The sequence below is a fragment of the Melospiza melodia genome, chromosome 8, assembly GCF_035770615.1.
Source record: "Melospiza melodia melodia isolate bMelMel2 chromosome 8, bMelMel2.pri, whole genome shotgun sequence".
NCBI lineage: Eukaryota > Metazoa > Chordata > Aves > Passeriformes > Passerellidae > Melospiza > Melospiza melodia.
Window position 1 is genome coordinate 16,655,165 of NC_086201.1, and position 104,885 is coordinate 16,760,049.

The 104,885-nt window shown below is 38.6% G+C and overlaps 2 protein-coding genes and 1 long non-coding RNA gene across 3 annotated transcripts; all 3 read left to right on the plus strand.

Moving 5' to 3' along the window:
- Window positions 1–29,156: 29,156 nt before the first annotated feature.
- PSMD14 (proteasome 26S subunit, non-ATPase 14) lies at window positions 29,157–75,677 on the plus strand. The gene is made up of 13 exons (XM_063161987.1): window positions 29,157–29,255; window positions 32,487–32,536; window positions 34,135–34,222; window positions 37,083–37,134; window positions 51,459–51,530; window positions 51,855–51,974; window positions 53,075–53,145; window positions 54,117–54,267; window positions 66,077–66,184; window positions 69,308–69,382; window positions 71,717–71,842; window positions 72,984–73,046; window positions 75,244–75,677. Exons 4-13 carry the CDS (start codon window positions 37,087–37,089, stop codon window positions 75,340–75,342), a joined length of 933 nt encoding a protein of 310 aa, XP_063018057.1. The 5' UTR covers window positions 29,157–29,255; window positions 32,487–32,536; window positions 34,135–34,222; window positions 37,083–37,086; the 3' UTR covers window positions 75,343–75,677.
- A 3,980-nt stretch (window positions 75,678–79,657) lies between these two features.
- Window positions 79,658–85,928, plus strand: TBR1 (T-box brain transcription factor 1). Its single transcript, XM_063161988.1, has 6 exons — window positions 79,658–80,473; window positions 80,911–81,065; window positions 81,396–81,517; window positions 81,861–82,019; window positions 82,874–82,935; window positions 84,983–85,928. The coding sequence occupies exons 1-6, from the start codon at window positions 79,782–79,784 to the stop codon at window positions 85,824–85,826; spliced, it is 2,034 nt and encodes a 677-aa protein (XP_063018058.1). The 5' UTR covers window positions 79,658–79,781; the 3' UTR covers window positions 85,827–85,928.
- A 2,812-nt stretch (window positions 85,929–88,740) lies between these two features.
- LOC134420979 (uncharacterized) lies at window positions 88,741–102,697 on the plus strand. Its single transcript, XR_010028476.1, has 3 exons — window positions 88,741–88,946; window positions 99,889–100,068; window positions 101,326–102,697. It is a non-coding gene; the product is annotated as an uncharacterized LOC134420979 (long non-coding RNA).
- Window positions 102,698–104,885: the final 2,188 nt, after the last annotated feature.

Here is a 104,885-nt window from a genome sequence, read left to right on the forward strand (position 1 = left end):
GGCAGGCTGCTGGGTATCAGTGGTACATTTCAGAGCTCGCCCTCGGCGCCCGGGCTGGCAGTAGCCCGTCAGTGCGCTCCCGCAAGGGGCAGAGGCGAGGAGCTCTGCGTGCGAGTCCTGCGGGCTCTGCGGGCTGAGCTCCCGGCGCCCTCCCGCCAGAGGCCCGGCCACAGCCGGCAGCGCCGCGGGTTGCCCGGTCGGAGACCATCTATTGCCGCACCCCAGCCCAGGCCGCCGAGATGGGGGAAATGCAGAGCTGTGCCAATTACTGATGGGCTCCAGGGGCTCTATTGGCCTCTCAGCTCTGCACGGGAACTAGAGACCAGAATGCTAAAACATGCAATAAGCAAGTGGCCTCTCTTCACCACTGCCTTTTGCCTCTCGGATTGCTTGGCCTTGCAAGCCTGAATGACTCTGCACGTACACAGTGTATGCCTTGTGAGGAGGTACTAAAAGGTCTGGCCTTCTCTCAGATCAGGAACCACCATTCCCTTTCACAAACAGTGCACCAGGGTCTGCAGAGACAGCAGAAATGCCTCCTGGGGGATCTCTTGGCCCTAGCTTTCCCGGGAAGCCCATGCTCGGCAGGACTCGCAGGGCAAGCCCCGGGGCTGGAGCATTAGCAGCCCAGCTACTGTAAGTGCTCCACTCTGCCAGGGAGAAGCAGAGGAATGAGCGTTGGAATGTTTACTCTCCAATATTTCTCAGTTTCCATTCCATCCTGCCCTGAAAGATTTTTGATTACTATACACTTCAAAATAGTATTTATTACAGATTTACATAATCTGTATGTTTTATGTTAAGGCAATAACACATTGATGCTGTACTACTGAAAGGAGTTAATCTAAACTATGTAGTGTCTGTTATAACAGAGTTCCAACTAAAACATATCCTTGCTTTCTGGCACTGACAAGAAACACGTATCCAGAAGGACATTGCCCAGCACATTAGCTAAACTGCCAGGTGAAGCAATTGCTCAACTCCTGAACCTTCACTGGGTTATGGATCAGCACTTGGCCAAATTAAATCATGTAAGTCTGTGTGTAACCTCACATTTAATTAAACAAATGTTATTTCAAATAGTATGTGTCTGGTTTACAGCAGGATTCATGGGGATAAGAAAACACTGAAAGGGAATAAACTGGTTTAGGCCTGAGGTAAGCAGCATGATAACTCAGGTTGAATGCTATTTAAAGTAGATTTGAGTGCATGTACAGCTAGGCGGTAGTAATAGCGTTTAAATTTTGTTATTCTAAGTCTGTCGTTGAGTGTACTTGATGAGATTGTCCATGAGCATACAGATGGTGAGATTTTCATGCTTCTGTGGCATACTGACATCTCAGACTGTAAAAATAAATTCCCAGATCGCTGTAATACCTAAGAAATAGAAAATTGCAGTCCACCTTAATGCTCTACATTTGAGTCCTTTATGTTTTAAGAGATTTTATATACTAGATACATAAGTTTGTGCATATCAGGAAGGCATTTACAATATAAAGCAAAATTCGAGTAAACTCTGCACCCTTTTTTATGTGCTTCTGAATTTAGAGATATGGGGGATGGAGATAAAAACTTGCCTTTGCTATTATCTGTATTTTTTTTAAACTGTTGTCATGGTTTGTTTGTGGTCCCCTGCTACCAAAAAACCAGGCCGTGCCAAACAAATACATTTGTATGTAAGGATAAAAGGCAGAAATAAGTTTTTATTAGATCGAGTTTACTTTTCATTAAAAGATTCTTGGATTGTTTCTTGATTTCATATAATTTTTCAAGCTGGAAACAAACTGTTATATCTATTTGATGATTTACACTGCACCAAAAAGGTATTTGGATCAAAGACGAATGCCAAGATATTTTCTCTAATATAATAAGTTTTTCCCTGCCTAAGAAGACATAATGTGGAGCAACCCATGCATCAGCCTGTTCAGCCCAGAAACCAGCACTGATATTGCTCATAAATATCCAGGGTAAGGCATCCCTATTGGTTACTGCCTGGCCGCAGACAAGGTGCTGTGCTTATCCAGGTTTCTGAAGTGACCAAATTAAAATTTTAAATAAAAATATATAGCAGGGTGATAGGGTGCAAATGAGCTAAAAGAAAAACATTTTGCAGAGACAAGTACATAGTTTAAAAAGGTTTAAAATATGCAATTGGTGTAAAAAATAACTACTTGTAAAAACGTGTGTATTTTCATTATGCTTAATTTGCCATTCAAAACAAGTTTTTCTTAATAAGCTCTATTGTTTCTATCTGTTTTGTGAAATGTAATACGTGTGAGACAGAAAGCAGACTCGGAATGTGAATGAGTTTTGTTTTCTCTTTCTCTCTTTCTTTCGTTTTTAAAATACAACTTTATTCACATTCACAGGGATCTTTAAGTCAAGAAAAGGATTAATGGAAGTGGCATGACACTCCTGAGGTCACGATCTGAAAAGATGAAACATGAAACTCTATCTGCTAGTCTTTTCCTATATCTTATTTGCGTGCAATAGAAAAGTCTCCATAAGCAAAACACTCTATAGTTAATAGTTATGTTTTTGCTCTCAGCAATGACACAAGCTTTGCCAGGTTTTCACTGTTTGTATAGTTCATTAAAATACTTTAACAAATGACTCGTTGTTTTAAAAAATCACCACACGATCACCCGAGTAAAAACATCTATATCCTCCCAATTTCTGCAGTGTCAAAAGTACAGTCTCTGAGGGCAAGAGGTTATGGAGCCTTCATAAAGGTTTCCCATCTGTCATCAAGCACAACATCGAGCCCTCTAGGTGCTGTGAAAATGATTTTCTCCGGAATTCTCCAGCCCAAAGATGCCATCCTCTTAATTACAAGCTTTTGAGATAAGGAACGCCACTGAATTCCCTGGAGATTCACAGAAGATGTGCAAAAATAATCTCTTCTCTTGCTTGCCTGCCAGGGCTTCTGTACCTGCCCACAAGCTAGTCGGCTCATTTGCTAGGTAATGATGGATGAACCCAGGCAGTACATCTGCACTGCTGTCCCTCCTATCCTTGCTGACATGCAGTCCTTCAAAGTTTCTTCTTTATAATTGACAAATAACCTTTGGGGTTTGTTTTTTGGTTTGGGCTTTTTTTTTTTTTGGGGGGGGGGGGGGGAGGGTTTTTGTTGTGGGTTTTTGTTTGTTTTTAATTGATCAACTTCCTTTCTCACTATCACAAGGGTTACTCCACATACACAGGACAACAGAATAAAACAAGTCCTTGAGTTCATGGACTATAAGATGTTCTTATAAGAACATCTGCTTATAACAGTTGCCCTGAAAAAACCACAGAAACCACTCCCGAGGTCAATGTGCATGCAAAAGAACATACGGACAGACTGGGTGTGGATTAGAGGCTTTGTGCAACAAGCCCATGCCTGCACAGCAGAAACTGAGCCTCTGGTCAGGTCACAATCCTATCTACAAATGTCCATTAGCACTTTTCCAGCGGTGACAACCAGGTGAAAGGCCATCTGACCTACCAATTTATCAACAGTAGAGTGTTGGAGGTTTCTGTGGGGTTAAAGGGATTACAGCAATTGTGGGAGGAGGTACAGAACATGAAGTGAACAGAAAAAAATATCACTGTAGTTTTATGCAAGTTCTCTGCCAGTACAGAACCAGCCCAGAGGAACTAGCTGGCTGGAATGGTACCGTTCAGAGTGTACATAGACCTGGTGATGGATATGTCTGGAGAGGCTTAGCGTTGTAAATCTGAGCAGTATAGACTGCATTTTTAATATGTGGAAACATGTACATAACTCTGGACATAAGGGTGGGGGCGTAGAAAAAGCCACGTCCAAGCTCAATAGGATCACGGGAGAGAAACCTCGGGCTCCATGCCATCCGAGATGTGAAAGCCCACAGAGACTCAGCAGCCAAAATCGCATACACTGATTTTTTAATAGAGTTCTTATCCATGTGTCCATTTAACTGCAGTTAATACAAATCAAATAAGCTTGTTACTTATAGATTCCCAGTTGCCTCAAGTGATACAAGACAGCAGCAACAGGAATATCCCTAATTAGAATGGATTAATCTGATTTCTTTATTCAGGGAGTTTAGTGTCCCTAAGTATTCAAAGAATGATAAAAATCTTCCAGATTAAAGCTGCTAGGTTTAGACCTCCTTCTGCCCAGGGAAGAGGAACAGCAGGTTTGCTCCTACCTTTAATTTACTTCTTCCATACTTCTACCATTACTTCTAACATACTTTGTGTCATTCCTATGTATCATTTCTGAAGTCTCTTTCAGCACACTACTCCTTGCATTTTTCCAAAGTTTTTATTCCATATAATTCTATGCACACACAGAGGCATTTCAGCAAGTAATACTGAAGAAGAATACACAGCTGGAAAGTAATATGAAATGTTTTATCAGCTGGTTATGAAATATCATCCTACACCCTAGCAAGAAATTAAGAGTCATCATTTTAAAATTTACTTTGTGTAGTGATAACTTGGCATTATATCCCCTGACTGCAAGTGCAACTCTTTGAAGACGTGTAGTAACCTGTGAATGCCTCCTCTAGGAGAAGAAAATGCTGTACGCTTCACAAATTCTTTTAAAGTTAGTTCAGTTCTACTTTCTAAATTTTATTATTTAAGCATGTGTGTGTTACCCCTCTATGTGTCTCACTGACCTACCCATGAAAGAGGTGACCTAAACAGCACCCACACAGACAATCTCCAATGTTCCACACAAAGCTCTGTTATCGTAGCATGTGGGGTGATCGATGGTCAAGTGTGCAAAAAGACCAACATAGATGTCATTGGCAGAGAGCCTGTAGTCATGCATGCAAGCTCACAAACCCATTGAAACGTGACCAGTGCAACTGCAGCAACCATTTATAAGTTAGTCTTGTTTTTTCTTTCCTGTAGAACAGCAGAATGCCAAGAAATGCCCATTGAACACTACAAACACAGAATGAAAAGGCAGTTCCCTCAGCCTTTTTCAACCTCACCATCCAGTGGAAAATGGAGACCTGTCAGATCCCTTATGGGCCTCAAAAGAATCACATGGCCACCAAGTTCAGCTTCACTTTGATTTAGTAGCCCATCACAGAGATCACCAGAAAAGACTATCACCAGAATGGCAGAACAGAAATTTCCTAGCCTTTGCGTGAGGGTAGCAAGATGATAAGGATTATAAAACTCCCACTGCATTTCAGAAGGTCCATATTTCCCATTGGGCCTAAGTGACTTTTCTATTAAAATAGTTATTATAAGAAAATGTGAAGAAAATGTTACTATGTAACAGGCTGGTTGCATCTTGTGATGAAGACTCTGGAGGAAAGAACACCGAGAATGAACTTGCCAGCTTGCTTTCCTCAAAACTGGTACCTTTCCTCAAAGCTGGTACAGAAGCTAAGAGGGCATTAGCTTTCCTTTAAAAAAAATACTCATGGCATGCGTGGGTGTATTTGTGCTGGGAGGGAAAGTTTCTTTCTCTAAAAATAAAACTGTTCATTGGGTTGTGTTTTTTAGTCTAGGCTAAAGGACACATCCTTTTCTTTGTCTTCAGAAAGTTTGAACCTTCACGCTTTCTCTTCCCAAAATAAATGCCTTATTAAGATCAGATATATGATGCCCTAAAATAAATAAGCAACAGCTTCCAGGTCCAAGCACACACACAAAAAACAAACAAACAAACAAAAAGAACAAAAAAAACCCCAACCACCCCTTGTTCAAAATATTTTTTAAGAAATAGACTAATCTCAACCTTTATATTTACAGTTGCAAAGCTGTAGTGAAATTCCATTCAACTGGGTTCTGAAGTTTTACTCGGTGGCATTTCCTGAGGTTAACTGTTCGTGGTGATGAGATGCTGTGAGCAATAACGCAGCTCCCAGAGGGACCCGTGCCTGAGAGCACTGGTGAATAGCTGAACTTCCATGTCTGCTATATCAGAGGCTGGGATGTACACTGGACTGATTTTACCATCTTATTTAAATGTGATGGTTTTCTCATTTGTTGCATTGTTTGTATTAATACGAATATCTTGTTATGTTTGTTTTGTCTCCTGGGAGCCAATAAAGCTGTGAAGTTTTTCTTTACACCAAATGCAGCTCTACGGGCGATCAATCAATGGGTAGTTTTTGGATAATCTGTGAGAGTGAGAAATCTAATAAAGCAAGAAACTAAAACAGGAAAACAAAGTCTATTTTCTGTTAGGTTAGCTACGTCAGGAGTCAGGCTTTCCACCATGCCTTTATAAGATATTTAAGCAGTTACATTTTACTATCAGGGTAGCACCTCACTAAATTAACTTTCTGACATATAAAGGAAAAAGTTTAGACATCATGACCTCGGCATCAATGTGGGTTACTTACTTGTAGAATTAAATTTACTTTGACACTTGCATTTCTCCCCACCTCCTCCTCCTCCACAGTGGTATATGAAAACACATTAATGCAAAATAAAGACTAATCATGAAGTGAGAAAACAAATAAGTGACATTTAAAAATTACTATTGCTTTGCTATACCAGACATAATGTTAAGAAATAGGTAGACAAAGATTATATAGTTGGTTTCTAGGTCGCAACAAGGTCCATAGGAAAACATGCCATTTAATTTCAAGGCAGCAGTTCTCTTATCACAACAAAATGAGTTATCAACAGATCAAAATAACAATCTGAATTATCTAGCATTAGTGGCTGAACTGAACAGCCCGAGATTACGTGATGAATTGTTAAATTGTGGTAGTATTGTTTTGGAATTGCTAATTAAAAAACAAGTAAACCCCCATGACTCTGGATATGACAACTGAAAATATCCACAAATTATTTAATAAATGAAGCGTCTAACAACTCTAACACTTCCTGCTCTCCTTGCTAATAAATGTAATTTGAGGTAGATTTAAAAAATCTCCCATCTAAACAGTGAATTCATTACGCGACGTTCAGATCTCCAGATGCCTATGGACTCCTCGGAATTAGGTGTTAAATAGACAAAAGTGAACCAAACTGCCTTTAAAAGCACAGCATGACCATGTAATTCTTTTTCCAGTTTGTGGTAAAAAATGATGAAACTTCTTTCCAAGTAGCTATCACCCAGATTTAGTGTGAAAAGTAGTGTAATTGTAATTCACGCCATCAGGGTCTATCACTGATAGACTATCAGCTGTTCTGTAGTTAGGAAGGCTTTCTTTTCAAATAGGAAAGCTGCCAAGTGCTCTGTGATACCTCCAGCAAGCTTATCGGATGGAAGATCGGAGCCAAAACAGCAGCTGCACACATATGCAAATTGGCAATTAATAGTATAACATTCTGGGGAGGGTTGGTTTGGGTTTGTTGTTTTTTTTTTTTTTTTTTTTTTTTTTTTTTTTTTTTAATATGGGAAAGTATAGCCGAGCTACCTTAATATTAACCTTAAGAGTGACAGGGAACTTCTTGCTTGAGCGGCCAAAGAATAATTACCCTCTGGAGAGACTTTCACTCTATTACTTTCTTTCTTCACACAAAGATCAAAGCTTTGTTGTCCTGCCGAGTTTTTCTCCATCATGAAAGTTAACTTCAGGGATTAAAAAAAAAAAAAGGGGGGGGGGGGATACCTTGTAGCTGCAACTCTCGAAAGCAGAGAATCGTGGCGATTCGTGCTTCCCTCCGCCACCCACCAAATGTCAAAAAAAAACCCTCCCAAAAACTTAGGTCGTTTTGGTTTTTGTTTAGGACGCTTGTCCTGTGCCTTGGAAAGATGTTCTGTGCTACATGGGACTCTTACATTTGTTATGGATACTCTAATCAGCGACAAAGTAATTGAAGGGTTAGTTTTATATATTTTCCCCAGGCTGCCGCAGCAAACCAGCTTGCTTTATTTAGCCCAGCATGTATGAATACAAGACTTCCAATTAATGCAGTTGCTTGCTTAAGTCAGAACATTGCCTTTCAAAGGATCCTCACATGATCCTTTTCTTGTAATAGCAGGCTGGAGCTAGAAAGACTTTGCAAGGCTGCTGCATTTCACACCAGCCCGTCCCCAGCGCTTTCCCCAACGTCTGTCTGTCTCTTCTAGGACAGGCGTGGGGTGATTAACTGATGTTTTCAATAATCTGTGAATTCTTAATAGTCTTTTTTTTCACAATTAAATATCTCAGCGTCTTTAGGATTAGGATCCTCCACGAAGGCAGGCCAGAAAGTTTGCTCCTTTCCGGAGCAGGAGCCTCGGGAAGGGATTTGCGCGGCGCGGTTTGCGCGGCGCCTGCCGTGCGGCGGGAGCCTGCCTCCGAGCCGCGCCACTTCTGCCGCGTTTTCCCGCGGCCGCGAGCGCTCCCGGCCCGACCCCTCTCCGCTGCCTGGCTCGGTAATTCCCGCGGCAGCCGGGACTCGCCGCTCGGCCCCGCTCCGCTCCGCTCCGCCGGCCCCCGGCGCTGCTCGGCGGCCGCTCCGAGAGCCGCAAGCGGCGCCGCCCGAGCCGCGCGAGGGGCGCCACAGCCCCAGCCCCAGCCCCGGCCCCGGCCCGGCTGCGCCTCCCTCCTTCCTTCGCTCCCTGCCTGCCTGCCTGCCTGCCTGCAGCCCTCCCGCCAGCCTCCTGCCCTGCCAGCTCCGCCGCGGATTTCCAGCAGCGCCCGGGCACTCCGACAAAGAGTGCACGCTTAGATTTAGACGCTAATTCTTCACCGTTCTCTTCCATTATCAACATCGCACACAACTTAGAGGAAAGCTGGGCTATAAAAAGATCCATACTTTCTGGTTTTCAGCAGGAACTGGAAAATATACCATTTATATTCACAGATCCTTAAAAAGTTAGATCTTTGAGAAGGACGATTTGCCCTGAAATACCGGGGTTCCAAAAGCAGAACGATACAAATCCTCACCTGAAGTCGACTACAGCAAAAGGAAGACTAGCTTGACTAAAACATCAATTCAATCGGACACAGACAGGAAAATCCGTGTGTAGGGTATTCATCAAGCAGTATTTTCATTCAGATGGGTTACCATCTCCCTTCTTGTTTGGATTATCATTTGTGATGCCTTTTTCCAGATTGCAACACCTTTGTCAATTCATTCCTTTATTTTCTCCAGTGTCTCACAAACACATAGAACATAGTCATCCTTCAAAAGTGCTTTAGTTTGTTTTAAAGTTTCCTACTATTAGGCATTAAGCCATGCCAATATGCCAAAGTTTATAAAAAATATAATAGTACCCAATACTTTCCCATAAAATAATTTGCTTTTCAAGTTTTAGATTGAATAAGGAATGGCCTTCAACTTTACTCATGAATATATATGGTTGTGTATATATAATTTTAAAATTTTGCCTTCACACAAATCCTTTTGCCTTCACAAATACTTTGCCACTTCTGTTTTAATGATAAGATAAATCTCATTAATCAGCTAAATTTAAAACACAAGGCATAGATGATATTGAACACATAATTTCAAACCATTTAAAGCATAACCTAATAAAAATAATTCTGATGTTTACAATGTCATGTTAATCTACTGCATCCAGGAAATTCAGAAGAAAAATAATGTGGTTATTTTCATTGTTAAGGAGAACAGGGTTTGGACCTTCATCCTGTGTTCACTTAATTAAAACTGCATACTGGAAAACATGTGGTGCTGCACAACTGCATGCACTGCTTTGAGAGTTTGGTGACATCTGGACTTGCAGAATACAACCTCTCTCTCTCTCAACTTTGGGTATGGTTTCCACATAATTGGTATCTGGGAACACTTGCATCAGATATACACACACACAACAGTGCAAACAGGAATTTTAAAATAAAATTTCTGAGTACTCTTGTCATACACTTTTATATGTTCATTTATCTCATTTGAAGAGACAATGTTGTGGGGTTTTTTTTAATTCTTGTCTCCAGATAAAAAAGGAAAAAGTGGGTTTATGGCCTATTGCTTGATAATTTTAAAATTTGTTAGCAAAGTTCAACCAATTGAAAAATACACATTAAGGTACTGATTTTTAAAAATTTATTTTTATAAATAAGAACAAGCTTTGTTGCTACTATGTGAAAGGTATAAAGAAGCCAACCTTTATAAGCAACAGTTGATTGATCAAAAAACCTGCATAAGCTCCTGGACCTGCCTCACCATGTGATGTCTCTTACCTAGCTAGCCGGCCAGAATTCAAAACTAGAGGTTAAGGGAAAAGCCAGAAACATTCTGGTGATGTTCCATTAAAGGAACAGAACATGTCTTGGAGGTCTTAAGATACAGAACTAACCTAAGGATAACTTGGGATACTGAAGAGAGGGGAGTAGGTAGGGCAATACAGGAAACAGAACTGTAACAAACCAGTTTTAATGTTAATTGAACAGCTTTTCACTTTAAGTATTGTAATATTTCACTATTGGACTGTTTTCCATGGTCCTAAGACAACAGGAAAGAAAGAAATTCACAGTGAATTTCACAACTTTGTCCATCAAATTTTTGTGCTGTATCAATTTTTGTGCCGTAGAAAGCAATTCTTCAGCTTTTACAGCTGTTCATAGGGGCAGGAGAAAATTTGACGCACTTTTACAAATACATTCTCCAGACATTACTAAACAGAAGTGGTGAAGAGCAAATATTGAAGAAGAAAATAAGTCCATTAAAAATGTGATGGTAAAAGAAGAGTCACAAGGCCAGTAGGCTCTTATGCTGGCTATTTCCATTCAATATGAGAGACCAATGGAAAAGACTGTTTTCTTCCTTTTGCTTTTCTTAAAATATTTAAGCATTTTAGTAATATAATCTTCTAATGTTAAAAGGTGATGTTATATTGTTGCACTTTAAGGATATGATTTGAACACTGCAGACTAAATTGCTTATGAAAGTTAAAACAAAAGAAAAAAAGATGGGAGAATTCTGTAAAAGAAGAGCCACAAGGCATTCTCTAGGATATTGCCTTCTTGAAAGGCTGAGTTGCACTTCAGTGAGACAGAGTAAACTTCAGAATCGGATTTTTCTTGAGAAGGAGAGAAAGAAAAGAAAAGAAAAGAAAAGAAAAGAAAAGAAAAGAAAAGAAAAGAAAAGAAAAGAAAAGAAAAGAAAAGAAAAGAAAAGAAAAGAAAAGAAAAGAAAAGAAAAGAAAAGAAAAGAAAAGAAAAGAAAAGAAAAGAAAAAAGAAAAGAAAGGAAAGAAAGAAAAGAAAAGAAAAGAAAAGAAAAGAAAAGAAAAGAAAAGAAAAGAAAAGAAAAGAAAAGAAAAGAAAAGAAAAGAAAAGAAAAGAAAAGAAAAGAAAAAATAAACAAACTCTACAGGAAAGCAATTCGGAGGACAGAACCAACATTTCTAAATAATATTTGCAAAACTTTACTAACCCTGGCTAATCAGTGGCTATTCCAGCAACTGTAGTCATTTCACTGAAGATGCTTTTGCAAAAAGTGAAGAGATCACAGTGGAGATTGATAACTTCCATATTTGAGAGTTGAAGAAGTCAATGTGCCCATGGATATAAACCACTACGGGGGGCGGGGGGGGGGGAAGTCCTCCATATACTAAGCAAATTAGCTAATATAATATTAAAACATTAAAATTAATTAACTTGGTTTGTATAAGTGATTTGCAATATTATTCACTCATACAGAACATTTTCAGAAATAATCCTAAGAAAATTTTGAATGTTCAATTCAATATATAAACCCACATCATCTGTACAAAACATTACTGACTATGAATCAATCCTCCAAGAATAAGTAATGGGAAATTAGGAAAAGGCATAATACAGCACACAGTACTTAGTAACTAAGAGGCAAGAACAATATTGTATTACTTGTAGGACTGCTACAGTTTGTGGCTGTCAGATTTAAAGGGACAGCTCCATATGTGAAAAACAGTATCATAAACATTTAATCTCAGAGAGACCTTAACTGATTGGGAAAGGTCACAGTAGGAAAAATCCACTTTTGTATAATCTGAAATACTGGAGCTGGTCAGATGTTCACAATATATTGCTCACCAAGAAACTGAGCCCAAGAACTATTAAGTTTTTTGGTGAATAACTTTGAATAATTAATCCTTCTGAGAAAATCACAATCTGTTCACCAAGAGTTCATGAAAAAAACAAGGTGAATAATTCATTATGAATTATTTGACCAGTTTTAGCAATGAGATTCTAAATCTGTCTTCTTATGGATATTAACCTCATTAATACTATTTAGATACAATGCTAAAGGATAATTTAAATGATGAAATACTGCACATCTAATACGATACAATTTAAGCTAGTGACTTTTCTATTTCTTTGGAAATAAGTTTTTAATAATTAAAATTTTAAAAGGCTCTGTGTATCACTTAGAAGCACTGTTAGTCTAGGAACAATTGATGCAATAATACGACATTCTTAAATAAGAAGACAGCTTTGATGGAAGACAGATCTAAATGTTTAGAATCTGAGGGGGTATACTGCTATAACATATAGTTAGGTGTCTATAGTGAGATGTTGTCACTCATGAGTTTTAGGGAATTTGTGAGTTTGTCTAATGCTACTCTGGGAAACAGAACTTCCATGGATTTGAAGGAAGACAGGTTCAGAGTTCCATTCTTAAATATTTACAAAACATTATTTATAATAATAGCGATTATTGTATAATAATTTAAAATCTGAATGATGTTACAACTGGTTTCAAATTGTTCTAATGCGTCATCCTAAATTAACACATTTAAACATTACTACACTATTTCTGCTTAATTATAAACATAACATTGTTTTAAATTAAAAGCTAACATATCCTTTGCATGATGTAGCCAACTATACAATTTCATTAGTTAAAGCTGCAGTTTCATGACACTTTGAACTGCTCTGCATCTGAGCGGCCACTGTGCTTTGTGCCAAGTGTTTCTGGCTTCTCTCTTGTCACAGAGCATGGAGGCCACTGTCCCCCCACAGAGATGAGATGTTTCATGACAGAATTTTATTCAGAGTGAAGCCTGACAATACAACTAGGCTGGTTTAAAATCAATCCACTATAAAAAGAAATTATCCAGCTTCTGTTTCATTCTCAAACCTGGCTCCATCCTCCCTGGCAGAGGTAATAATCTGACCCCACAGAGAAGTCAAAGAGACATAAAAAAACCTTATAAAATATACTTCACTATACTAGAAGAAAGCCCCTGAGCTGCAAGACGTTCGGTTTAAAGTCAGATGAATGAAGGTGCCAGTGAAAATGCTGGAGAAGAGCACAGCAAAGAGAGCTCAAGGGAAAGCGGTGGTAACATATGGCCAAAAGTAGGGTTTGCAGCAATCAACATTTAGATTGGCTTCAGCTTCAGTGGAACCACAGGCTTGGATTTACTGTAAATAAGATCTAATTCTGAAGGAACTTCCTCAAAACAAACATAAGGCAAGTCATTTCATACTCCTCCTCCAAGAAAAAGAAACCCAACAAGCACATCATTTACAGTGATAGTAATAGTAATAGTAACTTACTTCCCATAATGTATTTTCAGCCACTTGGCATACAACATGTGAGTCTACCAGTTGATTATACTTGATGCTGAACTAAGTTTTACCTATGCAAGATTTAATCTGACCCTTCAAAGAATATTTTAAAAACATTAACCATAAATGCAAAGCTATGCATTTTAAAAGTTTTTTACTCCTTATTATGTGTAAATATGCATCACATTACTTTGAAATGTCAGTAAAAGCCTCTTAAAAGAATAGCTCTCTCTGGAATAAATTTTCCATTTAAACAATTCTGAAAGAAATCCTCTGTTGGGGGGTATGATGTTAAAATCAGTTTATACATTATAAAATTATTTACTATATACTCTTTATATACTTCATTAATGTTTTCAGTACTACTGTTTAATTTCAATATAGAATTTGAAATTATGTAAAGAGATAAAACTTTGAAGCTATTTTCTTTACATTGCATCAAAGTATATGCAATACACATATATATAGTAAATAGGAAAAACAATCCACTGTTTGACACTTTAAAATTATGCTAATAATTGTTAATATTAATAAATAAAGCAAAATTGTCATAGCAGTATGTTGACAGAAGTCAGAAGTGTGTACAGGTGGGATTTGGCTACACTATTCCTATTTACACCAATCATTCAATTGCATATCAGTTCTAGGAATTTTCTGCTTATTAGCTGACTATTAGGTTTTTCATCTCTGTGCATTTTAAACAGGAATTAAAGCCTGACTGATCTCTGCCAGTTTTCTCAGATGTGGCATTCAGAAATGGAATCTTCCTAATTTAATTTTTTTCTCCTCTGTATTGAAACAGAACTATTACAAGACAGGACTGCAATATTAAATACTAGTGGCTATGCAGTTATAGTTACTATTTCAGCTGTACTAATGTTTTAGTCTAATGTTCATTCATATGACACCATAATAACATAGCAATTTTGAAAGAAAAATTATTAATTCATAAATCAGAAGATTATGGATTGGATCAAAAAGATTCAATAGTAAGAAAATTTTAGAGGAAAATGTAATAAAAACCCTACTACTAGAAAAATGCTTATGGGAGAAACATTAGCAGTATTTGTATTCATCACTTCTTGCTAACTAATTTTCTCATAATTAGGTCTGGGAAAAACACTGAGCAGATCTCTCATAATTACATCTCCTTGCAGTACTGATGGGTTGCCGGATGGAGCTCTATTGCTCTGCCCAACCAAAGAACAAACTTTTCATCTTTGAGGTTATGTAGCTTTTATGAAAGGTTAGTTCTTTTCTTGCTGTTGGATGAGTTTCCTGGCCATGAACAGAGAGTGAGATGAAAGGTCCACAGAAATAAGTAGCAAGTCTAGGTGGGCATATCTTGTTGCCTTTCAGCATGAAAGAAAGGGGATCTAAATGTAAAAAAACCTGAACCGAGCCAAAACAAAACAAAACAAAAAAAAAAAAAAACCAACACCACAACAAAAACCTTGCTAAAACAATAGATTATCATCCATTTGTTTTGGTAAGAATGTAAGATGAGACCTCCCATCACCCACCAAGCTTTAGTTCACTAAGCTTTCAGCTGTTTGCTAACCCTCATGATTTTACTGAAAATTTCTCAATATTGTGTGATGGATTTCATTGCGAATCTCAGCTTCCATTAAATCAAATCAAAACATGATTTTTCACACAAATAACTTAAAGCTTACCTTTAAAAATATCAGTGATTTAATAGTACAAATGTGACAGCAGTAAGAACAAAAATGTATCCCTTTTTGGCACTTTATCTAATCTCTCTCTGATATTCTGTGAACTATCTAAAGGGGTAGATGAAAATATCTCCATTTCAGACTTAATTCCATTAAGCAGCCTGATGTTTAATATATTTTTCAAAACTTTGTAGTACCTTTCCAGATCTTGTGGTTGAATTACAGACTTCTGAATATTATTGTTCCAAAATGATCACATTAGTTATAAGGATAAGCAATTATTATATTTAGTCTCCCTCAGTTAGTAATTTCAAATGCTCAAAATACATACATATCACATTTCAGAAGTTCTTTAAGTTCAGGTACACAGTCTTCTTCTACTCTATTTAACCAGACTTGTACTAAGAACTAAGATGTTATGTAATTTCCATAAAGTGTAGACAGTTCACAACAAAGCCTATGATATGGTTTTTTTCCAGTACTGTGTTGTTCCCTCTAACATACTTTTTTTTTTTAAGGATCAAATAAATATGGGCATTGTGTGCTAAGTAATCAAGTTTGCAGCTAAAATACAGATTTATGGCTTTTGAGCTAAAAATATTATGTCTGCATTTTATTATTTTTAAGGTTCAAATTTTCTATTAGTTTATATAGGAACTATTTTAGTGTCTGTGATTGTGATTTAATTAGTAGTGCTTTAGAATGTCTACTATGGAGGAAAGAACAACACATAGCATGTAAAGGAGTGAGCTCAGAAAGTCTGTTGTTAACACAATGTGCTAATACAAGAGCAGGACTGAAAATTAGGCCATGCTGTTTCACACTGGGAGAAGCTATTGAACTGTTTAGATTTTAGAGGGAGATTATTTTCCTTATGAAGACAACAGTCTCCCTTTTGTTCTTCTTTCTCTTCTATTCCTTAAGGCCATGGCTCCATCATGCATTCCAGCATCCTGTTTTCTCAAAACAGCAATCTAACTCTTTCAACAATTCTCTTCTTGGAGGAGCAGACAAGAGAAAGTGGCTGCAAATGGCCAGTAAGGAAGACCTGTCAACTTCAGATAGCCACAAATAGGAGAATTCCATAAAAATTAATGGCAACAGCTGATCTGTAAGCAGCAAAACTAAGTTTTCTCCAGATAAAAGTCTTGTTCAGGCACTCTAGTATTAACTAAATAATACCATTTAATTGATTTTAAAAAAAGTTTAGGGACTTGCAGGCATATTTAAATTAAACAAAAAATAAAATGTAGAAGTTTTGAGAAGTATCTAATTGAATATGTTTCATCTCCTCAGTTTACCCATCAAGTGCTCTATATTGTAAGAGTTTATATTCAAATACGTATCTTAGATTCTGCAATTTTAAAGATAGTCACTTTGGTGAAGATAGTCACCAAATTATTTTTAACAATGTCTTTAGTGTTTAGTTTAATATTAAGCAAGATGATTCACTAGTTAGCTCAGCAAAGAATTCCATAAATGGTAATAACTGTGAGATCACTCTTGCCCACCTTCCACTCAAGCAAGCAGGACTCCCTGTAATGCAGTTTGGAAGCCGCTGTCCAGTTTAAATCTGTCATGCATTAGCGCTTTCATCCATCATCTTTCAAGTCTGAACGCGTAGCTCGGAATTAATGAAAGTAGGCCTTAGTCTTATAAAACAACCAAACATTTCACTTTGAAAAGCAGATACTGCAAGCAGCCTGACTTAAAAATACAAGGAAATTCTGGATCCATAATTCACCCTCCACCTTCCGACCCCACCAACCGCCATATTAGTGTGCCCCTACCAAAATACCAGCTTGTGTTTACAGTTTCGTTTCTCCTGATGGTGGATGGGCGCGTGTACACGCACTCGCTCTATGTGCACTCAATAGGATCATGATCTGGAGAGCTGAAAATGTAAACACAAGCTGGTATTGTGGTGTGACTAGCGGTTTGTGGTTTCTTTGTTTGAATATTTCAAAAATGGCACACTGGCCAGAACTTAAGAAGAGAAAAGCAGAGCTGCTACTTAGACAAAAATTTGATGGTTCCAATGCTCAGATTTCCAATACATAAAGTGGGCTGCACAGTACTTAGGTTTTTACATAGTTGACTATGCTCGAGGGCAGGAATTTTGTTTTCAGGGATAGAAAAATACACTTTTGTCCTTCAATTCACATAAGAAGGAATACCTTGCTTGTTCAAGTGCCCATCAAGTGATTTCTTCAGATTAGGAATGCTCTATTCTTCCGAAGCTGTCTGTAATCATGTGGCTGAAGTAGACAATATGGTCAAGCATTCACAGGATTAGCACACTTTAGGTGAGCTCATTCTTTTCACAAAAAAAAATATTGCATCAGAGAGCTAGTCATTTTCTATTATTTAAGCTCAAACATGGATTCACACCTGAATCCCACAGAGAGCCCCAAAATTACATACCTATTGAGTTACAAGAGCACAAGCTTAAATTGGTGTAATTTCAGAATTTTTCTTACTTTTTGCTTCACTGAAATTAAGTGAAGCAGAATTACTTTATGAAATCACCATGAGTCCAAAAGCTCCTCTATTTCTTTCTAAGTATATCAGCCAGTCTCAATAAAACCTCATAATATCATTTTGCTACTGTTCTGAACATGGAGGCGAGGAAGGAGGGAGAACTGAAATTCATCTTACAAAGCACTGGATTATATCCAGCTACATTATATTTGTTATTTTTATACATTAAAAATGTTTTAATAAGCTTATCAGAAGTAGATGTTTGAAGTAATTTTCCCCCACAATAAATTATTTTCATCAGTTGAAGACTGGTTATAATACCTATTACACATGCTATACAAGCTCATCACTGGAAATTCAAACAAAAACTGAAAGCAAAATTTAAGAAAAGATAGAAAAAAGCAGGGTGGTCTTCTCAAAACAGTGGTAAAAGTCCAGAAATTTCACCAGTACTAATGCAACAACTCTTCATTCAAGAGAGGGGCAGTTCTAACATCTATGTTCTCTATAAGAATAGTGGTGTTATTCTTGTAGTACTCACAACTCATGAAAAGAGCATCCAGTTTATAAATACTTATCAGTTCATTTGATTGGAACATATCTGTCCCATAAAAAGCAGGAAAATCTTTCTTAAAGTATTGAAGTATTAAATTACACACAAAACCATATAAAAATATTAATCACTTTTCCTCTTCAAATACTTTTCATGTGTGTTTTAGAAAGACTTGATTACTTTACACAAACTGCACAACTGCAATGCCATCATAAGGTAGAACATCTTGCCTCTTTTTAATACATTACTCTATATAAGCACCCTCACAAAGACAGCTTGTGAGCTTTTCACAAATTATAATAATGGAACCACCTACATGTATATCAGTGCTGACAGATCTGGATCATCTTATTTTCACCTGCAGTAAGTTCAGAGTCAGCTAAAAACTAAATTATACAATGAACAGCTTTGTTGTAGGAATATGCATGGCCTTATTTTCCACCAACATTTGCAGAACAAACGCATGCAGCTAGCATAGATATTTAATGTAAATGGTAATAAATACTGGTGAATTTGCAATCTCTTTTTTTTTAATCCAAATTGAAGATAAAGTCCATCCCTTTGGGGTTTTTTATGTGCTGCTCTATAGATGGATGGTTTTGTCTATATAGATGCACACCTGTCCAACAGCCATTATCTGCAATAGATTAATGAATAAAAAGGAAAATGTATCCAAAAAGTTCTTGCTGTTAGTTGAAATGAGTAATTTCTTGATATGAAGAATGATGAAGAATTAACTAAAGATGAAGAATTAACTAAAGCAGAATTTTGTGTCCAGCTACTACACCAAATGCCATAAAATTCTGATGACCATTTGAAATCAAGACTTTACTGTGTGCTCTTCTGAAAGGCAGTGGCACTTCTGGTCTGAAATAAGAGGACTGCCAGCTGACATGATCATGCCACTCTGGAAGACCTAAGTTTTAAATACCAATAGTGACCAAATATAGTCTCATGTTATGCCAAGGAAGGTTTAGACAGGTCATCACTGAAAGCATGGCCAAGCACTGAAAGAGGATGCCCAGGGCATTTGTGGAATCACTGATGAAAATCATGTTGATGTAGCACTTGAGAACATGGTTTAGGGTTGAAGGTGTTAGGTTAGCTGTTGGGCTCAATATTAGGGGCCTTCTCCAACCTAAATGATTCTGTGATTCTTGTTCCTTGGGCATTGTAGAATGATTTGTGCAAGGATGGCTTCAGTCACATAGAACATGCTTGTAACTCAGAGGGGAAAGAAAGCACTCATTACTCACAGTGTTTCCTTGTGTTTGAAGATGCACCTGAACAATTTTTTCTAAAGAAATGTAAATATATAATTCATGAAAACATGAAATAAATTTATGTGCAATACTGTGTAATAATACATGCCTTCCCCTCCTACTGGCAATGCAAAAAAAAACCCCAAAACTATTGTTCTTCAGTAAGCTCCAGGAAAGAGTATATTTAGCACTCTTAGCTTCTGGAGAAAAAAAGCACCGTCTTTCATCAACTACACTAAGATGAAAAAGACTTCAAAAGGCAAAATATCTGAATGTCCAAATTTGGGCAGAGTGCATTCTTCCTCCATAAAATACCACTTCATTCAAAATATTAGAGATAGCTCCTTCTTCTGTCACAAGAAAAACTTGATATTAAGTTTTTTTCTCTATTTGTGTAGTAAAAATGCTACAAGCAATGAAAAACAAAACTTAACCACACCATAACAGCACATAATTATAACAACACACGAGTTAAAAAAACCCTTACACCATTGTATTGATGACACAAATATAATCCACATCAGCCCAGTATATCTAAAACCAAGTTTCCATTACAAGAGAAGTATCTGAACTAGCTAGAACTCCACTGGTAAGCAGTGAAGAAAGTTTAACAAATGATCAGGAAATTAAGACCTGAAAGAAGCACCAAAAAATTAGAAGGCCTACACCACATTAATAATGTAAATAGCTCACCAGCTTTAAGTATAATGATTGTTCGAAAACTAACGGCAATATCAAAAGTATTTTCAAGAAACTCAAACCACAATTACTTTTCACACAGTGAGAGACCCTATTCTTATGTTTCAAGACAGTTAGAATGGCTTGCATTTTTAAAATTGTTCCTTAAATATTTGTGTGCATAACAATATCAGTCATATAAGTAGGGATCTAGACTGGACAATTTCCATATTGTCAGCAAAATAAAAGTTATGGAAGCTGTTTTCTCAAAAATTAGAAGTAGAAAAGGTTCCCTTAAAACTTGTGTCCCACGCAGGTGTTCAGAAGAAATTATTTAAAACACCTGGGCTTTAGACTCAATTTTTATGCTTACATGAATGCATTATTTGATAGCCTATATATGATGATCATTACTGGTAATTATTTTTCTCTTACTTACTTGAGAAATAAAACCATAAAAGATTGCATGAAGAAAATTTGCATGAATTGGATTTGAATGTTTTTCAGTGGGATGAAGATCTTAAAAGGTTACTGCTTATGTACACCCTTAACAGTTTATTTTGCTGTCTTCCATTACAAAGGAACAGAGCTGGTTTACCTACCACTTATTTAAACAATATTAACTATTTGTATATTACTGCTACTACAAAATCCCAGATCTATTACCGAGAACAAAGTCAATGGGTAAAGTGGAGCACAACATTTGACCTTTAAAAATATTTGTAAAGTTTTCCTCTTTTCTAGAGGGAGAGATATTTTGCTGAGTGGTTAATGAATTCAGACACTGACCATTTGACCTGGGTTTTTGAAAGTAATTAGCAGCTCCAGTTACCTGAAAGATGGAGCTAAGATGAGCAGGCAGTTTTAAATCAGCGCATTTCTAATTAAAAATGATGTTATTTACAGTCACTCGATAGACGTTGTAAGCATCTGTGCTCATAAAGAAATATGCAACAAAGGATTGATGATTTTTAGAGGCTATCCACAGTGCCTGAAAATAACAAGTGAAGGATGTTGAATATAAAATTGTTATAAATATAAATAATAAATATATATGTAATTGTTAGCTAGAGGAGATTATGGCTCTTGCTTAAACATATTTTTCAGGTAAACTGGAAATGTGTAATTTAATTAATTTCCATATCCAAGTTTTGTGGAGAAAGGAAAGGTTCTCAACAATGAGTGTAAAATTAAGCTGAAAGGAGCAGATAGTTGTATTGGCTTCTTGGACTAATGCTGAGAAGGGTATCACAAAAGGACAACAGTGTAAGTTTTAAGTATACAAACACGACTCAAAAACTCCAAGCTCCAAAAATACACAAAAGTAGTATCAGGCTCTGTGGCATGAGGTAGTTACTAGGGAGTATAATTGCTGTAACAAAAAGATTCTCGCATTCATCACCATTGCATTTATTCCACCTCAAATTCCCTACTGCAAATATGCCATATGGATAATCATATTATATTTCAGATATATTAAACATATGTGGAAACTAGTCAAATACTCCAAAGGATTTTTAAAGGCCTGACATTAACTTTGTGACCTGTGGACTATAGTAAAAAAGTGTCTGTGGAGTATTCTTTGTCCTCAAACTATGATTCTGATGCAACTCCTTGTCCACTGAATTTTTTATGACTTTCCAACTCAAAAGAGATTGAAAACTACTGCCATGTACTGACATACATAGTGGGAACTAAAAGAAGAGCCAAAGCAAACTTTAAGATTTGAGCTAGTATCAAGTTTGAATATGACCAAAACTAGGTAGCAGATCCTGAAATAGTTTCTTGGATTTCAGTAATTGGCCATTCATGTTATTGGATTAAGTTATCTAGGTATTAAACCAGTTACATTGACTTAATCAGGTGGGTAGCAAAGTCAGTAGTCTCAAGACAATTTAAGATATTTCTCTACTATAATAATTCAAATCCACTTTCTTCAAAATGAAAGAATGTGTATTGTATTACATTTTAACAACCCAGCAACCTAAATACCAGTAATACAATAGTTTAAAAGGCCTAATGAATACTCCTTTTTCATTATCTGGTTTCAATATTTTTATTTAATTACAACAAGCTTTTGTATTTACTTTTGCCTTGAATATTGTTCTTACTTGAATTTAGACTCATTTTTATCCATGAAATAAAGTACAATAACTTAGACAGTGCTGTGCAGATTAATAGTTAAACAGTAAGCATAAACAAGGAAAATGCACTTATTCTTTTTAACAGAGTAACTAAATATTAAATAAAAAATAAGATAAAGTTGAAATTTAATTTTAAAAAATTAATTAAATTTAATTTAATAAAGTATTCAGAGAACAAATCAATGATGCCTTAAGCACCTGATACTGACAGCTGCCTCATCAGTTCTCAGGAATTAGAAAAAAATTTGCAAATCATTTTATAAAACAATAGCATGTGCAAGTGTAATATTTGCATCCACCTTTTCTGCATGGATAAAGTGTCTCACTCTTTCACCATGTTAGCAAAAAAATTCTGGAATGCATAGCATTTTTCACATCCTACCTTTGCAGAGAAAAGGCTTAGGTTCAACTGGTGCTTGAAATGATCTCTGGACCTGGAATAAGACAGGAAAAAAAAGTATTTAGTAGTCAAACTAAAAGAACTATGACCTCCTAAATGAATAAAAAACCCTGGAGGCATATTAATTAAAAAAAAAAAAAAAGTTGAAATTAGAAATCTGGGCAGTACTAAAAGCTTCTCCAGATCCCTTCTACAATGGAGACTAAAACTGCCACCACATGGACCCAAATATTTAGGTCTCCAAATACCAACTGTTACAGCATATAATTAAAGTCAGTTTATAGCCTTTAATCAACACAATCAAATAAGCTAGTGAGATGAGAAATCACTACTGTATTTATGGCACATAGCCAATATAACTAAAATAAGGATGTAGCTTTACCTGAATAGTTTATTGCCAATTGCAAGTACTGTGCCTATCCAAATTACATTTCTCTCAGTGTTTGCAAGAAGCTTGTCTATCCAGTGTAATAAAGTCAGGAAGAACTACATTTCTGATAATTTGGGTACTACAAGAATGAAAGTAACCTTTTCTATCTACTCCTAGTATTTTTTTCTGTGATCAACACAGAGAAAAAGGCACGATCACAACTCCACAGACTGTGCACAGTCAAAAAACAATTATGTTATATTTTATTTTGCTTTTCCTTCTACCAATGCCTTGTGTTCCAGAAAGCTGAACTGGATGAAGTATAACATATATGTTTAATCAATGAAATAGCTGTTTTTCTAAATCAATCAAGGAGGAGAAATATATAATTTATCTTAGCTAGCTATTAATAATTTGCATTATCACAGAAAAATTCCAAATATAACTGTGCTCCATAATGACTTAATGTTTATAAGGACAGTAGAGAATTCTATAAAGGATGACAGAAAAAAGAGCCAGGATAATGAAGAGGAAAAAATGCCACTGTGTGTATTTTGAGGGGCTGCAAGAACTGAAAACATCCTAAAGAGAAGAGTCAATATATCTGATTGATAACTTTCATAATTATGAAGACTATATAGAAGTCACAAATTTAATATCTAAGTTAAATACATTATTTTTTTATTTACCTCCAGTTTCTGTTTAAGCAGAGTACAGGTTCCTCACATCCCAAGTAACAGGGTAAATTACAAATGATGAACACACCTTATTTTGTAGAGGCACCAAGACTGCAAATACTTTATTCTCTGCTATATCTCTGTGATTAGTAGAGTAATGTAATCTCTAAATCTCAGATTGATTCGATTTATGTAGAATTCTGTAGAATGAAGCTATTAAGGAATTCTTCATTATTTTTGTATCATCAGAGAATTTTCAAAATCTGCAAATTGCAATCCTGTTTTTGAGGTAATTTCAAAGGGAAATGTTCTGCTCAGCAGAAAATCTGATCTTATAGAACAGCATCATCCCCACCATCCTTTAAATCAGCCATTGTAATCACCGTTGTCACCCGTTGTGTCCTCCAGCAGCGCAGTCACAGATAGCTTTGCTTAGGCAGATCTTTATAAGTTGAGTTGAAAGCAATTTAATTTTGGCAAAATGGCTGCTTTCATTGTATACAGGACACCGAACCTCTTGTGTAGGACCTTTTCACCATGTTGTGATTGATTTTACATCTATTGAAAACAAGTCTGGTCTCTGCCATTTGTTTACCCTTGTATTCTCTCTTTATGCTTTGGTATGCATTTTTAATTAGATACACTCCAGTTCTTTCACCACTAGCTAACACTTTTATTTGGGAAGCAGTCTTTACTAGCCCTGCAAATATCCGCTGTTCTTTGCAATGTCAAGTCCTTTTCTCACCTTGCTTTGACTTGGTTATCACTTATATCACAAGTAATTCATCCATCTGTTAACTGCTCCAATTCACATTACTTGGCTTTATTTTAAAGATCTTAACAATGGTCAATGGTCTCATCTGGCAGCTGGTTTCTTGTAAAAAATGTGCCTTTCCCAAGTGACATTCTTGTGAGGATCAAAATATTCACTGAATGGGTTTTTATCTAGCAGTTTACAGGTCCCTCAGGCTCTCCATAGAACATATTGTATATACCCAGAGCTTTGGGCATGCCATGTGTAGCAATGTGGAGGACTTCACCTTCTTCAATTTTATTTCACTCTTCTCCAGCTTTCTGCCATGTTATCTTTACACATTGTTGGTTAATTCTTGTAAAAAAAATTATATGTATCATGCATCTACACGATTGTTTAGGTTTGCATCCAGAGTGTGCCTTTAAAGCAAAACCTTCCAAGAAGCAAACTAAAGTTTGGGAGTGCTGGAAATTCTCTCATTGAAAAATGGCAGAGCAGAAACGTGCTTCATACAATTTGGTTGTAAATGGGCATTCATCCTTGGACACAAGTAGAGCTATCCAAAGTAGAAAATGCTAACAGAAATGTATCATGTCAATTTAGCCCCACACATTTATTCCTAGTCTGTACTACTCCCAAACACAGACATAACCACAGAAATAATTGAAATTGTCTTTGTTGGTTTGCTCTCACTGCCTGAAATTGGTGAAAAGCATTATACCAATTACACAGCACTTCTATAAAAGTAATGTTTCAGCCCAATCAGAAATATCTTAAGTAATAAAGGAAGAACAAAATTAATTTTTATTGTGTCACAAATAAGGGGGAGATCACCCACTGAATAAAGGGGAGCGGAAAAAAAAAGGTGTAGTATTGTTCCATCCCACAGGAATCCAGAAAAAACCCACAGTATGTCCACTTTACATACCACCTTTCTCTTAATTTACAGTTTTCAATTTACAGTCTTCTACACAGTTATTTAAATAAACTGTCTCTCACAGAGTAGCACCTTTGCAATTGCCAGGGACACAAACCCACTTCTCTGTTTCCTCATAAAAATTTTCCATAGACACCCCCAACACAAGCATTTCCAGCAAGACTGATTTTTTTCTTGGCCTTATCTTCTCCAGATGGTTTGTAGATAGTTCTCACAACTCAGCCATCACTTTAAATAGACTTAAAAAGACAAAAGTCCAGTTTCCTTTAGGACTGCATGTGCAACTTGTGGCTGGTGAAATTTCCAATATAAACAAGATCTTTTGGCACCAACTGGAGGGGGGCTGGGCCTGTGTATGGCTCACTGTAAGGAATGTTTGCTTTCTTAATATCCTCTCCCTTCTTAACTGGGATGGATTATATCCAAATACATTGTTACCATTCTTCTCACTCAAACTGACTTTATACTTGTCATACTTTAATGGGCAGGTCTGTGCTCTGAAAGAGATGCAAATAGTTTTGTTTGCAGGTTTTCAATAATCATATGTTTCATGATTAATGAAGCCTCTTTTGAGCCTCTAACAGCCTTCTGCAGCTGATTGTAGAATAGTTGAGAAGTCTAAAAAAAGTAATCTCACTCATATACTATCTTTAACTAATCCTGTAAAATTTTATTCATTGTTTGTGACAAGATTTGCTATTACTCTGCATGCAGCAAGGAGTTGATCAAGCATTGTACAAGCTGTTGGGGATGTCACAGAGGTCACCATCAGCACTTCTAACTGAGTGAGTGCTTGCCAAGGATAACAGAAGAAACCATTTCCCCATTTACAGGTTTGCCAAGACAGAGTTCCAGTCCATTCCCAGGGTGAAAGGCTGCAGTTTAAATCACTATTATTCCTTCATTACATTTGCAATGTATAACTATCAAATATAATTCTAAATCAATCAATAAAATAGTGTGCTTCTGGCTCTACTACCCTCTCACAAACATGATGTCAGCTCTTCTACTCCTTGAAGTATAGTCATTTCCCATGTTCTGTTCTTCATGTTTAAACACAGAAAACAAAAATATCCACAAGTCCAACGTTTTGTTCAACCCACAGTGCATCAGGTATTCTAACACCAGGCTTTCTGAAACTGTATCTTCTGTTGAGTTTGTTTGGGATTTTTGGTGTTGATGATTTTGGTTTTTTTTAATATTATAACTAAGTCCTGGAGAATTCCTCCTGTCCTAGCACAAACAAAACTCTCTACATAAATGTTGTGCCAGAAAATTGTGTCCAATCTCTCAGTGCATTCTTCAAGTTCTACACGCCATTCTTAAATTTTGCCACTTAGCCATGTGAAATTGCATTATTTAATTACAGAGCCTCAGAAATATTGCTGCATTAATCCAATCAAAAACAGATTTGAAGGGAAAATTATATACCAGGAGATAGGAAAAAAATTATGTGATCTCTTAGCACGTCTGATCTCTGTTGATCACTTCACTACAAACAAGGACAGGTTAGCATGTGGAAACCAGGAAAAATGTAAGGGTCCAATCAAAGCTAGTTTTTACCACTTATAAGAGCCATCCAAGTAATAAAAAAGGGAACAAACCTTGAACATTTTCTTGCACTGCATTACTGCAAGTCAATAAATAAAATCTTCTATAGATTAGCACGGGTTAGACCAAAACAATGAGGGATTCGGTAGCATGCGAGAGAGTGCCCTTCAGATTAAATGACAATTTGGAAGTGTTTAACAACATATGGTCTCTTTTCTTTGACATATACGATTAAGAATATATCATTTTTATATAAAAATATAAAATACCATCTGTCATAAGTTCCAACCATGATACTGCCTCTATATATCCAATTAATTCACTATACTTTCTAGTGTAAATATTTCTCCTATTTTCTCATTTTTCTTTTTCTGTAACTATATTTATTTATAAAATTTCAATAAATGTATATATTTAAAAAGTCAATACTATGACTTGAAATGTAATTAGGAATAACAATGAAAGTCTGTTTCACTTTGTATTTCAAAGAAGGGCCAAATCTTCAAATGGTTTGAAATGCCATTGCTCATTTAAGTCAGTGGGTATAGGCATAATATAAAGATTTAACTATGTTGGTTTTCTATATTATACACATCAACCCAGAGAAATACTCACTTTTCACAAATAAATATTTGTGTTTCTTTCTTTTTTCAGAAATGCAGGGTACTTTAAACACACATGACTGCAGAATGAGAACCCAAATATAACGGGTATTGCTCCTTAAGGTGTCAGAATTCTAGTGAATATGGAGGAATAAATGGATTGCTCTCAAAATCATGGCAAAAAGCAGCAAAACACATAATGCATTTCAATCCACTGAATTAATCTTCACCTCATTAATTTAATCCAAAAGAAAAACCTTTGACCACATAATTATTATAATGACTTCTGAGAACATTAAGACATGCACAAGTCTCAAAATACAGTCTTAAGACTATAGGAGCTAAGCTTTGCCAGGGTAAAAGAGGAAGAACTGTAACAGCCTGTTTGAAGCAGGGTGCAAGATTTCTTCTGTTTGAGACAACCAGACAAGCATACCCAGATAAACATATACACACAGACAGACACACATAGGTTTTACTCTTTGTTTCTGAGTAATTTGGCTGTGAGTGCACCAATAAATTACACTAATAGGTTTTAGTAACATGAGAAAGCAATTACTGACCCACAATTTAAACCATGTTTTAAATCTTTAGCTTTTAAAGAATCTTTTGGAAATTTTGTCTCTTGAGATTCTCTCATCTTAGCCCAAAAACAAAATGGAAGAGAAAATTATTTTGCTTTTCAAAAACATTGCCCCTCTTACAAAGCAGAATACCATATAATGTTAATTCCCTTTCTCTTTCTTGGGATTAATTTTATACTTCATAGTGTAAAATACTAAGATTTCTGTGTCTGCTGCAGCGCTGTGGAAGTGGTGACTATAGCTGAGGTTATTCCCATATAATTTACAACTTAGTACCTTTTTACCTGCTTCTTGTAGTGGGTCTATGAGCAGAAAATGCTGATCATCTTCTAATATTACATTCTTGGTCTTTAAAGGAGCTTTCAAATAAACCATTATGCTCTTCTTGGTCATTCATGGCAGAAACTCTGTATAGAGTCCTAACAAATTGCTTGTGTAGGTTCTTAAGCTGTCCCAATACTTCCTAAAATACTTGCAGTATTTCAGTAACTACGTATAAATCAACTTCTAAGAATTTTTATTGTGTTAGGCATAATAAGTTCACAAGGGATACTGAGATCTCTGACTTGTTCACGAGCTGTCAGGTAACGTACTCCTTTGGCTTTGTGTTTTCCTCTTGTAATTTACAACAGAGTTTTTGCTCCAGGATTAACATAAGGGTAATAGAAATTCCGATTTACTTCTCTGTTTGCACCAGAAACGTTTGCACCATTCATCAGCATGTACGCTTTAATGTGATTATGTGCCTATTGTTTGGCCACAATTCCCATGCTTCTCCACTTCTGCTTGTGCTGATTTTACACATATGGTCACTCATATTTCTCTTCTCTAAATCCTCATATATTCTATAACAGTGTTTTTGAGAGGACTGCATGTGATACTGTTCCTATAACAGTAATCATTGTTTTCTTGATTTGATGACTCAGTTGTTGGTTCTGCCATCCCATGGCGTCGTTGTTCCAGCACTGGTGACACTGGGCTGCAAAGGGACGCAGCTAACCCACAGCACTTTACAGCAGAGCACTACACTTCGGCCCGTTCTACCCGGAGGCCGCGCCCCTCGCCGCTCTCCACGCTCAGAAGCTCCTCCCTGCCGGCCGCGGGGCCGGAAGCCGCTGCCGGGTGCCCTGTGAACCGGGAAGGGCTCGGTTTGAATGAGATCCGGCTGATTCACCGCGGCCCGGGCGGCTCCGGCCCAGGTGAGGGCCCGGCCGCCTCCGCGCCAGGGCGCTGAGGGGCCCCGCGGCGGCCTCTGCGCGGCGGCGGCGGGAGCGCGGCCTGGGAGTCGGCCCGAGCGTCGGGCAGGGCCGCGGGGGGTGCGGACGGGAGCGGGACGGGACGGGGCGGGTCTGGCGAGCCGGGATCGCGCTGGGCCCCTGGCCTTTCCGCTGGGAAGTCCGAGCGCTTCGGGCAGCGGGGACAGCTGCGAACGGGCTGGGGAGAGGCGGCGAGAGGGGCCGGGGAGCGGCGCAGGGCGGGGGCCCAGCCGCTGGAGCCGGACGGGCCTCGGCGCCGTACGGGCCCCAGGGCCCGGCCGCCTCCGCCCGGCCCGCTGCGGCCGCCCTTGTTCGGCAGCGCCCGGCGCGGGTTCGAGCTGCGGGCAGAGCGGGGCTCTGTGCCCTGTCAGAGGCACCTCACGGGCGGCAGCGCTGCTGCTCCCGGGGTGCAGCACTGCCCCGGTCCCCGGCAGTGCAGCTGAAGTTAGAGGGGCACAGGGGGAAGTGGAGGCAAAGCACTGACTGGGATACCTGAAGGGGGAAGAAGCAGAATTAAGTAGAGAAGAAGCAATAATCAAAAATTAACAGCGCTATTTCTAGTATGCAGCTGACTTAAGTAATGTTTCTGTAACAAATTTGTGTCATGTAGTTGGATACTTGTAAACAGGGTGGTGGCGTCATGCCTTAAAGTTGCAGTTGTTTTCGGTATGCCGTGGAAAAGCAGAAAGCCAACAGGGATTGAGATTTACTTTTTAAAAAGAAGTTTTTTGTAAATATATCTCAAAGCTATATAGAACTGAAATGGTACTAGACAAGCTGGAAATCTGATTTGTGTTCATCTAAAAGCTGTCAGCCCTGGGAGTCCAAGATGGCCTGTATGCCTCAGGTGGGGAGTAAACTGGGAAGAAGATTCTGTGGAACAGAGCATTCATTGTTTGTGACCATATTGAGACAATGAAAAATATCTGTTTGTGAAGAAATTCAGAAATTGGCCAGCATATAAATTGCTTCTGAATCACTAAGTGTGACTTTCAATGGCAGGGTTTAACCTGTAGCTTAGTGGGAAATTTTGAGTTCCATGATATGTTGTAACACGCCATTTCAGTGATACTCATTTGAAAACTATGATTTAGAACATTTTAAGAGAATACTTTAAAAATAGTATTAAATAATAGCAGTATATAAATTAGTTTGTACATGATACCAAGATATAAATTAGTTTGTCAACTTTCTTGGAAGCGATTCACTCCAGACAAAAATTATGGTGTATAAACTAATGGTACCCGTAAGTACCTTGTAACATTTAGGATGATGGGAAAGGGCAGGTGTTAAGGACACTGAATAATAGAGAGCTGGTATGATGAGTGCTTGCTGGACTACTGCATAGTTCCACAATAGTTGTGTGTCTTCTTGGCTTTCTGCAGAAATTCAGAGAAGGCCATTACTTCATGTACTACAAAAAATTAAAATTAATTCTGTTGGTTTGTATGGTGGTGCAGCTTGTTAATGAATCTTTGCTTATCTGTAAGTTTTATGTGAATGTACTTCCGTAGCTTTAAAGCAGACTGTTTGAATCTGTGTTACTGAAGTTAAGTCCAGCTCAGCAATGAATGGAGTAGAGTTAGGTTTGCTGTACTTCTGGAAGTCAGAAAGCAGAGCCTGGGAAGCTGACCTGCCAACTACCTAGTCCAGCTCGGGCCTATTGAGATTCAGGTCTGTGTGAAACAAGGCCTGGGTTTACAGAACTGAGCACGTTGTGGAAGCAAAGCAAGAGTCATGTAACTCTGGACTTGCACTACTGAGACTGCATTCATGCATGACATGATTAAACTCAAGCTTTAATGAACAGATTACTTAGAATTGTATATTCTTTTCTTCTTTTCATACAAAATATATAGGAAGATAGACTAGCCTACCCCCTCTCCCACCTTTTCACATGTGAAGTCTCTGTTCAGGTTTGATGACTTTAATTGCAATGAGTTTCTTTTCTTGGTGAAATAATGTTTTTCTGCAATGTGCACTTTCTCAGCTGATTTACCTCTCCAGCTGTTTATCGTCCCAAGTGAAGCTGAAATGGTTGCAGTTGCACCAAAAACCTTGAGCCACTTCTGAGCACTGTTAATAAAATTGTTGATCATCTGCTGTGTGTAACTCCTCAACAGGAGATGTGGAAGTGCTTGTACAAAGCTTGTTATGTAGTCTCAGGTGGAGAAACTGAGTTACCGAAGATGAAATGATTTGCATCAAGTCTCTCAGTGTACAAATTGCAAAGTAAATTGCTGTCACCTGTGTGTAGCCTGATACTCCCTCCACTAATAGGGCAGTTTAGTAGCCATTGTTTTCTGTGTATGTCAAAGCTGATTTTGATATTTATTTCTCTACTAACTCAAAAGTTGCCAAACCAGGAGAACCCTCTTTCATTGAGGGATCACATTGTGGAGTGTTAATGCTAGATAAAAATAGTGCACTGTAGTGTGAAACTCATGTGTCTCATGCAAGGAGATAGAGTAATTTAAGACTGTTTCAAGTTGATTTCAAAATACATGCTGCAACATGCCAAGTATAAACACAGTGGCTGTTGGTTTATACCTATATGTGCATACACATTTGTGCATGATCCTTTTATATAACTTCATCCCTATGCTACCTAAGAAAAAATGTTTTCATTATTTAAAGCCAGAATTTAAATGACTAGAAAATACCAATGAACAGCTGAGTGGTGAACCAGAGCTCTCCAAATGGGCAACTCTTTCCAATTATTACAGTTACCTAGCAGTTGTATTAAGAGCAAATGTTAGACGCGGGTTTTAAAATTTCTGTTTTCAGAACAGTTTTGAGATGCTTTGTGTATACTCTCACTGCATTATTAATATTAACTATTTTTCCCTTTTGAGGTAAGGGCAATTAAATAAAAATTGCTGTAATGGAAGTTCAGATTTTTAAAAAACATTTGATGACCAAGCTTATTTTAGTTATGGTGTTTCGAATCATGGACACACATACACAGAGAAGCTATTTAATTCTTTTTCTTTGACCATTAGTTACTGTATTAATTTCAGTGATGAGTGCATGTCATCCAAATTCCACAATGCACCAAAATGCAAGTTTATTATCATAATTGTCCGTCTGTATTTTTTCTGATACAGAACTATTTGATACAGTTTCTTCCTTAAAGTTACACTTTAAACAGAGACTGTTAACTCTTCCTTGCAGACAGAAAGAAACAATCAAAATATCTTTTGCCAACTTTGGAAGGAAAATAGGTGAGATTTACTGTGAACTGTTTGTTTACTTTTCTGGCTTTTATTTATATGTATATATAATGTATATATGTGTGTGTGCGCAAGAATATAGGGTAAAAACAACAGAGAAGTTGCTAATCAGCCCAGCTTTTTGCACTTTGTAGCACAGGTAAGATTCTCAGCTGTAGGTTACCTTTTGTGCCTCGCTGGGGAGCAGACCAAGCTCAGAGAGATTTGTTTCTTTCATTTCTTTGTAGTAAGTGGGGAAGGGAATGCAAGGCCACTGGGTGGTCAGGTGGCTAAAGGTGAATAACTCAGGCCCAGTTGAAGAAGAAGCTGCAGTTCTGTTGTAGCCTGTGCTACTGGCTCTTGTGGTCTCTCCTGGATCATTTCCTTCTGCAAAGCTGGCAGGAGGATTAGTAACTTCCCATTCAACTTGTCAGTGATTTCCACCCCAGCCTGTCAGCACTGAGAAACTCTGACTTGCTCTTTCTCTTCCAACTTTATGGGAAGGTGAATACATGCTCCTTTGCTCTTGTGCTACTTTGAGATAAGCTTCAAAAGGATCTCTGTTAAATTGCCTCAGTTACTAAAAAACAAAACAAAAACCCCCCACCTAAACAAAAACCTGAAACAAACCCCCAAAACCCAGAGACATTCTTTGAGCAGCTTTAGCTTAAAGAATGATTTGACAGAAATGTCTTCTGGAGCCTGTATTAGTGTTAAAAGCAATCAGCTTTTCCAAGACCTCTTTTTCTGTTATGCCAAGACAACTATTTCTGGGATGCAGCGTGAAGCCTCTCAGAGAAGTGAGCAGGGTTAAACCCAGCGTTTTTGATAACCTCTCAGTTTGCTGCAGGGCTGCACAAATGGCTGTCCTGGCAGTACTGAGAAAGCAGCATCAAGTTGGTGAGCAGCAGCAGCTTCCTCATTGCTCCTTATGTTAACACTGACATTGAAAAAAAGTCTTATCAAATCACAGCCACAGATCATTTCACAGATCTGTTTCAAAACACTGCTCTATGAATGATTGAGTGGAGGCAATTAATGGGCAGTGTTCTCAGCGAGGAGAATAACATGAATTTTAACTCCTAAATTGAATGTGAAGCAGCCTTTCTCTACCTGAATTCAGGCAAACCTAAAGATCTTTGTCACTTTTCCAGTCACACCAACCATTCTTGCAGAAATAAACAGGAAAGCTTTCTGTACCCGCAGACTGCTCTTACCCTTGGTGCTTAGGGCATCTTAGCTACAGCAAGAGCTTCTAAAATAGTAAAAAACCACCATGGTTTCAGTTTCTAACAGCATTTAAAATGATCAATTAACTTTAAATTGCTTAAATGAATTATTAAAATATTTTGGGAATTTAATATCAAAGATGTTGAGAAAATTGGAAGCTTCTTGCAGTGTTATGGATACTTGAGGGAGACATGGCATGTACCACTTGTAGGAATTGTATGGTAAAGGGGAAAAAAAGCCCAGTAAACATTCTTTGGGTTATTCTTCAATGGTGCCTTGTCCTTTTTCAGCTTATCAATGTAACATTTCTTTTTTACATGTGCCATGATTTCTAAATTTTAATAGGTTTCTGCCTTTCTCCTTTCTATTTCCTTCTACAGCAAAGAGACCTACTGGTGTCATCTTTACAGTCAAAAAGTGGGAGCTGCTGCCAAGTTTGTTCTGTGAGCGCCTCTTGCTGAGCACCAGGTTAGAAATGTATAGTTGTTTTATTTGTAAAGGCTTAAGTTAGTTTCATTACTGTCTAGAAATTTCCCTTAAGCTGTTGTAAGGCTTACAAAAGCATTGTTGGAGAAATGGCTGAAATAATATTTAGATGGATTAATAAAAATTAAAATCTGTTTTGGTGAATGTATTTCATTAACTTAAATTTTTCAGATGTTTATACATCTCAGTAAACATGTTTAGGTCCATATAGACTATAGGCTACTAAAGCATATTCAGTTACAAATAGGCAAGTAAAGCATTAGCTGCCAAAACTGTAACCAGAATGATGTCATGGAGCTAGTGAAATAATTTGCAGTGCATCTAGAACTGTGTTTTGGAGATTTTATGTCTGTGCTGCTGTCTTGAAAATCTGAATATCTCAGTTCAATGACTGTTCTGTGGGAAATGTTAGGTGTCTGTAATACAGTGAGATTTTGTTGTAAAGTTATGCTGATAAGTAGTCAGTTTGTTTGACACTTTAATCTAATCCAACTCTGATATGGCAAAATACATGGCTTTTATAAATGATGTACTATACTGTTGGGTTAGAAACTGGAATAAACTGTAAATGAAATATTAATTAGTATGAGCTATTGCTTTTCCCCTCTTTTACAGGATTTATTTGTTTATTATTTCTTAAATGTACAAAGGTAATGTACCTCATCAGTTGATGGAAGTTGCTGTAGTTGTCAGAACTATCAGTTTTAGGGTTACCAGTATAGAGACCAGAAGTTTCTTAAAATAAATGAACAGCCATGATGGATTAAAATAATAGTTTTAGGAGCTTAAATATACTTCTCAGTTACTCTTCAGCCCTCTTTAGTGACACAGACGATGAATCATTGTGGGTTTCAATGGAGGAGTATCTACCACAGAGGGGTAACATGAACTGTAGTTGGCGTTAATTTGTGGTAACATTGTCACTGTTTTATTGAGCCATTTAACATATGCTTACATAATATCTTTAAACGGCAACTTAACCTTTCCAAGGAAATCCTCCAACTTGATTTGGAATTTATTGTAGTTCAGGATAGAAGAGCATATACACTGTGTGCAGCTTTTGCCTCTAAAAAAGAAGCTTGGTGTCAATGACTTACTGAAGAAGTTAAGCATAACCACGGACCCTTTAATAAACTCCTTTTTAATTTATATGGTGCCAGTGGAGCTTTAAGAAAGTGCTTACTGCTAGCTGAGGCTGCACTTGTTGGATTTGCAGGTTCTACAAAATCAAGAGAGTGAATCATATCAAATGAATAGCCTGATAGTTCACTGAACTGGGAAAGTGAATTTAACAAGTCGGGCAGGTATTTCTGGTCAATGTATCTTGGCTATTGTTAAGTATTGAAGTAGGAAGTAAAATGCTGCTTCTTTATGTGTTTAGAAGCTTAAACTATTTTTTAACCTTATACTGAAATAAAACTTGTTAGTCTTTAGCCAGTAAGAATTCTAGCAAATATCAGAAGAAAATATGAGAATGATGATGACATTCACCTTCAGTGTGAAGATTTTTTCATGTACAAAGCAAATATATTTTTCAAGTTCTTTTGCATAATTATTGCAAAAGAAGGCTATTAAATAAGTATTGTTAATGTAATCTGAAATCATGTATGTAATTATGTGTAATGTGACATCTGCTTGGAGGATGTATGTATTTTGGAAATCATATTTGGTGTTCTCAATTGCTTTCCAAGCCTAAACAAACTTTGTTGTGTTGTATTAAAACTTGTCCAGTTAAAACCAAAATTTTTGATGCTGTGCTTTGTATCTTCTATTTCACAAATAAAATAAGCCAGTAAATTTTTCTGATTTTGGCTACAAATGCACCTTGGAAATTGCTTGATTTGATGAAAACAGCTGTTTAAAAATTAATATTCAGCAGGCCTTTTTTAAATTCTATGGATAAGTTTTGTTGTACAGAGCTAAGAAGTTGAGGAAGCCAAGTGGTAAAGTTCTGTTAAAGCTGGGGCAGAACCTGTACCTAGGTATCCACCATGAAATTGTAGATGTCTTTTCAACAACAGAAAGTGAAGAAACTGTAGACAAAGAAACAGCAGTGTAATCTTTTTGGTTGGGCATCTTAGCAGCCTTTATTCCTGGGGACCACCCCCTTGAAAGTTACAAGACACAAAAACTGATGCTTTTTATTTTTTTTTAAGGAAGCTGTTTCATTGATTGGAATAATCTTGCACTAAAGCACTGGCACATGCAAGACTGGGAATGTATGAAATGACTGTACTGTCACTACTCTTCTAACTATATACACATTAAATGTTTACTTTACAGTATTTCTTTTAGTATAATGAGTTCATTAAAAAAAAGCTTTTGATGCTAATTCAGAGATCCATAATCTGCTTAGTGTCTTTCACATGTAGTTTTGATGATAACTGACAAGCTGTAAGTTAATTAGCGCGGAACTTACTAATGAGGATGCTAAAATCCTTACTTTAAGATTTTTATTGATGATTTCTGAGCAAACGAAAGTAAATTCAATTGTATATCTAATAAGTTTTAGGAACTTTCTGGCTGTAGGTACTGATCATAAGTAAGAAAAATCCCCCAATTAATTGACTGATGGGAAAGTTTTGAGAAGTTTGACAAGAGTGTTCATCTTCAGAAATGGGGATAACCCAAAACCAAAGCAATAAAGCAAAGTCTGTTAATTAGCATGGAAGACAGCTTCTTGAATTAATATGTGGTGTTAATTAACAGGAAGTCTGATGTTGTGTTGTAATTACCACCAATATTTTTGACATACTGAGTGACTGAAGGTGAATTATATAGATAACAATTTAGTAAACATTTCGAGCTTGGGAACATTTTTCCTTTGTTTCTGTTTTTCTAGAAATATGGATAGACTTCTGCGACTGGGAGGAGGTATGCCTGGGCTGGGACAGGTTAGTATATAGCTTGTCAATCTTTTCTTTAAAATTAATAATTTCTGGAGTATTTCTTCTATTATGCTATCATATTTTAAAGCAGCATCAAAAAAAACATTGTTCATAGTAATAATCTTTGACTCAAGAGATTTTATATGTGTATGTGTATCTTTGTTGCAACCTGGCCTTTTTTTTGTGAATGACTATGTGTCTAAGTTTACAGAATGTTTATAAACCTTTCTTTTTTTGTCTGAGCATTTAAAAATTTATATTGAAAAGCATTGGAAACACATAATACATTTTTTTAAAAACCAGTTTCCAATAATATGAATTTTCATACATGAAGGGTATTTATTGTAAATGGCAAAGCACATCCACCGCTCTTTCATAAATTACATATTTCAGTTCTTGGATCACATTGGGAATGGGGCATTATAAGATACTGAAGTATATGTAAATTTCAAGAGGTAATTTGAATTGAGTTTATCACTTGTGGGTAGTTGTAGCTTCCTGTATGTGTCTCCTGTTGTCGATTGTTCTCACTTCTGTTACCACTCACAGCAAGAAGGCCTCCCTGGCAGCTGTCCTGTTCCAGTGAGACAACTATTCACATTGTATGGCTTCTCCTACCTCTGCAGCAAGTCCTAGTTCTTTTTTCCTTGATCAACTGACATGGCCAGCAGTCTTCAAAAATAAAATCAAGTTGATCTTGTTACGTTGTGCTGATCGCTGTGGATACAGGGGAAAAAAATAATTAGGAATCTTTGTTTGAGGTCTGTAGGAAGAATTATATCCTTAAGGAATGGGCTCCAGTATAAATTCCTTTGTGGTCCTTTCCTGTGGTTGGCTGCAGTAGCTTCCTAGTCTCTTTCTAAGTCGAGAATCCAGACTCTTGTACTGGAGGAATCAATTCTGTATGTCTTGGGCTTCAGGATGTGTGTCCAGGGTTTCTTGTGGGATAGTTGAAATTGCTAAACCCAAAGCTTCTTTTGGTTGTGTATAGTGTGTTTGTGTCCAGTATAACTACAGGAGGAGTTTAATACTGAAGCATTTGGTGAAATATTCTAGGCTGATCTACAGACTCTAAATGTTTTGCCAAATAAGCTGTAACTTTTGGTGCATAATTTTTTTCCCCCTTTTTATAGCTAAAATTCTATTCACGTTCTCTTAGTGAATCTTCAAGCCGCCCTCAGTTATTTTTAGTTTCACTTTCTTAAACAGTTATTTCTCTTGTTCCTCTGAGCTGCCAGCCTGCTTCATGACTCTTCATTTTTTTAACATCTGTGCAGTCTAATCTCTCAAGCTTTCACTTCTTAGTCCTCTCTGAACTTGACGCTTATCAAAGCTGTTTTTCAAATTTACTGTTAACTCTCTGCTGTTTTCTGAATTTTTCGTCTTAAACTTGAAGCTTGCTAGAAAATTGTGGCAGACAATAGAACATAACGTTCAGAGGAAGCTTGCTGAACTCCTCTGGTAGCTTTGGCCTGCAAAGCTGCTCTGTGTTTGTTTAAATATGGAATTGTCTCTTAAATTAGTTGATGAGTATATGTTAGTTTGAAAAAAAGCATAAAACTGAATTGCTCTTTACTCAAGTTGCTGCTTGCACTGGATGTCTTGACTACATTTGTAGTCTTTTGGTTTATTGAATCAGCAGGAAGGCTTTTCAGATAGACTGTTTTTATGTCCTTAAAATAATGTGTTTCAAAGGACCTTGAAAAGTCACTTTATATTCTGAGTATCTATTGATGATAATTGAGATTGAGAGACAGTCAGATGTCTTTTGAGATAGAAGAGAGGAAGAAGGTATGTCTTGGATATATTTTGTAATGCTAGAAAGCAAAATTATTACCATTTGCTTGCACTAGAGTGTTTTAAGCAACAGAACTTTTTGTTCTTATTGCTGTGTCACAGTTGTTGTAAAGGTTGAACATAGTAAAAACATCTGACTGAGCCATTCTTGCCAGCCTAAGTATCAACTGTATATATAGTCTGGTAGAAAAAGAGGCATTTTCAAAGTAATTTTATCACATAGTTTGGAGATTGCTTTTTCTTGTAGCTTGGGGTCTGCTTAGCAAGAGGAATGCACCACATAAAGTCTGCTAAGGGTCTGTTTGATTTGCTTGGTAACTGATGTTAAAGTACTGGCAGATGCTTGGTGAGCACAGTTTCTGTTTGATCTCTGCCAAGGCATTCTTTCTCAGTGACCTGCTTGAGCTTCTTCAGCAGCAGTTACTTGGCTCTTTCCCCTTAGCAAAATTACCTCTTCTGGTTATTGTCTCATTTAGGTTTTCTTGGTCTTCTTAATTTCCAAACTCAGATATGTTGTCCCAAATGCATTTTAAATTCACGTATTTGCAATATGTTTTTCAAGTCTTTTGGTGTAGTGTATTACACTTGAGAACTGCTGTCACTGAATTTGCAGTTCTCTTTCCTTATTTCTTGCTCCTTCAGGATGCTATTGAGGGGTTGATTGGCCTTCAGGTGTCCAGAGGTGGTCAGCGCTGAATCCCATCTACCTTAAGCCTGTCTTCAAATGGCTAATAAACAAATCTTTAAGGAAGTAATCTTAAACTGATACTTCAACAATAAACTTTCCTTCCAGTGACATGTGGCTTAGAAATCTTGAGGCATTTCTTCTCTTTTAACCATAGGTGGACAATGGACTATCTTAGTAGAACAGGAGATGGACAAGAGACAAGAAGGGAAGAGACTCTTAGAACTTTAGGCATCACAGAAGCCATTTTTTTCTGACAGAATGCTTGGTCATTAACTGTGTGTTCTTTTTATGGCAAGGTACCTGTGTTTAGTTTTGAACTTGATGCCAGAAGTATGATGTCCTTTGGAAACTGCTTCATGCAGAAATTGTGTCTTACATGACTGGTGTTGTACCTGGTCCATAAGTTTGTTTTGTCTTGAGTTTAGGTTCTTGTGATAAATGCATAAGATGAGGGAATAAATGAATGAATGAGGCCTTTTAGAAAAGATGTAAAAAATTGAAAGGGATGTCTCAAAGAAAAACTTATGACTTCAGTGTTGCTCCTGTAGTTCATGTAGTTCATGGGAATTAAGATTTTGGCAATGCCCTTGTTCTTCTTCACTTACATAGTCTCCTTTCTCTCTCCTTCTGCCCCTTGTCGTGTTGGGTTTTTCTACTTATCTTCTTTTTCCTGAATCATTCTTTTCAGTTTGTCCCTCTGGAATACTGCCTACCACAGAATTTCACTGGTGGTTTAGTACTTTGATTTGCATTGTACATTTGCTGCAGACAAATGAACAGGTTTGTGGGGTACGTAAAAGCATTCTGCTTATGTAGCAGGCAGGAATTTGGAGCAACACTCCTTCATTTTGTATGCTGAACTATTGTTTGCTGGTGGAATCAATTCCACATATGCCTCTATTAGGCAATCCCACTGCAAAGGGTGTGAGCAAATTAAGTGCATTTGTAGCCAAGCTTTTCTCTCCATCACTTATAGACTAGTAATTCAAGTTGAGCAAGTTCTTGTCCACACTAGCACATGCTGTCTGTTTTTCTGAATCCAGATGTGATAGAAAGCAGTGAAATAATGACACTTTTTAAAAGAGGCTTTAAAAGTAATTTTTCATTGCTTGTTAGATTTTTGAAAATATTCATTTACACTGCTCTGTTAGTGGAGACAACTGTTCTAGTACAATAAATGAAAAATAAAACTGATTCTGTAATTTTGAATTAACATATATGATGACAGAGGGGAAGAGGAAAAATTCCAATGGGAAGGGAGGGGGAGACAGAACTGACCTGTGTCTTGTAAGGAGTGTTTACACCTTGACTTGGAATATAGAAAAAGAAGTGCAGATAGCTATTTTATTTGAATCATGGACTTGCCAATTAGCCATCAAGTGCTTCCATCTGTGAAATAGTTGATCAGATGGGTTAGCTGGGATGTTTCCAGATTAGGGCATTGTAAATGGCACTTGAAAACTGTCACTTTGATTAGGAGGTTTCAAATACTGCACTGCTTGGTGCTGTGGAACCTTTTTCCCCTCATAGGATCTTGGGTTTTTTAGAACATGCTTTTCCTGTTTAGTAAATCTGTGGCACCATTGGAACTTGGGAGACCTGCTGCTGATCTAAAGTTCTGCTTTGTGTGCTCATCTAGTCAGGGTGCTTGTTGGAGGAGAGCACAGTGCATTCTTTTGTGGGGCTTCCAAAGAGGAGTTGATGGTCTGGCAGACAGAGGAGGGTCAAGCTCTGTGTAGATCATCCCCAATTAACGATTAGATGCAAATTTCCTGGAGTTAGTTCATTAAGCTGATGTGTCATTTGAGTACATGACTTTTTCTTGCATCTTCCATATGTAAACAAAAACATCCACCAACAATAAAATCCTCAAACCCAAAACAAACCCAGACACCCCCATCCCTCCTCTCCAAAAAAACCCTAAACCATGCCAACAACCCAAACAGGAAAAACTGCAGCACCTTACCATCTTTCTGAAAATTATTTTGGTTCATTGATTCTTGAAACAGCTTGTGTTTTAATTTGAAGGGTGTAAATGTGTTGTCTTTAATTAAGTACCTTTTTCATTGTAAAGCTGTAGAGTGTTCTGGTATCTCAGTATCTGTTTAGCTTATGACTTTCTCCTTTCTGTGTCTCCTGGGTATGTATGCTTTATGTGGTTTGAATTGTGGTGGTACACTGTTGTCTGCTTCTCATAAGTATTTGAAGCTTCAGATACACCTTTGGAGAATATTTTGCCAGGGGAATAAGTCTGAATTATAGCTCATAAAACTGTGCATCGTTTCTGTGCCATTGCTTCTGAGACGTTTCCCGGCAAAGTTCTCAAGTACGAAGAGTGTTACTATTTCTAGAACTCAAATGTAATTCCCATAGATGAGGTGGTATACAATTTGGATGGGTTATTCCAGTTCTACTTTTTTTTCCCTGGAAGCTGTCAACCCATTTAAGGAATAAGAAAAAATTCTCAATGACAAACATTTTTCATTTCATCCATTAAAAATATCCAACATGAAATCCCATAGGAAGTTCAGAAGACTTAATTGCCCACATTATCTTCCATAGAAAGTCTCAGCATCAGTTTTTCTATACAAAATATATGATTTTGTTTTCAGGAGAAGAAAACCACCTTAGAGATAATAAACTGTGCTGTTTCACTTACTTTCACTGTCTGGGATGAATGTTTTACTGCATTGATTAGTGTTTTACTACAGGGCTGTTCAGTGAAAGCTTCATATCAAATTTAGGATCCAGGTGTGGCCAGGGTCACAGGCCAGGGTCTGGTTTTGCTGGAGATGGTAACTCCATGGGTCATGTTAGGCTTGTTTGAAAGTTACTGGGGATGGCAAAGCAGAGTATAATTCTCATACATTTGAAGTACATTTGAGTCATTGTAATGTGATTTGTCTCCTAAGGAGCTAATTGGAAGAGGAGAAGAGAAATCTGCTAGAATTGGTTTAGGAGAAGCCATAATTTTACTTAAACCCTCTGTGTAATTTGTGTTATAAAGGCTGTTTTGAAGTAGGATGGCTGCACTACAGACATGTCTTACATATTAATCACAAACAAATATAAAACTAAAACTAAAAAAGCCAGTGGGTTGTGTCTGAGCATTACAGTTTCCTCTGATCTGCTATTTTCCTCTGGAGAACATTTTTAGCTGCCTCTTCTTGGCCTCAGATCTTAAACTTCCATATTTCTAATAATTAGGCAATTAGATTCTCTCTCCTCAATTTAATTGCTAGTGTAGTCCAGCTGACTTTTGACTTTCTCCAAAAGAGACAAAGGAGCTTGGACAAGGAAATGAGTGTAACCATAATGAGAAAGAACATAGGGAAGAAAGGGTAAAGAAAAAGAAATATATTTGTGCATTTGTCATTTCACCTATTCACTTGTAATGTTCCTTTCTGCAAGCAGGAAACAGCCACCCTATAGCAATCAATTTTATTTATTTCTCTTGGAAATTGTATCTTCTTTCTGAAATCCCATGCAATTGAATATTAAGTTGCAATGCTACTATGCAGCACCTTTGAGTGAGGGTTTCTCTTTCCTTCCTGCTGTGTAGAAAAGTCCTCTGTTTTCCTATGAAGCTGGAAGTGTTTTTGTGTTATAGAGGTGTGGTTTGGGGGGCTGGTGGCTGTTGGCTGATTGGTTGTTTTTTCAAGTGTTGCAAACAATTGACCTTGCTGCATCTTACCATTGAGTCTCCCAGTTCACCTGCTTGTATCCAGAGGACCAGCTCTTCTCAACAGTCAACCTACAGAGATCTAGAACCCAGTGCATTCTTCCTTATACTGAGTAGATATCTTTAACTGCTTTGCCTACAAAGTGTACTTTAGGGTGAGCTTAGGCAGAACCTACTGAGGGCTATCCTGCCTTCTTGGCAGAACTGTCTTTAGAATAAGGTAATTAAAAATCTACATTGAAGCAAGACTACAAGAGTCAGACAAAATTAGAGATGCTGACTCGTCATCTGCCTTGAGGCTTTCAGTTCTAAATCCCAATACTTTCTGTAATGCTGATGGGAGTAGATAACAGGTTAATCCTGGCTTTTTTCTGGAATGAAATTGACCTCTGTATTTTCTTTTTATTTCCAGTAGATTGAGGCTGTGAAAAACAATAGCTCTTTTCAAAAAGATGTACAGTGTTAGTGAGAACTTATGTCCCTAATCTTACGGCTTTTTTCTATGACATTGTCATAGAATCATAGAATGGTTTGTGTTGGACAAACATTTAAAGAACATTTAGTCCAAATTGTCCTCATGCTTGATAAGGAATTTTAACTTGAATTAATGTGCAGTAATAAAGCACACCTACCCCTTTGAGTCTGTGTCTCAATGAATGTGCAGATTAAATGGGGTAAAGATAAATGAAACACTGACCTGGGGAAGATTACACTTAAGCAGCCATTTCATATAACAGTTGTGTTGGGAACATTGTGGGAAGTCTGAGTATTGCAAATTGCATCAAGGTTATATATATATATATGTAAGTAATTTTACATCATGAATACATGTTATTATTGAGTAGTAAATGTTTATTCCTAATAATAATGTTCTGTAAGTGTCTCATTAAACTAGAGACTATTTTTGTTTGAAGTTCTTCTTAGTTAAAAACAATCAAATAACAAACTGCAACAAACCAACAAAAAAAACCCCAAAAAAGGCAAAAAGATAACCAATCAAACAAAAAAGCCAGAAACACCCCCCCCCCGCCGCCAAAACCATAACAAAAAACCAAACCAAACCGCACCTCACACACCCTAAAAAAGAAAACCACAGAACACCACCCCACAGAAACTGAAATCCTAAATAAGCAGAAAGCTAAGCAGTGAAATTCTGGCTCTGCACCAAAGAGGTGTTGGCAAATTTATGATCCCAACCCGTTTAACCAACTGCTCAAAGCTATACAAAGTTCTGTGTTTTGTAATTTTGGTTTTGAAGAGGAAGGGAGATGGGAAATGTTATATATTTCAAGTCCATCTATATTGCTGTTCATGGAGTTCTGTTGTAAATGTGAACCTGGGTAAGCTTTTTTTAGGAGACAGAATTTTGTAAAACATACTGAGAGAGTTTTTATCTAGCCTGTTAAGGTGAGTTTTTTTTCAGAGATTTTTCAATTTAAGGTAGCAGTTGATGCCACAATACTTCCTTAGTATCCCTACTCCATTTTGGAGTCTCTGAGACTAAACATATTACTGCAATTTTTATTTCATCTGACATATGGTGTAACAAGACAATGTGATCCTTCGAGAAATCTAGGCTGTTTGTTGAGGCTTATGGTATTTTGTGGTCTGTTATGCTTGCTTGTTTATAATTGGTATAAAAATGGACCTAAACACACAAACTGTTTAGACATAATGGTGGCTTCAAAATCTAATCCTGTTGATGTGGAACTAACCACAAAATTGTGTGTGTAATAGCTTGAAAATAGCAATAAAATTTCAAATTGCTACTAATTTTAGTGTGTGATTCACAATGCAAGTAATATATTTTTCCCTTTTTTATTGAGCTCACTGATTTTTTAATATTTTTGTATGATTGCAATAATTTTCTCTGTCATGACTGATCCTGTTAACTTCCTGTACTGCAGAAAATGCAATACATGGTTTCTAGTGCTTGTCATGACAAAGTTGTTGGAACCAGTGAGATCCCAGAATATGCCTCACTCTCTTTGCCACTTCCACTGATGGAACATGAGTTGGTAATTTCCAGAAGTGTATTGTCTTAGTACAGGAAGAAAATGATTCCACAATCCCAACTCTGCTTAGATTTTTAGGTTTAGCAATGTGTAAAAAACATTGTGCTGATCTAAGAAATTTCTTATTCTTTATATCCATATATCAGCAGGTTGTACCACTTACTGGCAAAAAGTAGAGAAGAGCAGTGGTACTCTGAACTTTTAAGGCCTTGCTATCATTAACACCTCTACCTCCTTTGCACACTTGCTCATGTTTGTCCTCTCTGCAGCTAGTATTTTGTAGGTTTATTTCCCTTGTACCAAGTTATACACACAAAGTTGCATTTACCTCCACAAAATAGAACATTTAAGCTCACTTTAGGTGCCTCATCCTTCCTTGCATCTTTTAATATGATAAATTATTATTTTATAATGATTGTCATTGCATTTATACCTCAGTTGCCTTTCTCCCCCTTACCTATATAATAAAATGTCATCTTTACCTGGAACACTTGTTCTGGCGGAGGTAGAGAAGGGTAATGAAGAAAAATGGTGGGATTAATAAATTCAAAAGTAATCCAAGGGGGGGTTTTGTATTTTTTTTTTTAGCTAATCTTTCTCAATTGTCTTTGGATATAACAGCTGAAAATATGTAGTGAAAGGGTTAAGTCGGCATGAAAGAATTCATTTCCACTTTAATGACCTAGCCTTGCTGGGTTAGGACGATGGGGAACATGCTTCTGACTTGTACTCCTATTGCCAATTAACACCTCCTATAACAGGTTGCCTCAGCTAGACATTGAAGCAGAGGCAGTAGAAATAGTTTACATGCAGCTTGTTTTTCACACTAGTTGTTTAATACTCACAAAATTAAACTATTAAAAGGTTCTTTCTTAGCTTACTGGGAAAGAAATAAAAGATGATAGCAATCATTGTTTGCTTGTGTGTCCTATGTTTGTGCTTAAATTGTTCCAGTTACAAAAATAAATAGAAATAGTAATGATTCTTTTATTTTACACTGTAATATGTTGTTTGGTGCATTAAAGCTTGAGATGTGCTTTACAGCACTTAAGTTCACTGCTTTTGGATTTTTATTACTGCAAAACTGGGTTTTCTTTGAAACAGATATGATGTATTTCAAAATCATCTTTTGTGCTATTAGCATGAAACCAGAGCAGTGTTTAAGATCCATTTAAACAATGGAAAGTGTATCCATTTGTGGAATATTTCTCAGTTCCTTGTGTAATTAATCAAGTCTGCTTCCTCTTAACTATTTGAATAATTCTAAAATAGTACAAATAAAGAGCAGTGCTCTAAAATGACACTTTAGTTCACATTTAATAATAAAATTGGCTAAATAATTTCTATCTGTTCACACTAAGAGAAAGGTGAAGTAATATACCTAAAAGTGTTAACAAATTTGCTAAAAGGCCTGAGTAGGTAACACTTCAAGGCGTTAGTTTTTATCCTGTAAGAATGGCAAATGCCTTTAACACTTCGTCAACAAGGGTTACCCAAGTAAAGGTCTGCTTTTTATATTGGATCATCAACTATTTGAAACAAAAATAGTAACATGCATAATTTAATATTACAATGTAATTTTCTGTCCATAACTTGCATGCAATTCTTTTTCCCTTACTAATTTTACTAAAAAAAAATTTTTTTAATAGTGATAACCTAATTTTATCAATTATTATTGACCTTGGAATTCTGCCATTCTAAACAAAAACAATCCTAAAGCTTGGTTGGGTTTTATGAGGTGGCCATCAGGCAGCTCATTTCAGTGACTGGAAGCATAGAGTTGATTCAGAAGAAGCATCAATTTTTCAGTAACACATAACAGTATTTTTTTACAGCAGTTATTTAATTTTAATAATTACTGTATCCAGATTATACATGCATGGTTGGGAAAAAGAATGTTCAGTATTCCTTGCAGTTTCCAAATCTAATTTTTCTCTAGTTCTCCAAGAAAGAATCCAATAAAGCTGTAGGTATGCAATATTCGCTGCTTTGCAGTGAGATGGACAGTCTTCTAAAACTGTGTAATGACATAGCTGTCCTTTGAATATGATAATGTAACCAAAAGCACCAGCAGCTCTTTTGCATTGCAGACACAAACGCTTTCTTTTCTGGGTTCCTAATACCAGTTAATTTAATTTGGTGCTCTGCTTCATAAGGCTGGTGCTTCTTTGTTAAAGTTGGCAGGCAGTGAAGTTTATGAACAGTGGTAATAGCACATGCTGTGGAGGGTCAGTGTAAAATATTTGCCTCCATGTAGAGATTAGCTAATAAAATCTTTCTTCTTCTTTGCTTGATGAAAGAAATGCGTAAACTTTTGTGAAAGACTACCAGACACAGGCCAAAGAGATCTCAAAACACGTAACTCATAGGTGGCTCCCACATACTGTGTAACTAACATGCAGAAGCTGGGGCTGGCACTCCAGGGCTGTGTTACATTATCAGCCATTTGTGGAAATGGAGGTGATCAGAGATGGAACAAATTGGTTCTAGTTTCCAAACGTCTCTGTTTTCAAATCATCTAAAGTCAAGTAAACTACTTGGAAGACTCAAGTTCCATTTGGCTTTATCTGTTAAATCTTTGAAGGTTTTATGATAAGAATTTGATGAACTTTGGTTCCATTTCTGTAGAAATACTAATGTACTAATGCATTCTATCTTTGATAGAAAAATAATGTGAGACTTGACCTATGGATTATGTCCTCCTCAGGATTCCTGAATTTCAGTGCTCTTTTGAGTAATTCATTGTAATTGATACTAAAAACAAAAGAAGGAATATTAACATGAAAATGAATACACATAATTGGTACGGTGCAATGAGGACTTAAGTTTTCCCATAATCTAGCTGGTAATTAAAATCTATAAGAAGAACAGAGCAGATGGAAAGGAGATAGTGAGGTCACACAAAGAAGCATCAATGACCAAGGAAATACTTGGTATGTGCTGTGTATTTATAAGATGACTGAGAGTTAACAAACCTGCCTTGTGTACTACCATTAGCTAATTTTTACAAGTTCAGGTAAATTGGTTGAACTGCACAGTAAGAGTGGAAACTCGTGTTTGATATTTTTACTATGTCTTGCATGTGCTTAATATGAAGCAGTGAAGTATGCTGTTAGGATCCTCCTAATCCTTAATGTAGTAACTTCTGTATCTATTTAAACACATTCAGCATGTAATATCCTTCACAGTGAATACTATGGCTTTTAAAAAAACAGCAAAAGTTAAGCAAGTTGGCTTGCACCAATGAAGAATTCCTTTATGAATTAGCAGAGTTTCCTATGCTGAAAATAAATTGTTGACTGTGGGTGCTGGCAATGGGAATTCAATGTAAGTTTTGAAAAAAACCCCTATTTTATCTCATAGAATGCCTAAAGATTTGATGAAGTATCATATTAGATATGCCCTCTTCTGCACCATCATCACAGTAAAAGAGCATTTGGATGCTCCAAGGAATGTAGAAATCATAAGGAAATGGAAGGAACGCCCTGCTTTAGTTCCTACCTTCACTTAAACTAAAGGTGATTAATCTGCCTTGTTACAGAAACAAAATGTATTAATATTTGTTTCTTCCCTGTAAGTGGTGAATCTACTGACTGATCTCTAAAATGAGAAAAATTTTGAATAATAAGTTCTTATAAGTTGAGGACACAGGCAGCTATATAGAGGACAGAGCTTTGATTAATGCCTCAGCTGCAGGACAGATGTCAGTGTGATTTTAACAAACACTGGAAATTTCATAGAGGAGGGCTCATCCAAGAGCCACAGTCTGTGGAGTAAGCTTCAGTTCAAGCCTCCTGATTTTTGAGAAGCTAGTCTCAGTCAAACAACAAGATTAGCCTTCCAGAAATCATGGAACTGTTTGTGCTAATCTGGGGGAGATTTTTATTACTCTATTCTTTATTTTAAAAATTACTGAATGGTGTAATGGGATGGTTGCTTACAGTAAAATGTTAAAATCTGGAACAAATGTAGAATGCATTTCTACACACCATGGATATTAGGGCTCTTCTAAAGAGCAAGCTTACTAGTTATTTTTATCTTCCCTTCAGACCTCTGGTCTACAACTGGTGGAAAATTGGGAGATCATTATGTATGAAAAAAGGGTTTGGTTAACAAGCTAGTAAGTTACTTTTAAAATTAAAACTCAGGTTACCTAGGCTTTTTTCTTTGCATTGAGTAAGTGGAAACATGAGTCTTTGTGCTTTCCAAATTCTAAGCGAACACTTCTAAGTGAATAGACTTAAAGTAGAAGAGATAGAGTTTAGAAAGTAAACTGACATGTTTATGGAGAAAAAAACATGGGAACAGCATTGCAAAATGTTTGGGCATTTGAAGCTTTGCCAGTCAATTTAATTGCAGAAAATTCGGGATAAGTGATGCAGGTGCTCTGTCCATCTGGTTCTGGGCAATGTTCTAAAGAGCTGCTTTTAGTGTGTTTCAGTGTGGATGCTAGAGGAGCACATCTCAACTGGAGCATCTCACTTTTGGGCTGGGGCTAGGCCAGGGAAATACTTGATAAAGGGGTGAGCTTGATGAAAAATGGACCTTTGGTGAGAATACTATGGAAGATGAAAAGCAGGGAGACCTGCTGGAAGCTTGCTGATGAAAAGACTAGAGTGACAGAAGAATTAGGAGTGAGTAGTAAGAAGTGAGGAAAGGCAAATACTGAGAGATGATGGTCAGCAGTATCAAAGTTGGAAATAGAGGTTTGAAGCTTTTAGGAAGTGGGTATGGTTGACAGATCCATGCATATATGTGAGTTTCAAAATACAAAGATTGGATTCACAATAGAAAGAGTGGATATAGAACTCATAGATTAATTGACTTTAAGGGGGAAAACCCCCACAACTGAATTTTCTTACTGTCTTTAAGGCTTTATTCTGAAGACTGATGTTTTTCTGTGTGTGTGAAAATCAGAGTATGCAGAAAGGATAATTCCTGTACAAATGTAATGTGTTGATTACTTAAGTATCCAGTTTTATCTTCAGGAAGTAATGGATTGTGTTGATCGCCATGTCATGAGGATGCATGTTGTGTTGAATATTTTCACTTGAAGTGAACAATTAAGAATTTATTCAAAAGTTTTTTTCCCCCAGTTTTTCTTATAACTGTGGACTCAAATTTCTAAGTCGTTAAAGGGTTCAGTAAAGGCACCGTTTTTCCTCTTTTAACTTGATAATGGAGTATCTTTTTTTTCCCATAGTTGCTTTGTTGCCCCTCTAAGTTTGCATCACCTCATGCAGAAGTAAGCTATGTCTTTTCAGTGGAAATTTGGTAATAAAGTAATGAATGTGCTGTTAATTGGCTGTAATGTGGGACGCTCATGTGGAATTCTGTATATAACAGCAACATTTCTCTTGTTCCTCAAGAAAGGGACGTTTAAACTGCTGCCTCCTGTGTTTTTCAATTTCAACAGTACACAGAACCTGTTTCAACCAATCATTCACACCTGGGACAGTTGTGCTAATTTTTGAATAACTACTCATAAGGCAAAGAGCAAAGTATTTTGTTCACAGCTTTTCCACCTAGGGATCAGAGGTCCGTTTTTTCTCTCACTGTACCAGTGTATTTGCAAAGTACTCCCATAGCCTTTATCTGCAAGTCCTCTTTAGCTGAAAGCTGATGAAGCAAAGGGAAATTGCTGTTTGTGTTGGTGCCAGTTAATCATGCTAGCCCAGCAGCATTTACATTCACACCACTGTAAGAAACACATAGTTAATTGGAGAACTGGCCATATTTTACAGCTGACGAAGGTTAGCATTGCTGCAAGGCTGACTAATGGAAACTTATCTGTCTCTTAGTCTGAATGCCTTGTAACAGGTTTGTATCCAGTGTAACACTTGCCTGCTTTCTATTTGACTGGCTCTGGTAAGGGTGCTCTTTAGACTGTGTTGTTTGGGGTGGGGATGACAGGATGATGGCTGGGTGACCTATTACGAAATAATGTTAGTGACGGAAAGTGCTGTAAACAAGGGTTTGGAGATTGGGTGTGCAATTTTTTGTTTTGTTTGTAGCAACTACATCTAACTCAATAAGTCAATTGCATATGCATTTTTCTACAAGTTTTGCAATATGCAAAACAAAAGGAAATATTTAGAAACTGCAGAATAACAATGATGATAACAATAATTGTTTGTTCTTTTTATAGGGGCCACCAACAGATGCTCCTGCGGTCGATACAGCGGAACAGGTTTATATCTCTTCCCTTGCACTGCTGAAAGTAAGTGTTCTGTGTACATACATGTCTGGATATAATGCTGGAGTTTGAGCACCTGGCAGCAGTCCAGAGTTAATGGACTTGTGTTGCCTAAGTGCTGGCCAGACTTATTTTAAAAATAAATTAATACTGATTGGAACCCTCAGAAGCTTACTTTAATTAGTTCTCTTTTGTTGGGTTTGTTTTTACTATTTTATAGTTTGTTACAGTTTCCAAAAGTGCTACAAGTTGCAAATTAGCTAGAGATCAACAAAGGCTGAAAAAACTACCTCAAATCAGACTTGAACCTTCGTTTAAACATATGGTGTCATTTGGTCTTAATTCCAGATGTTGAAGCATGGTCGTGCTGGTGTCCCTATGGAAGTTATGGGTCTGATGCTTGGGGAATTTGTTGATGATTATACTGTGAGAGTGATTGATGTTTTTGCAATGCCACAGTCTGGAACGGTGAGTTTTTTGCATCTAGACCTTGATAATTTTATTTGCTTGTTTGTTTTTTTCCTTAAGGTAAATATATATTTTAAAAGGTTTTTGTGCTTTACCTCGTTGAAGCAATCTGAAGGTGTAAGCTGTGAATTATAATACAAACAAGTCCAATGGTTAAAGGATTTCAGTAAAAAGAAATGCAGTCAAAACTTCTTTTTGAGCAAAGGCTAGTACTTAAGTGTGTATAGCAATATATGCAGATATTGTGTCCTTTTTTATGTATAAATATAGTGTATTACATGACTTATAAGACTTATAAATTGATAACTTTCAAAACTCATGTAGTATGAGCCAGCAGAAATATTCAAAATGTAAGAGGTTACATTGTGATGGTTCTATATACTTCAAACTTGCTCTCTTTGACAGATCTTAGTTGCATGTCTCTTAAATGATAGTTCCGTGATATGAAAAAATAAGTGTTTAAATTTTGAGTAAGAATATCCATTTTATGAACAGATTAAAGAGGTGAAGAATCAAGGGGCATAATTGGAATTTATGGTGCTTTATTTCGTGTAACTGGAATGAAATGTGCTTGAAACAGGCATGGGATAATTCCTTTGTTACTCAGAGCTGCACTCCATGAAATTTTTAAATTCTTTTGTCCTGAGTTTACTCATGTGCATAATATAAAAATCTACAAAAAGTCAATATGTGATATTTATCTTGAATAAAACGTGTAGAGCTGAACTTGGGACAAACAACAGGCCACCATTTGCAGACTAAACAGAGGAGAAAAAAGTGATTTCCTACACCTATTTAATCATGTTTACTTATAGTGAAGATTACTTAAATAGCAATTCAAAATATTCTTTCAGCATTTAAAAAATCACATTGCAATACATTTCTAAAAATTATATTTTGCGTTTAAGGGTGTTCTGTCATGTAGTACTAAAGTATTCAGGTTGTCTTTTTAAACAGATGCTTATGAATATTTTTGTTTGTGTGAAGTTGCAAGTTAAAAGATAATACTGCTTCATGTACAGCTACTATGATTTTTGTCTGTCTTTTAATAATAATGCTTCACGTACAGTCCTATGGTTTTTGTCTGATTTTTAAATCAGGGTGTCAGTGTGGAGGCAGTTGATCCTGTATTTCAAGCAAAAATGTTGGATATGCTGAAACAGACGGGAAGGTAAGGCACTGTAAAGAGGGCTGACAGCCACAAGTACTCTCTGCACGGTTTTTAGAAGAAACGGCTGGCTTTCTGCAAAACTTGCGATCTAAGGGCTATTAATAATGTTTAAAAATAAGTAATTGCCCCAAAAATTAGGTGAGTAGCATAGCATGTAATACAGTCCCCCTCATGCATTTCAATTGTCAGGAGATTGTCACTCCTGTTAAATCTACAGTTTTGATTATCACCCAGAAAGATTAGAATGCTGCTCAGTTTAGCATTGGCAATTACTACACAACACCTGCTTAAAAGATTGATTTTTTGATGTAACCCTTGAAATAAAATTTTTTAAATTTTTGAAGTTATAGCTTACTCATGAACAATTTTAATTAAAAGAAAAGGAAAATAATTTTGCAAAAGATCCTAGTATGTAAGCAAATTTTTATTTCACTCCTACCTCTCAACAGTTGTCGTCTGCTTGCTCAAATTCTTTTACTGTGGGAAAAACTTCAAAATTAATGTTAGCAAAAGGCTCAGCAGCTGAACAGAACAGTGCAAATTGCTTTTTGACTGAGTTCCTAGTTCTACTGCTGGTTTAATTGATATTTAATCCTTTCCCACCGTTGGTTCCCGTTGTCCATGTCTGAAATGGACTTTCTGCCGTGAAAATTCAACCTTCGATGCCAAGGAGTTAAAGAGTAGATATTTACTCAAGTGCTGAAAGGGTAAAAACTGGTTCAGGGAAGGTGTGGTAACAGGGTGAAAAACTGAAAGCATGATCTACCACTGCTAATGTGTATCATTAATGATAGCCCTCTTTTGTCTCATTTATTCATGTCCATGTTTTCACCATACTATGGTGAGTAATTTAAATATTACTAATGGTGGTTTTTTCACAGCTCATCATAATTTATGCCCTGATATGTTCCTGTTTCTTCTTGTGATAAGTGTTTATGTTTTTAAAAATCTCAATGTCCTCTTTGTTTCAGACCTGAGATGGTAGTTGGTTGGTATCATAGTCATCCTGGCTTTGGCTGTTGGTTGTCTGGTGTAGATATCAATACTCAGCAGAGCTTTGAAGCCTTATCAGAAAGAGCTGTTGCTGTGGTGGTGGATCCCATTCAGAGTGTAAAAGGAAAGGTATAGTAGGCTTGCTTTTTATTTTTAAGGTACTTCAGTAAGATTTAATACAGAAGCACTGCAAATATATGTAAGTACTTGATTTTTGGAGGCCCGTAGCGAAAAAAAAATTAAAACAAAAATTTCATTGTAAATAAAAAGATCACTTCCAGTTTGTTCTGCAGCTTAGATAAGTACTCCTTAAACAGGCTGGAAGTCTTTGATATTGTCAGTACGCATAAACAATCATAATCCTCTCTTAATATTTTGCTGTTCAGGTGTCACTCAACAGGTTTACAACTAATAATCCAAATATACATTGTTTTATATATTAAATTTTAGCTACAAATTCTGAGATCAATTACTAACAGATTGGAATAGGTTCAGCCCCTTAACACGGGTACTAAGAATGCATTGATTTGCAGGCATTGCATATGATGATTTTTATTAAAACTTCTATTCCAAATGTTTTGGGCAATAAAACTTTATAGAGAAGTTGATATCAAGCATTTGAATTTTTCAGAAGCGTGCAGATGAATGATTAAGTACATTAAATTATTATGAAAAGAGATTTTAACTTGCAAAGCATATTGGGTTATAGTTGTCCTTTGTTGAAATCTCTTTTGTTCTTGTTTAGTTCTCTTTTTATTTCTTTCTAGCCCCATATGCCATTTTCCTATTTCCTGCCTCATGACAGCAGGGAGCAGCTCTATTATCACCTTCACAGAGCTGTCTGCAAATGTGAGAGGCAATTCGATTTTGCTCAACCACAGGGAGAGTGGATTAGAAAAACTACAGAACGTACAGAAATTGGCTAGGTGGTTTACTGCTTTAAAATACTGCTGAGGTGTTTTGTTTGAGCATGCACTCCCATTGTACTGTAGAATAATTATTGAAATGCGTCATGGTATATATGAATGATATTCATGTAAATTTATAAATATTTCAAAAGTGTTCATCTTCTATAAAACTGTACTATCATATTTCCTGTGAGGCAGATCTTATTAAAGATACCAAACACTGTGAGTTCACTTAATTTCATAGCAGAATGTTCTGAAGCTACAGTTGCTGTTTTGGTTGTTTTGTTTATTTTTTTTTAATTCTGAATTTTATAGCAAATACGTTTATGTAACAGGCAATTGAAAAATTGTTAACTTCTGGTTGTTTGGAAGATATTAGACATGTGTAGAAATTTTGTTCCTTTTTAAATTGCTTGAAGAGTAGAAGAAAATACAGGTAGTCTGGGGGGCGGGGGGGGTAAGTTGCAGTAGAACACTTAATTATTCCTAACTTATTTTTCCTAGAACTTTTATTTTCCCACTCCAATAGAATGTTGAAATAGGATTCTTTTTGTTTTGTCAAAAAATAATGTCAAGACTATTACTAGTAATTAATTTAGACCTCACTAGCTATTAAATCCGTTGAGAAGAAAAGCCTCCTATTAAGTTACACTGCACACTTGCTCACTAAGTGCTTCTTTTTATAATAATTTTATTGCCACTGTTGTTTGACATAGTTGTCTAGATTTGAGATCTTTGAGATCTTCAATAAAGTAATCTTTGGCATATTTATTTTGAATGTGAATAAATTTTTGTCCATCTAAGCATTTCTCAGTTACAGCTGCTCTTATGGCATTGCTGCCAGTACTTGAGATTACTGGAAGTCTTGTAATGTTTGTTTTTCATACACATTTTTAGCTGCTACAGTCAGATTAAATTACGTTCTCAGGTTTCATGTTAAAAAAAATTTACATCTGTCATGTTTCTGGCAAGTGCATCCTTTAAAGCTTAGAAATAAAAAGAATCTCCTAAATTATGAATACCACTTGTAATTAACTTCTTGATTTGGAAGATGTGGAATGTGTTCAAGTTTTATGATCCTGGTTGGCAAGATCACTTACACTGAAAAGTGTTTGGATTGTCAATGAACTGAGAGAAGAGCAGATATGTTATTGTTCAAGGGGGGTTTCTCAGGTGAGGTTCCAGTGCTTCATGTGCCTGGGTAGCTTATCATGGCACCCAGAGCCTCTTTGTGTGCTACAGAGCCCGAGCTCAGCCTATTTCAGGAAAGTATCTGCATTTGCCAGCATGAAGAGCCACTTGCAGAGGTAATTTTGCTGGTGTAGTAACCATTATACTGGTGAGCTTTAGCTACGTGAGTCTGAGATCATTACTCATTATACCTTGTACTAGCAGCACTGTCTGGCAAAAAAATATAGTGAACATGTGGCATAGAAGATTTTAATATGGCATGTTTTGTCTGAGATTAGATGTATTTAAAAGCAAAGCCCAAAATAGCACATTAGCTAATTTTAAAGCTGCCTCAGGGCAGGTCCATGCCCATATAAATTGCCATAGTTTATGGTCAGTGAAGCAGTCATGGCTGTGCTAGTGAAGAATAACTGGGGCAGAGGTTATTTTCATGTGTCAGGAAGTTGCAGTGAATTCTGATGAGGAATCTCAGGTTCACCCTGACTAGCTAAAACATTAAAAAGCAGTTTGCCCTGTTACTGTAGAAAATGAAAACTTGTTAACTTCTTTGTTAACTGCCTTGTCTCCATACACATTTTCTACGTAGCACAGGGATGTATGATTGCAGTTTAAAAATAAATATACCTGTAATTCTCATCAGTTAAAAAAAAACAAACCAGTCATTTTATGTCTTAAAGCCAATGAGCAAAAATAAAAAGTCATATAAAATCCTTATATAAAAATAAACCCCCTCATATAGATCTGTGGATTAAATGCCAACTGCTTTAATGACCATTTTAGGTCTGGGATATTTTTGCATAAATGTAGTAGGACACATGAAGGACAAGTAATTCCAAATTGCTTACATACATATTCTAGCATACAAATTAGGGTTTTTTCATATCTGTGCACCCTATTTTGCAATATTTAGGCTAATAGTGCTCTAGTTGTCTGTAAAATAAACTCGCAACAGTGCAGTGAGTTTTAACTGAAGGTCAGTGGTCTCAGAACCCAGAAAGGAAAAGCATTGTTTTGACTTTTATTTTAGCTTGATTTCTTTGAATGAAGTCACAGTAAGCATGCTGAAATATGGCCAGTGGGGCAACCTGGCTATCTGTTGTTTCATTTTATACTTATTAATAAACTTTTCTTTTATCCCCTACAGTTTTCCAATCTGTGCAATGGAAGCTGTAATACATATTTAGAAGTAATATATATTTCACAGAAGCAGTAATTTCATTAAAGATCTGGAATAAAGCTAAATATTGACATTTCATATTTATTTCCAACATACACTTTGAAATGTCTGTACAGAGAACCATAAACCTTTGCCAAATGTTAAAAATAAATGTGATTTTTTAGACCTTAACTTAGCAGCTGTTCATCACCTCTTAAGGAAAATATAACTATACTAAACCCAGTGTAACATAGTAGCTTTAACTCCAAAAGCATTAACTTACTGCATTGCACGCACTGTATTGTTAAATTAATATTAAAAAAAAAGTGGTGTTTTCTTTTTTGACCTGTTTAAAACTTTGGATCTTTATTATAACAAAGCCACCATTTAAAATGTGTTGTTCTTCTGAGAGAGTTAACTGTTTTCCCTTGATTAATAATTGCTTCATAAGGATTGTCAGAAGTCCATTTTGTACATCTGAGAAACTTGTTGGCACTTGTGGTGTTTAGCAGGGTTGGTAGCAAAATCTCCTACTCATACAGCAAACTTTCATTTCTGTTAAACCATATTTTTTTTCAGCAAGGCACTATATGTAATATTTGTAGGAAGATCTGTTGTTTTATGGCAAAACTCCTTTTTTAATTGTTTGCTGAGGAAAATAGTTGTCTTTCCAATAACTTTTTTATAAATTCTGTTTCGGTCACCTCAGGCAGATAGAAACAAAAATGCTATGCATCTTAATCTTGTGCTTAAAACCAGATCCTGCCACATTCATAAGAGGATTTTGCTGTGGTACTTTATCCTTATCTTAAATTCATTCAGATGGTAAAAGAAAATAAATATGTACATATGGGTAGCCTGGTAAATCAAAGTAATTCTAGTTGATCTCTATAGATCATCTAGCCCAAATTCGTGATGAGCACAGTTTCAACGTTGAGTTCAGATCAGCTCTCTTAGTGTTTTGTCCACTTGGGTCTTGAGATTCAACAGCCTCATGCCAATTCCTGTTCCAATATTTTATTTTTCTTGCAGTTGGTTTTTTCCCTTTGTATGCATATGGTCAGCAGCTGCTCTTTTCAGTTTATTACTACTGTCTCCTGCCACATTCATCATTGAAGAACCTTGTCCTGTGGTCCAAGCAACCTCTTGAGGAAGTGGAAGGTTTTTTACTTCAAAGAGACAGAATGTGGGCTGTACTCTGAAACCATTTTGTGCAGGCAGTTTCTTTTTATTGGTAGTTGAAAATTGCTTTCTTTTGTTCAGCTTATGAGATCTTTAGAATTTTATTCAAAAAGGAGTAAAAAATGTGCTGAACTTTATAATTTGTTATTTTACTAATTTTTGAAGTATGAAAAAAGTTACTCTTATCGTGCTGGAGGGAGAGAAAGATACATGCTTGTTTTATCCTCTTTATACAAAGGAAAACCCTGAGGAGAGCTGGAGGACTTATTTCAGCAATCTCTCCCCTTTTTTGTCCATTGGTACTTGTAAATCTAAGTGGCAACCTGTGCATAATTAGTGATGTGTATGAGCATTACAGGTCTCTTAATACCTGGTTTCAGGTTTATTTCTCTTCGGAGTAATAGATGGTCATTCTGCTGCATGCTGACCATAAAAATGGTGATTTCCAAGTAGTTTTGATCTCTTGCTACTTTTATGTTCCAGTTTAGATTAAATTGCCTGTGTATTCACTGTTTCAGATTGGTGACTTCTGTTCTTGTGCTGCAAATCTTCCCAGTTTATCAAGACAAGTGTGTGTGTGAATGGTTTCATAATTTGGTAATTACTTGTTAGTCTAAAATACTGAAACCAGTAGCAGACAGCAATTTAACAATTAATTTCCTGAATATTGGAATTACCATCTAGCTACAAGATTTTCTTCAGCTGAACATGTTTTACACCAGTTTTTTGAAACATTGCATGGCTTTAAAACTCCACTTTTTTATCAAAGTGCTGTTCTTTTTCCTTTGAACTTGTCTTTTTCCTTTCTTTGTTTGAATTAACCACAGGATTTAAAGAGGCTTTGTTTTTTAAGAAGGCAGCAAAAGAGCAATCCTTGAAACAAGATGTGTGGAGACACTAGTGTAATGCCTGAAATTTAAAATATCTCATTAAGAATAAAGTTTGTGAGAAGTGTAAGCATATTGGAGCCACCTAACAAGACTTTATTTTAATATACCTAACTCCTCCTCCCCACTTCATGCACTTGTCTTGATCTTTAGTTTGACTTAGTCTTCCCTAGACACAAATGAATTCAACAGTCTTCAGGATACAGTTAAAAATAAATAACACAGTTGAATTAGTAATTAAAAGCAACTAAACAAAACAGTGAATTGACTGTATTGTCACTACTTTGGGGACATGTCTATTAATTGTGAACCATTATGCAGATAGCATGTAGAGGAAAATGTGTTTTAAAACATGATACCTACAATTTTGTCAGAATCTTTTATACCTGGAACAACTTCCATTGTTAGAACTGGATTTGCTAATACTTTCCTATTGTAAATGGAAGAATTCTAAAATGGATAACCTAACTTTGCAGTATGTAATTTTGATTGATGTATCAAGAGTACCTTTCTGGACATTATGCACAGTGTGTAGTATATTTAGGCACTCTCACAGTAATGTGCTATTTCTTCCCATTGACTGGACAGAAACATTGTGGTTTGCTCTAGCCAAGAGCTGAGTTTCCATAGGAGCCTGGTTTGGAGAGTAAGGAGGTTATATGTTTGTGCTGGGTTTGATCACTGTTGATTCAGTAAAGATTGATGTTCCTTTGCTTGGAGAATCATATTTGTGGGAGATGAATTGTGTCTGCATCACAGTGTGGGCCACTTGGCGTTTTCAGTTCAGGCTGTGTAAACCTAGGCATAAACTACATAGTGTTATTACTGCCAGTGCACCACTGTTTTCTTACATTTTCTAGAGTAGTGATGCATATCCAGATTCACATATTTTGCATATTTTATCTCCTGTTTTTCTAATGGAGTGCTGAGATTGTTAGTATCAATCCTAGTGTTCCAAAATTTGTTCTGTAATGTCCTTTGGATTTCTGATTTAATTAAGTCATGTATGTTTACCTATTAAACCATTTACATAGGTTACTTGAGTTCATGCCCTTCCCTAAAACAGAAAGTTCTAAGACTTAATTGAAAAGTATTAAATGTTTAATTTCCTTTTGCTGTGGTGGATGTAGAATAGTCCATTTATCTTCATTAAAGCATATAGCTTTAAAACTTGTGGCTCAGCTACATGGGAGTTATGGATGCGTGCCCTCACTTGTCAAGATAAATGTATTATGCTGTAGTTCTCTTCCCCTTCCAGTATGGATATTGAAGTTGTACTGCAGATTTGACCACAAGTAAATAATTCTCCAAGGATAGAGAAGGAAAATGCACATACTCCTAGGAATATGTTTTCCAGAGCTAAAATTGACATTTTATAAATAATTTCCATGTTGCAAACTTCAAACTCACAATCACAGCAATTCAGTGATATGCATTTGGCATGAGTCAGTTTCAGTTCTTAGTGCTTTTCATTGGAAATGGCATAAAAAGTACGATTTCTTTGAATTTTTTATGTTGTGGGCTTGCAGGGGACAGAAGATGTTCTTCACTTGTAGTTGTCTAACAGTGCATGGCAGCATAAATAACGAAATGGTCATAAACCTGAGCTGCACTTCTCTGGTCACATGTTCCATTTCATTTTTAAAGAATCTAGAAACAAACTAAGCAGTTGATAACAGGTCAGTTGCAGGTGATAAAAGAGATTTTAGATGGGACATTACTTCTTTTTCCACACCTGGCAGAACCACACTACATCCTTTGCAGTTGTCTTTAAGCACTGGTATGTTTGTTCATAAACATATGGCATAAACAATACATCACTATTTGAATTCCAAGGATACAATGCATTTTTAAAGATAGTCACCATATGCCATAGATTCTTCACTGGAAAAATATTGATATTAGATTTTTTTTTTAATTTAAACAATAAAGGCTGACTTATGCCTAACTGAAGTTTACCACTAAAATATAGTAGGACTTGAAAAACAAAGCTATTTCATTCAGTATTGTTTGGATATTTAATATTGGAGGGATTTAAGAATCGTGTGTAAAGTACTCCTCAATTAATCTTTTTTTTTTAAATGCCCCACAAAGTTATGACAACTGTTTTAGAGTAACTGATAATATTCAAGTATTATCAGTATCTGATAGTAAGAAACTAAAGAGTGACAGCATTCACACTTTCAGGAGAAGCTAAAAAAAATCTGGCTACTAAATACTCTAAATTTTCATCAAGCCATTATTTTTAATAACTGTGGAAATTATAAGAGGCCAGATTTTTGTCTAGCTATCAATTGAGGTGTCCAGTGCTCATCTTATGTTGTGAGTAAATTTTAATCATATTAATTATAGCTGTCCTGAAATTTACACAGGACATAACTGTATATTTTCTTCCTAAAAATAGATTCTATGGACTCTAGTGTGGGCTGTTGACCCCGGGCAAATGCCAAAAAAAATGCTGTATAGTTATTGTTTTTTAGATTATTATGCATTTTGAAACTAAGACAGATGTACAAAAAGATGCAGTTTTTATTTTGTATTGGCAGCTTCCAAATATTTAGTATCTATTTCCAAGAACTGCAATTAGTAAAGCATCCATGGTACTGAAATCCACACATCCCACAAGCTAATTATATTTGCAAGGTCAGATTGAATACATATTTTCAGAAAAATAAAGGGTTATATAAATGTGTCTTCTACTTGGCTGTTATATCACAGTTTGTTGATCTGGAGTATAATGTGTACAATTCACAAATTTGTCTGATAACAGAAAGTGGTGTGTGATTGTGTTTATTTTACTAACCAGTATATTCACAGCAATCACTTCCAAATATCTCTCCAGTAAAGATGTGTTAATTACAAAACAGACAAGGTCTTCTATTATATTAAAGCTACTAACAAGAAGACAGCAGGAATCACACATGTAAATAGCATCATCAACCCCTATTTTAGTCCTCTGTTTTGATCTGTGAGTTGCGCATAGACCAAAGGTGCTATTAAAGACTCAGTATATGAAATAGGCAGCATTATATGAACAAAATTTATTCAACAAGAAAACAGACCTTTAACATGAATTTAACAAGCCTGAGAAATTATAAACTCTCATATGCTGCAGATTCATGCAGTGATAATAAACAAAAAAGGAAAGTAAGAGGTTTCCTTAAGCTAGCCAAACTGCTAATGGTTTTGTTATAAGCTGTCTGCTGTTGAAATGACCTCTGAAAAGTCTGGAGACACTTACACAAGGAAAAATTAAATGGTCAGAGTGGTGAAAGAGTTGCACTCTGGAAGTGCATTTAAAAAAAATTACCTTCAAATTTCTGGAAAGCATCCCAATAGCATAGACTTCTGGTTAACTTTTTAATGTCTTTTTAGGAAAGGAATTTAGCATGAAGCTTGGAAACAAATTTTTACTAGAAGAATACATGCTGTATTATATAGGTAATTTAAGTACAATGAAAGCTTAAATTTTTTGGTTGGGAAATACTGACATTTTGCAACAAAAATGTAAGCAACAGAGTGGTGGTTTGTGCTGGGTTTAATTAATCCTTAGAAGCTCTTTGTTCAAAATACTGTGTCTAAAGTTTCCATCATAGAATAGGGGGTGACCATGTTTCTGTCATCAGTCTGCATCATTCTGTACTTCGAAATACACAAACCTAGAGGGGAGACTTCAACTTGTACACACCTCCAAGTGCTCACTGGGGCTTTTTTCTTGGATCTTACTGTGGCATAATTAACACCTACTTCACCCATTGCTCATTAGTACACTGGACATTAATGAGTCTATTTATTTTTATGTAATCCTCTAAAGGCAGGACTGATTTATGCTCACTATGAAAAAAGCAACTACATTTCATGGAAATGAATATGTAGAATTTATTGTGGTATTTATGTTTTTATTGTGTATTAGGTCTAAATTTAGCCTCCAGGTTGCTGAGCATGTTAGTTTCTTTAAGATGGTTGCTATAGTGATAGCAGCAAATTCCTTTAATCTTAGTGTAGTTAAAGTATTTAGTTACTATTGGTCATCAGAGTGCCACTAAGATGAAAAATAGCATTTGCACATCTACTTTTTGTACCCCTCTGAGATTGTAGGAATTGTAATTTTGTCCCTTTTAAAAGCATAATATTTGGTATTTGTGATTTCAGATTTTCATACTGCTTTCTGTTAGATTTATATTTGTTCTACTTAGGAAATACTTGCATGTCATTCCTTCAGGAAGGGAAATAAAGAGTGCAGTGTATTCCCATGCTGCTTGTACCCAAAACATAATGAGAGTTAATTCAGAATTAGTCAAAATCAAGATGTTTGAGCAATATTCAGTATCACTCATAACTAATTCAGGAACTTGTACTTATATTTTAATGTGAAATTTAACTAATCTGAGAACTCTAACCAAAATCTTGAATTTTCTTGTAAAAAAGTTTAATAATATTTTTATTTTACATGGCTCAAGTGGCAAAACAAATCTATGCTGGACAATGCCATTCTTTCTGGATAAGCTCAACATTGTCTAGTAAAGTTCTCAGTTAAATTCAGGTCTAGAAGCGGGGCTGTTAGTAAGCTACAAAGCAACTCCTTCTCATTCTGGTATACTTCCAAGTTCATGTTTCTTGCTCCTCAGGGTAAATTTTTGCTTGCCTAGGTTTTTTTCCATTATCTAGCTAGTCTCTGGAGAACTGCTGGTGTGCTTTTTTGGTTTTTTTTTTATCTTGCTTTGCTTGACTTTTAATTTATACTGTTTGTTATGGTTGGGCATTTCCAGATGTTGATATATGAGAGCATCTGGTTAAAATGGAATACGAAGATACATACAAAAGCTTGTCACAAGTGTTCTAAGATAGAGAAAAATTGTAAAAAATGAAAAAAACCCAATTACTTCTTATGTTATGAGAAGAAATGTATAGATATATAATGACTGTTTTAAATATTTTTGAGAATTATTCTAAATGTAATTCCTTTTTCTGTAGCATTGGCATCAGATAGCATACTTCTGCTGCATTCTAAATCTGAATTGTGGTTTTTTTGTTGTCAAGAAAAAAAATCACTGGTAACTCACTTTAATTGGGTCACAACTGAACATTGTTAATAAAGAAGATCTTTTTGGAAGGATTTCTGCAATCAGTTTGAAAACATGGCATATGCAGGTGGATCTGGCCAGCAGCTGAGAGACCAAGCAAGAGCCCTTAGTGGCACTCAGTCAACACCACTGTCTCACTTGGGTCTCAAAAGTAAATCACAACTGGTGATAAGTTTGTGGGTTTTTTCTGTTTACACCTGATTTTTTTTTGTTATAAATACTTGCCAATTAATTTCATTTCCACATGAAGGACTTCGATGTTTTTTCTTCTAGTCCTAAAAACTACACAATATTTAGTTATTAATATTTGTGTAAATGGAGAGGAAAATACTGGAAAAAGGTGGGAGACTGTGTCACTTTCTCTGCAGATTTCTGTGACAGTGGTTGATTTCTTGTTTGTTCAGCATAAACAAGGTCGAAGTCTAATTCCTCAAAATATCAAACCAGCCATGTAAATGCTTCTGTTGTCCAACTCATAGTACAGAGAAGAAAAGAATAAAAATTATTATAGAAAAGCTGTTAAAAGGAGATTTAAGTTAATAACTCTCTAAAGATATGCGGACAAGATGCCTGCAAAGTCTGCCTGGCACTGTTTTAGTGGATGTGCAAGGCTGTACCTGCACTGGTCCAGTTAAAAGACTGGAACCTAAACAAGAATTATTCTTGCAGTTACAAACCTGTGCTGGTCAGCACACAGTAAGAGTGGGTGTGAGTGTATTGTTGGTAGGTTCTTAGGTCTGTCTCAGCTCCTATAGGTTTTGGACAGGAGTGGGGGTTTTATTGCATGGGACCATGAATTTCTCTTTGCAAAAATTTTTATAGACAAATTTAGCACAGGGCAGAGTAAGAATCAGTGATGGGTTTACATTATTTGCAATCAGATAGCACTGAATACTGCCTACCGTGTACCTTTAAATCATAAATGACCTTGGTTTTCTTTTACTCTATTTTTTACTCCTGAGCATGACACTGACAAGGACTTTTTAATCCATCAGACAGTTTATAGACCCTTTCGTAGTCACAAGAAGCAAAAAGCATCTGACTAGAAGGGAATACATGGGGCAAGTTCCTTGCTGGCTATAATTTTGTTGTCATTTCAAGTATTGTGGTAGTATAATTGATGTGACAGGACTGGGCTTTAGACTTGGTCCCTTAGCTTGTGCTCACTTTCAGTTTTAGTCTCTCTCTGTCATTCATTTTGATTGGATAAGATTTAGGTGACAAACATATGTATAGTTTTGAGGCTTAGAGTAAGTGCACATAAAATTCAATATTATATGGTGATATAATGTATATTAAACTTACAGTTCCATGGAAAAGGTAATAATTGGTGTCACCTTACAATGCAAGGCAGTGTAGTGTGCTGATCACATAGCCAGCAGGAGGTTCTTTTTTATTAATATTATAATTAAATGATTTTCTGGATAAAGGCCAAAAACAGATGAGAGATGATTGTGCCTTGTCCACTGTTGCTTGGCTCTATTAGTTGCATTTTCTAAAAAGAATTGACTTGACATCTTGTTTTTACAGGTTGTTATTGATGCCTTCAGATTGATCAATGCTAATATGATGGTCTTAGGACATGAACCACGACAAACAACTTCAAATCTGGGTCACCTAAACAAGCCATCTATCCAGGTAAACCTAGTGCTGCTAGTCCTGTAAATTGCAAGATTTATTTATCAATTTTTGGGAAAGGTACTTAAAACAGTAGGTTACAAATTATTTATTATTCACTCTGTTGCATTTTTCCACATGCATTTATAATGGATGTGATTCATCAATGGACATGTGTATGTGAGGGGTTTAAAATTGAGCCCTAAATTACCTACCCAAGTGTGAATGCATGTATTTAATGTGTACAGCAAAGATTGAAGTATAAATTTATGGAAATGCAAACTTTTTAAAGTGACAATAGATGACATAACATGTGATGCAAGACAAGTGCTGTTTTCAGTCCTGCTGAAAAACTGCTGCTTATCAACATCTCATCTTTCTTCAAGTTAAGTTACTCACAAATAAATTATGGAAAAGGTTCTCTCTTTTCTTTTTACTGTAAGTTTCTAGAGGTTATTACTTATTATGTAATCTAGATTAAACCTTGTGTCTTAAATAATTAATCCCTGATTTTTATGTAATGCAGTAATTTGCTGAAAAAATGGTGGAGGAGGATATTCAATGGATAAAATGGATGTCTGATTGGCTTCTGCTGTAATGTTTCTTTTGAATACTCATTTGTGAAACCTAAATATTCAAAGTTTGATTTCTGAAGTTGACTTTCACTAAAAAGACAAAAGTTTTGGTGATCACTGAAGTAAGCCTTTATTTTGAGAAATACCTTCTATCCTGAAATAAGTATCCTCTGGAGTGATTAATGCTTTTATCTCTGTCCTTCTTCTGCCTCACTGTTTTTTCCTTTAAAAACTCTTCCCCCTTACTATGGATTCTGAAGGCATGTGTCCTCGAAACCATGAAGCCCAGTTCCTGCTTTTGCTTCCATTACTTGAACAATAAAAGTAATATCTTGCTAGGTAAACATCCAAGAAAAAGACCATCCACTAGTCAGAGCAGAACTGAAATAATGGCTGAATTTGTGCTCTGAGAGAGCTATTCTTTGAGAGGTCCTAGACCACCATACGCTTATCTGGTGAAAGATAAGTTGGTTTGGTTTTTTTTTTACTACTACATTGGAACTCTTTGCTGTTAATAAAAATGCTGGCAAAAAGGCATCTTAAAATTAAAGATTATGTGCTTCAGGCTGTGTTTTACTTTTGATTTTTGAATTGGTCAAAACTGCAGACAATAATGAGTATGAAATAAGCAGCTAATACTCTTGATTGGATGTAAGCAAGCCCATGCTTGCATGTTTCAGGGCTTTTCTAACTGGGCTTTTCTAGACCCTGTGTAATGCTTTCCCTCGGAAACCCCTGCAGTATTGTTCAGCTTCATTATTTTAAGATCACTGTCACTACAGCGTGGCATATTTTGGCCATGGGATTTTGGGTTTCTGTTATTAAAATGGATAGTTTTTGTTTGTGTTGATTTTTTGCAAGCTGGCAATGAGCTGTTGCAAATGTCACTGTTATGATAAAAATCATAATTTTAAATGGTACTCTGTTCCTAAAGCTGCAGGAGCTCTTGCAGTGTTGTTTTACTTTTATTTTAAGCCTTGAATAAAATCTGACTCAGTTGAGGACAGAAGCAAACTAAATACTGATTTCAGCTGGGCTAGAAGCAGGAATTACTTAGAAGACCTTACTTAAAATCTCAGGAAGAAGAATAATAGAGTAGTACATGCCTTAGCTTCACTCCCTTTTTCTGTGTTTTTTTTCTTGAGTTCCCTTATCAACAGCCTTTTTTACAGTTGTTTACCTTTTACATTTGCCCACTCTTTTAAAGGGTAGTTTCTGGAAGGGGGGAGGAAAGGGAGAGGATAGTGGGAGAAGGCAAACCTGTTTGTCAAACTTTAAGAACTTGAGGAAACTTCCTAAATATCAACACATGAGTTTATGCACAAACACCAAAACCTCATATGCAGTCGTTTGAGTGGGGTAAGAAAATGGCAGTGGAAATTACTTACAGTTAATAGTTAAAACTATAAATTCTGTTATTCATAATAAAATCTGTATTTTACAAGCTTAATTAAAATAAGTTGCACAAGTAATGGTTTTATGTAAGTGCTAATTCTCGTAACTTTTCAAGTAGTTTTTTATCCTTGTATATGTGTTTGCAATAGAAATCTATTTAAAATGTATGTATGAAAACATTTTCAGCTTTCATAGAGATAATTTTGTAATGCTGAAATATTAAGTTGCACAGGATGCAAATACACATTCATTTTGTGTAGCTGTAAATATATATTAAATTTAAATAGATGGAATGCTTGAAACAGAAAATTTATCACTAATTCAGCATATTTATGTATGATTTATTCTATCTTGTTCATAAATGTAAACTTTATATGTGAAATTCTGTTTGAAAGTAGACTCTATTAGTTGTGATGAAGATTGATCATAGAATTTTACCTCCCCAAATATTAATACAATTCACCCTTAAGTCATAAATGTAAAAGGAAATATCTAATGCAAGTGAGCAAAACAGAAAATACGTGCATACAGCTACCATTAAAACTAATCTCAGTTGATCAGATTGTATTTGCAGAGGGCATACTTGTAGTGAAAAAGGTGGGAGTTTTTTCCTTCATTTACAGTTAAAAAATAAAATTAGTCTCAATATCCAAGGTTAATTTGATACACATTGTCTAACTGAGGTTTTTGCTTGCTTCAGTTAATTCCTCTTCATGTTGTACCCTGGAGAATGAACTTGGGGATGTTGACAGTGGTTATAAATAAATAGATAACAAATAGTCTTTTGTTTGTAACAGAATATTTTAATAGGAATGATAACCAAATTTATTGAGAGAGGAAGGATTTGAGAGAAATATGTTTGTGCATATGTATCGGTCAAATGTTTGAAGGCAGTTACCATTTTTTCTTATTATAGTTGCTACTGTGTGAAAAAAAAAATCTGTGGTTTAGAAATAGAAAACATAACTGTCAGTTAATGAACACAAAAAGAGAAATAGAACCAGGTATATTTACTTCATATCTCCTTGTAATTTCTGCTTTTTTTTCTTGGTGTTTTTCCCTTTATTTGAGTCATCTTTAAGGGTGTTTATATTGAAATGAGCTTTCTCCTTCTGATATTTCTTCATTTCAGCAGTGGGTGATTTTAATCCAGTTTCTCCCCTAAATTTTGCAGGCACTAATCCATGGACTAAACAGACATTACTATTCCATCACCATCAACTACAGGAAGAATGAACTAGAACAGAAGGTAATTTTTTCAGCTTTAATTCAGAGTACCACAAGCATTATACAAAATGTTGTGGCAGTATTTTGATTTCAATGGCTGTTACTTTCAGTAATTGTTTAAACTCTCCTGGAATAGGTGGCTTCTCTTCCAGAAAGCGCTTGAATGAACAGTCATTGAGATAAAACTTTCCAAAACCACATTCTATAGTTTGACAACATTTTTGTCCACCTCATTGAAAGCTGTCATTCTGTTCTCTGTACCTAAGTTTGTACAAAGTTTCAAGTTTTCAGTGATGAAGCTGAAAGGCATACTAGCTGCCTTCAGTTTTCACAGGCTGGAATTCCTGAAGCTAGGAGAATTTTTAACTGTGTTTTCCAAAATGGAATGCAAACCAGGGGATGTTGGGGTTTTCCTTGCTGTGATCACTTTGACAGAAGGTACTTCCAGTTGGTATGATTGCAACTCCCCAGGACGTCACTGAATATCAGGAAGTAGTGATGTCCTGCATTTACAAGAAGAAATATTTTGGAGTTACTGACAACAATCATTTTTTGCTACTTTTGCGTCAAATGTCTTCAGGTTACATGCAAAATCTAGCTTGAGAGTCTCAACCAGGAAAACAAAAAGGAAGAAAAAAAGCTTATGTATCATCTACAGAAGTTAATTCTTGAAAAGCCAGATTCTATCCTCTGTATATGTTCTCTGATATGTCTGTGCATTTTCATGGCCTTGTTAGGGTTATAAATTGATCTCAAAGCTTATGATGAAATGATCAGAATAGTTTTTTACAGAATTCAGACTTTCTGAGTTACAAATAATAAGAAAAAAAACCAGTTTCAAATAGTGGAGGAATAAGTGTGCAAATTAAGGAGTTGGAAAGAATGTGTGAAATGCACAACCATTTTTAGTGCAGTGTCAGACTTCCAAGACCTCACTGTTACTGAAATGAGTAACTGTTTGAACATAACCAGCTCTCTCAGGAAATGTCCATGAGGCTTCCAGAGGGTTATTGTTTCCAGTCAAATGCAACAATTGGCCAAATCCAGTCTTGTCTGAAGTTCCAAGTGTGTATTTTCATCAATGGCTTCATAAAAGTGAGTTATATTACCTTTGCAAGTAGGAGAATAATCTTGAGCAAGTTAGAAAGACTTTAATCTGTGAGGTAACAACTCTCTCTCACATCTTTCATGAGGCAGCTTCATACATATCTCAAACCCCCCTCATGATGGTGGTGATCTGTTATCTCCATCTGTAGTAACAAAAGTACATGCTTCATGTATTAGATTAGGAGCTCATCACACCAAACCTTAATTTTAAAATCAAGATAGCCTAGCTAAACTGTCCATATGCAGTTTGCCTACGACTCCTTCTGTCAGCAGCTAAGATCTTGCTAACACAAATTATGACACAAACTTTCTTCTCAGTTCACATGTTCCAAAGCCAGGTTGCTTTGGAAGCTCTACAGAGGATGAAACAGGTACTTTTATTCAGGTGATAGCAATTACAGGGATTACCACTTCTCAGAAATGTCTAGTAAATGTTCACAAATTGAAGACAAGCTGAAACTGTTTGCTGAAGGGGTCCTCCCTATAGTCATCAAGTGTGCAGGAGATCCACAAAATACACTTCCTTTATTCATGGAAATAAAGAAATTGCTATTGTAGCTGTTCCTTTGCTCTTTCAAGATGACATGAAAGTGTCAAGTAAAACCTTTCAAATATATGTATTAGTGCCTGCCTTTATCACCATCAAATCTCTGCACATTTTATCCTATGGTTTTTATGCTTGCTTATTCTTTATGAGGCAAAGACATACAAGTCATGCTTTGGTCAGTTTCAAAGTCTGTTTTACTGTCAGTTGCTTGCATACAGATCAGATAATCAGTGAAGCCTGTGTAACTACTTTATGAATTTAATCCAAGCAGTAAAATATTTTTCAACTTTGTCAGAGGCCAGAAGCATCGGCTATTCAACTATATGGCGGCTAAAGTATTCACTTTTATCTTAGCTCTGCTACAAGGCAATTGTGCACTCTTAACCTGCAGCAAAAGTAACAAATCACAGAAAACAAATCTATGTATTCCTGTCAAAGTAAATGTGACCCATGTTTTCATGTCTCATTTTCATATTTAGGATTCAAGAAGTTCGATCTTTTAAAAGTATGCAAATCTATCTTCTATTCTGGTAGAGCACTCTAGTAGTTTATCATTGTATTTCCTTTATTTAAACACTGATATTTTAAGATCTATTTTTTTTAATATTCTTCTTACTATAAATCAGTTGGCTGTCAAAGAGATCTTCATAGTATTCTGAAAGTATTTTGTGGTGAGTGCTCTAAAGAGGTTTTGTTTTGCAGATGCTGCTAAATTTGCATAAGAAGAGTTGGATGGAAGGTTTGACACTTCAGGACTACAGTGAACATTGCAAACTCAATGAAACAGTAGTGAAGGAGATGTTAGAATTAGCTAAGAATTATAACAAGGTATTCATATCCCATAATGATAGTATAAGTGTAGCTGTTTTTATGAAGTGAAGAAATTAGTTACCTAATTTCAGAACAAATTGGTTACCACAAGCTTTGTTCAGAATGACTGTAGTTTGTACTAATCAGCTAGGTATGGTTTCTGTGGGAAGTTGCCAGATTAGCTCCTTGGGCACTGCCACCAGACTTTTGCCCTAAACTTTTGTCAAAGTGTTTAGTTACATGCTTTGCTTTGAAATGTGAGTAATCATATTGATTTTCTGTTTTTACTTAGTGACAAGAATATAAGATTTCTGTAGATCAAAATGAGCAGTCAATTTTTTCAATCCTTCAGTCAAGGATAGTTTGATCACTGTGGCAAAGGTTATTTATCTGTGTCAGTCTAGTAGATAGGTTATAAGTATTTAGAATGCATCCCAGAGCCCAATTCAATGTTCTGTTTAGATAAGAAATTTGTTATTGGTGTTGTAAGAGGAATCACAGCTGCTTGTACTGTTTTAATACTGACACACTTAGAAATATTTCTTACAAGTACTAGATATCAACAAGCATTCTGTGAGTAGTAATCATGTCAGTATTTCTTAACAAGTGTTATTTTTTTAACTCCTCAGAAGTCCTTACAACCAAAATTCAGTATCACATTCACTAGTTAAGTTAGTGGATGAACTTTATGAAGACACTGTATTTGAAGGCAACATAACAGTATCAAAATATATTAAAATAAATTACTGTAAACAGTACAAAAATTGAGATCAAATCTCCAGTAGTTGAAACCATATAGAAATGCGGGGTTCGGTTCTATTTTATTATTTTAACTGCTTTCAACTATCTTTAACTATTGATACTGCTCATTTAAGAATTTTGCTTACTAACATTTTGGTAAATGTGTGACAATAAAACCATTCATAAGTATTTGCCTTGATCTTTTGCACTAACACTCAGTAATTAAAACCACGTCTGCTGAAAACCTGAAGTACCTTTCCTTTTGACTTTCTGAAATGTGTTGCTGTTTGATTTTTTTTTCTTTTTCTTTTTTTTTTTTTTTTTTTTTAAGGAACAGAATTGTATTTTGAGAATCTGTGGCTTGGGGGAAAAGTAAATGAAATCTGAAACACTGACCTTTTCTGTGTTTCTTTCACAGGCTGTTGAAGAAGAAGATAAGATGACACCTGAACAGCTGGCAATAAAAAATGTTGGCAAGCAGGTGAGGTGTGATGAATTAGAGTGAGGTGGAATGATATGCCTCGTTCATTCTAAATAATAATTCTTTACATGTGCGGAGGTGATTTTAGTTCTACATGCATGATATTCTCAGTGCTTCAAATAATAAATTTATTTTTCTTGGAGGTCATGCAATGAACAGGTCTTTGACTGTAGGTAATTGGCAGAATATCTGCAGCCGTATTCTATATGTGTTTTTATTACAAGCTGAGGAACAGTGTTGAAATTTAGTAGTTTTCCCTTTTCCATCTTCATTTGTTTTAACTTCTACTAAGAGACATAAAGATACCCAAGTCTGTGTCAGAGAGACCCAAACTGTGGAGACACTTAAAAATGGTGATCATGAAAACAGAGGTGAGGGTGGTGTGTTTGTACATTATCATCTACATTGCCGTGTAAAGAGCCAGCTGACCCCTGTCTTCAGTTCATGAACACACTGTCAGTGCTTAGCTCTCAGACACACTTGGCAGGTAGGCTGAGTTCCTTTGTATTGGTGTTCGAGGAAAACTGTTTAGGACCACAGCTGAAACTGAAAACACCCACTCAATTCATTCCATCCCTTTGCAATGTTAGGATATAATGTCTTTTTGAAGACTCAACAAAAAACTATTTCTACATTTGATTTCAACATAAAGGTTGAGAAAATGTGCCCTTCTGAGCAAGGGGAGAGCAAAGGAAATTTGTAAGAGCTTGTGTTCAAGAAGGGCAATGAAAGCAAGAAATAGCTTTTAAAATACCTAGTGTGTCCTTAAAGAACCAGTACTTATTGTATTGCTAGTAGCAGTAGAAGAATTTAAAAGATTCTGGATTGCTCTTATGTGTCAGCTTCTAGCAGCAATGTCATAACACATCTGCACTATTGTTCAGTCACTCATGTATTTCTGTAGCATTCAGAACAATGGAGTTTATGCACACCTACACATACATAAATATATACACATAAAATATGTAAGAAGGGTTGTATTTTAAGGGTTATGATGTCATCTCAAACAGAACTTGAGCTTCACTAGTTGTTACGCATACGTGAAAAAAACTCTATTTTGGAGCAGTTCTTCAAAAAGAAAAGAATTTTTTTCCTGATAAAATGTTTAAGTTTCGTTTAAATTAAAAAAATGGTTCAGTGAAGTAATTGTCAAGTGGAATTTTTTATGCAACTTAGATTAAAAGCTTTGTAAACAAGCAGCCACTCACACTATAGGGATATTATGTTACTAGGTGTATAATTTGTTAGGAACCAAAAGAATGTTGGACAACTGTCTGATCTTTGAAAAGGAGTTATTTAAGGAGGGCAGCATACACAGATTCAGTAGCACTCTTCTATATAAATTTAGATGGGTTCATTACATTTTGACATAATTCCATCTTTAAAGAAGTTACAATTCCCATGCATTATTGTCTTCCATATTTTAATTTCTTTACACACAAGAATTACTACAATAATACTATAATAAAGTTTAGACATCTTTTTGAGGCATGCCTGATATTTTTGCAGTATTTGGAGGTTAATTATTTCATATCAGTGGTGAAACTGAAGAAGTGCATGTGTATGATTTTCAACCAGAAATAATCTTATTGTTGCATGCAGATGCCCACAAATGCCTACATCAGTTGAGTAATAGTGTGTAAAAATATGTATTTTCAGAAAACTGCTCAGGCTTAACATCCAATTCCTATGAGCATTTGACAGGGCATTGTTCATGTTTCATGTTTCTGTGGGTATAGATACACTCATTTTCTTGCAGTCAATGCAACTATTCAAAGACTGTGTTAAATGATGCCTGAATCTTCACAGGATTAGAACACACATTTGCAAAGATCTGAAAACAAATTGCAACATACCAGAACTAAGATTAAAACATTGGTCTTAGTGAGATGTATAGTAAAATTTACACGTTGTGTATTGTCCTTAAAACTAACTCACAGCTGCCCATGGTTACTCTTGATATGCTGGATAGAAATTTACTTCCTAAACCTATCCTCAACTTAATTGTTAGTACAAATTAATAAAATTTTGTTTGTGGAAATTCAGTCATTTGCTAGATCTTCCTAGAATGGAAGATTTACAAGCATTACTGGCCTGTGTTCATTAACTCACAGACATCTTAAATAGACTTGAAGTAAATGAAATCTTTCAGAGACATGTTTCAGTCATCCCTCTCATGATATCCTTTGTATTTCAGGACCCTAAACGTCATTTAGAAGAGCATGTGGATGTGCTGATGACCTCAAACATTGTCCAGTGTTTAGCTGCTATGTTGGATACAGTTGTATTTAAATAACTGATTTACCGTTGGTGATACTTTCTGTGTATATTTGTTTATTGTTTCTAATACAAAACAGAGACTGGTGAGGCTCTATTTGATTAAATGGAGAGAGACATCTGACTTCATTTGCAATGTAAGTGCAGCACTATAACACCTCTCAGTCTCTAATTGTGCATTTGCTTCAGTTTCTTTATGTCAAGGTCCTCACAGATTCCAAAGCATTCAAGAACACGATGTGGGGAAAAAATTGAGTACCTTTTCATTTAATATTTGGGGGGAGGGGGGGGAAATCAGTAAAACATATATATTTTGATTGTTGCAACATAATAAAAATACATTTACAAATCTGTCTTAAGTTCTCGACAATGTTTTTTGAGAAAGGACAGCAGGAATTAACAAACTAGAAAAAGTGTTAGTAAACATTTGTTTCCCCCCACTGTAAAACTACTGAGATACTAATTGCTAGGAAAGCAAAAATTCTCTCATGGAGATTAAAACAAAAAAATCATAGTGCTGGATTCTGAGGATGTACAAAACCAAAAATGCTGAAAATTCCTTTGTCAGTTCCCTTTGAATATTATTCAAACCCTAATATATACACAAGACAACTGACCTTAAGGAAATTAATTCAGTTGCTGATAACTGAATCACAGAACTCTCACAAGCGGTGTCATAAATAGCAGTATTCTGAGAATAAACATTAAAGTGACAGAGGCTGTTCTAGGTTACATGAACCCACCCTCCTGTGAGAGAACGTACATGAGATGTCCATATATATAAAAATGTGGAAAGAGTCCCAACTAGAATATGACATTTTAAACCATTTCTACTGGCTGGAGACGGAACCACTTGCAGGAAGGCAGGTGGGTTGCTTGATTTGAAGCAGGCAAAGCCAAATATCTGGGTTTGGGGAGTGACTCTGGGTTTTGGGCAAGGACTGATTGGAATTTTTCATTAGGGTTCTTTTTTCAAGTGTTGGATGTTGTTTAGGTTGATTTGGTTCTTTTGTCTGGGCAGAAGTTTTCTTTTTCTCTTTACTGTTGGTTTGGGGCTTTTTTTAATAAAGAGCAACAGTAGTGGCAGGCTATCTGCAAAACTATCTCAGGTGGAAGATAATTTTTTAAAAATTGACTTCTTATTTGCATACTAAGGAATAACACTTAAATTGTCTTATTTTCTGGCTTATGCCCATATTTTCTTACACTTTACCATTCAAAGATTTTTCTTTTGTTTGAAATTTCTTATTGAGGCCTTTTAATTTACTATTTTAGACTAACTCTCTCTCAAAGTATATTTAGCGTGCACTTACTTCAGAGGGAAACATGCAGATTTTTGCAGCTGCCCTCCTTATGGCCTTCCCTCTGCCCCCACAGTAGGCAGTGGAATATCAGACTGGGAAAATGGAGACATACCAAACCACATTTGCCTGCGTGTAGTTAAAGGGAAGTTCTTTCTGGAGATTGCCCCTGCAAACCCGCGGGTGGTTGGGGAGGGCTGCAGTCAGGCCTCGCGCTGCCGGCTGCGCGCCCGGGGTGAGACGGGGCAGGAGCTGATCGAGGAGCCTGCCCCGGGGCTCGTCTGCCGGGGGGCTCTGCATCCCTGCCGCTCTCTACTCCCACACACACGTGTAACACCACGAGGGAGACAGAGTTTGGCAGGTCGTGGGTAACATGGCACTGCAGAACAGGAGACGAGCTAGCGCAGTGCTGCAGTGTATACATGCATGAGAGGCTGGTGTAAGCAGGGAGACAAACCAGTGAGTCTTACATATTCTAAATTAATTTTGACAAATGTACATCTTGCAGAGGGTAGCTAAAGGGAGTCTGTTGGAGACGCAGATCTCCCGTAGTATAAGCTTGTGCTGTGGTACCCTGCTTTCTTTTCACTCCTCAGTTTAACTTGGAGACACAATTTTCCATTTACCAAGATGTTACATGAATAATAAAAAGGCAGGTTTTTGGGGCATCCTTCCTTATTTTTGTCCAGTGCTTCAGGAGCTACACAGCGGATTTGGTAGAATTGTGTGTATGCCGTTAACTGAAAAGCAGCAGCCCATATATGATGTTGGAGGAAGAAAGAGATTTTCAAGCAGGCACCTTCTGAGCCTCCAGCCGCAATGGAGCAGACCTTCATTAGCAGCATGACCCCTTGTCACCTGTCAGCGTGAAGGACGGGCATATTGTATTAGCAAACCTCACTCCATTCTATGACGATTCTGTAACACCACCTGCCATTGCATATCCCCCCTATTATACCAGTTTAGGAGTTGTGCACTGAAGATTTTTGGCATATATTAGCACTTCCATGTGATTGGCAGTATACCACTGAATTCATTGCAGCTCTGCATCTATATGGCTGTAGCTCTGCAATTCAGGGCAGCGTTTCCGAGGGTTTATCTGCATTTCAGTCCATCTCCTGCCTGTATAAGTCCATTAATGTTCTGTTGTTGCAAACAGGGAAAGGGAAGGGTGAGCACTGGTGAAGCAAGTGTTGGAAACATTAGTTAGAACTGATAATAATGAAACCGTTTTCTTAACACTGAAAGAAGGTGTGTGTGGAAAGTTGCATGCGCTGAACCACTCGAGTAGAACAGTGAACTGCTTGCTTTTTGCTTCATAAATTGTCTTATTAGAATAATTTCCTTGGAGAGAGTGCGTGTATATCGGCATCTATGAAACACCAAATAACCAAAGTAGCTCACGGTTAAGAAACAGAAAAATAAATGGCCACAGGATTTGAAAGCATTGAAATACACATTCTGTCAAGTCATCCTGGTTCTAGTCTTCTCTGGATTTGAGTTTACAAAGTTTCAGTCTGGCTTCAGGCAGTTATGCCGTGGTTCGGTTTATTATGTGGTGGTTCAGGCTGCATTATCTGTCAGTGAAATTTGAAGCTGGCTGCTGATGTCACCTGGGAAGAGACGTGGTCTGTAAAATACCTGAAGTCCAAACCACTAAGGGGACAACACTAAGAAAAATGGAACAGGAGAGCTCCTGCCCGGTCAAAAAAACCCAAACCCCAAACGCACAAAAAAACCCAAAAAACAAACCCCATGCTTTTAAACTCTCGGGCAGGCTTTCCTAGGAAGAGAAACTGGTACTGGTGCTTGGCCAAGGCGGGGTGGCGAGCGGGCCCCCTGAACTCTTCGGACGCATCTTTGCGCCTGGGAGGGTCCCGCTCTCAATAGCGGGGGGCTCGGCCGCGCACCCCGCGGGACCCGGGCCGGTCCCTACGGTCACCGGGAGCCCCCGCCCGCCTGGGAGCGCAGCCCGGGCCGCGGACACCCCTGGGCAGAGGGTGCCGGCGGCTCCTGCCGCAGCACCACCGAGGTTTGGGTTTCTCAGCTCCGATCGACCCCGCGGCCGGGGCGGGCCGCGGCCCCTGGCAAGGGCGCTGCCAGAAATGTGCCCCTCCCGAGAGCTGCCCGCGGGACTGAGTCACTGAGGGAAAGCAGGCACCGAGAGGAAAGAAATCCGGACACGGATGGGGAGGTGGACGCTTTCCACGCTGTTTTGCTGATAATCTCAGGCACTACGGCTCCCAGATAAAATATTTATTTACTAAAGAACCCGTAAACATCGCGGCAAATACATTAGGGCACTTCGGCTGCGGGGTTTATGATTATTTCAGAAGTTAAAAGAGATGATACGCGGCCGCTGTCAGCGGGGACGGAGGGTGTATTTTCCCCCGCGAAACAGGCACGGGTGGGAAGGGTGGGGGCGATGCGCCGGGGATCGCTCAGAAGAGCCGGGGGAGAGGGACTGCGCCCCGCTGGGGACAAACCGCGGGGGTGAGCTGAGGGCAGCGGCCGCCGAGCCCCGCGCTCCCCTCGCCATCGCTCCCCAAAGCGCCCAGGACCCGCTCCTCTCCCTGACGCACAAAGGTGGGGTACACGCGCGCAATATTTGGGGAATCGCAGGGTTCGGATTTATTTTCCAGCCGTAGTCAAAAAAAAACCAAAAAAAAAAAAAAAAAAAAAAAGCTAGAAAGGTCACATAATAATGAGCTCTCACAGCAAACACACTATTCCCTTCCCCCTTTCCCTTCCTTCTATCTCACAATAAAATCATCTCCTTCAATTTGCCATGATCGTCGCGACCAGGAGCCAGGTGATTATCCTAATTAATGTCTATCTAATTAAATTACTGTCAGCGGTTAACCAATGGCAGAAGCCGTTTCATCCTCTCCACAAGCAGCAAGATCAAAAGTGAGTCTTTCCTGATTGCTGCATAGTGTCAATTGGCCAATCTCTTCTCCCTGGGAAGGGAGAAAAAAAAAAAAAAAAAAAAAAAAAAAAAAAAAAAAAAAAAAAAAAAAGTAAATCAAACGTTTGGGAAGCATTTGGTAGATGAAGTGCTTTCTGCCTAGTGTGGGTCCCAGGATGTCTAGCTTCTGATACTAGGAAGCCCTTTCAGATCCAGGGACTGAAGGGTTATTACTGTGGTGCTAGAGCTATGCAGCTGGAGCATTGTCTTTCTCCCTCTATCATGCTCTCCAAGAAATTTCTCAATGTGAGCAGCAGTTACCCACATGCAGGCGGATCTGAGCTTGCCTTGCATGATCATCCCATTATCTCGACCACTGACAACCTGGAGAGAAGTTCACCTTTGAAAAAAATTACCAGGGGGATGACGAATCAGTCAGATACAGACAATTTTCCTGACTCCAAGGACACACCAGGGGACGTCCAGAGAAATAAACTCTCTCCCGTCTTGGACGGGGTCTCTGAGCTTCGTCACAGTTTCGATGGATCTGCTGCAGATCGCTATCTGCTCTCTCAGTCCAGCCAGCCCCAGTCTGCTGCCTCTGCTCCTAGTACCATGTTCCCTTATCCCAGCCAGCATGGACCTGCTCACCCAGCCTTCTCCATCGCCAGCCCCAGCCGCTACATGGCTCATCATCCTGTGATCACCAACGGAGCTTATAACAGCCTCCTGTCCAACTCTTCTCCGCAAGGCTACCCCACGGCGGGCTACCCGTACCCCCAGCAGTATGGCCATTCCTACCAAGGGGCACCTTTCTACCAATTCTCCTCCACCCAGCCGGGGCTGGTTCCCGGCAAGGCTCAGGTCTACCTGTGCAACAGGCCACTCTGGCTGAAATTTCACCGGCACCAGACGGAGATGATCATCACCAAGCAGGGAAGGTAAGCCTCCGCGCGGACCTTTCTGGGTGTCGGGGCTGAGCCGCGGACATCGCCGGGGGAGCCGCCCGGAGCCTCCGCGCCCCGGCGGAGCCGTCCCCCGCCACCGGGGCCGCTGCCCTGGCCGCCGGGAGCCCCGGTGCGGATCCCCGCCGGAGCCGTTCCCGCCGCAGCCGGTCCCCGCCCGGGCAGCCCTCTCTGCCTGCCCGCGAGTTCCCGCGCCCGCTGCGCTCAGCCCTTCCCCGCGGAAAGCTCGGCACTCCGGGAGGGGGCTGCTTTGGATTTTTATTTCCCAGTCGCTATCGGGAGCCGTGAGGATAAAGCACAACGGCTGGGTGCTCCGCGTGTGCCTGTCGCTGCCGATGGCTTGCTTTCCTTCTTCCCTTTATTTTTCTTTTTTTTCCCTTTTCTTTTCCCCCCCCCTTTTTTTTTTTTTATAGGCGCATGTTCCCTTTCCTAAGCTTTAATATTTCTGGTCTCGACCCTACGGCTCACTACAATATTTTTGTGGATGTAATTTTGGCGGACCCCAATCACTGGAGATTTCAGGGAGGCAAATGGGTTCCTTGCGGCAAGGCGGACACCAATGTACAAGGCAAGTTCCTCCAATTAACACTTTTCCCGACACATATGTAGGTGAGAATGATTAATTAATGCCTTTGCGGACTGGCTCTGGCGACTTCTAAACGCAAATGGGCCAACGATGTTTTTAAAAAAAAAAATAGAAAAAAAGGAGGGTGGAGGAGAAAGTAAAAGGTGTTCGTAAAAAGCTGTTTTAATCCTTTTAGTTTAAAATTAAGGGAGTTTTGGCAGTAAAATATTGTACACTTAACGGGGTTCTTCAGCCTCGTGTGCGGATGCAGCAGCAGAACGGGGGTACAGGCTAGAACTGTGATGTGGTTGTGTTTTTTGTTGTTTTGCTTAGGAAACCGGGTGTATATGCATCCCGACTCCCCCAACACGGGAGCCCACTGGATGCGTCAGGAAATCTCCTTTGGGAAACTAAAACTTACAAACAATAAAGGAGCATCAAACAACAACGGGCAGGTCAGTGGCGAAACGCAGACGCTGCCAGAATTATTTGTATTTCTTCAGTTAAAATCCTACCGTTTCCGAAAGGACCTGTATTTTTTTTTTTTTTTTTAGATCGTGTCGTTAGGTGAAAATAAAAGGGGGGTGGTGGTGAGAAAGTCCTGCCATTTCATTTTGCCACGGGCCTCGCCGGCCCTGAGCGCGTTGCCCAAGCTGACAGCGCTGTCCGGTGCGGCCGGGGAAGTCCGCAAGCGTCCCGGGGAGGCGGCGGCCAGCGGGCATCGCTCTCCTCGTCCTTCTCGCTCTAATTTCTTCTTTCTCCCCGCGTCCCCCTCCCTCCTTTTGCCATGCCTGACAGATGGTGGTTTTGCAGTCCCTTCACAAGTACCAACCTCGCTTGCATGTGGTGGAGGTGAACGAAGACGGGACGGAGGATACCAACCAGCCGGGCAGAGTGCAGACATTCACGTTCCCCGAGACGCAGTTCATTGCCGTCACCGCCTACCAAAACACCGATGTAAAGAGCTCCCTGGTTTATTCCCCTCGGGGTCCCCCCGCTCCCCGCAAGGCAGCCCACCGGGGATGGCCCGGCTGCTGCCCACCCTACCCCGGGTCTCCGGCGCCGGGAGATGGGGCTCCCGGTTCCTCACTTTGTGCCAGCCCTCCCGGGCCATCCCCAGGGCGGCCGCAGCCGCTCGGGCCGCCTTCGCCCCAGGAGCCCCCTCCGGGTGCCCGCAGCGGCATCGCCCTCCCGCCAGGATGGGCGCGATCCTGCCCCTCCGCCCGGGGCTGGGCGCTGGCCCGCAGCGTTTATCTCCCAGTCGGAAACAGCTTAGTTAGCTGTTAAGCTGTTAGCTTAAGCTTTAAGTCTGCAAAGATCAATTAACATCCTCATTGATTGCGCCGGGGGTGACGGAGCAACTTCCTCAAATTAAAAGCTCGTTAATGCCTGGATGCGTTTCGGAGTGGTCTGGCTTTGCTACAGACTGGTGCCCCCTTTTCAAATGACATATGTTCAGTCCACATTCTCGCTTTAATTATTTTGCTCTATGCAAATGCAAACTCCTAGTTACCGTTCTGCGGTACGTTTTGCCTAATTTCTGGATTTCAGCATATTCATACCCATGCACTAGGAATGCTGAACACGTCTCAAAATATGGGGTTAAATATTGATTTTTCCGTACTTTTTCCAACAACGTAAATCTTAAAATTAGACTGTGATGTCTATAAGCATGCCAGAGCTGATTTTTCACGGTTTAAAGGCAGTATGATTGACTAGAGTAAAGCTTGGTCCTTTAAAAACATGTTGGCTGCACTGGGGTATATTTTTCAGGCTTTCACAACGTGTGCTCTGCTTCTCTCTTTCCCTAGATCACACAGCTGAAAATAGATCACAACCCTTTCGCAAAAGGATTCCGAGACAATTATGACACGTAAGTAAACCGGATTTTTACTACCCTTCTGCCGGCTGCACACACATGTCAAAGGGGGGAGATTTAGGATGAGGGCTGGCTCATTTCACACCGAGATGTGTAATGTCAGGCTTTCCTAGAGCCCTCCGGGAGGGAAGCGCACGCCCGCTGCCGCACGGGGGCTGTCCCTGCGGCGCGGCCCTGCGCAGCCCTGAGGCCGGGGCCGCGCTGCCCGCTCCCGAGTCCGCATCTCGCTTTGGCACTTGCGGCGGTTCTGTTGTTGGTTTTTCGTGGCACGTATCTTGGCGCCTCTTTCCAAGCTTCCGTTTCACTTGTGCGTAAGGGCTCCGAAAGAAGCACCGGAGCAGCAGGGGCTCGGTCCCCGGCAACCCGCCGGGTCTGCATCAGAGGTCCGCAGAGCCGGGATTGGGAGGGAAATGTCTTCGTCTCGTTTTATTCTTCGCCTGGGTTGAAATTTTTTTCTCCTTCTCCCTTCTGGGTGGAGCTAAAGCCTCGGAAGTTTTAATCGCGGTGTGTCCCTGTTCCGCCTCTGCCCGTCGGGCTCCGAGGCGGTCTGACCCCGGCCCTGACGCCCGGTGTCCCTCCGGCTGCGGCTGCGGGGCGGCATCAACGCTCGGCCCCGCCGCCGCCTTTCGCGGCCCTCGGGACAAAAACGGGGCAATCCGGGCCTGCAGGCCCTGCAGGCAGCCTTCCCTTGGCCCGGGGTGCGACCCGCCCGGCATCCCCCTGCCCAGCCTGGGGCACTGCCCGTACACCGGCAGGAGCAGACGGCAGGAATTCGCCTGTCCCGCTGCAAGCTCTGGTCTGTGGGACAGGCCCCCGGCTTTGAGGAGGAAAACCTTTTCCTCTCTAAACTGTGGCGGGGAGCGGCCTCGCTTGGCCTCGAGCGCCTCACCCCGTGCGTATCTTGAGCGCCCGCTTGAGCCTCTGCTCGGACCGCGGTCCGGCCCCGCCAGCAGCAGTTTTGCAGGGCGAGGGTGCAAACGGCGCCCAGAGCTGAACTAGGGCGAGAGCGGCCCGGGGCCGAGCTCCAGCGCTCCCCAGGGAGCCGCTGGTGGTGCGGCCGCTTTCCCCAGGGGGCAGGGGTCGCCGAGGCTGTGGCGGAGAGCAGGTCCGCCACCGGGAGGGCAGCGGCAGTCCCCGGTGCCGCAGAGGGCGGCAGCCGAGCCTGGCTGCTCTCCGGGAGCTCTGCGAGAGTATGTGCGGCCTTGGGAAAGGCCTTCGGCCCCAGCCAAAAGTGCTTTTCCCTTTTTGATAGGAAAAAAACTTTATAGGGCGTCACTTGAAAGGAGACGGGGGGGAGGGGGAAGCTTCAATGTTGTCTAGCACGTTGGATTTGTTTAAGGGCCAAGTTTATTTTGGATAAGAAATTCCAGGAGGCGTGGAGGGTTAATTAAAGCACAGTTTTAGCCTGAATTAAATACAGATAGTAGTTATTCATCCATTAAAGTTTTTATAATCGCAAATTGCAGCCCAGCATGGGAGAATTATATATAGGCCAAGCAGGGAACACTGGAAGTGTCTGGCTTTACATTTCCTACAGTAGGTGTTTAAAGATTAGCTTAATTTAAACTCAGTAAAATGTTGATGGTTCGTCTGTGACTCCCAATAATAAGTGTTAAACAGCCGATAGAATTCCGTAGTCTGCCACTCATGCTGCTGGCGGCAAATGACCGGGCTGGCTGCCTATTGCACGCATGGTGTGGTGGGTCCGGTCAGCGTGTCACAGCGCGGGATCCCACGCTTTTGGGTTGTGGGTTCGGACCGGAGAGAGGGATCTCAGCCCCGTCAAGGAATGGCCAACCGGTTCCGAAAGATTTGCTCTCCATGCTTGCCCCCGTCTTTCCTCTTCCCCGTTAAAGGCCCTCGGCGCTGCTGATGCCAGAGGCCAAGCCCGGAGAGGAGCCCAGGCTCCCGGGCAGGGCCGGAGCGCGCTGGGACGGCGCCGTCCCGTTCGTCCCCCGAGGGCCGCGTTCGGCCGGGTGCCGCGCCGAGGAGGGCGCCGGGCTGCGGCGGACACCCAGCTCTCTCCCCTTCTCTTGGGCAGGATCTACACGGGCTGCGACATGGACCGGCTGACGCCTTCCCCCAACGACTCGCCCCGCTCGCAGATCGTGCCAGGGGCCCGCTACGCCATGGCCGGCTCCTTCCTCCAGGACCAGTTCGTGAGTAACTACGCCAAGTCCCGCTTCCATCCCGGGGCAGGAGCCGGCCCGGGGCCCGGCGCCGACCGCAGCGTGCCCCACACCAACGGGCTGCTCTCCCCACAGCAAGCCGAGGACCCGGGGGCCCCCTCGCCGCAGCGCTGGTTCGTCGCCCCCGCCAACAACCGCCTCGACTTCGCCGCCTCCGCCTACGACACGGCCACCGACTTCGCCGGCAACGCGGCCACGCTGCTGTCCTACGCGGCCGCGGGCGTCAAGGCGCTGCCGCTGCAGGCGGCCGGCTGCGCGGGGCGGCCGCTGGGCTACTACGCCGACCCGTCGGGCTGGGGGGCCCGCAGCCCCCCGCAGTACTGCAGCAAGTCGGGCTCGGTGCTCTCCTGCTGGCCCAACAGCGCGGCGGCGGCGCGCATGGCCGCCGGCAACCCCTACCTGGGGGAGGAGGCGGAGAGCCTGGCCCCCGAGCGGTCCCCCTTGCCGGGCGCCGAGGACTCCAAGCCCAAAGATTTGTCCGACTCCAGCTGGATCGAGACGCCGTCGTCCATTAAGTCCATCGACTCCTCCGATTCTGGGATTTACGAGCAGGCCAAAAGGAGGCGGATCTCCCCCTCGGACACCCCGGTGTCCGAGAGCTCCTCGCCCCTCAAGAGCGAGGTGCTTACCCAGCGGGACTGCGAAAAGACCTGCGCCAAGGACATCGGCTATTACGGCTTCTACTCGCACAGCTAGGCGCGGCCGCCGGCCCGCCGTCCTTTTGCACAATAACTCCTCCGCGTTAGCGCACTGACCCCCGCCCCTAGCTGCCCCATCCGTGCCCCGGCCCGGCAGGGAGGCAGGCAGGCGGGCTGAGCCGCGGCCGCCGCCTCCCCGCCCCGCTCCCCGCCCGGCCCGGCCCGGTCCGGCGGCGCCCCGGGGGCGCGGGGGGCACTGCCGCACCGAAACCCACTGATCAGTAGGATGCTTAGACTCTCAAACCGTACAGCGCTTCCTTCCTTTTACCACGGATGGATTCTAGGGGAAACAGTAATAGTGGGGAAAACAGCCTGTGAAATGCCTGTACATAGTATTTATTTTATTGTAACAGATTACTTTCCTTTGGTTCGGTTTATTTATTTGTTTGGATTTTTTTGTTTTGTTTTCATTGTTAAGTCACAGAACTTAGATCCTGTTTAAATTTCTTTACCCCATTCCCCACTCTTTGCTCCCTCTTCCTCGTGCCCCTCCCCAGGTAAACACTCTTCCTAAATGCCTCTGGAAATGTCAGTGGTCCATAGCTGTAGCAGCGGGTAATGGGTTTCTCACTTTCTCTCCAATTCCTCGCATGAAATAATTACGTGGTGCCCTGGGCTAACACAGCTAAGGAATAGCTCAGCTTTCCCTTCAAAAGAACAGAAATACGTCTCATAGGAAAGTCGATTAAAGGGGCATAACGCCTTCCGGAACCAAAATTAACTGCCTCTTATTTTTTCTTTGAAAGGAATAGCTCGAGATCAGCAATATTATTATTTTTGTGGAATCCCCTTTCCCCTGCCCCCAAGTGCCAAATCCATTACTGGTCCCTGCAGGTGCCAAATATGCTAACAAACTATTTTCAAATTTCTTTGCAGTTCCCCCGTCTTTCTTTATATTGCTGTAAATCTTTGTAATGAATAATCTAAAAAAAAAAAAAAAAAAAAAGAAAAAAAAAAGAAAAAACGATATAGACGACTGAATTGTTGGTAACCATAGTGTAGTCCAGTGAAGATGAGTTGTGAGTTGTATATTTTACTGCATTTAGTTTTGGAATTGAATTTTTCATAAAGTAGCTAACCGAGATCTGACTTCCTGGGGAATCAAATGCACATCGAAAGAGTGATCATTCTTGTAAATCTCTTATTATACTATTGAAGGAGAAGTAATATCCCTCCAGGACTCCCTCCCCGGCGAAGCAGAATAATAAGTCTTCGAATTTTGAGTAGCAAATCTATACAATTAACGCATTTTTATATGGAAGGAAAAAAAACCAATTACGAACTGAAATATGCATCGGGCTAAATATTCAGTCTAGATTACACTCGACGGGGAAATTTCCTAATAGAAATTCAGGGTCATAAACGTGTGTATATTTTTGACTCTTCTGTAAATCGAATGTTGTGATTTTTATATTTGTTCTGTTACGTCTGTGGAACTGAATAATTTATACCAGTACATGCTCCATTGAGAAATGTTTCGGTTTTTGCCCGTTTGTATCGTCTGTGTATAACAAGTAAAATAAACCTGGCAAAACGTTAACGTCGTGTTGGAAAAAGCGCTTCGCCGATTTGCAAGTAAGGGCTCGGGTGGGAGCAGGGGGAAGAGGCCGGGGGGCTCTCTCGCTCTGGGCCCGCCGCGGGGCTCTGGGGCGGGAGTCCCGCCCTGCTCTCCCTGACGGAGCCGCTCCGCTCGCCCCGCGTTTGTCCTTTTTTGGGGAGGTGGAAGAGCGTAGGGGACAGCGCTTATACCGCGTGGCCAAGCGTGGAGGTTTGCAGTGGGTGAAAGAGGGAGATGAAACCCCGTCGGTTTTCAGAGGTTTATAATTATCCCTGTGTTTGACGCCTAAAAACCCTGACAGCACTTTGCAGGCGGGAGAGGTGCCTGGCGCGGGGCGGGGGTGCCATCGCTGGCGGAGCAGAGGCGAGGGACGCCGCGCTGCCCGCCTGCAGCCTCCCCTCGCCTTCCCGGGCGGGGGCTGCCCTGGCGGAGCCCCTCAGTGCCCCCAAGGCGGGGCCCCTTTCGGGGAGCAGCTTGCCCTGTGCGGGGGAGAGGAGCCCCCACTCCTGCAGCGCTACCGCTCCCTCTGCCACCTTCCCGGGACCCTGCCCCTGTAGGGACAGCCACCTGCGGGCTTTAGGACAGGCGCTGGGCCGCCACCTGCGTGGCCGAGTCCGCAGGGGCTGGGGGTAACACGCCGGGCTCGCTCTCGGTTCCGCGGTGGGGTGAGCGGGGTGCGGAGCCGCCAGAGGCATTCTGTCCTGCCGCGGTATTGACGGGGGGCACCTGAGCGCCCCAATTACGTTCCGTCCCCTCCATCCCCGCCAAGGAGCGGGCCCCGAGCGGGGCCCTGAGCTCCCAGCGCCTCCGCCGCCCTCGAGGGCCCGGGCGGCCGCCGGCCTGTGCCAGCTGCGGGGAGCGGTGCCCGCCGCAGTGCCGTCGGGCTCAGGGCCCTGCCCCGGGACCCTACCCGAGAGGGGCCGTGAGGGCAGTGCCCCCGGACCGCCCCTCGGAGCAGCACGGGCCGTGCGCGCCTTTCCCCGGCCGCCTCTTCCCCGGCGGCGGGGGCCGGGGCGCCGCACGCGTCCCCCCGCGCAGCGCCCGCTCCTCTCCGCCTCCCGCGGGCCCAGCTGCCCCTCGGCCGCTCCGTGAGGGCTGTCCCGGCGCCCTGCCCGGGGCTTCCCGCACCCTAAATAACCCACGGCGAGCTCCCGACCCTCCTTCCCCGCTCTCGGCCAGCAAAAGCCGCCCCTGCTCCCCCGGCCGCCGCCAGTCCCGCTGCGCTGCCCCCGAGAGGGCAGGGGGAGCGGCCCGAGGCACCGCGGCGCTCCCGCCCGCGTCCCCTCTGCTGCCGCCGGGCCGGGGCTGCTCCCGCCGGGCAGTCACCCCGGACACACCGCTCGCTCTTCAGGGAGCCGCCGCCAGGTTTTATTTAGCGGGGGTTATCCAGCGGGTCTGGAATAAACACGTAACGTGTGACAGGTCTGAACAAAATTCTTTCCTGTGCGTGAGTGGCTGATGTTATTCCATAACTATTTCGACAGGATAATTCCATAACTATTTGTGCAAGAGACTGGAAGAGATAAGGGCTGCAGAAGTTAAACAGGCTATTTCCTGTCGGTAGGTCACTTTATTACTATTATAATTTTTTAGAATAACAATTTTAGAGGGGCACCTGTATGTCTGCTACACATATGTTTACCAACCCGTTAAATTGTTTGCGTTCACTGAGGAGTGAATGCGCAGGTTTTGACCCGGCATGTTTAAATTGAAGCATGTGTAGTTTAGTTGAAGCAAAGCCCCGTGTATGAATTTGTTAGAACAGCAATTAATTGCACGAATTTTATGTGTAGTTTGTATTATTATTCTAGGCATGTTGAATGGGTTTTAATTTAATTATTGTGCAAAATAATCTATTCAATTGCCCTTCCTTTATTTAACATAACACAAAATCAAGCTTCAATCTGTAGAAAGTAATTCAAAGTTCCTATTGGTAATACTTTCTATGATGTTTCACATTAATACTATATCAAATGTAATACAGTGATTTACTCTCTACAGATTTTGCACGAGTACACTATGCATATTTGATGACACATTGCATATTTTAACAAGGTTTTTAATGACTGATTGAAATGTTTGCTAAGATATTTTTTAAGAGCTGGAGGAGAAATGGTTGTGGAAAATGTGTGTAATAGAATAGTGATAAGGATGGGAGGGTTTTGATTGACAGTATGAGGAAGCAGATGGATGACTAGGTAGGTCAGAGGTAAAGATGCCTTTGACAGCTTTTTAAGTTCCTTTGGCCATTTTGGTCCAATGAATCATGCAAAACATGTGTACATTACCAAACTGATGTCTCTGCATCGTTTACTGTTGGAATCCTCATCTTTTCAAACCCACCCTAACCTTCTTTCATCACCACTTGACGTGCTATGTCTAAACTAGATTGCAAGATCCTAAGAAGGCAAGAATCTGTCTTGTATTACTTGTCAGCATAAAAAAAAGAAAAAAAGAAAAAAAAAAGAAAAAAATTAGGGAAAAAAATCGTATAAACCTATGGAGCTAGAAGAACAACTGAGACAGATTGGCAGAATAGGCGTAAGGTGGGACACGTTCTTCTTAATTTTCACTGTCTGGTCATCACTTTCCTCCTCTAGGTAGTGTTGAAGGGAGATGTGGTGAACAATGATTTTTCTTTTTTTTTCCCCCCAAATGGCATAGTCTGAATTTTCATAAGTCTGATAAGAGACCTAATTGCATAATTTTCCTTTTAACATTATGCAGTGAGTGCTGTTGCTATAGTTAAAATGTTTTTCATTGCAGTCTGTTTTTTCAGGTGCTTTGCATGGCCCTCACAAATTACTTTGTCAACTGGAAATGCTCTGATTTTTCCCTATAAAAAAGGTTACTGTTTTTGGAAATCTTATTTAAATTGCATAAGACAATTTTAAAATCTCCGTGATACAAAAAAAGAATGTGTGTGTATTGGGAAAAGCAGAAAGAAAGGATTTTGCATGGAAGTACACTTTCCAGGTACTTTCTGTGCAGAATGGACACAGGTTTTCATTCCAAGTATTAAAACTTGTCATAAATGTGGTTTTCAGTAGGGAATGTGTCACTTGCTAAGATATGGGGGCAAAGTCAAAGAAAAAATATTGAAACAGCAGAGTTATAAGTAGAGGGAAGGCAGCAGACTGTTAGCATTCAGTACCCAGCTCCTTCCAGATAATATATTTGTGGTAGGTCTGGAGAGCCACACAGCTTACTGGTAACGTTTCATGCTTTTCTCAGAATGGGTATTAATCTGGAAATGCAAACAAAAGCATCGCTTATTTCAGAGCATGGTCCCTTGAAGCCCATTTGTTCAAATATTTATGCCTGAAAAAGCCAGATATTGTTTGAAATACATATATATTTAACTCTAAATTTTTGAGCATATGTAATATTTTACTTCTTGGATGTAGGATAATTATGAATCTATTAGAATCCAAGACTGCCATTGCTGATTAGGTGTATTTTGTTCTTATAAAATATATTACACAATAAAACCAGCGATGTTTTATTCATGCTATCACTGTGATTTTTCATAGTTGGCGTGTTTCTAATTCTAAGGGGCTGATATGAGTATGAATGATCTTCTTGGTCTTAAGATGACTTTTTAGGCCAATTTTTTTTTTTTAATTTTGAAACCGAAGGCAAAAAGGATGAAAAACTTCAGATACTTCTGTGTAAAACTGTCTATACTAGTAAACAGATATTAAGCTTTAAATAAGAAACAGCTGGTAATGACTTTGAATCTGTTTTAAGAGACATTTTAGGTAAAATGTTGATAGCTTGTAAATGTGTATTTCTGCTTTAGTCTCTGATCGTGCATACAAGTTCATATGTGTGAACAACGTAAAGTAAGAGGTCAGTCCTACAAAGACTATTCACTTGTCTAAAAATTCACAGACATAAATGTTTTCAGGATCAAGGCCTTTTTCAATAATTGTGATAGTCATGTACCTTGAAGTGACTGACTGATTCAGGATACACTTAATAATTTGATTTTTTTTAAAATATAGTAGAAACATTGATGAGTTACCAAAGCACATCATCCAAGCTCCCACTTCAGTCATTTGAAATATAATTTTTTGGCTTGTTTGAGTAATTTTTTTTAAACTGATGGCACTGGCACATAAATTAAACTTTCTAAAAGCCATGTCAATTTCTGTGGGCCATGATATGAAATTCACTTCTGTAAGTAAGCTTCTTTCTTTAACCATATTTGGTTACATATTGGCCGCTTTTGTTTATCCAGAAAGCAGATAGTGGCCTGGGACTGAAGGGTGAAAGAGCAACACGGATATTTTGAGTTGAGAGAAATTTTATGCTGCTGAAAGGTGTCCTAGTTTAGATGAAGACATCCACCCACCCACTAAGAATTAAACTGAAATCATAAATGTAAGCTAAAATATGTATTTTATGATTGATCAACACCCTGATTAAAGCTTATTTCCCTTTGTGGAAATGTTTGCTCTCACATTTTTGACTTCCAACTCAAAAATATCGGTGTTGCTCTCTCACCCTGCAGTCCCAGACCTCCTGCTGGAGACACTGCAGGGATATGGTGGCTGCTCTGCTCTCTGGCCCTGGGGAAAGCTGTGGCTCACCCTGCATGGTCTGGGAAGGCCGCTCGAGGGCCTGGCAGAGCAGCTCCTGTGGCTCTGTGGTCGGTGGTGCCTGCACATCACAGCCGAGTGACAGAGACAGAGCCGCTCCCCCTCGCACTGCAGCCCCCTCGCAAACCCTCGGGGCATCTCCCCTCTCCCCACGTTCCCACTGCTTTCCCACTGTGCTTCTAAAGCATGAGGGGCTTGTACATAGGTGTTACTCTAAGCTTTGCGTGAACCCTCTCCTGGAAGCTCAGTTTGCTCTTACATTAGGAGAAGGAACCTTTCCCTTGAATTAGATCCAGGGTATTGAGGAAGAGGGAAAGGGTTTTGCTTTCTATTATTGGTTCCTGACTTTCCTATGGAACCTATCATGCATGAGTGATGAGGGTGGGGACATTTTCAAAAACCTCCAAATGGTTTAGTAACCTCTGTTTAGAAATTATGAAAATCTCACTGAAAAATCTCCAGTGCTTGTGGTTCTAAATGGCTATTCTTGGGCACATCGTTGAGCAGTTATTTCAGTTATGCATTGAGCATGGCATTTGTTGCGGAGTTAGGGTCAGAATAGCATGGATTAAATCCTCATCTGGTGCATAGTTATGTTCCTTCATGGGCTTCAGTGGTTCAATACTGCTTTGTATTGAAACAATCTGATTGTCTCCTCTTGTGGTTTAGGTACTAACCAAAGCAGGTGCTGCTTGATGGAAAGAATAGGACCAAGTACTAATTGATAAACAACCTGATATACAAATTTGTTTCTCCTGTGGTAACACAATTATGAAATCATCAACAGATATCTTACTCTACTTACATTTTTGTTTTTCACTGTTTAGATTGTAAGAATAATTGAAGCTTCCTTTCTGCTTATTGTCAAGGTCGATTCTGATGATTTAATTGTCTTAATTATTGAATCAAAAGCAAATTGTTTGGTGTGTGTAATACAAGAACTTGCCTCCTTTTGGGGACAATATTAGGCCAGCTATATTCTTTTAAAAGTGTTGCTCAGAAATTGAGTGGAAAGGAGTTAACCAGATATTTCAATTCTTCTTCTAAGTGTTTAGGATTTTGTAATGACCAAATCCTTTTCACCTTCTTTGAAGTGCTATCTAGTGTAGCTCAGTTTTGCTTTGTGTTTAACACTAAAAATCTTCTGATGTTAACATTTAGCATTGTATTTTTAAATATTTCAGTGTTTCAGTTGCTGTGTTTCTATATACTCTTCACTTATAACTTCTTTCTCATCACTATATAAATAAAAATTAGTTAAAAATATTTTTTTAAAAAATTGCAAATGGGTTCATTTGTATAAGCAGATATAAACTGAAGTAATGTGAAATGTAACGGCAGAAATAAAATATGGGCCTATAAAAATGAATGTAATTTATTTTAATGACATGTGTGGGTAATATTTCTTCTGGACTATATTGCCCTATAAGCCATTGAGTCAGATGTACCCTAAAAGGCCAAACCCCAAAGCAGTCCATTACTGATATTTTTCAAATACATTGTAACTGGAGAAACAACACAAATGACTGTCCTGTAACAGTGTAAAGTTTAGTGTATATGTGCACATAAATTTTTTGTAGGATCAGGGCCCAAGTCTCTTCTGCTTTGGCAGTACTCTCTGTTGTGGGTTTTGGGGCTTTTTTTTCCTCCCGGTAATTAAAATGCAGTTCTGTCACTGCGGTCACATTTCCCAGTTATAGAGGGACAAGGGCAATGCCTGTGCTAAACACACAATGTGCTAAACAGCAGCTATATTTAATTTTGACTTTGTTTTAATATCTACAGTTGCCTCAGGATAAGGATCTAGGAGATTTCAAGTGTAGTTCTGTGTACTCAACCCTTTTCACGAGGGTTGTTTTGCTGTCAGCTCAGCTCTCTGAAGTCACTTGGATGGTGACGGTGCTATTGCATGGGAAAGGCTGCCAGGCTGGTGGGTGCAAGGGCAGGACAGCAGGAAGCTGGTGATCCCTTTCACAGGCAGGTAGGAGACGGGCTTGTCGCTAACCCCAGACCTGCTCTCCAGAGCTGCTCAGGATAATGCATGCGGTCGCTGAGCTCCTGCGCGGGGAAGCAGCAGAGCTCCAAGCTGATGCACTACACCAGTAGTCCCCAGGCAGCCTCTGGTCTCTTCCCCTGCTCGATCTCCAAAGCTTCCCAGGAGCTCCAGACCCTGCATTTCTCCCCACCATCCTTTTCCTTACTGGGGGCACTGCACCGGCTCTTCCGTGCTTGCTGTGTTTAGAACCAGGGCGTGCAGACGAGTGCTTTCTCCTGCAACTCCTTCTGTGGAGGATGCTCAAACCAGGAAAGCCTTGCTCAGGATTACTGAAGAGGAGGAGATCCATGCAAGGCTGCTTTCTTTTGCACCCAAACTTCTAAATTTACATTTACAGACAATTTTTTTGTGATTGTAAAGGGTTTACCTCATATAAGATATTTAACATGACATGTTTAATAAGAATCTACAATGTAAAACATTTTTAGCATTTTTAGTTGTATTATCAATATTATCAAGGTCCGTTTTTGAGTTTTTTCTTCAGCAGCATGTTACAGGTGAAGTCCTATTTTTATGGATGTTGCATAATAATTTATGGGGCCTCTGCTGATCTAACTTTGATTTGTAATAGCTTTTTGACTAAAAAAAAAATTAGAACTTTAACACCATTTTCAAAAAGGTTACTGGCAAGATAATATCTTAAAATAACCTACTTAAAATTTATTATTTTATAAAAATGTTTAAACTTGTGAAAAATTGTCATCCGCTCTGCAATTGCAAGGAAAGCGTGTCATGTTAAGGCAATATAGAACCCATCTATAGGATTAAATATTGTCTCAAATAATATTATTTCTGAATGATAGAAGAACATTCTATCACTATTATGCATATTTTTTTGGTTACACATATGTACTGTTTTTCCTGAGAAACACTGAGATTCAAGTTATTTGGTTTGGTTTTATTTTTCCCATAGAAAAACAGCATAACGCAGCTTTTTCTTCTGTATTTTTCCCAACTTGGTGTCCTCTTATTATTCATCAGAGATTTAGGAGCAACTCAGCTAGTGCTTTTATTCCATGCCATCATGTTTTTCTTCCTTTTTATTTTGTGCAAGATTAGGTTGCTATTATTATATTTGCAATGTCCTTTGCAGAGTTTAATCTTGTATTACAATGCCTGCAATGACAAACCACAGTTAGTCTGAGACTGGGAATATTTTTCTTGAGTGTCTCCACCATCAGTCTATGGTGTGTGTATGTCAGTTTTACCGAAAGCTTGGATAGGGTATCAGCTGTCACTGAATCTTGTCTAGATTTATATTCTAGCTGTAAACCTCACAACTGTGTGAAGACTAGCCTCTGCAATCTAGGCGATGAAAATTCGAAATTCTTCCTCGCGGCTGTTACTAGTGGCTTTGTTTCTGACAGCTTCTAATTTTCTGTACATAATAAAATCAATTATTTTGCATGTATATGCTAAAGCTAGAGGCTGTTTTTTGACTGTGCATGCTACAATTAGTTATGTAAATAGCAGCATATGCTACAAGTTTTCAGTGCTCACCCTGTCTTTACAGAAGTGTTGGCTCAGGCTCTGCTTCGAAGTTAGTTGGCAGAGGTGTTTGGTTCTCCATGGCTCAGGCTTTGAAGACATTGCTTTCTTCGGCAGCTCCCTCTCATGTTTAGTGTTTCAGTCTATAGTACCTGTGTGTGCACCAAATCCAATGCATGCCTTGAATGCATAAGGGATTTTGGTAGTCAGACTTTTAACCTTCCCCATATTTGCCTTAATTCATAATAGATGTGGGCTGGTAATTGTGTGCTATTGAACATCTCCTGTTTGTGTACATCCATCTTCTCCCTATCTCACTCAGACTATTTCTTCAAGTTTGAACTTACATTTCCGCTTAATGACTTCTAAACCAGACCTTTCCAGAAATTCTGGGGTATTTAATGAAGTTAAATTCTAATTTATTCCCATATGAAACCCTTATTATTGCTGTCTTTTCAATATCATCAAACATAATTTTTGTTTATATTTGCAAAATACTTCATCTGCAGAGTACAATCCAAAAGGCAGGTTGCTCTCTACAGCTGCTTGAAAGGAGGTGGTAGTGAGATGGGGGTTGGCCTCTTTTGTCATGTCCCAAGCAAAAGGATGAGTAGAAATGGCCTTCCTTTGCACTGGGGAAAGTCCAGATTAGATATTGGAAAAGAAAAAATCACTGAAAGAGTGGTTAGGCATTGGAATAAGTTTCCCAGAGAGGTGGTGGAATTCTTTTTGGCAACATTCAAGGGGATTCTGGATGTGGGATATGGTTGAGGGGTGATTATGGTGGTGCTGGGTTGGTGGTTGCAGCAGATGCTCTTGAAGGTGTCTTATAAGCTTGATGATTCTGTGGTTCTGTAGAGCAGGATGCTCCAAGTGGTGTTTAAAATGTGCTCACGTGCAATTGGCTTTCTCTGGAAGATTCTTCTGGAGCACTGATAAAGCACCCAGTGTGGAGCAGGTTTTGACCTCTGAATCTTAAATTACGGACTTTATTAGTATGAATCAGAAATCCAGACAATTTTGTTAAAGTCTATTGTCTACCACTTTTCTGGTAGCTCCTTATATAGGGGTGATGCTATTTAAAGACAATTTTGGTTAAGAGTTTATGTTGTGGTACCTACTAATAGAGGATATTTGTTAGATACGCACATTCCTCCAGAATTCATTAATAAGGTCAACTTATCTCTTAAGTTAGCTCTGTGCTAGGATTTTTGAGAATTATGTATCTTTTGCATTTATGTGATAACACCTTACTGCCGAGGGCATGTGACAGTAAATCCACTCTGCAATAGTAAACAGGATCTTCATGGCTGGTGTCAGACTGAATTTAGGTGCTGTGAAAAGCCTCTGAAAAAAATAATTCCAACAAGATGTGGGAGAAGCCAAGCCCCTACTGTGGATTGACCAAAGAAGTCATTAGATATTTTGAAGACTAATTGATATGCTCATATCTAAGGAGTAAATTATTCAGAGTCTGCTGGGGCATAAGACTGAAAATATGCTGAGTCAATATATGTCATCATAGGTGAGGAAAGATCCTAAATCTAACACAGCAAAATAATAAAATTCTTTTTCTAATAAAAGGAGCTGGCATAGTCTGAAATGTGAGAAAGAAAATGCTATAGCACAGTTTAATTGATGAGCTGGGTTAGTAGAATTGCAAAAGGAGAGACCAATCATAACCAGTACAAGCCACTGTCTTCCATCAAAATCCTTCGTCTGCTGTCTTCTACCAGGGACATTAGCTAGTGATTGTATGCATGGGACCTCATATTTTAGAGAAGGACAAGGGTTACTCCTTGAGCTGAAGATTTTAATTCCTGCAAACTGCTAAACTGTTGCATTTCTCTCTTCTTTGAGAGTGGGTTTGTTAGCACACGCCTTCTACATTGTCATATGTAAAGTATTCACATCTTTCTATTTCTGAATGTGTATGGTGGGTTTTGAAAGAGGAAATTCCAGTGACAAAGTGATCTGTTGGTCTAATAGCAGCTACTTACAAATCACAGAACCATAGAATATCCTCAGTTGGAGGGGACCCACAACAACTCTTGAGCCCAAATCCTGAACCCAAATCCCAAATCCAGGACAATCCCAAAACACACATCATTTAACTAAGATGTTGATAACTACACTTCTTAAAATTCCTTTTTTAGGCCTTTGTTCAACATAAATTTATCTTTTAAAAGCCATACCATTAAACATGCACAACATCTATGCATATGCAAATACTTAGAAACCAACTATAATTATGTTAATTATATTATTGATAAGGTAAATGATAAATGTAGAAGCCAGTACATTAATTTGGTCTGATTAATGGCTCGAAATGCTGCTTTTGTAAGTATTTTATTTCTCTTAAAGCAAACCTATTCTCCAAATGTATTTAAAATGTTAATAAACTATTAAATGAACAAGTAACACTATATTCAACATTTTTACACCATTTCTACAGTGGGTAAAATTGTAGTATAAAGTTGGTGTATACTCGATAACAATTTACATGTTTATTTTACCATCTGGTAAATGTGTAAACGATATTTTGAGAAGCACATTTCAAATTCACTTTAACAACTTATCCCCGACAATATGTATCCTATCTCATGTACTGACTGGAAGGATTTTGAAAACCTCTCAGAGAGAAATGCAGTAACAAAACATTTATTTTTTTTAGTGATGAGTAAGATCAAGCTTAGCATCAAGTTGGAGGTCTTTCAATATTTAGGAAGGATTTTAGTGCATTACTGGTGTCAAAGAGAGATTTCAGACTGTTTTACACACTATGGTATAAAGATATCATATCATCTTCCCTAAAGAAACCATAGGGTGCATAGGTAGTAATAACAAAACAAATACAGTTTGCTATGTTGTTGTATAACTGTATTGTATCCTTTCCAGGGGGTTTGAATTTGCTATCTCTTGTGTCTAAATATGGGAAGCTCATTATTAGAAGTGTTACATTGAACCCCAAGTGAATTGCTTTTCTCATGTACTTTAACAGCACTTTGACACTGCAGCCTTCTGCCTTTTTATTTTAGTCTTCTGTTTATTGGTCTCTCTGGATTAAATTGCAAGCACTTTCTTAAATACACAAAACTAGAGAATATACTGTTGTAGCTCAGATTTTATTCACCCTTTCCTAGCTGTTACTAATCTTAACTGAAAAACAAAAACTCAACAACCCTCCCCCCCAAAATGAAAAAAAAAAAATCCAAACCCCAAAAAAGATTTCCTTTCCTGCTTCCCCAACCCCCTCCAAAATTTAAAAAATCCTGCCCTGAAAGCAAGTCTGCCTGGAGAACACCTCCACACTAATGACCATCTGGCCAATCTGCAAATGAGGTTTGAGAGCAGATTTCAAATGTAGGCACCAGCTAGTCTGTGCCTTGCATTAGTCCAGTAGAATTTAAAAGATTTGAAAGCATTTATGCAGCTAGAGAGCAGGCAGGTACCCTAACATTGGGAAATCAAATCAGGCACCTCTTTGTTCCTTCCAGGGCCTAAATGCCTGGTACCTGATCAGCAATGCTCCTTCAGAGTTTGTGGCAGCCCACGTTATAATGGGCAGCAGTCTTTGAAAAGCACTGGTGAAAAAACCCATAAAAATTATTTGTACAATTTCTAATTAACTTCTGTACCAAAGTTAATGAATTACAACTGTCATATATTTTTATTTATGTGTTATTAAAAATCCTGAATAGTGCAGTCTAATCCAGTCCTGGTCTTGAGTAATCTGAGAAACCTGTGAGCTGCTCTGATTTTATGTAAAGTCAGGTTTTAGCCCAATAATAATAATAAAACCAGGTTGTCATTAAACAACAACTTTAAACTTGAAAAGATGTTTCCATTTTTGAGGTTAATTAAGCCCACTGAATTTAACATTACTGTTTTGTTTCATTTGGTATTAAATATTTCACTAATGAATTTTAGGCTTAGCATTTATTTTCTTTGTGCTTGCAGATATTAGACAGGACCTTTCCCATTTGTAAATGAGCACAATCAAAGACAATCTACTTCTTACCAGACTGTTAATGAAATATTTTTACTGTTTACTTCTCTTCCCTTTGCTGGCTTCTTGTTTTGTCTCAGCTCTTTGATAAGTACTGTCAACCTTATGTAAAGAATAATTTGTTATTGTGTTTCCAATGCTAAAAAAATGGATCCACAAACCCTTTAAAGAAAAGAGCAGTGGTTGTTAAGGACACCTACTGCTACAAAAGAAGTTACTACAGGAGCTAATAATTCGATAGGTAAAGCCTGAGCTGAGAGCACCTGGAAACATGCAGAACTGAATCTGGGGTTTGTAGGACCAATAGAAGTTTTAAATATGTACTGAATTTGTCTTTCTTTTAAGATTGGCTGCTGGTGTCTATACTGCAGAAGCAGGTGTTCACAAAATTACTCAGATGCTTAAAATGGTGCATAATCACCTGGAATTGCTTAAAATGGAATCACCTGGAAAAAATGAACAACTCTTGGAAAATCTACTTGACAGAGATCTGGAGAGGCATCCTGAAATGATACAGGTTTGAAGGTAGGCAGTAAATGGACAAAGCTTTGAACAGTGGGTAACATTGCTTCTATTGTTCTCTATTAGAATTTTAATATTGCAAGTTGTAAAATGGAAAATAGTTTCGTCTGTAGCTATTTACTGTCAAACATGGTGCTTGCAGCCAGGAGTGCCAACACTAGCAAGGAATCTGCCCCTTATCCCATCATCACACTTATCATGGTGCATTTCAAGAAAAAGGTCTCCTGGCTTGCTAAATGTAAGCTGTTTCCCTTTAAGTGAAAAAATATCCAAGCCTACTTAAGAATGATTTAATAAAAAATGACCTTTTAAAAAAGTAAGTGAAAATTAATATTTAGTTCTTGTATTGTTAATATCTGGTATTCGTTTGCCTCAGATAATCCTCTTTCCCATGCTTTTCTGTGTGTCTGCTTATTTAAAAAAATTGCAAATATCAAACTATATATTCGGTGCTCAAACTCTTTTAATTACAATTTTAAAATTAAATGTGACATTTTATAGATTTTGATATTGACTAAAATGGACCTTTTAAAGTGACATAAATACATAAATTGAGATTGATAAATTTATTTCAGACTACCATATGGGAAGGCTGATTACAAGGGCATGTGGAGCACAAAGCCAATTAAAGATATTCTTACTTCTTACTGTGGACCATTGCTGCCCATGTTCCTTGGAAGCCAAACTGAATAGCATTTACAAAAAATATTAAGCTAAAGGTATCATAATAAATTCTTCCTTTATGTAGTCCTGTTCTCTATTGACAGTCAGATTTGCATCAAAGAACATGACACCAGTGACTTGCTGGCAGCTTAAGTAATTGGGGAAAAAAGTGGTTATTCATATGGAAACAGGAGTTGGCTCATTACAGCCAATCACCTGAATAGCAAATGGTATGGTTGCCAATAGATGGAGAAAAAGGCAAGTCTAGTGGAAAATAGGAGCATTTAAAGGCCAAGAAAAGACATATGGTCTGTCTATGCTTGCCTTATACGCCTGGAAATTATAAATTAAGCTACAATATAGCCGACCACCTTAATGTGAAAATTTTCCATTTTTTCCCATCTTAATCTTAAGAAATTTATCAGATTTGGCTGGTAAGATTGACTGTCTCTTGTGTCAGCATTTAAGTTCCATATGAAAATAATAGTTGAATTGATACTTATCTTGTATTTAATTATGTTATGACATAAAGGATGTACTTTTGAAATAAACTCTTTCATGGCAATTGTAATTGTGGATCTGTTTTGTCCTTTACAGATGTCTGTATTTCCATGAGGGTAGGCAAGAAAAAAAGAGTGAATAGTTCTTGGCAGCCACTTTTTGTAAGGTAAATACTGTGGAGATGACTGGAAATTTGTCTTCGGGCACTGTAAACACTTCTTTCTCGTTCCTTGTTGGTTGTAGCAATAATTTATATTTATTGTTCTAATGCTCTCCTGTACTCTGTTATTCCTATAATGAAATAGGAGCCCAAGTTTAAGGAACACTGTCAAGGTGGCTACCTGACTGCTTTTCTGGTGAAGGATTAGTAAATGTTGAGAGTACTAAACCTTCTTAAATGTGCTTGTAAGGACACATTTCACTTGAGACATCAAGTTCTTGAACATCTCAGGGCAGTCTGAGTTTTAACAAGATTTTATATGGCCTCAAGACTGTGAAGGCTTATAGTCTTTTTTTATATGTTTTTTTTTTTTTAATAGATTCCTTATTCTAAACCATCCCATGATATTCTAAACCATCCTATCTCACGTGGAGAACAGATGCTGAATTCTGCCTTTTTTTAAGTGCCATGCTCTGAAACTCTGATGGTTTCTCCTTTTCACTTAGAAATAGTGACAAACAACCAACGCAGGACCATGACATGACCTTCCTGGCCCTTATTTCTCCATTTAATGTACCTGAAGGACTTACTAAAATTTTATTTCTGGTTTCCATTCATGGGCTCTGAAAACTTAACATATTTTACATATTCCAAAGTTTCTTTGATTGTGGCTGAAAAAAATACAAACTTCTGCTTAGCTGTTAAGTAATTTCTGCCTTCATTGTAGCGCTATAGGAACAATGAAGTTTAAAATTCTCTTTTGAAAAAACTTCAGATTTAATGGAGGAAGAGTGGACAGCAAAATTATTATAACTAACATGCATTTAAGATTTTTCATGTGATAGGTCTTCCAAAGCCACGGAATTTGGAGCTGCGTAAAAATACATATAAGCTTACCTGAAGTAATTGCATCTACAGTTTCTAAAATGGGTCCATTGGTGACAGAGCACACTTGGAGTTCTTACCCCACCCTCACCAGTATTGAGTCCCTTCACAAGTGCCTCTGTTCTCCTCTTTCTTACTCTTTCTCTGCAGGTGAGTGGCCTGGTGGCTTCATTTCCCTGTTTCATTTCAGCACAGGCACAATCAAATCATCCCAACTGGTGACCCTTCTGACAAGCAGCTGCAGAAATGAAGACTTTTAATGCACTTTAAACCTGACACATGTCTCACACAGTTATTTTGGGCTTTTTGAGGTGCAGGGCAGAGTAAATGTTTGCACAATTCTGAAAAAACATGGCTAGGGAAAAGTTCTTAAGAAAATATCTCATTATTCTGGGATCACCTTGCACTCAAAGTAGTAGAAATTTTTATTTCTACAAGTTCTATTTTGGTGACTTTTTTCATTTATATCCATAAATTATCCCATAACTCTTCAATGAGCCCTTACCAGGTAAGACCAGACTAGGTAACAAGAGTCTTTCCCCACCAGTGTGCACTGGCATCACTCATTTACTGTAGCTCCAATTAATGGTAGTAGAAGTTACACTTGTAAATTCCCCCACGCATTAATGAGTGAACAGACCCCCTCTGTTTAGTTAACCATCTTCCAGTTACCTGGCACTTTCCCCATCCCTTGTGAGATCTCAAATATTTAATTAAAGCCTTTCCTTTTTTTTCCTCTTTTTCTTTTTTTTCCTCCCCCCACTCTCCTTCATTCAGTTTGTTGAGTTGTAATTCTTGTTGGCCTGATGCCTTGGCAACATTCAGCACTTCTAATTGCCTGTATAGTCTGGCCTAGTCATGGAGCCTTTTAACTTTCATTCAGGCTTCCAGCAGTATCAGCCTCACTGGTCACAAGCTTCCCACTCAGGTTCCGTTCACAGCCCTTTTGCTGATTACTTGTTATGTATTTAAAGAGCTCCATACTGTTTATTTCATTTCCTGTTTGAGATAGTCTGTTTGCTTAATTTTTTTCTATGCTAATTTAATTTTAAACATATAGGGCTGTCTTCCTGGTCAAACAAGCCAGAATTTTTCATCCATATGTTACATTAAATAATAATAAAACAACAAATAATAGTCAATGCTTTCTACTTCTATAATGTCTACCATTCAATGATCTCATAGCATTCTTATTTTACAAGTGGTAAAATGGTGTCAAGAGACATGAACTACTTGTTAAACAATATGTATGACATCTGTTACAGAGCCAGACACAGGATTGAATAGTTGGGATTTCACTAATAGCAGTTAGTATAAAAATTGCAATATGATATAGGAATTATTAGGTTAAAATATGCTTCAGAGTGGGCTGTACCCTGGTGGAGACACGTATTGTAGAGACTTTTGTTCTCAGAATATCATCTTTATTGGCATATAGGGTGCAGAATGGACAGGGGAATCCAATGGATATTCATGTGGACTCTGTAAAGGTTAGTAACCCATGTAATTATAATTCATGCTGATTTTAGAGGCACTATTATTAATTACAAATAGCCTGATGCATTTTTGTTTCATTTTGCTGTCTGTGTGAAGATCTAGCATTCCCAATTCCCTTTGATTTCAGCAAACCTTTGGCTTACTATGGCTGCAATAAGTCATTTTTATCTCTGCAGAGATAATATGCTTATGTTGTGACATATGATATTATTTTCTGAATCTGTCCTTTTTCAATGCCAAACAGCACACACAGATGAATTGAAAATGGTCACTGTAATTCTTGGTTTTTAAGGTTGCCCATGCCCAGCAGCTGATCGTGGCTCTGTGCTGTGAGGGCTGCTAGGACCTCATCTCTGGCAAGGTCAAATTCCTTTGATCACTCTGCAGGAGTCAATAGCTGATTTAATGCCTGCACTTCGTGTTTAGAAAGTGCATACTTGTATTGTTTAAGTGCACTTAAAGGAAGATATTACATATGTGTGTTCTTCTTCCCAAGGTCAGAATGTGAGGTCAAAGAAGAACCAGCACAATTGTATCTGTAGCAAGTGTGAGTGGAGGCCAGGCTGGAAAAGAAGAAGGAACATTCCCTGCTGGCTGGGGTAGGTTCCCTAACACGATGGTAAGCACGGTGAAATGATCTTCCATAGTTTTCAGGAGTGCAATCAGATTAGTTCTTCTGGTGACACAAAGTTTACCAGGGGCTCCATAGAAATAACAAGGTGGACTAGAAAGCTTAACAGCTGAGATAAGTGGAAGTAAAAAATCTTCAAATGTTTAAATGAAATCTGATTGTTTCCTTAAGAACAACTCAAATTGTGATCATGTCTGAAAAGCAGCAATATACCAAACAGCTTGCTCCAAATTAAAAAGGATTTAATTTGTAACACAAATGTATGTCCAATTATTGATATATTTCTACTTGTTTGACCAGCATGTATTCTGAGCTAAATGCTAAGCATAACTTGGTGCCCATGGCTTCCTTTGGATAAGGACTGTGTGGGCTTCTGAACAATAGTGTGCCAAGCAATGTATCACGAATCCTAATTGTTTTAGAAAACAGTTGTTCTTTTTCTTCAGCAAACACTGTTGTATCCACATTATTAACATAGATATA

Excerpts from the sequence above, each read along its gene's own strand:
- TBR1 (XM_063161988.1), top strand. The coding sequence starts at position 79,782 with ATGCAGCTGGAGCATTGTCTTTCTCCCTCTATCATGCTCTCCAAGAAA. Across the intron at positions 80,474-80,910 it reads ATCATCACCAAGCAGGGAAG|GCGCATGTTCCCTTTCCTAA; the intron begins GTAAGCCTCCGC and ends TTTTTTTTATAG. Across the intron at positions 82,020-82,873 it reads CCGCCTACCAAAACACCGAT|ATCACACAGCTGAAAATAGA; the intron begins GTAAAGAGCTCC and ends CTCTTTCCCTAG.
- PSMD14 (XM_063161987.1), top strand. The coding sequence starts at position 37,087 with ATGGATAGACTTCTGCGACTGGGAGGAGGTATGCCTGGGCTGGGACAG. Across the intron at positions 54,268-66,076 it reads TTCAGAGTGTAAAAGGAAAG|GTTGTTATTGATGCCTTCAG; the intron begins GTATAGTAGGCT and ends TTGTTTTTACAG. Across the intron at positions 73,047-75,243 it reads TAAAAAATGTTGGCAAGCAG|GACCCTAAACGTCATTTAGA; the intron begins GTGAGGTGTGAT and ends TTTGTATTTCAG.